General features: G+C 37.7%; 8 protein-coding genes and 1 long non-coding RNA gene across 12 annotated transcripts in view; 3 read left to right on the top strand and 6 right to left on the bottom strand.

The window, feature by feature from the left end:
• Positions 1 to 2,126, bottom strand: part of LOC115919152 — a 12,876-nt gene extending 10,750 nt beyond the window's left edge. The window contains exon 1 of one of the 2 annotated variants that reach the window (XM_030972100.1): positions 1,311 to 2,126. In XM_030972100.1, coding sequence (XP_030827960.1) covers positions 1,311 to 1,446 — 136 coding nt within the window. In that variant the 5' untranslated portion in view covers positions 1,447 to 2,126. Of the gene's footprint in view, positions 723 to 1,310 lie in introns of those variants that run through there. The other variant, XM_030972101.1, reaches the window with a different exon arrangement.
• A 1,746-nt stretch (positions 2,127 to 3,872) lies between these two features.
• LOC582506 (OTU domain-containing protein 5-B) lies at positions 3,873 to 15,464 on the top strand. 2 transcript variants are annotated; one of them, XM_011670941.2, is made up of 9 exons: positions 3,873 to 4,513; positions 6,839 to 6,932; positions 7,512 to 7,576; positions 7,894 to 8,050; positions 8,426 to 8,538; positions 9,121 to 9,312; positions 9,682 to 10,150; positions 10,294 to 10,443; positions 14,207 to 15,464. In XM_011670941.2, the coding sequence occupies exons 1-9, from the start codon at positions 4,001 to 4,003 to the stop codon at positions 14,323 to 14,325; spliced, it is 1,872 nt and encodes a 623-aa protein (XP_011669243.1). In that variant the 5' UTR covers positions 3,873 to 4,000; the 3' UTR covers positions 14,326 to 15,464. The 2 variants fall into 2 exon arrangements, with proteins under 2 accessions (XP_011669243.1, XP_787546.3); XM_782453.5 differs by having other exon boundaries at positions 3,874 to 4,513; positions 8,390 to 8,538.
• Positions 15,465 to 21,892: 6,428 nt separating this feature from the next.
• LOC582566 (UDP-galactose translocator) lies at positions 21,893 to 49,967 on the top strand. Of its 2 annotated transcripts, none has more exons than XM_031000219.1 (5): positions 21,893 to 22,041; positions 44,035 to 44,372; positions 45,489 to 45,611; positions 46,311 to 48,061; positions 48,489 to 49,967. In XM_031000219.1, the coding sequence occupies exons 1-4, from the start codon at positions 21,942 to 21,944 to the stop codon at positions 46,857 to 46,859; spliced, it is 1,110 nt and encodes a 369-aa protein (XP_030856079.1). In that variant the 5' UTR covers positions 21,893 to 21,941; the 3' UTR covers positions 46,860 to 48,061; positions 48,489 to 49,967. The 2 variants fall into 2 exon arrangements, with proteins under 2 accessions (XP_030856079.1, XP_787605.2); XM_782512.5 differs by lacking the exon at positions 21,893 to 22,041 and adding an exon at positions 32,212 to 32,577.
• Positions 24,864 to 28,387, bottom strand: LOC582540 (mitochondrial intermembrane space import and assembly protein 40). Its single transcript, XM_782486.5, has 3 exons — positions 28,258 to 28,387; positions 26,129 to 26,221; positions 24,864 to 25,646 (listed from the first exon to the last, which is right to left on the bottom strand). The coding sequence occupies exons 1-3, from the start codon at positions 28,277 to 28,279 to the stop codon at positions 25,330 to 25,332; spliced, it is 432 nt and encodes a 143-aa protein (XP_787579.2). The 5' UTR covers positions 28,280 to 28,387; the 3' UTR covers positions 24,864 to 25,329.
• A 577-nt stretch (positions 49,968 to 50,544) lies between the features above and the next one.
• On the bottom strand, positions 50,545 to 62,648 carry LOC754421 (cyclin-dependent kinase 20-like). The gene is made up of 11 exons (XM_030972655.1): positions 62,598 to 62,648; positions 59,756 to 59,856; positions 59,314 to 59,387; positions 59,012 to 59,051; positions 58,124 to 58,312; positions 57,221 to 57,342; positions 56,463 to 56,525; positions 54,825 to 54,948; positions 53,810 to 53,902; positions 53,177 to 53,239; positions 50,545 to 52,724 (listed from the first exon to the last, which is right to left on the bottom strand). Exons 2-11 carry the CDS (start codon positions 59,828 to 59,830, stop codon positions 52,551 to 52,553), a joined length of 1,017 nt encoding a protein of 338 aa, XP_030828515.1. The 5' UTR covers positions 59,831 to 59,856; positions 62,598 to 62,648; the 3' UTR covers positions 50,545 to 52,550.
• Positions 62,649 to 74,131: 11,483 nt separating this feature from the next.
• Positions 74,132 to 76,390, bottom strand: LOC115929998. The gene is made up of 3 exons (XR_004066792.1): positions 76,257 to 76,390; positions 75,312 to 75,440; positions 74,132 to 74,250 (listed from the first exon to the last, which is right to left on the bottom strand). It is a non-coding gene; the product is annotated as an uncharacterized LOC115929998 (long non-coding RNA).
• A 21,902-nt stretch (positions 76,391 to 98,292) lies between these two features.
• On the bottom strand, positions 98,293 to 106,452 carry LOC100887875 (contactin-associated protein-like 2). Its single transcript, XM_031000052.1, has 6 exons — positions 106,401 to 106,452; positions 102,402 to 102,506; positions 101,556 to 101,687; positions 100,079 to 100,203; positions 99,053 to 99,224; positions 98,293 to 98,509 (listed from the first exon to the last, which is right to left on the bottom strand). The coding sequence occupies exons 1-6, from the start codon at positions 106,450 to 106,452 to the stop codon at positions 98,316 to 98,318; spliced, it is 780 nt and encodes a 259-aa protein (XP_030855912.1). The 3' UTR covers positions 98,293 to 98,315.
• A 12,389-nt stretch (positions 106,453 to 118,841) lies between these two features.
• On the top strand, positions 118,842 to 127,807 carry LOC755928. Its single transcript, XM_031000051.1, has 7 exons — positions 118,842 to 119,271; positions 120,332 to 120,472; positions 121,129 to 121,254; positions 121,655 to 121,837; positions 122,481 to 122,775; positions 122,992 to 123,306; positions 123,540 to 127,807. Exons 1-7 carry the CDS (start codon positions 119,095 to 119,097, stop codon positions 127,121 to 127,123), a joined length of 4,821 nt encoding a protein of 1,606 aa, XP_030855911.1. The 5' UTR covers positions 118,842 to 119,094; the 3' UTR covers positions 127,124 to 127,807.
• Positions 127,808 to 128,183: 376 nt separating this feature from the next.
• LOC755943 (DALR anticodon-binding domain-containing protein 3) lies at positions 128,184 to 141,365 on the bottom strand. Its single transcript, XM_001192714.4, has 10 exons — positions 141,134 to 141,365; positions 137,983 to 138,296; positions 136,727 to 137,082; positions 136,007 to 136,080; positions 133,608 to 133,863; positions 133,151 to 133,233; positions 132,748 to 132,877; positions 131,482 to 131,657; positions 130,828 to 130,896; positions 128,184 to 130,190 (listed from the first exon to the last, which is right to left on the bottom strand). The coding sequence occupies exons 1-10, from the start codon at positions 141,338 to 141,340 to the stop codon at positions 130,071 to 130,073; spliced, it is 1,785 nt and encodes a 594-aa protein (XP_001192714.4). The 5' UTR covers positions 141,341 to 141,365; the 3' UTR covers positions 128,184 to 130,070.
• Positions 141,366 to 144,179: the final 2,814 nt, after the last annotated feature.

Raw genomic sequence — 144,179 nt, 5'->3', positions numbered from 1 at the left:
GGCAAATCAAAGTTTGGCGCGTTTTTGTCAAATAATTTCTCCCAACCATTTACTGTATGAAGTTACCTAATAAAAGGTCAGAAATAAGTTGGGTAGGTGTTACTTGGTAAAACTGATGTTGGGCAAATTTTGTCCAACAATTGGGTTATTTTCTACCAACCATGTAGTTACCGATGAAATAATTGGGTAATATTTTTGGGCAAATTAAAGTTGGTCATTTTTGTCCAATAATTGGGTTATTTTCTACCAACCATGTAGTTACTGATGAAATAATTTGCCCAACTAGTGTCGAATATACTACACATTATGGTGAGAATTGGGTGAATTTCCTATTGGGGTAAATTTTGTTGGTTAAAAGTTGGGTATTTTCTTTTCATCCAACACTGGGTAAATCATGCAAAATCTTTAATTTACCCAATAGTTAGTCGGACACATAAGTGCCCTCATGTTGGGTAAAAATTGGGCACTTGCCCAACATTTTTTTAGAGTGTTTGGATTTCAAAGTCCTGTAGAAAATGAAAGGGCAAAATCCTTAACATGGCAATGGGCAAGAAAAATTGTCTCACTTTTTGAAATCTAGACTTCTAGATCTACAGGAAAATGAAAGATGATCTTCCACAAAATAATGTTCATAAAATTGTACATTATTTGACAACTTCAATTTTCTGATGAATCATTCAGTTCAGTGTTGATTATTAAATATAAGTAGGCCTAGATCTAGATCTAGACCTAGACTAGATCTAGTAATAGTAATACCAATTTCAGATAACAGAGATAATTGTTCAAAATTACACCAGTCCCACGTACTGTAATACTATCTGGGTACACACCTACAAGTATGTGGTCCAATGTATTGGACCCACAGAACTCTTAAATACGTATTTAAGAGTTCTGTGATTGGACCCCATACAGCCCATGATCCATAGAAAATGGAGGGTATTGTGTTATGTATGTATTGTAGCAGGAAACAGCACAGAAATCCGGGTTTTGGCCTTTGGGTTTTGTAAAATCTTGAACAAAATATTTTTAAATATTCATTTGTGATCTAAAATTCATGGAAACAGTACAATTTGAATTTGATATCTATATCAATCAAATATTAGTTTGGATTAGTAACACATGCATTAAAAGAGCAAATTTGAGGCAAAGTTTAATAGACCAATTGAATTGAAGCGTATTCATTAACCATTGCTGAGGCATATAGAACTAGTCTACATGTTGCCCATGTGTTATGGATATGGGAACAAGTCTACAGCAAGTACCTGTTGATCATGTTCTAAACTTCTAATCTCAATAAGATGTGAACGTACCTTCTAGTATCTTTAACACTGACGGACATCCCCACCTTTGAACGATTTTGGTGAGAGGGTCTATGAACCCATCTTCACTTGAACTATCTCCGCAGCAGTTGTCGAGCTCCATTTTTAGACCCTCAGGCTCTAGCATGCAAGACTCCGATATGATGCGTATACGTACGTACGTACAGGCTGCTAGTTACGTTGGTGTATCATATAGCTCGAGCTCCCGGGCCGGGACGGCCGCGCCGGCTATACCGAGTAAATAGAAATAGTACTGCGCATGGCATGCTGATCGCGAGCGACCAGGCCATGTGCGCGCTACCCCAAGACCAATACCAGGCAAACTTTACCCAAGTCTGGTTAAACGTAAGTCTAGTCCCCATCGAAGGTTTCCACTGCCATTTACGCATGCGCATAATTGACGATGATAGCGTGTACGTTCCATTAATATTATTAACGTAGATTATGTAACTCTATAGGCCTACATGGTTAAGATGGCTCAGTTTTCACAAAAGATAAATCTTGGACTCTTTCAGCATCAAACTCGCACAAATTCATCGTCGCTTCAACACTCTGTTATTATAATTTTAAAATAGAAGTAAATGGTTACAATTACAGGAGAGATAATTTCAATTTTTCATAGCAATATTTACACAGCATATTGTGAGCTAAAGAAAATTGAGCTAAATATATTTGGTAAAAGGCGGTGGTCAATTACTACCCTATATAAGCAAACAAAAAAAGGCGCAAAGTGAAATTGGGTAACAGGCGTTGGTCAAATAGTACCCAATGTATGAGCAAACAAAAATTGAGCAAAGTAAAATTCGGTAAGTGGTGATGGGTAATTATTACTCAGCATATGAGCAAACACAAATATGGGCAAAATAAATTGGGTAAGGGGCGGTGGTCAATTATTACCCAATTATGAGCAAACAAAAATTTGAGCAAAGTAAAATCGGGTAAGTGGTGATGGGTAATTATTACTCAGCATATGAGCAAACAAAAATTTGGGCAAAGTAAAATTGGGTAAGAGGCGGTGGTCATTTATTACCCAATATATGAGCAAACAAAAATTTGAGCAAAGTAAAATCGGGTAAGTGGTGATGGGTAATTATTACTCAGCATAAGAGCAAACAAAAATTTGGGCAAAGTAAAATTGGGTAAGAGGCGGTGGTCATTTATTACCCAATATATGAGCAAACAAAAATTTGAGCAAAGTAAAATTGGGTAAGTGGTGATGGGTAATTATTACTCAGCATAATTATGAGCAAACAAAAATTTGAGCAAAGAAAAATTGGGTAAGAGGCGGTGGTCAAATATTACCCAATATATGAGCAAACAAAAATTTGAGCAAAGTAAAATTGGGTAAGAGGCGGTGGTCATTTATTACCCAATATATGAGCAAACAAAAATTTGAGCAAAGTAAAATTGGGTAAGAGGCGGTGGTCAATTATTACCCAAATATGAGCAAACAAAATTTGAGCAAAGTCAAATTGGGTAAGTGGTGATGAGTAATATTCCTCAGCATCTAACAATTACCCAACTACTTGGTAAATTGCTCTCAACTCCTTGGAACGATGTTGTTGCTAAATGTATAATAATTGGGTAAATATAATGCCCTGAAATAGATTGGGATAAAAATTACCCAACTTTGGAAACGATTTCTCGACCAACCATCAGTTGCCCAACGAAATTTACCCAACTCGCAGTGGGAATGTGCCAAAATTACACAACTACAGGCAAAAATTACTCGATCCTAATTTGCAAAATAATGTTGGTAAATTTCTAGGCGAATTTCTACCCAACCATCAGTTGCCCAACAAAATTTACCCAACTCGCAAAGGAAATGTGGCAAAATTACACAACTACGGGGCAACTGGTTCCCAACCCTCATTTACCAATACTGTTGGTAAATATCCGCCCAATAATTAAGTAAAAATAATTGCCCAATATTGGTTAAAACACTTAAATGCTTAAATGGGTAATAATAGCCCAGAATAACGAATTTTTTTAACCAACCAACAATTACCCAACTAAATTTACCCAACATTTTAAGAGTGAAGAATGATTGATAATTCTTATTGCACGTTTTTGTAATTTTAAAAATTATCTTGATGATTTAAAGCAGCATTTCCCCAGACAATAATAGCATAATGTAAGTAGGATACACAGTTGCATAGTATATCATTTAGAGAATACTTTTAGGGAGAGATTTCAATCTGTACATGATACCAATACTTTTCTACAATTTGTTGCAGATGTCACCAATATGATTAGACCAAGAGAGGTTATCATCAATAATAACACTCAAATACTTTGCTGAAGAAACTCTCTGAATATCTACATTACCAAGTTCGAGTTTAATTAATGACTTCGTCTATTCGTGGGTGCCAAGCTTGGCAAATAATATGAAACTGTTACTCTCCACAAAGAAGGTATGATTGTTATAGACTATCGCGACAACGATTTGAACTGCGGTGATCATTAAAATGTCTAGCGAGAACTTTTTATTGACAGCAAGGCTTACGTCATGAATTTCCCGACAATCACAGGGCGCCATCTTAGGTCAATGTAAGACATTACTATTATTAATGTTTTGGTTCAACACAGAGGAAATTGCCAGGAAAGGGGAATTGTGAAGGCAGAATTTCACATATTCTACATCATATTATGCAACCATAATATGATGAAAGATTAGCAAAATGACTATTTTACCAAAGAAGAAGGTTCAACAGGAGAAAAGGGGCGCAGAAAGTGGTGAAAATCATCAACATCATGGACACAATAGTCATCACCATCTTGCACATAATTTAGGTCACTCTGTATCGCATTCTACAGGAGAATCAAGGGGAGGAGCACGGCCAAAATCTCGTAATTCTCCGCCTCGTTGGAATGCAAATAACCAAAGAGATGATAGACTGAGTAACCATGATGCAAGGACTAGTTATGATTCTCAAGAAAGAAGAGAAAATTCACATGGAGGACATTCTAGTAATAAAAGGGCGAGGCACCGGTCGTCCCCTCAACACGAATATAGCGATTTTGAGTATGATCACGCAGGAGCTGTGTCATGGACTCCAAACAATTCGACGAACTCACAGGCCGAAATTAGAGGCTCAAGCCCTAGGGAAAGCGAACAAGATGAAGAAGTCGATGCTGTAAATAGTGGCGATGAGCATGAAGAAAATACAGAAGAAACAGAGAATATAGAAGAGGTAGATAATGGATATAAAATTATAAATAAATCATGTTTGACAAATGGGAGCAACTTTTGAATACCCCCCCCCCAAAAAAAAATAAAAAAATTGAGGTTTCAAACTTTTGTTATTTTATTAATTCTAGTCTAGATCTCTGTGAATTGCAGTGCATTCTCAAATTTTGATATCGAGAAATCTTTGGAACTCTTAGTCGAAGTCTTTGATGATAAATTTTCTAGTGCACTAATGTTGCTGTTCGTTTGGTAATAATTTAACTACGACCACGGGTAATTATATTTGTATAAAATGTGAGAAATCGTGGAACGAGTATCACATTCCTTTCCTAATATTTTTTAATAAAGTAATATTTTTTTAATCTCTGCATCATACTATTGGTGGAGTATTCTATAGTTAATCCGACAAATAACTTCCAATGTTTTGAACGTAATTTTTGTTAAAGTTAGAGTACCGGTAGACAGAAATACCTGTCTGCTTGAGGAGTTAAAAAATAAACAGATTTATCTTGTGATTGTGATGCTCCGATAATATAGCCAGATGTAGTCTCAGCGGAACATACATGTATGATGTAGCCCTGAAAAAAATAGAAATGAGTTGCTTATTATTTCATTTTTATGTTGTGATGGCTAACTTTTCACTTTGATATTTTATCTGACATATCAAATAGACTCTGGGTAATAGCCGTCTTATTCAGATGGTAACATTTTTTTTTATTTTGAATTTTTATTGTTGCCTTATGGAACTTAATTTTGTTTTACCGACTAAGATTTTTAAAGCAAACAAGAAAAACCCACAAATTTAATAATGTCAAAATCAATCTAGTTTGTTAATGGATTGATTTGATAAACTGGCTTGTTTACTTTCTACTCCTACACATTTTTTGGGGAAAAAAATCAAAGGTACCATGGGTATAGAGAAAGGTATACCCCTGTCCTGACATGATCATGATTTTTTCTTCTCCCATTCTGTTTATTTCGTTTGATTTTACCCATGCTTTTTCTTCTTCATTCTATATACAAGTACTGTACATGTAGGCCTACATGTAGGCTATAGAAGTTGAGGCAAATACTAAGACGATTTTGTGTCCCTCCTAACTCTCTAAACTTTATTTCATTTCAAGGCGAAAAAACAAACAATGAATAATTAAAAAAAGAATAACCACATGTAATGAAAACTATTTTGCTGAATCTAATTCAGAAACTAACATTTTTATACCAAGTTGCATCGGACCACAGACATGTGTATCATGTGTACATGTGTATATTGTACTCTTGGAATGCAAATAGACATTATATGGTATAATATTTTGCTTATATTATAACATGTCCTCTGATATATAGGGAAGTGCCATAGAAATGTTAATGTACATGTACATGGACGGACGTGTGATATGCATTTTTTTTTTAAATTGGCACATCATCATTGTACATGTACACTGTACTGCCACTGTCTACCGGTACAACATTTTAATTTTTCTTTACTTACTTTACTTTACTTTTATCCAGCGATGCTATAGGACTATTCCTGTTCATCGATCGTACATGTACATGACTACATGTAGATGTCTTCGTTTCAAATTGTCATTTTAAATGAAATAAGTGAGGACAAAAATGTGTGCAAATTTGCAATATCAGCTTTAATAAATATTGGCTTTCTGTAAGCCTGACACATAGCCTCATACTTGACCTTTCCTGGATAAGGAGGGTAGGGATTATGCATTGTACATTGTACATGTACATGTAGATGTCTTGCCAAATGAGGGATCTGAACCACAGACAGTCTGTATCTACAATCCAGTGATTTATTCCGCTAGACCACTTAAAAAAATGTCTACATATAAAAAATGTGTGTACACATACATGATACATCAGGGAGGTGTTTTCCCTGCATACATGTACTACGTGCATGTAGTCCTACACAGAACATGTACATGTATGTACAGTACTCGACCTACATGTACATACATATTATTGTACATGAAAACTCAATTTCACTTGCATCACTCACATTTATTATTCATAAATTTTGAATGCAATTATCATTCTGTGGCGATGCATTTTCTGTATGTAGTGAACCACATTTACATATTCCAGTCTTTAATTGCCAATTTTAAATATACATGTAGCATCATATTGAGCATTGGCGACTTAGATATGTTTGTGATTCTTGAATAGTCCCAGACACCCACAAAGTACCTATAGATCACCCATGCTCCTTTGTTCTTTTGGTTACCCACATAGATTTTAAATCTTTCCCAATCATGCTTTTTTATATTTATAATTCAATTGATTTTGCATAATTTTGTTCTGTCTTTGCTTGTTTAAGATTGAAGAACGGTTTGCCCGAGCTTTGAAAGAGAAGAAAGGTTTCATCATCAAGATCATGGTTCCTGATGGAGCATGTTTATTCAGATCAGTTGGTAAGTTCAAAATGGACTATCATGTAGAGTATATGTGCTATACATGTACATATTAAATGTAAAACAGCATATTAAAGGAACATGATGCTGGTCGTTAAATTAAAGTGTCATAAATCCTTATATTTATTTTTTGGCAGGGATTACTTGTAATTACATCCTTACAGTGTATGAGTAAAGGGTATAATTTTATTGCTTCCTCTTCAGTACACTCACATGATGTACAATGTACACAATTTTGTACACATAACCATTTGGACCATTGACATGTACCTTCCGCATGTATAATGAGTGCTCTTACATGTTCATATTATACAAATGATGCATGCGAATGAGTTCTTTATACGATCTATCCGCTCTTGAGTGGAGGTTTTATGCATCTATTGTACAATGTCGTCTTACTGAGAGGAAGAAAGAAAGTGGCAGAAGTGGAGGAAGGGGGGGGGGGAGGGGGGGGGGCTAAAGGTTACCCATTATAGGTAACTTTTCTACTTGTGCATGAATTGTGACTCGTATCATTTCAAACATTTTCATGATTTCCTACTTTAAATGCCTGTGACTTGTTTTCTTCTATGTTCACAGCTGACCAGGTTTATGGAGACCAAGATTGGCATAATATTGTTAGAGGACACTGTATGGACTACATGGTAAGCATAGTGTTGTCGTCATATTAGAATAGTGTACTGAGAAAAGACAATCTTTTGTAAATTTTATGTTCCATATTTTAAATCAATGTAATTTTTAAAAGGATTCCACATGCAAAATGCAATCTTTCTAAGTTATACATATAATGTATGTTTGATGTTTGTTGCATTTATCTTCAAAGTAGTTTATAGTTAAACCAGGCTGATGTCAAGAACAATATGAGCAATTTTTGTAAATGACTTTCAGAGTGAAGAAAAAACATCTGTTATCGCTTAACCTTTCCTGTTCCTTCTAATAATGTGATTATTTTTGTTCACAGACAAAGAATGCAGATTACTTCTCACAATTTATCACTGAGGATTTTCCGACGTATATTGCCCGGAAGCGTCTAGACAGTTGCCATGGTAACCATGTAGAGATGCAAGCCTTGTCAGAGATGTACAATCGTAACATCGAGGTTTATATGTACAGTACAGGTATGTTGTTCCATTCAAAATAATCTTTTAAAACTTCTATGAAAGTTAAGTCATCCCCTATATAATAGGGAAAGCAAGCAGTACATGTATCATTATTATTATTATCCGTCACTGCCATGCAAGTGATGTGAATTGAGTGATGTCATAATTTTAAGGTGACCATCTTCATGAACTCTCACTCAAACTTATAGTGAATGTTGCTCATGTACTAAAGGTGTGAGAGAGAAATATAAGGGGGAAAAAAAATTGCACATTCATTATGGGCGTTAAATTTCGTATTTTCCATTTTCTCAAATCTAAGATCACAACTTAAATCAAGTATGCATTATTCCTTATTAGAACCTATCAACACATTTCACACCCTGAACAAGACAGACAATGATCCTATACGTGTGAGCTACCACCGCAACGTTCACTACAACTCAGTCGTCAATCCACACAAAGCTACAGTAGGAGTGGGTTTAGGAATGCCCTCATTTGTACCAGGGGTAAGTAGCTGTAATGGCTATCTTACAACAGATGTTCAGTGAATTGCTGGGTGAAAGGGTTCTTGGGTTGATTTAAATCAACTGGAAATAACCTATTGCAAATTTTGTTGACATGGTGTGAGATACACTGGTCACATTACAGCTGTATTTTCATGTAGGCCTTCTTGTTCTGTAGTATTTATATTATAACTAATATTTGTCTTTCTTCTAAAATTCATGACTGGTTCACGAATTGTGAATTTGATATGGGGAATTCCAACTGTATAGAAGTTACTGCAGTTGAAGTATCTAAGTTGCAAGTTATAAAACACATCAGGTTACTAGCAATGCATTCTCTCAAAACACATGTAATATCAAATATGATAAAAGATGATGTGCAATACAACGATCGAAATGAAAAGAATTGGCCTTACAGCACACCGTTTATATAGCAATATGCCATCAAATTTTTTTAAAGTTCATGTGATTATGCAATTTATGATTACGTAGATGTTTAAAGTAGATCACACACAAGAATACATGTTGAGTGACATAATCAGCTTATTTTGTAACCATCTTCATGCACTATCACTCCACACCCAGCTTGCGGACAAGACGTTGATGCGAGAAGCTATCCATATATCAGAGAAGTCTGCCATCGAACAGACCATGTTGCAGGATAAATTGCTCGCCACAGACTGGGAGGCAACCAACGAAGCGATTGAGGAACAAGTAGCGAGGGAATCCTTTGTTCAGTGGCTCAAGGACAACGAGAAAAGAGCAGAGAAGAAAGCAGTATGTCAAGTGAATTCATTTCAATTCAATTTAATGATAGTCTGAGTGTCTATTGATCCAATCAAAACATGTATTGTAATTTTTATTTTAACTGAAAAGCAACAGAAGCTGGATTTTAACATGTTTACATATGGATGTAATTGATGTGATAGCTGGTAGCGGTACTGTAAAAACATCAAGATTTATGCAAGAAGTTAAGAATTGACAGAGACAGATGAATGCCAAAACTGAGAAAACATGAAAATAAAATTATTTATACATTAGCCCAGAGGTCTAATAGAAAGCATTTATTGGAGTAGGCGAATATATTATTGAACCTTTTATTGGTAGGAAATATCATTTGCTTCTGTTTGTAAATTATTCTTGTAGCTCCCTGCTACAGCTACCTGTAGTTCTGCACCACCAGACTCTCCCCCAGGATGGTGGGGTGAGGCCAACCAAAAGTCTGGTGCCAGCCAAGGCGGCCACCACTCTGGCAAGAAGCACCCTAGCGGAAAGCACAACAGCGGAAAACACTCCAGCTCCCATCACGCGCTGAGCGGCCATCACCCTTCCTCTGGACATCACTCTGGTGGTCATTTGGTCACTCCACACCATCAAAGCAGTCATCTGGTCTCCCCACACCACCCCAGTGGACACGTGGTAGGTCCTCACCATCCCAGTGGACGTCTGTCGCCAAGGAACAGGGGCACTGGCAGTGGGTCCAGACCAAATAGCCCTGAGAGACTCGAGGCAGCAAGGCTGAGACCTTTATCGCCTAATTCAATCCGGGGAAGGAATGCAGAGAAGAAAGCGCAACAACAGCAGCAGCAGCAGCAGCAGCTTTTGTCAAAAGCAGGTAAGGAAATCTGCATTGGATGGACATACCAACCTCTTTGGTGTATGTTTTTTATTTCTGACTTTCCTTTCACATAAAGAAATTGTGGGCTTTGCGTGAATGAAAGTTCAAACTTTTTCTGTCTTATCCATTTTGTGAAATAGATCGTCCCACAACAAGTGGCCACATCTCTAATCCAGCTTCTCCCCAAGGCGCCCATGCCAGGGACACGGCTAGTCCCAAGGCAGGGCCCAGTGGCTACAACCCACCTACGGCCTCCCATGGAATGGAGGATATACCACCAGAAGAATTCGGTGAGTCAGGATTCTCATCATCTCTTAATTCATTTAGCACTGTTCTATAGCAAGATTACTTGTAGTTTTTGTTCCATACAGTTTGTGTTTGCCACATCCTATGCAGCGTAACCTAATGCCTCACCTCAATCACATATAACATGGTAAACAACACAGACGCACTCACGAATAGAAAGAATAAGTAAATGTGGCAAAATAAAATCATGTAAGACAGTGTAGTGCACTTCCCCTTTGTGTACTATGTCTGGTAACATAAAGATGCATTTACAGTGTTGGTATCTTATGCTTAGGGGCCTTTTTTGGATGCAGCTACATTTTATGTTAGTCTCCACCTGCAATTCGCTTACATTTTAAAAGTGCTGATTCGGAGCAGCATTTGTAAATGATATTTATTTATTTATTTATATATACATGTATATCTATTTCTTTTTTTCTTTTTTTTTTGGGGGGGGGGGGGGGGGGGGGGGTCCTAATTGTACCACTTATGTAAATTAGACCATTATTTGAGGGCTGTAACAAGTGGTATCCAGATATCTTGTTACCGGTATACAGTAAATTAATACTAAAATATTCATTAACATTCATTGAATGTACAATATTGAATATTATTATCTATATAAGGTTTCCAAGAGGTACAATAAATCTGTGTATTTAAAATCTCTAGCGCAGTACCCGGATGACTGACCAATATTGTTTTGTATTGCTCAGTCATCCAGGAACTTCAACTATCGATATCGATATCACACACAAAAGAAGCCATATTTACTGAAATGTTGTTGTTTCGCTAATCAGCCTGATACAGATAATAATACTATTGTAATTGTTTATATGGCTTTGCTTTCGTGTGATACAAGAATATATTGCTATCGCTTTGACAATATTGGACTCGTCTCCGACTTGTTTAACATTGTCATAGCTCAAGCAATATATTTTTGTATCACACTCAAAGCCATCCAATATTATATAAGTATAGCCATCATTAAAGGGCAAAATTTTAGCCGCTGCTTTGAAGACCAACAGCCATTTGTAACACACATACATGTGCTCTTGGAAAAATATGTACAAGTAGGCTACATACACAGTACACAGAAATTTAAGTGATATGATAGGAGGATGAAACATATCATGTGAATCAAACTACATGTAATTGAAATACCATCCAAAAGGTCAAGATGTTCTATTTCCTCAATGCTGATATTCATATCTTGTATCATACCCTTATGAAGGCATACCTAAGTGACTGCATGACAAAAAGACTGGTACGATCTATTTTAGATTGAAATGGTTTCATTTTCATGCCATATTGTCATTTTCGCTTTGTTATGAGCAACAAACTACATGTACCTTCATTCCCTACAGCTCCTGTACATGTTTTATTGCTCTGTTACATGAAACCTGACCTATAGGCTGACAACAGGCAGCGCCTACATTGTTCCAATATATTTGATGTGAATGGTTTCTCCATTTGAGCTAAGGATTTGATTGTTCCATGTTTATTCCCTAGAGCACCCCATTAAGGAGATTAATGAGGATTAGTATGAAGGCAGTTTGCCTTTGTTATGTCATCATTCGGTTTAAGGAAGGTCAAACTGTGAAAGCTATGTACTCAACATCTATACTGGAATAGACCAGGATTTCAGCTCCTTTCAAAATGAAATGAATGAAGGCTATCAGTTCTCCCTATCTAGTATGACTATATTTCTCTCGACAAAGCACTTAAACTTTTATTTTTTTCTGCCTGCCAGGTTGTGATTTGGAGTTCCAGTTTTATTGACGTTTCCATAGTGCTTACAGAGCACTACTTCATCTTTGATATCATAAGTTCTTGACAGCTCATAAATTCAGACATTATTCACTTTTTGCAGCGCATTTGGACATTTATTGTTAATATTGCCAACAACCTGTTTTGTGAATTACATGAAGAGGGTTGTAAATCAGCTGAGTTGTACTTGGTTATTGAGCATTAAGTTCTCTCACTCTCAAACTCTCGCTGAATTATTTTTCTCATTAATCTGTTTCATTAAAATCCAGTTGTTCTCAGGGTGGTTCTTCCCATAAAAGGTTAAGGAATCCTTTCACAATTTTATCGTTGTATAATTTGTATTGTTAAAATATATAACTTATTAGGCACAATCATGCATTCTTTAAATGCTCTCTGAATTAGAAAACACTGCATTGTTACATACACATTTTTATGCCTCCGCCACCGAAGGTGGTGCCGGAGGCATCATGTTTTCGGGTTGTCCGTCCGTACGTCCGTACGTCCGTACGTCCGTACGTCCGTCCGTACGTCCGTCCGTACGTCCGTACGTCCGTCCCGTTTGACCGTTATCACAATATCTCAAGAACCATTTAAGATTTAAACTTAAGACTCGGGAATAGTATTTATCACCATAGGAAGACGATCTGATTAGATTTTGGAGTACGTAGGTCAAAGGTCACAGGTCACAGAGGTCAACTTATGAAATTCCTTGTATTGAGTTTGTTAGCGCGATATCTCAAGAACCATTTGAGATTTAAACTTCAAACTTAAGGATAGTATGTATCACCATAGGAAGACGATCTGATTAGATTTTGGAGCACGTATGTCAAAGGTCAAGGGTCACAGAGGTCAACTTATGAAATTCCATACATTGAGATTGTTATCATGATATCTCAAGAACCACTGGAGATTTAAACTTCAAACTTAGTGATAGTGTGTATCACTATAGGAAAACAATCTGATTACATTTTGGAGCACGTAGGTCAAAGGTCAAGGGTCATAGAGGTCAACTTATGAAATTCCATACATTGAGATTGTTATCATGATATCTCAAGAACCACTGGAGATGTAAAAACTTCAAACTTAAGGATAGTATGTATCACCATAGGAAGACGATCTGATTAGATTTTGGAGCACGTAGGTCAAAGGTCAAGGGTCACAGAGGTCAACTTATGAAATTCCATACATTGAGATTGTTATCATAATATCTCAAGAACCACTGGAGATTTAAACTTCAAACTTAATGATAGTGTGTATCACCATAGGAAGGCAATCTGATTAGATTTTGGAGCACGTAGGTCAAAGGTCAAGGGTCACAGAGGTCAACTTATGAAATTCCATACATTGAGATTGTTATCATGATATCTCAAGAACCACTGGAGATTTAAACTCCAAACTTGTTTAAATTGCTCTATGGCGGAGGCATCATTTTCGACTGCGCGCAGTCAAAATTCCATCTAGTTTTAAAATACATTTTTAATCTTGTTCTCTTTACAAACATTTTTACACCACACACCTTCAAATATGTTTGTTTTCTTTTTTGCTGTTTATTTTTACAAAAACTTTTTTCCTTCGTCAATGGGTCAGAAACTTTGCCATTAGCTGATTATTTAAACATGGAATAGGGAATAATAAAATATGTGTGTTTGTTACTGTTATTGCATGTTCATATAAAATTTATTTTTGTTTGTCTTCTGACTCTGGTTAAGATTTAGGTAAAATTAATACAGTGGAACAAACACCTGGACCTGGTCACTCCTCTTTGTATTTTATTGCTTTTTTTAATGTTATTTTCTATTATTGTTTATGCATTACACAATAAATCAATGCTTCAATACAACAAGACAATAGTTTCAAGATGTTTGTTATAGTGAGATTTCATTGTATCCTGCACTCACATGTGATTTTATCAAACTTACTCCTTTTGTAGTTAATGATTTGTTGATTTTGATACATTATGTTTGAATACATTTTGATGCAATACTTGTCTGTTTGTTGTAGGTATATCTGAATGGGAGTCTGAGGATGCTATCCTAGCCTCAATTCTTGCCCAATCCCACCAGGAGTACCTAGACACCCTCATACGTAGCACTCACAAGGACACCGATTCAGACAGTTGACCTGGAGCGAGGACATACATCACGTTTCACTCACATCTCTTTCAAACATCAACTTTGCCTAAAGATAGCCAAGTCCCCCCACCCCCCCCCCCCCCCATCTCCCCACACTTTTGTTAGGGCTTGTATCCCAACTTCACAAAACATGTTTAGAGTTTCTGAGCCAGTATAGCTATAGCTGCTTTCTGAATTTCAGTTCTTTTCTGGTAGTTATCTTGCCTGTTTCTTTCTGGTTTGTTATAAAACTTGAATTGTGTGAAGGGATCGTAATGCAGCCGGAGTCGGAGTCGGAGAAATGGTAAAGATGTAAAGGTAGATATTTGTAGATGTACAATAACGTCGAGAGAAACAAATCAAATCAAATATCATGTATGGACCAAGTTACAAGCAATATAAGAAATGTTGATTGGAATTGTAGAGTAGAAAGATTTCTAGATGTGTATGAAAAGCCTAGAATGAATTATTGTTTGTCTAGACTGTTCCTTTTTTATGTTCAACAGTAAATAATCAACAGGAAATGAATGAATTCTTCCATTTTTATCACTAGTTATTAGAAGTTTTATTATCATGGTTATAATAATAATTTGTTATCCCAATTTAATTTTTTTTCTATATTGGATTTAATATTTGTAGTCACCATGTTATGCATATATCTTGCTCTGAAACATTTTTGAAGAGCTTTCTTTAATATTAGCTGTACGGTATCTAGAGACTGGCATTCAGTGATAATGGTATACATGTAGGTATGTGAAACACATTTACATTTCAACTGCATTTCATAATCTAAATCTTTTAGTCATTTATGTGGTGTGCATTCATGGGGATAGTTTGTTTGGTTAATATGAATAGTATCAATTCATATAGAAAACAATGGTCCGCTGACATACATCCTGTTTTCCTATGCAGATTAATAACAATAAGGGCTGTAAATGTTCTGTGCATGTGTGAACAACTCCAACTAACTGGTTTAGGCTTCATTCTGCATGGGGTTAGTTACATACTAACATGAGCAACTACTTCCTCTGTGGTACCAATTAACAACGATTACAATGCGTTCATATTCACATGATATGGAATCATCTGATGTTATTATGATAGATATATAATTATTATGCAAGTAGAACTGTCTTGCTGTGCATGCTGGTCGTATTATAGCATCATTGATAGCCGGAGAAGCATCTCATAAAGTTCTTACGTATCAATGAGTAGTTTCATCATCTACAAATGGAACAAGATAAAGAAGGGAGGAATTGGAAGTTTAACAAAGAAGCTTTTAGAACAGCAAATCGTGTTTAGAAGCTCTTTTATGAAAATAATGTTAGGAAATAATACAAGCTAGGAGTCAAATTGATTTCTGTATTTTGTATACAGAAATATTTCATTTTTTCAGTGTAATGTCACTGTCCTACAGTAGTTTCTGCAAAATTCAACAAGGTGCTTAATTTGGTTTTTGCTTCATTTTGCATAAAATAAACAATTTTTTTCAAAATTGAGTGCATTTGTTACAGTAGTCTTGGATAATAACTCATTCATGCAATCTACCCATATGTACATATCGCCACAATATCTAAATGTAGGATCATTCTGCAATGGGTATCATTGATTCAACAATATGTTATCTTTATTTACGTTTTTTGTCATATAAATATACACCACAAGTTTTGCCATGTGGTATATTTATTTTCAATAGTAATGGTCCTTGATAGAACTGCAGGTAGTATGATGTGCTAGTACTAGTGTTGTGATTTATTCTTTTCTTACCAATCCTTGCATATTAATAGTATATATTATGTAATGCTTTTCAGTGCATGAATACATATGGTGTAGCATTGAAGACTTTGGTGATAGGTGATAGGGTAAGCTCTACATGATTCTTTAGTTCTCTCTTTTTTTTTCCTTCATGAATCTTTTCATAAATTATTATGTTTCTGTTTGTGAATCATATCTCTGTGTGCATTATGTGATTTTAGTTCTCTCACAAAAAAAAACTTGCTAATTGTATAACATAGTTTGCTGCAAAGAAACATCACTTTTCTTCTTTATTTATCGACTATCTGCTAGCAGCATGAGATTTTACTTTGTCTTTCAGTGGATGTTTTGTTTCTAAAATTGATATTCATAACTTCAGACTGCTGTCATTCAATGGTGTGATAGAGTATAGTTTTTGATTTTTCATAAACTTGACAATTTTATACAGTGTGATGTCATAGCACAGATGAATGATGGGCTAATTGAAATAGGGCTCTAATGGAATTCAAATTGTGCTTTGTTTCAAATCTTTCCTGTTTTAAGGAAAGAAGAGCATTGTGTGGGACAAGAGAACTGTCTTATTTTACATCTGCAGTCAAACTTATCTACAAAGGCCAACCGATGGGAAGTGGTCACTGTAAACAGGTTTTACAACACATACCGTTTATTATATTATGTAGTTGACCACTATTGACAGGTGGTCTTTACAGAGAGATGGCCACTGAAACAGGTATAAGCTATTTGTATTTGGAATTGCTGCTTTGTGGAATGCATCCACCAGCTAGACTAGCCTGTTTTGCACACTGCTTTATTAAATTTATCACTGTATGCATAGTGAATGCAATATTAATGTGCATCAGAGTCTCTAGCAAATACTAAACCATAGATCTACACCATATTAAAGTGTATCAATTTAAAAGAAGGTCATGATATGCTTACTGTGTTTAAATTAGTCTATGTTCATTAATCTAACATGGTGTTATGTACTACTACGGAGTATATAATGATATTCCCAATGCCAGATTTGAATGGGAAAGTATACATATTTAGTCCTTATTAGTCAAATGTTATGGATAGGAGAACCGTGTATAACCTTTAGCTATCAAATTAACCTCTACATTTTTGTGTCATATGCCAAGGATACTTTTATTTATATTTCTAAAACATGTAACAGTTATGCAGAGAAGAGGAGGAGATAGTATGTTTACATTTTATTTATTTTGTATTTGTTGTAAAAGTTAGTACAGATTGACTAATTCAAAAAGTCCACTTTATGACACAGTTGAGCCATGCACACAAAAATTGTATGATGAATGTATGGGATGGAAAATATAATTATATTTTATTTCACTTCATGGGTATCTACAGTATTCATACCCAAAGTGATAATGTATGATAACATTTTGAAATGACCAAACTATCAGATCAATTGGTGGGCAGTTCTTCAATCTTTTAAAACATATGGTTTGGTTGCATTTGGAATTCCAAGAGGAAGATTCCTTTTTTATTTTGCATAACATATTGTTATATGTTGATGGGCAGCATGATCCGAGTAATTGATGATTTTCGATTTGCAATACCGGATCATCTTCAGAATTATTTTTATTCGTAAGGTATTCCTCACACTAAAATTAAACGATAGTTTGTCATTTCTTTTTAATCCAAGACGGTTACAGTGGTAAAGCACATAAAGAGAATTTAAGAGTGTACAGTGTTCTGTGTGTGTCAAAGATATATGTTTTGGAAACTATGAATGAGCTGAGCAATGTTTTGTTTTTGTAAACTAATGTGGCCAAGTGAAGTTTGCCTTTAGCTGTGAATTCACACATAATACTGAATGTCTTTTCTTTTTATTCAAAAGTAGATATCTAAAACATACATAGTCATGATTCTCGAGCATGATTTTGTGAATCATTAATAAATGTATTACACTGATTAACAACATTCATTCTTGAAATTCTGTTGATTTCTACAGCTTTCTAATTCTTATCTTAATAATAGAGGATAACAAATCAAATGAACCGGGGAAATTGCAATAACATATTGGAAGCTTGATGGATAGCACTTTAAAGAACTATAAAAGTGAAAAAATGACCCCACACAATGATATTAATTGAAGAAAAATCATCCACAATGTTCTCCATTATTTTTTGTTTTAACACTGGCAAAATGGTATTTAACAAAGTTATTATTGAATATTATTTTGGAGGATAACTAGATGTTTTCTATTCCCTGAATGTTGATTGCTTTAGGGTTGATGTTTTATTCTTGTTCTTTGCAATGCTATTTATCAAGCTTCTGGTGTGCCATTATGATTTTTTATCTTCTGCTGAAATAAGAATTAATAAAGTAACTTCTATATTTCTACGTGGAATTAAAGGAGTAATCCAAATATAATATAGAGGATGGGGCACCAAGGAGGGAGAGAGAGAGAGAGAGTGTGTGTGTGTGTGATAAAGAGAGGATTAATGGTGAACTCTTGAGGAAAGAATCGACATGTACAGTATCAAACAGAACATGATAAGTTTTGGAGAGAACAAAAATCTTGTCGTGGTTCTAACTTGTGAAGAGTCAACTTGATTAAAAGCTAAGTCCACTCCACAAATAATTTGCTTTTAATAAATGCAGAAAAACAAAGTGAAACAGCAACAAAAATTGAGTGATATCGGATAAATAAATAAGGAAGTTATTTTTTTTTTTTAGGGTATGAAAAACTATGGAACTACTACACAAATTACACATTTGGTTATCAGTTTGTGACGACGTTGCCTCACTATTTATCGATTACCTTATATATTTTTATCCCGTTAATTTCCCTTTTATCCCCCAAAACTTGATTTCCCCATGCTTTTGCCCAGGTTAATGATTTGTATCATATTGCGTGCATGACATTTCACAAATTATATCAGTATGAACTTTAAAGAATTGATACTATTTTCTGAATATTGTATATTCATAATCATTGATTTTTATGTAAATAGTTAATCAAACTTCACATTTTCATGATTTAACTGAAGAAAAAAAAATCTATATTAATGCATCCACACAAATAAACATATTACCAGCAATAAAACTTAGATGCTGGTGTGAGGAAAACAGATTTTTAGGGGGGGGAATTGGAAATTTAATATTATCAATATAAAGAAAACAATTACCAGTAGTGGATGGTGAGGCAATGACGTCACAGAATCATGAGTGAGTTGCCAATTTCTCTTGTGATTTTCAAAGTTTTTCATGTCATTAAAAATTCATAACTTTCTTTTAAGTTATCCGATTTTGCTCAAACTTGTATTGATTGTTGTCTGATTTGTCTGCTCTCCTTGAAAGTATTTTGGAGTAGACTTGCCCTTTAAAAATTGCATGATATCTATTTAGGTTTAGGTATCATAGAGTATAGGATCGAGTTTCACTTATAACTCTGTCTATACTTCATTCGTGTGAGTTGATCAACCAGAAGACGTATGTCTATAGCTTCTTTATAGACTTCAGCATTCCATTGGCATCCGGATTGGCATGGCTGATAATTATGACATGCATGTCTGATCATTCGACTGTCATAGCTACTTAGCTTACAATAAACCCCCAATAAACAAGATCAGAAGCTCTCTTGTAAAATGCAGGCTCACATAATAATGCTGATATTCGATCATATGACTTTTTTTTGCCTTTCTTCAGTTCAAGCATATAGGCTATGGTTCAAGCGAGTTATGATAATAATATATAGATCCGCAGACACAAGTCTGGTGCACAGTGCTCGTCGCTCGCGATCGGCGAAGAAATGACTCGGGGAAATGGAATAAGGTCACAATGTCAAATTGGATTCCTCTTCCTCATGTACGGTGCGAAGTGACTGCCACCAACTTTCACACGGAAACGAAATTGCTCCGTTCTGAGCTCCGTTAGCAAGCCGTGCATTGTAGTGGTCTCTTCCTTTCTACGTGGCACACCGGAACACATATCATGGTACTTATTCCGTGCAATATATACGTTATATAAAATGTAATCCCCTTTCCATGAATCGAACTATAACATCGTATTGTAAATGGTTTGATTTGTTTAACACGCTAACGGTATAATAAGTTGTCAAAATTCGCGGTGATTATCTTCTTTCAATGACCAATCAATGCCGCTCGCGCATGACATGTGTCTTTGTTTACACTTCTTTTCAATCCATATTCGACTCCATGCATTCAAGGATGCATGCCTACATGAACATGACTTTCTGTAGATAAATTAGATATGTAGGCCCATCTGTAATCACAAAGCTGTTCTCAGTTGTCCATTTACATGTATGTCAATGCGGAGATGCACTGTCGTATCATTTCCATGCCTCCATCAAATTAATGGGACATACATGTATTATAATAGCCTATATGTGCATGGGAGATATATAAAGCTCCATAATTTATGAATCACATCGCAAGCGTTATGTGATACCATTGATTGTTTTAACATAGCTTTGTGTTTCAAATGATTGTATTGTAAACTGAATTTATTTAGCCATCCGGCTGCCATTTTCAGTATTCTCAATAAACCATTCAACAACAACAGTGACAGACCTTTGCGATATTGCTTGAAAGGGGCGCGGTGGGGGCAATGGGGTGATAAAACGACACAACACTATACCGCATGAAAAAGTTAATTGATCGAGAGCCATCACAAAATGATGGTTTACTATTTGTTTTTATTATTTTTCGGGGGGGGGGGGCTTCTCCTATAAATTGCATTATGTTTTCTCCGATCGATTAGTTTCCGTTTGTTTACTCTGCATGATATCTTCAAATGATTCAGTTACTTTGTGCTTCAATATTTGTAATTGCGAAAGCGGACTCCAGGATTGACAGAATTGAGAATTAGGGTAAGGAGTGAAAATGGCGCAAACCCCACGTATTCTTGATTTTCTTTTTCACTCTTCCTAATTATTATGCCATCTTCATTTTTGTGTATCCACATTTCTTTCCAATGATCCTAGCATGGATATAATCGTAAAGCTTGTCTCCTCATGCATGGAAACCGCCAGAAAGTAAAACATATGGAATTATTTTCGTTCTTATAATATTGGTGCAGCTATATGGGCACTGTGACATTATGGGGGTGGGGCACCGCAAATCATGATAACTTCAAGAGCTATGCATGCCAGTGAGTAAGTGTGGTGTGTGTGTGTGTGTGGGGGGGGGGGGTCGAAATAGATGGTTTCCTTTTCTTTGCATGATGCCTTCCCCTTTCTCTCACTTCAATTCCACTGCGTATATATATAGTTATGTTCCATGAAAAAACAAAAGGTGCGTCATTTTAATCAAGGTATTCATCTATTGAATGAAATCATGTGTGACCTTTTTTCTTTTACACACAATTAAAATTAACTAGAAGTTGCGGATTGTTTATAACTGAGGGAACATTTTCACTACAGAAAAAAAAAATAGGAGTATTATAGAGCTTACCTGAATGACGTAATATTACATATACCGGTGACGTGGACTCTTGAGGCAAACTACACCACCTTTACCCTACTTCCTTTCGTGGTCTGTTCTTCTACCCTGTGGTAGCCGAACAGGGACACCCCCCCTCCCCCAACCAGCCGAACAGGATAAAGAAAGGGAAAAAGGGAAGAGGTCTAGGAAATTTGTATACGAAACGCCCATTCCTCATTTGATAACCTTGTTCTCTGGCATATTAACCAGCAAGACCGGCGCACAAATCCCCACATCTCCCACCCCCCCCCCCCATTACGACAGTGCCCCCCTCAATGATATGATCCACACTACATCACATCTTCTGCTTCTGTTTCACATAATATATTGTCTTTTACCATTCACAAGACCTCAGTAGACCACCGCCTCTGCAGAGGCTATCCTGTCTGAAATTGGAAGATGGAAGATCGAAGTAAAATGGTTTCCCGCGATTACCGACAACGGAGAGGCTTCCTGTCCCAACAGAGTGACACATCAACGTCCGGTGAAGACAATTTGGGTGAGTAATGTTCCCAATGTACAGCAATATTTCCTTAAAACCTCAATATACAAGGTTTAATATCGCAACAAATTGACTTTTTGAAATATGTATGTTTGCTACTCGCCATTTGAGTACGGCAGTCTGGAAATTAGTTTTCGGATAAATCAAAATGTAACATCTCGATTATTCTTAATACACATTGCATTTCAATTGGATTCTTTGGGGATCTTTAAGACAAGAGGTAAGAAGAGCTGTTAATATAGATCGATATATCCAAAGTTGAGTTTGTGGAAGATCAATATTTCATAAGATTTATAATAGATTACTGCACACATTCTTTCAAGTAATTGATATGCAGATTAGGGCTTCTCAAATAAATGTAGGTAATGTGTTAGTGTGATTTTGTTTTTGTTTTTGTAATGGCATTATGAAAGTGTAAATGACGTATTCTGTGTCATTAATTTGCCTTTGCCTAAACAAAACAGTATCATATGAATCAACATTAGTTGAAGGGAAACTCAACCTTGGTTATCGAATTTCTTTGAGTGAATTACCTTACACATCGGCAGTTAGCCCAAAGTCAGACCCATCTAGAAAATAACCTACTCGATACCAGTTAGTAATACATAATCGTATCTTATGGTACTGTTGCTTTGTCGGGCAAGCCATAACAAAAAAGTGCGATATTGTGTCATGAGTTCTACCTCAGTCACATCACGAACTCGACTTCAAACAGATTCCAAACCGACAGATATTTGGTCAGTCACCGACATGTATTATTTATTCTATTTACTTTATATTTTATTCGGTCATTTTGTCGTCGATCTCATTAATGTGATTGGGTTATGCTTGAAACTCCCTTTTCAAACTCAAGGTGATTCCCCAACCCAAATCTTAGTACATGCCCATGTATTGAACATGTTTAGGATAGCCCCGTCATTCATAATTGAAGAGCGCCATCAACAACAAAGTAAGTTGAAACGTTATGAACAACCACGAATGAGGAGTGGAGTATGAATAAATAGATAAATGAATGAATACAAACATGACAACATAAAGTTGCGAATAAAAGCTCGAAATGTGATGGAGAAAGTTTTCTCTCCGTTTGCAAGCAATGTTGGTGTTGTTTTTCATTTTCCATATTTTTCCTTGGAAGAAGCATTTCGGACATTCAATTTCGTGCTTGAAACAAATGGGGAGGTAATTTTCTATGATTTTCCGCCTCCAGCCAAGACGGCTTCCTGCCCGATCAGGGGTTATTTTATTGAGAACAGAAGGCACTACACAACAAACTACAAATGTCAAGTGTCAATCAAGTTTATAATTTTAATAGACTATCATTAGATCACAGAGAAATCACATATTTTAGCACTGAGTGATTACAAAACATGAAAAATACAATTTCATTGAAATGCAAATAACTGTTCATAAAAAAAGGTATTTCTTTCATTACAAAATGTAAAAGAAAAACCTATAAAAACATCTTGTCTTCCATCTCTGGAAGATTTGTTATTTTCAAACCACAGTGCACATTCACGTCACAATGATTAGTCGCTGACAAGGATACTACATGTACACCAATTCCATTTCTGGTAGCTGTCAGAAACTATCAACATGATGTTAATTTTCCCTTTTCTGAATTTGATACAATCACATGTCAGGATGCACTGCAAGACATTAACTTAATTTAATTAATAGTTGTCCTGTGGGACCAATGGCACTGGGTTAGGATAAAATAGATGTATCCATTCAATTACTGTACTCCAATTGTATGGACATATCGTAAGACTTTGCATTTTTGCAAGTTTGCTTTATCCCATTTCATTGAAAGTTTCACAAATTATTTTCTCTAATAAATCATTTTCCATCTTCCCTAGAGAGCAACTTGCTCATAAGATTAGATTTCCCTTTACTAAAAGCTCCGTTGCCATATCGATGAATATTAAACAGTGTACAAGAATTAGTTGAACAAATGGGAAATCCCACTTCCCTTTAACATAATCAACACATACCAACAAATATGTTGGTATAAAACTTGATAATTAATTTTGTTTTCTTTCAAATACTTGCTTGACTGTCCTGAACAATATGAGATCAGACAAGTATCTTGACATTCTATACCACCTATATAAAGTACAATATGTAAAATTTGATCTTCTGAAAATGACCTTCTAGAATCACATGTCAAATGGTAAATCATCACTATTTCTCAAAATTATAATCTTATATGTGACAGAACTTGCGTTACATAAAAGGCGTTTCACAAGAAGTTTACATAGAAGAAAGAAATTTGGTCTCTTTTATAATCTTCAAGTTTAAACCTTTGCACAATATCTCTGTATCAGACTCGGACATCATGATAATCTTGACCTTCTCTTCAAAAATAAGTTATTTATCACTATAACATGTAGTCATGTGCTCTGTTACCTTTTCATAATTCTGCACATTTTTCTCAGAGGGTGAAGAAAACTTCATGAATTATCAAAAGCTAGCCTCCAAGCTTTCATCGGTCAGATTATCTGACAAGTTCTGACTGGTCAAGATCAGCCTGGTCAAGATGCACAATACAACACGACCTAATCTCATAAAACTGTGGAAAGTGGAATAAAATAAGTTAATAGGTGACAACAAAATAACAATTGGGACATACTTACATGTATGTGCAATTCCTGTTAAAGTGGCATGACTTGCATCTTTTCATTTATATTCCATGTACATGTGGAAGAAATGTGATACAAGGTCTCTCTCATTTGTGAATTTATTTGGAATTTTTCAGTGGATCACAAGAGATCTTTGGTTACACTTTACATTCAAATATGAATCATGTACATTGTACTATAAAAGCAGTGTTCAAATTGTGGTCCATATGAAAGCCTAAAACAGAGTGCAGCGAAAAGTTGGAAACCTCAACAAACCTCTTGGGACTAGAAAACTGCTTGTTGTATTGCATTTTGAAACCTTATTACATCAGGGCTATATAGTATGTACATGTACATGTACAAAACATAGAAGTGGAAAATTATCTTGTTACATGTACATGTATAACAATTTTATTATAACAGTTATCTTCATAATGAAGTTCCACTGTACTGATTCTTTTGAAGCATGAGATATTGGACATGACAATGATCATTGTTAAACATCATTCTGATACCCACATCAAGCTGAAAATCCATCCTCTGTTTGTGACTACAGCAGCAACAGCATCCAACCTGTTCAATACTAGGACAACTCTTCATTGAATAATCATATCAGGTATAAAATGGTTCAACCCTCAAGTCCAGCACTTTTCTGTATCCTATCACGCTAGCTGACACTCTCTTTGTCCATTGTGCTTTCTACCGGTACTTGATCCCTTTCACTCCCGTCTTGTGAAGCTTCCGGTACAACATCCGCAGGTTCGTCAGGGTCGGATTTGTCATTCATAGGGTACAGTTCAGGGTAGGTGACCATGCACTCCTGCATCGTGCGGAAATTGTCTATGCAGTCGGACCCCTTGGGTTCGGTTGTGCTGTAGTGGAAGCAGGAGAAGGCGTCCCTGAATTCCATCCCGCATGGACCACTGGCCATGCCACCAAGGCAAGGGCAGTTCCAGTTGATATCCCCATTAGCAAGGATCAAACCTGTCAACAACAGAGAATACATTTTAACAATATCCGTGAAATCTAGGTGGATCCAACGAAGAGAGTGATATTGAATGTGACAATGTTCACTTTGGTTGATATAATTGAACGTGTAAGGATACGTTGTATTCATTTGCTGCTTTAATGCTGTCGAACAGCGTAAAGCTAATGTAGATTATTCTTTGGTTAACATTAATATGATAACAAAATTTAATTCATGAATATAATTGCATAATATATGCACTATTTGCTGACAAGAGCTACAGTAAAGCCACAATAACAATTTCCAAATGGTAACGGTCCATCATCTCTGGATGCAAATGCTTGAAACATGCTGTAAAAAGGTCACAATGATAAATTTGTCATTATTAGTATGATCATAATCATCATTATTAATATTAATAGTATCATCATCATTATAAATAGTAATATTATTATTATTGTTATTATTACTATAATTATTATCATTAAAAACAAGTTACCTTCGGGTTCATCCTCCTCAGCAAGATACTTGAGTTCTTCTTTGATTGGGGTCTCATGGTCCTCCTTCGTGACAAAGAGAACCTGATCCTTCCCTGGAGATAATAACAACAAAAAAGATTTGTGGTAATACATTAGATTTGAGGTCACAATGGTTATTGGTGACGCAACATTTGCTACAGGTTTGTTTTGTCAAAAGCACATATGGATAGAGTTAGAGAGTAGAGTTTGGTCCAGGGTTGGAGTGAAAAATTCAGTTAGTTTAGGAAATTCACCACAGCGCATTAGTCGCTAAATCATGTATTATGGCATAGATCACTACCTAATTCTGAACTTTGGTTTCTTAAATCTTAATCAATTCCAATAAAACTTTGAAAGTTCCATATAAACATTGAACGGTTATTGGCAATTTTGTTATTGGTGCTAGAATGGCAATTTTGAATAAACATGAAGTTATTCAGAAAGGGTGGTAATGTAGGGAGTATAAAACTGAAAGTTTCTTGTGAAAGCTCCATTACAATAATCTGATGAAGACTAAATCTTGTTGAAACAAGATGTCACAACTCCTGAAAAAACACAAGACACAGATGGGATGACATAAATATGACCAAAGAAGGATCTATAATACATGTCTAAACTTGTTTTTATTTGTTCACAATCGGCAGCAGCATTCAGCAAAAATGTTAATCGATCTTACATGTAAATAGACCGAAAGCTTCAGTCTCTATAATCGTCGGTTGTTCCACTGAGACTACGTCTGGCTCCACTAGACCTCCGGTTATAGAGACTGAACGATCGCCTATGCCAGCCTATGTTGAAGATATCACGGCTAGATTTTAGCCGCTAGGCCCCTCCCACAAACATGACAAACTTGCCACGGCCGTATTTGTTATGCCCCCAAAATCCCCCAAAATGTCATTTTACCTCGTCCATATCCAATTTTAAATTAGGCCTAGGCTATAATACATCGGTTCTACTTACTAACTTGATGGAAATAATCCGTTTAATGGTCCCTTTTAAGGAAATTATGGGTCAAAATCGACATCCATGTTGAAAATCTTGCAAGCCGTGTTAAACTCTCGCTGCCGTCAATCTCATCTCTTCTAGTCTACGCCGAAGGCAAAATGATAATGAAGGAAAAACTGTGCGCCATCTACACGTTCGTAATGGCGTTATCACAGTTTTTTCCTTCATAATAGAATAATAGAATTCTATTAAATAGAATAATAGACTGAAAGCTTTAGTCTCTGAAATTGGCAGTTGTCTTGTTCTGAGCTGCGGAGACGTCTGGCTCCACGCTCCACTGACTGCCCTATCTAGTATCTATGGACTAACAATTATCCTTTAACAGAGACTGAAGTTAGTGAAGTATGTCAATCGGGTTAGTGAGAGGAGATAACGCACTGCAGTTTGTGTGTGATTGCTGATCCTGTCGCACGCAGTACCTTAACGAAACAGACAGATTAGTTGAAAGTCCTTATATTTTTTATGTTACATTTTTTTATACATTTTTTGATGTAGACTCTAGGCCCTAAACTAAAGAGTAGAATAAAAAAACAATTTGTATTTCTTATCATTTTTTTCTAAATCAAACAATTAACAGTGAAAAAAATACACAGGGGCTCAGGGCAAATTTGCCCCTGAAATGCCCGAAATGCCCAAAAGAGCCCCTGAAAATCAGAAAAGAGCCCCCGTAAATTTGCATAGAGTTCAATGCAAAACAAATTTTAGAGGGTTATTTTTAAATTTTATGCAGGCAAGCTTGAAAAGTAAATATTAATTTTTTCCCTGACAATTAAGTCTAGATTATAGATAAAGAAATCATTTTTTTCCCGCTGGATTACGGTGAAAATAGCTATTAAATCCAGCGATCGCTGTGCACTGCACTGGGCTACCTGTGCCAGCTCCAGTGCTTACTGGCACATGCACAGCTCAGCTCAGCTCAGATAGCCCACGGCCACAGCGACACTGCACGACGAGCGCTACCCTACTCTGCTCGCGCTCACCGGGCTGTGCCTGGCCTGGCCTGGCCGACTCCAACTCCTGTCCTACTCCAAAATAAAGCTCGATTATTTATCTCTAAAATAACATATAGAACGGAAGAAATTGCAAATGAGATCATTATAAATACCTTCTTGGCGACAATACGACATCACTGTTTACCGTTTACTCAATTACCATGTACAAGTATTTAAATGCGTCGTGAACTGACCCAGAACACACTGCCAGAGTTTGAGAGTGATGTAACTGAAACCACACATGTGAAAGGTGAATAGTTTTATTTCAGATTAAAGATGTATTATTGCAAAGAGTTTACATTACCCTTATATATGTTTTAATGTAATCTTGCATCTGAATAATTTATAAAAAATAATCAAACCTTGCAGATTCGATACTATTTTGGCATTTGTACATTTTCAATGTTTAGCTGACCGAATATGATATTTTGGTCAGCTCTAAATGGGTTATATTGGTAACATACGCTGATAATAGGCTAAGATATTATGACAGAGAGACTATCAATCACGGATAGCTATCAGGATACAACATAAAAGTAGTATAACCGTCGCTGCACAAGATAAATGCAAGGGTGGGTAGACAGAAATAACCGGCTGGTATGGGGAATTCTTTAATTAATACAACTGAGTAACTGACAGTCGTCAATCTTTAGGGGTGGCCAGTGGAGACATTGTCTATTTTATTTTCAGGTAGGCTATGTGACCTACAGGCGCGGATCCAGGATTTCTTAGGGGGGGGGGGGGGCCCAAATTTGAAATTATGCGAGCCAAATATTGGTACGTAATATTGACCAGCAGTGACGTAATGCGGGGAGGGGGGGGTGGGTGCAGGGAGGGGCAAGTTCCCCCTCCCTCTTGACGTTTCATTGAATTATTAGAGAAAGAAGACGTTTCGTTGTACCGTTTTCGAAAATAATCCTCGTCTAAATTCAGTTTTTCCCCGCCCTTTTACGATTCATTAAACCATTAGAGAAAAAAAGACGATTCGTCGTACAGTTCTCGACTCTAAATCCTCGTCTGAATTCAGGTTCCCCCCCCCCCCCTCCCGCGCAAAGCGCGGAAGCTTTTGCGATTCATTAAACCATTAGAGAAAAACGACGATTCGTCGTACAGTTCTCGACTCTAAATCCTCGTCTGAATTCAGGCCCCCCCCCCCCCCTCCCGCGCGAAGCGCTGAAGCTTTTAAGTTTCATTAAAATCATTAGAGAAAGAAGACGATTCGTATTACCTTTCTCAACTCTGAATCCTAGTCTGAATTCAGTTGTTCCCCTACCGCGCGAAGCGCGGAATTTTGGACGTTTCAAAAGATTATGAGAGAAAGAAGACGATTCGCTGTACCGTTCTCGACTCTTAATCCTCGTCTGAATTCAGGCTCCCTCCTCCCGCGCGAAGCGCGGAAGCTTTTAAGTTTCATTAAATCATTAGAGAAAGACGACGATTCGTTGTACCGCTCTCGACTCTTAATCCTTGTCTAAATTCGTCCCCCCCCCTCCCGCGCTAAGCGCGGAAGCTTTAAGTTTCATTTAAATCATTAGAGAAAGAAGACGATTCGTTGTACCGTTCTCGAAAATAATTCTCGTCTGAATTTAGTTTCCCCCCCCCCTCCCGCGCGAAACGCGGAAGCTTTTAGGTTTTATTAAAATCATTAGAGAAAGAAGACAATCCGTTATACTGTTCTCGATAATAATCCTCGTCTGAATTCAGTTTTTCCCCTACCGCGCAAAGCGCGGAATTTTGGACGTTTCATAAGATTGTGAGAGAAAGAAGACGATTCGCTGTACCGTTCTCGACTCTTAATCCTTGTCTGAATTCAGTCCCCCCCCCCCCTCCCCTCCTACGCGAAGCGCGGAAGCTTTCACGTTTTATAAAATCATTGGAGAAAGAAGACGATGCGTTGTACCGTTCTCTACTCTTAATCCTTGTCTGAATTTCAAAGATGTTCTTTGTCTGCTCCTTTTTATTCCTACGCCCTCTTTCTTTTCTCTCCTCTCTTTTTTATTTTGACGGCGATTTTCGGGGACCGCCCCCACAGCCCCCCCCCCCCTGGCTACGCGCCTGCGGTCAGATAGACACATTTTGATAACTTGTCCGACCCCAGAAGCTCGGGGGCTATAAATTACGGTCAGATAAGCATTCAGGGGCCCGCCTTAGGGCCCCTGGTGGGGTCGAGGCGGTAGAGCCCCCGGAGGCTCAGGAGTTTGAGACATTAAATTACCGTCAGATGAGCATCTAAGGGCCCGCCTTAGGGCCCTAGGTGGAATCCAGGGGCCAGCAGAGCCCCCGGAAGCTTGGGGGCTTTAGGCATTTAATCACGGTCAGACGAGCATATTTTGATGCCTCATTATTATTTGACACTGGCAGTTAACTCTTTTTTCTTTCTTGCTCTCTTTCTTTTTTATTTTTCTTTAATATACCTTTTCAAAAAAAAGTGGGGGGGGGGGGGGGGGCTCGAGGCTCTCGGTCCCCGCCGTTCCTCGGACCCTGCACATGTAGGAATCTCAAGAATCACATTTCTTGCCTGGCTGAAAATTTAGGAATTTGTCACATAAAAACGTATAATTTACTAAAAAGTGAGGAAAAATCTGTGAAATTATGTCATTTCAGCATTATTTGTAATCTACCGTTATGGAATTAGAAATAAAACACGTATAAATTTGATTTCCCACAAGCCCCCTACCCCCTATCAGTTCGCCAGTATCTCCCCTTTTTCTTTTTTCTTTCCCTTTCCTTCCTTCTCTCTTATTTTTGTGATTGGGGGGGGGGGGGCAACAGCCTGGGAGGCAAGGCCCTTTCGGCCCCCCCCCCGATCTTTTTCTTCCCCCTTTTCTTTTCTTCTTCCTCTTCTCTCTTTCCCTTTCTCTCCTTTTTCCTTTTCCCTTCTTTTCCTTTCTTCTCTCTCTCTTTTTTTTTTTTTTTTTTTTTTCGGGGGGGGGGGGGAGGGGCCAAGGCACGCTCGGCCCCCCCCTGGATCCGCGCCTGGTGACCTATGTCAGCTACTGTATCTGTATGGTTTGGTCAGCAAATGTCCTCTTCAGACACATCCACGCAGGGGTGGCCGAGCGACTTCCAAAGTGGGGGGGGGGGGGGCACCAACAAAAAATAACTTATAACTGAGAGGAAAAACCCCGGGGTTATAAGCACATGAAGCCTCGAAATCCCTACCCATTTTAAAGGGTTATTTTGGGGGATCTTTCTTGAAGTAAAGCCCATTTTTCACGATTTTGGGTTGTTTGCCATGCTTTTTAGAAATTTCGAAAAATTGGTCCCTTGTTTAGGGATTTTTTGTGAAAAAGTGACCCATTAATATTAGAGCAGCACAGTATGTCGTAATATGTGAGAACCGCCTTAGTTCCTTTAAATTAGAGGCACATTTACTGAGAGGAAAGGATGCCAAAGGCACTTATGAGAATGGGAAATATGCATTTGTCGACGTAAAAGGGGCACCCGTCAGATTTTGATACCGGGGCATTTATTAGAGGTGATAGGGGATCATCCCTTATTAGAAAGAAAAAGTGGCACGTTTCCTTGTTAAAAGTGAAAGTATCAGGTGAAAAGGGGCACTAATCACACTTGAAAACAGGCACAACCAGATATGAAAAGGGGCACTTATTATAATTATGAAAAAGGGGCACTTATAAATAAAGGAAATTGTGCATTTGTTGAAAGAAAAGGGACGCCGATCAGATTATAATAGGGGCATTTATCGAAGGTGAAAGGGGGTTTTTATGAGGAGAGGGAAAAATCATGCCAACAAATCTTCAATATTCCTGAAACTTTCATATCTGTGCGACCACAATCAACTACTCGTAGATGCCCGAGTAGACTCAAACGCATGCATTGTTCCGCATTATTTCACACAATCGGATTCACGTACCGTACTTGCTCTCTTGCCATGACGAATGTACTACGGAAGTACTTTGGAGCTAATTGTCTGGATATTACAGCTCTCTGGTAGCTGTCTTTATTACCTTTTCGTCGTAGAGGTCGAATGAATTGAACGAGCTAGATTCGGTATTGATTCGTGTTGTTAGCCACGTAGCGGCGGGTCGAGTGTGAAGTTCGATGCTACATAGGCGCTAGCATAATAAACGGTACGGAAAGAGACGAAACCTTACCGGGGACGTGCCGGGCTAGCTGGTCTGGCAAAGTTGATAAGCTCGGGACTTCGACTCATCTATTGAGGCTTTAGTCTGGCCCTGCCAACTGATGAAGCTATAACGTTCATCAAGTATCTCTTCTGTGTGTTACATCGTTTTAGATTGGGCTCATTCCAAGAACATTGACTAGATCTCGATCTAAGTTATACTTAGATAGTGCGGAAGAAAAATCCAGATTGTCCACATATTCCGGCAGGATGGGGAATCCAACGAAGGGTAACATTCTACCCATCAGCTCAAACTCAAAGGATGCATCCCCGGCGCAGAACGGCGGAGGTAAGCTCCACTTTTGTTCATTCACTGTCCTATTATTAATACTAGTTAGACAGAAGTAACTGTATGGGTCAAATCATGGGGGTGGGGCACTCCAACAAAGCATAGATTAGTAATAGAGAGTCAATGCTAATGCGTATCGGGGTCTTTCAAACATGGATGGATGAAAAATTCAACAACAAAAATGATGTTAATCATGTTAATGAACAGGCAAAATAAAAACATTTAAGGGAAACAGGAGGAAATGTCTTTGTTTGTGTATTGGGGCTATACACATACATAAGAGATGTATACGCCCAATGTGTACTAGATCTATGTCTATGATGACTGAGTGGGCCCAATAATATATAAACTGAATAATGACAATGTAAGGTTGAAATAAAGATGAAGAATGCTAAGTCAGAAGTAAGAAGATTCCAAAAGCCTTTAGATCTATGTCCAACATTTTTATTTCCAGCCCAGAACTTTATCAACAAGTGTCTTGTATTTTTGTAAAACATTATCATCATCGACATCAACAGCTCTCTCTAAATCAAATCTTTGTACCGCTACATCTATTCTAGATCTAAAATTTTTGTAGTAATAAGTTTATTTGTTTAAATGCAGAAAAAATAGTGGAACAAGATGGCAAAATTTGGAAATAAATTGGACCAATGATAAGACTCAGGAGAGATATATATATGAATGTTTAAAATATGCAATCACTATCTGACCGTAGAGTATAGTTATGTCATGTGAATCTCAAATTGGCAATTTTGTCAGTGGATTGTGACACTATATCAATATGCACCAACAAATCTTGCGTTTTGCTGTGTACAAAAATGTTGCTGATTTTCTCCCAAACGCTTCTCCTGGTGCACTACTCAAAATGTACTATTATGGATAGTACTGTACGTGCACATATTATTATCAGTCCTCTCAAATGAAAAGACTCTCCTGACTCATACATTGTTGAACAAGAATGTCTTACTCTTACACTTGCACATGTTCATTGAAATTTGAATGGCGATTTACTCTACTTTTGTAATAAATGAATGTGCCCATCCAAGCATGAAACTTAGTGTGAAACTTGATCTTAATTGATGTTGGTAGAGTATTAATTTTTCTTTAGTTAATTGATATACCGTACATGTATGATATAATGATAGTTTATATGAAAATTTTGAACAATGTAGAGTCAAGAGTGTCAGTGTCCTCTTTTTTAAATTTTTAAAATAATTTTGGTGATCAATATTCCATTTGTTTTTTAGTCTCTGTAGTATCATAATATGGAGAAAATACTTGGAGCAGTCCTTCATTTAAATGTACACCGGGGACGATGTTTTCTGTGAATTCAAAATCCCTCCAAAGTCCATCAAACTGCAACATTCAAAAATGTGTTACATTCTTAATTTGTTACTGATTTCATTCAAACTTTCACCAGTCTGCTTGAACTCTGACCTTTCTGCTTCCTTTTAGAGTACTATTCTATCAAGGTTGGATTTCGAAGTTAATTGATCTAAGACCACCTACGTGTAGATGTACATGTAGATAACCAAATACATGTAGAAACACAATTTAACAACCTACAGTGACCATGACAAATTACCTTAGACAATGGATTAATTAATTAATTTACATTTATTTATAATGTGAATAAATCTGGTCTTTATTAAAGGTTACCTGATTTTAGGACTATACAAGATGATAAAAATGTACATACTTTTACTCCACAAAAGTTTTAAATACATTGAATGTATTTGAAGTACAATGTTTGTCCCAAAACGACTCCCAAGGCAAGGCCAGTTAATCTATTGAGGGGGATCATTAGAATGCTGCAGTGCAAACATATGAGTGAATACACATGATTGCTTTATGAAGCAGAAGAAACGTAGCCTGAATACACAGACTCTCATTCAACACTAAAACACGATCCCATAAAGTCTTAAGCAGATCCTAACTCCGTCAGTCATTGTTTATATATAATAATTCATAAAAAAAGTGTGTGGCAAAATAGTCCATTGTGACTAAGTGCCAAACAAATCAAATTAGGAAAGAAGAAAGAAGGTTGTGTCAAATAGGAGCAGCTATCTACAGTACAGCTAGACAAAAATAACCTTCTGGTATGGGTCATTTGTTTAATTAAACTGACATTTGTTGATAGAGGCGGTCAGAGGAGCCAGATGCAATCTCAGCGGAACAACAGTCGATATCAGAGACTGAAGCTTTCGGTCTACAGTAGAGCCAGGGTATGTGAGTTAAAAAAAACACCTCCCTAGTAGAGCCTACATTATTTTAGTATAGCCTACTCACTCAGAACCTCTGTTGTGCCTGCAAGCCCTGCAAACTAGAGTAGAGGAATGCATGCCATATGATCTGTGAATCTTTTGATTTTACAAGCTCTTTACAGCTTTTGCAGGTTGTAGGTTTTCTTTCCACAATGGTGTTTGTTGCCACGTTTATAGTTTGGTACTAGCTGGTAGGGTGGGTATTGTGCTGGTACAAACAAAGTCAAAAGATAGAGTTATAATGGTGGTGCCAGCAATATTCAGCTGCTTGTATTTGCACTACTTCTGAAAGGGAGGGAAAGAAACTTTATTCCAACACTAATTCAGAGAAACCAAATCATCATTACAATACATAAGGTTATTTGTGAAAAAATAAAAAGAGGGCTATTTTGTAAAACATTCTTCAAACATTGTCGGCTCGCTGGCAGAAGGGCGTTAGTGCGCGAGCGACTCGAAAACTACTTTTCAAATTATTCGCATTCAAAAACTGCTTTCTGTCCGGAAAATTGCTTTAAAATTTAAAAGACTAATAGAAATGTTATAGTAGAACACAGCCACAATTTTTTTTCTTGGAAATAAGTCAGTTTTATAAAAGTTTGTGGTGATTTGGTGCTAACGCTCTTCTGCTTAATGTTTCATTGTTTACATGAAATTCCACCCAGACGACGACATGCACATGTGAGAATTTTCCTCTGAATAGAGGAATTACACATTTACACCTTTGTTTACCGAACGGAAAATAAGTACGGTAACTTAATTATTTAAAGATGAAGTTGAGTTCTGGTCATGCGATTGCATTGTGAAAGAAACGGTGTGGAACCGACCAGAAAAGGTTGATCATCTAGCATATAAGAATTTGTGTGTATATTGCAAGGTTCTGGAATCATCAAAATGATAAAAAATGTGGCCAAGTCTTGGTAAAGTTACAAACACTTGCACAAAAAGATGTATATGGGACTACACGAACACGTGGCGTAAAAAGCCGGCCCCCGATTTTTACGATGTTACATGCATATTTAGAAGATGAAGGCATTTGAAGAGCCATGCTTTTCAGGGAACATGTCTTAACTGATGTTCTTCCACACTTGCATAATAAGAATGAGTAATGCTCACAAATTATTTTTCACCTCTTCCCAGAACTCAACCTTCTCTTTAATTTAAAGCAGACATAGATGGAAGTTGAGCAACCAAAACCTACACTACAGACAGCTGTACATGTATGTGCATGAAGATCTGTCATGGATACATACATGTACACTGTACAGTGTGTATGTATATCCATGAATTCAGATTGACACTCCCTCCCCGATTCAGGTAAAATAAAAAGTTTGAGGAACAGTCTTGTCTTTTAAAGTATACCAATCACTCCAAAACATAATTTGTATGAAATATACATGTATGGCTAGATTCAGTAGATTGTATAATATTAAAATCAATCTCTAAAAGCTTCATCCGGCGTTCTAGGTGCTAATGGATAACGATGCAGACTAGAGTATGAAGAAAATATATCATAAAAGTCTGACTTAAAGATAAACTTTAGTACTGGTAATGCGATTGCATTGTGAAAGAAAAGGTGTGGAAAGGATCAGAAACAGTTGATCATGTAGCATTTTTAAGTATTGGTCTGCTCTGCAAGGTTCTGGAGTCGTCAAAATCATAATAAATTTGACCGAGTCTTGGTAAAGTAACAAGCACTGTACACAGAAAGCTATATATGGGACAACATACATGGTGTCGGGGCTAGTACTACCTTGATTTCCTTGTCTTTCTATGTTCATTTCTCAGCCAGTATACATTTTCTTCCAAAATTGTTTGGCACATGTCATTTATTTGTAATCTTGAACATTCAGTGTAAGTTTTGTTTGATTCTGTGAGAATTAATTTTCTTTTTTTTACCAGAACTGGAGTTTATCTTTAAGTTCCGTGCAGGCCTTATTTTATGTACAGGTAAGCATGGACGGGTGCGTCGAGTAGTCTTTCACAAGTCGCTTTTATGTTAATTGAGGGTGTATTTGAACTTGCAAAATCTCTTTACAGAAGTAATGTTAGAAGCTCATATTTTGAATATAATACGACATAGAACTTCTAACATACAGAACATATATTATTTGGTGATTGGTGCACTTTAAAGACCATCTGCACTAGTTTTGCCAGGTGGAATTAGACCTCCCTGCAAGGTCACTGGCAGGTGGTTATCTTATCAGATCAGCTCTCAATTGACATAAGAAAAAGAGGATCATGGGGGACCAACAGGCACCGATTAGGCATAGTTTTCTATTGATATAGAGGGCGCAAGTAGCTATAAGTAGTGCAGTGGGACTTTAAAGGGAGGCTTTACTACTTCAGCCAGAAGGTATTAGACCACACAGCGAGCCAGCGAGGTAACTGTGACAGGTGGCTATCTCATTAACTCAGCTCTCATTTAACATAAGAAAAAGATCATGGGGGACCAACAGGCACCGATTGGGGAAGTTTTCTATATAGAGGGAGCAAGTAGCTACAAGTAGGACAGTGTGCCTTTAAAGGCAGCATATTGGATGTCTATCTGATGGTGGTGAAGATGAATATGACTGCCGTGTTCTTAGATCAATCAATCTACGTACATGTAAATCCATATCTTGTTAAATGTTTTTCCCCTGAGAATAGTGAGTCACTTAAAGCAACCTTGAGAGTGCCCAAGATTAGCAAGACGTTTAGAGATCTCAGTCACACAGGCAGTCGATCAGCTAGGTCTACCTCTGACAACACAAGAGTGGGTGTACATACACAATCACACCTTCAATACTGCTTATATTATCGTTGCCCTCTATGCTTTGCTTTACCTAGGAATATATTGTTTCGATGAGTATTCTCTGCGAGGGCCTCAACATGCAGTGGATAATACTTATATAATATTGGATGGCTTTTAGTGTGACACAAGAATATATTGCTTGAGCTATGGCAATATTGAACGGGTCGGAGACGAGTCCAATATTGTCATAGCGATAAAATAATATTAGTATTATTATATCAGGCCGACTAGAGAAATAGCAAAATTTGACTTACGTCGACATCGGTAAAGATGGCTTTTTTGTTTGTGATATCGATATCGATAATTGAAGTTCCTGGATGACTGAGCAATACGAAAACATTATTGGTCAGTCATCCAGGTACTGCACTAAAGATATTGAATACACTGATTTATTGTACCACTTGAAAGCCTTATATAGATTATGATATATTTGACTAGGATTTTGAACACCTAGCTCCAGAGAGTGTGCATAAGTTTTGTGACTATGAGTGTGGAAGGCACTGTTCAAGTCAGCAAATGAGTGTGTTTCTTTTTCTTTTTCTTTTTTTTTACCTTCTTTGTTTTCTTTGATTGTATCAGCCTGGATATACTTTGTATGGAATCATATCATGGGAATTTCTTTCAAGAGGCCAGATGTGTGTGCTGACAGGTTAAACATTAATTGAATTAGAAAGTTGCAGTCTCACTCTCATGTAGCCTAATCAATGAACAGTGATATTAATTCCATCAGGATTTTCGTCAGCACTTGTTTTTTTTTAAAACCTGGATGATTTGGCAAGGCTAAGTCTGATTTATTAGTGAATTCTCAAATTGTTCCAGCCAGGATATATCATTGAAATGGAATTCCGGAGGACTTTCTTCAAGAAGCCATCTATGTGCTTATTAGGTAAACATATTTTACACTGTACTACTACGTTTAGGTTTGGTTGATTTGCTTGATTTCCAGCTTGTGGATCCTTTATACAATGCTGTTCTTATTGTTCAGATGTGCTCAGTGAACCTAATAGCTACTTTTTTCGAAAATCAACTCAGTTGCGATTCCAATACCCTATTGTATATCATGTTTGGATTATGTCTGGTAATACGTCAGTCTTGTTTGCACAAGGCTATTGGAATCGCCTTAAAGGGATCCGGTAACTTTGTCTCAGATTCTGAAACAAAATTCTGGATTTAGCTCATGATGCAATGATAATTATAAACCTTTAGGTCAGTCAGGAACCCCATGACCTTTACAAGCCGATCGCCTGTCTGATTATCAAGATATTTATGATTGGAATTACAAATTTTGAAAACCGTTCGCCTGACGGTTTTCATAACACTACAGTCTATTGGGGAAAATGAGTATGGTAAAACCGGTCACTCAAAGATTTTTACTTTTTTGAGGCACTTCTTGATCATTTTGAAGCGCAGTTTTTTTTAGGGCTTCAATATTACACCATATCACAGACACTGATAACACGTAGGGCCGTGTATCTCAGATTTAACGTTGTTAAACGATCCCTTTAAAGTGCTAGTTCATAGAAAATCACAAATATGGCAAATAGCATATTACTAAAAACTGGTAACCTACCAGATGGCCATCATGCACGTTTTAGGTCAACTACATATCGGGTGATTTATAAAAATACAAATAAAACAACCTCCATGGCATCTGGGATATAAATGTAGGAGAAATTCGCCGAAAAAATAATGATGTTTTAATGACGTCACAGTATGAACCAACCCTGCCCAAGCAGACAACATCCCATAACCTAGAATGAACATAATTGCAATGCTTTTATTTCTCAAATTATAATGAGTTTAGTGTATTTAAATGTGATGGAATTTTACACCATTCAAAAAAGGACATGACCCCTATTCTGATAACTAATTTCTTTTGTTTTGTAAATACACAGGATAGGGGTTCATGAACAATCAAAGAAACCACACTTTCAAATTAAAAAACCTCCGGAATGATAGCATGGACGTCATTTGTTTCCTCTTGAAAGGCCGAACATGACGCGGTGTATGCAGCTGAAAATACAATGGCGTCTTATTTTGTTTACAAGCAACAGATTCCTTTTTTTTTTTTATCCTTGCATTTTTAATCAAAATAATACCATGCACGGGGTTTAGAGTGAGGCAATAGAGAAATAACTGAAGAAAAGATGCCAAAACGGGCACTGAAATTGTGCGAGATGTCATGGAACAACGTAAGCTTGTGCACATCATGTTCAACATGTGACGTCATATCTCAGCAGCGACGGGGGAGCTTTTTCCGGTGCTATGTCAGGGCTGTATCTAAGCGTTTTGTAAATGTTAATAATCATTACTTTGAATGTTTCCAAGCATTGGCTTTTGATAACCTTGGGCAATCAAAGTGTCACCTTTGCAATAATGACATTAAAGTTAGTTTTTTAAATCAATGAACCTTCTCTTTAATGAAGGTTGATTTCTGTTGAAAGTAGTTGCATGCGACCGTGCTATTGGCTTTTGGTGAACCATCGATATAGCAATATCATATTATTAAAAACATACTTATATACTATAGCAAAATGGCTGGCCAGTGGTAGTCCTTTAAACTAAGTTCATGATTATGTACTAGTATTGGTCATTCAATGCCGCATATGTTGCCTGATATTGTGGAGTTCACAATATAAATGGACATCACACAAGTCATTTCACGCCATATTTAGTACTTGCCCATTAGGTATTAAAGCAGGGTATTGTGAAGAGACTGAGTAAACTGTATTATATTTTTGATAAAGGAAATCCTGTTCAGTGATTGGTCAACATAGCATCATGCGACCAAACATAACATTGCTATGGTATTACTGATAAAATTGTTAAGCTCGCTGGTTCAGAACAATGTCTATTCTACGCTCACTGGCTGTCTGAGCTAGTGACGGCTCGGCAACACCATCCAGTTATTAAAGACATATTCTTGGCAGTGTCCTGTGCATTGCCTCATAGTTTGCATACACCAGACTTGGTAGAATTACTAATTTATGTGTGTTCAAATCTTGCACGCAGCAAAACTTCTGTCCCATCTGGAACATGTTGCTAGAGATCGGAAAGCGTTAAACCATTTGGTTACGAAATTCATAACAATGACTTTTCCTTGTGCGGTAGATTATTTTTGAAGTTGGGGAAGGGTGTGCCTGTTTTGTAAGACCCTTGGTCGGTCTACAGACTCTACACAGAAGTCCACCTAGAGTAGGGTGATTGATAACACCTACCGGTATTGTCCGCTGTCCAGTATATGTTCAGTAAGTTGTTGAATGGTGTCAACTGTCGAATTCCTAATGAGAATCCACAACTATGCACCTTTAAAAGTGGGTGACTCCTTAACGGCTACCCAGTGAGGCATGCATGATTATATGTAGTCATCCTTGAATACTCATTCTAAGGAGTTTTTTTTTGTCTGTGTTGATCAGATCTACTGCATATATTGAATATAATTCAAAATACAAAGATGTAATATATAATAAAGTGGTGCCTGGGAAATCGCATTAAAAAGCCAATTGCTTGCAAAAAACCTCAGTGATTCCCCTTACAATCATATGAATAATAAGATTATTAGATATTGAAATATATGGTGACCCGCTACATATCATGTCCTGTGTTTGGAGCTAAAAGGGTGTCTAATCAGAGACTGTAAGACCCTTAGACTGGCTTTGGACAAACAATGTAATGTTCTCACTCATGTAAGTTCATTGCAAGTAACTTAATTAGTAAGGCATCCGTCCAATCCCCGATCACACCCTCCCATTTGTTGTTGTTATGTACACATGAATGGTACATACATGTACCAAGTTGAGTATAAGTGTAAACATCCACAGCTCAGATCTACAGAGTACTTGACATTTCTATAGGTAATTGGCAACGTATTCTTTGAATAGGCCTGGAGCTCCTCTGTACCATATCCTATTGTCTACGTGTACAGTTATATAAAGTCATATCTTTTTCATATATATATAAATTATGTTGTTGGTTCAGAGGCCTTAGATAGTGTTATGAAATGCACTATGTTTGTGTAGGAATTGAAGGAATTTTGCTTTTTATGGTTTGGCTTTAGTGCTTGTTTAACATAGACATTTGAGCTCCTAATATTCTTCCCATAACAAATGATACTTTTGCTTGTAATTGTATTGATAATAATTCCATGTCTTTCCAATCATTCATCTGGTAATTACTTATTAGGGTATTCATTTTGTACCATATGATTAATCTCATACTTATATGAGCTCAGTTGTTTGCCTTTTTCAAGTGATTCTATATCTGTACATGGGTTTTTCCTTTGTTGTAAAAATCTATGCTCTTTGTAGAGCAATATTTGGGAAAGAGTTGCTATTTGCATGTCAAATACAGGAAGAAGTATGGTGGGGGTGCACGGTCAAGGCTCGAGAAAGAGCCACATTCCTGCCTGGTCCTTGCAAGTAAAATGCTCATTTATCTTTATTCCCCATTTAAAAATTCATTATAACGTACAGTGATTGAGACCCAACTTTTTTTTTTTTTTGGTGGGGGGGGGGGGGGGTCAAGTTGTGCATTTACCTTTTTCTTTAGCAGAGGTGCCTCATGGAAAGCTTGAATGTAAGGATGTCAGTAATGAAATTACTCAGAGAACTTGGCATATTTTGAGGTCCAATTGAAGAAAAAGAAGGTGTTTCCTGAATTTGTAGCATGCAGTCAATGGAAGTTCCTCAAAGATTGTTTTTGGCAAGGTATTCTAGTTTTTGCTTACAACATGAAGGTTATATATAAAAACAATAATTCAACTTATAAGTTTTCAAACAATTTGTTCTCATGTTGAAACTTTCATTATGATCACTCTTTAAAGGAAAACCGTCATCACCGAATGAGTTACTTAAAAAAAGCAGGCAAATGAGAGTCAACCTTGTCTAAACACAGTTTTAAGGGAAATCAGGCAAATGATTAAAAAAAAAGTTTTGAATATTTTGATGGTATGGAGATCACTATCTAGCAGGGAAAAATTGGCAACCCTCTTATGAGGCAGTGATGTCATAGGCTCCCTATTCACAAATTGTGGTGTTTGATTTTAATACCTTAAATTTCTTTTTTTTTTTCCTTTTTTTTTCTTCCCACAAACTGATTCCTTTTATTTTAATACCTTAAATTTCTAATTTTTGATTTTTTTTTTTCTTCCCACAAACCGATTTCTTTTTTGCCTTTGCCCTAGTGAAATTGAGGACAAAAAATGTTATTTTATATAAGGAAGTATTTGTCTTTTATTAGCAAAAGAAAAAGAAAAAATTAGGATTATAAAGCTTCCCATTTTACTTTTTTTTAATAAATAAAACAAAATATCCGGTATGTGTTTTGACTTCCCTGTGTGGGCATAAACAGGAAATTCTAATTTCTTTGCTGGCAGTGGCAATTAATAGCCAGACATGTACTTAAAATGAATACAATTATTTGTTAGTTTAGAACACTTTCAAATAGCAGTTACTGGGTACTAAAGTCTGTTCTGCAATGTTCATTCTCAAGGAACTACTTTGGGAAGGTTTTAACTCTGAAAGACATTGAAAGTATTAGATGCATGTGTGCAGTCCATACCGAGCTCTGTTGTTATTTGTTTTCAGTGCCCCATGTCTTTATGTTCCTGTACTTGTTTGTACTATAATGGTCACGGAGCATGCAACACCTGTATTTTGGGGATATGGGAGAAGGAAGAGCTGAAAATGATGAACGGTGTTCAATTATTTGAAAATGTTTATCTTTGATTCTTTAAGCAACCATCCGCAATAATATATGCACATGTACTGTATGTGCCTCTGTTGGTTGAAGAGTGAAAATCTGATCAAAATTCCATACATTATTTGTACATACGGGCAGTGAGTCGGGCATGTACTTTACTTAACATTAGGTCCATTAGCAGAGACTGTTAATTTGATGATGGTTCATTACATCGCTCTGAAACACAAACATCATCTGACAAACAGATGACATGTACACGTATTGTTTCCAGCTCAGTACTAAATTTACAATGTAGTCAGTATTTCATGAAAGCTGGATGTGTTTAAAAATTGCAAAGTCACTTGGATGAAACAACTGTAAAACCTGAAATTTACGACATGAATATTTCACAGCTTGAAACTTTCACAAATATGAATCACTTTCTAAATTCATGAAATTTAATTTTTGAAATTAAATTTAGATTGAATATATTTTCACATCTCAATTAAAGAAGAAAAAAATTCATGCATTCAAGGTTTTCTGGTTGTCCAGCATGTTCCTTGTAACTACCCTTTGACCACTCAGGTTAGGCAACAATCAATTACTCTGTGAAATATGTATGAACTTTTTCTCTGGAACACTTTGTCATCATACAGATCCATGGAATCCATTTACAACTAATTTTCTTATCTTTATTTTTCTCTATTTTGCTGTAATTTCCAGGGAGGAATAGCAACATCAAGTATGCGAGCCTTTTCTTTCTGGTCCTCCAGAATGCATCCCTCATCCTCACCATGCGCTACACCCGGACGCTTCCTGGCGACCAGTACTTTACCTCCACTGCCGTCATCATTTGCGAGACTCTCAAGATGTGTACCTGCTTGTTCATCATCCTCGTTCAGCTGTCAGGCAACGTCTTCGAGCTGGGAAGGTTCCTGTGGCAGAATATTGCTTTACAACCGATGGACACTCTGAAACTGGCCGTGCCTGCTTTCATCTACATGATCCAGAATAACCTGCTTTACATCGCCGTGTCAAACCTTAGTGCTGCCACATTTCAGGTTTGTTGACTGTTTTGGGGAATTATGAGTTCTGGTGGTTCATTTCTGAACAATATTATTCTGATTTGTTAAAAATGGGTTATTATTAATAATTGCTTGGTATGATGTTTTGGTACTATAAAGATTTTAACAGAATAATGCAATACTTCAGAATGACACCATTACTGAAAAGCATTGTACGTGGATAAGGGGTATATGGGCTCATATCTTGCAAAAAATAGTTGGTCCAATTAATAAACTGTTGTTAAACATTTCAAAAGCATCAGTTCCTAAAAACATTACGACAGTGATGTCGTTTCATTTAGGAATACAGATACAGACTACATGTAGCTTACAGATTATTTTTGCACGTTTACCTGTTCTCAATATTTGCTTTCAAGATAGTTTACTGCACAAACATGAGACTAATAGAACGTGTGATGAGCCTGTTGCCATATGCATAACACCTTAGTAAGCCTAAACGGCTCTTTTTGAAGATTTAATTGACTATCAATATGAATATCTTTGAAAGCAGACAGCGTGTCAAATGTGAATATATCGATTCCGTAGCATATTTCTCATACATGAAACATCATATTATTTATTTATTTCATTTTCCTACACAAGATAATCACTCAATATTACCATTAACGTGAAGCTTCTCACTCTTTGTATGTCAATTTAGGAGAATATCATGTAGTAGAAATGTCCACTCAAAAGGATTGCTCTTAAAATGCCCTTATATTCAAAACATGACAAGAAATAATTGCAAAAATTTGGACCAAATATTTGTTTGTTTAGTCACTTAACTATCCTTTTCAGCAAGGTTGAGTCAATTGCTTTTCATTTTGATCATTCCAGAACTTTTTATTACATAGTATCTTATGTACTACATAATCAGCCTTTTCAAATTGCTTCCTCACAGTTTCTTTCACAATGTAATTGCATGACCCGGGGGGCATTTCACAAAACTTGTCATCAGTGACAAATGACAGTTTTTGTTATGAGCTACTGAAATCTTTGCTTCTGATTGGTTATCAACAGATTTGTCACTGGTTTTTGTCATTTGTCATTGAAAAAAGGCTTTGTGAAACGGGGCCCCAGGACTCCAATTTATCTTTATTGTTTCATTTCCAGGTGACATACCAGTTAAAGATCCTGACTACCGCCCTCTTCTCTGTTATCATGCTGAAGAAGACACTAGGATCGCTCCAATGGTTTGCACTGGTTCTTCTATTCATTGGAGTTGCCATAGTTCAGGTAAAGAGAGTGTTGTACCTCATTGGGTTTCATTTATATCAATCAATCAATCAGATATGTTTATTTACGTCTATGGATTAACCTTTAACAGAATCATCTGAAAGATGCGACTTTGTTTTTACAGTAGGTGAAGACGGAGCAGACAGTACTGCCAGTCCAATTTCACTGACCTCTGCTATTAAAGCAAGTCTCAACACAAGCAGTGGCCCCATGTCTCAGGGTCGCTAAACTGCAATGTCAGGCCACCAAATATTGTGAAGTTATGTGATACATTGTAGTGAGAGTCTTGTATATTTTTACTTTTTGACAAGATTTGTAAGAAAAATGAAAAGGAGTGAATATAGATTGAAGATGCATAAAATGCAAAATGAGAAGCATTAAAAAATCTTAGTACTTTACTTTTATATGTCCCTAAAAATACAAAATCAGTCAAATTTTGTTGCCCAAAATGGCAGTCAAACCTTTTTAGCTCATGTCAAGCACTGGAGTGTTTTTTTCCCTATCATGGATTTTGATAAAATTATTTTTACCTTTTCCCAATTACACTTTTAGTCCGACTTGACCAAATATGGTAATGGTAAAGACACATGCTAAAATGCTTTTTGAACTGAATTGCAAGACTTTGTTTGCACCAGTGCCACCAGCTTCAACCAAAAGCACTAACCTAATCATTCTTAATTCTGATGGTAATCTGTTTAGATGCAGCCAGCTGATCCTTCTAAAACAGCTTCAGAGACCACGGCAACAGATCAGTCTCCCATGATTGGGTTGATAGCCGTCATCATATCCTGCATATCTTCAGGATTCGCAGGTGTGTACTTTGAGAAGATCCTCAAGGGCAGCCAAGGGTCCATCTGGTTGCGGAACGTCCAGCTAGGACTGTTTGGATCTCTCACAGGTGTCCTTGGTGTCTGGTATAAGGATGGCACAGACGTGGTAGAAAAAGGCTTCTTCTTCGGCTACACCAAGTATGTTGTTCTGGTGATAGCCATGCAGGCCTTTGGAGGACTCTTGGTTGCCGTGGTCGTGAAGTACGCGGACAACATCCTCAAGGGATTCGCCACAAGTTTTAGTATTATTATATCAACAGTGCTCTCGGTGTTATTATTTGGATTCCAGATCAACACTCAATTCTGCCTAGGAGCAGGGATTGTCATTGTAGCTATATATCTGTACAGCTTACCAAAGCCAGTAAACACTACACCAGTAGTGTCAGAATCAAGTAAGAAAATGCCAAACGGTACATGATTGATTCTCTGTTCATTGAATGACTTTTTATTTTATAACTAGCATCTTGAGAAAAGAAATATTTTTTATCTCAAAAATTATTTATTCTTTTCCGTTTTACAGAGTATCCTTCTTGTTTATTTTCTACAGGGCAAAGTTAATTTTGTGACAAGTTGTATATATAACAAAGGTTTAATGTGTGCAAATATATTACTATTGACTGCATTTGGTATGATGATGATAATGATATTTGTATAGTACATACTACTACTATCAATTGACATAATAATGATTATTTTTCTAATCATTAGATCAAGTAATATTGTGCATGTGCAGTGCATCTACCTTCACTGGGGATAATTTACAGACACAAAGACAAAGAATGTGTGTGTCTTATCTGGTACCCATATCTACACCTGTGTAGAGAGAAGGAATGTCTATACAAATGCTTTTATAACACAGTGCTCCTGAAGGGCATATATTTTGTGGAATTACATTTTTGTGTTGTTTCATGCGGATGGTCTGTGATCAATAAAATAGTCTATGTCCTTCAGACAGCCTTGACCATTTATGGTACACAAATTTGACTCTGCCCAAAATATATGTTTGTTTTTCCCACTTCAGTATTCAAAATTCCATATTTTTCAGTAATTCTCAATAGATTTCTAGATTAAATAAAATGAAAGAATCTTGTTTGTGATATAAGCCCCCAAATTATGTAATCGGTGCAATATAACATCTGGGAGATACAAGTACCAGAGAAGTCAGCATTAACACAACTTATAAGTGCCCTTATCAAATAGATTAAACAAATTCACGCTAAGCAAATGATTTCTTTAGAATAGACATTGTAGGCATTCCAAAATGAATTTTCATGTGTTTCTGTTCTTCCATCATGGATGTCTCAGAAACTAAAAGATTATGGAAATGTGTTTTTTGTGCCTTTATTTAAAAAAAGTGTATTACTGTACCTCTGTAATGTGGTGCTTACATGTAAGTGTGTATCTGGACATCAATTCATGACAACTTCATTAGTACAATTTTGTTGACATCCCTTTGAAATGTGAGCCGAACATGTGTTTAATTGGGATGTTGATGTAATGGTTTTGTGAGACTTTGGCGGCTGGCCTCATTTTAAGTGTAATGATTTGAATTTTGTTTCAAGAAAAAATACAGTCTGGCTGAATCATGACATGAATTTCTTTTACACCTAAATGTGATAGGTTCCCGCCCCCCCCCCCACTCAGGGGTCGGAATGACCGCATGCGTGTTGCCAAAATGTCCGGTAAAGGGGTACTTTTTGTGCGACAACGTCCAGCCAGAGAATTGTAAAAAAAGGGGTGTATTTGACTTTTCACCCGGAGATTTCTTTAAAAAGGGGGTGTTTTTCCTTTTTTTTTTCTCTCATCTCTTTGGGACTCCTGAGAAGTTATTCTGAATTTAGGGGGGTACATTGAGCATTTTTCCTGATTTGAGGGGGTCTCCAAGGCAGGAAAAGCCAGCGAAAAGCCCGCGAAAAGCCCGCGAAAAGCCCGCGAAAGGGGGGTTCGGAAATGTTGGCAGTCCTCAGATAGGGGGTGCTTTCAAAAAGAGGGAACGAGCATATGCGTACCCTAAATAACACTGAGGGGGGGGGGGGGGCGGGGATAGGCTGCGGGCTCTGCGTTTAATATCAAAACCATTATAGGGAATACTGTGTATGGAAATGACATGACAGAAGTTTTGATAATGTATTTTAGTATCACCTTATGAACAAAAGATAACATTTTACATACTTGTGAACCAAGAGTTATTTGTTGAAATGCTCAAACATGCCAAATTACTTTGTGTGCTAGTTACGTTTTGTGTAAACAGTTAGCCTGTAAGAAAAAAAAATTGTCTAACAGCATTTTCCATATCAGAAAACTGTTGTTTGCTCCCTAAATGTCAAAGTAAGGCAGATCATCATTAAATCTTTTATCATTTTACTACCTTCAGTATTGTACAGTGCAAATAAAAAAAGTGTACCCTACTTTGGTAGCTTCTAATTAAAAAGTTATAATTTATGTGACCTTGACTCACATTTCATGGTAAAGGGTAACTAATACCCTGTCTAATGATACAATTCTCATAATTGTGCTGCCATGGATGACTGAGCAGCAGGCTTTTCCAAAAGTATTGTCAAAATCTTCTGGTACCAAGTTTGGGTTGATGCAATAAATATGGGTCAAAAGTCATTATGTGTGTTTAAGAGATAATGTCTCTTTCCAAAAACAATTGCTCACTTATTTACATTGACAGTTTGGCAGTAGAAAAGAAAAGGTGTTTATATCAATTAATGTCAACAATAAAATAATAACTCTGAAGGGAATGCTCGACTTTGTTCGCAACTCTTCTCATTGAGGGATAATAAAAAGGATAAAGTTTGTTTGAGATGTATCTTTATATAAGCCTAACTGAATTATGAGCATGATGGCATAAATCAATGTGTATCACAGTCTTGTATCCATGCATTACGGCTGGTGTGAGCGTAGAACCTGCAAGCTCATGATATATTAATGGATTTGATTTCAATATGATTCAATATGATAACTCGCAATTCTTTTTCAATTATTTGTAGAATTGGTGTAGGCAACAAAATATCTAAGTGTCCCTTTCAAATACAGAATTACCTTGGTGTAATGTAACATGTAGTTCAGTTATAACTGCTTGGTAGTTAAGCTAGGCCGAGAAGAAAAATATTCATTATTTTTGTAAAAGAATCTACTTTCACTTTATATATTGTGAAGGGTCAGGGGGTATTTAGTTTTTCTTTCCCTGCATAGTCTAGTAATATATCAATCATAATTAGATGCATTTTAATGACTTCTCCTTTCGAAATTTAATTTATTTTGTTTGGATTATGTAAAAAAAAAACATGTATTTTCAAAGCATTTATGGAAATTCTTGACCTTTCTTCCATGATTGCAAGTTCAATTGATATATATTTTGCATTCCTTTCTTTCAATCATTTATGGTATATTTACATGAATTTATCTGATATTTTTGCAATTTATGGTAAATGAAAAGCTAAGAGTTTTCTATTTCAGAATTATCATATATATACGTGTAATGAAATAAAGTAATCTCGAGGCTGAATTTCAAAAGTGATTGGCCTTCTTTTTCTTTTAATTGGACTTCTTTTCGTGTTTGTGTGTGTGTGATGAACATATATCTAGTTTAATACAGTCAAACTGAATATGGTTAGGTTTGATTCGAGTTTTGTTTATTCTGCTATCAGAACGAATATCTCTACCATTCTCTCTTTCCCCCCCCCCCTCTCATCTCGTCTCTCACAGCCTCTAGCCCTCACCAATACCCTCTCTCATTTCCTCCTTCCCCTCCCATGTCCCATGTCTAACTGCTATTTTCAAAGAATACTTAATAATATGAAAATTTATTAGCAACGTCTTTCTCATTGAGGTTCCTACATGTAAAAGTGAATACCAGTAGCAGCCTTGAATCTTAAAAGTAACTGTGGGTCTACAAGTTGAAGAAAGCCTGATTGGCCATTAAATACCCGTCATACCAACCCGAGCAGCAGCGGACCAATGACGGACCGAACAGGCTTTTACATTACCCCCAATGACCAACCATCGATTGATTTGGAGACGATGTGGAGTCTGTTTAGCTGTGTGACTTGGGCAAAATAATCAATAAATATGTCTTCACCAGTCTCAAAATTTTGATTCATTTGGCCTTTTCTCTGAATAAAAAGCCCATTTATTTTTACCTTTCACATTCTTGTCAAGACACCTGTTCAGGTCGATTGCATTTGTCACTTTTTTTAAAAGATTTATGCTGTTACAATTCCTTCCAAAGTGACATCACATTATATACATAAAGTGTGATGTGGGCTTTCCTTTGCACACATGCAACTCTCAACAAATGTTCGCAAGGCCTTTTGTTAAATTGTACATTCACCCCCCCCCCCCCTCTTCTTTCTATAAAAAAAAAAATGGAAGAGAACTTTAGTGTGCGCATCCTGCAAATCGTGACAAAAAGGGCTTCAAAATTCCTCTACAGATGCAGAGGAACCTATACAACTAAAATCCCCAGATATCAAATCAAAAGTCTTGTTGTACTATATTGAGAAATAAAACAATACAAAAATGAGCACTATTGTATTGTACCTCAGAGGCAGAAATCCTTTGCATTACATTTCACTTTAATTCAGACCTACTAAAAGTTCTTCCTATCCCTACTAATGGAAGTTATACCATGTGGAGTGAGTTGAGAAAACTACTGATCATTAAGAGTGATATCACATACATTTCAAGACGATGTAAATAAACAAACAATTTTGAGTGATGATTACATAGCCATAATACACCGTAGCTTTATATATGAGAGGGAAAATGTAAGCATTCAACAATGTCTATTTGTTGTTGAGTATTAAATGAAAATACTCTAGAAAAAAGAAAATGAAAGACAAATTTTAAAGATACATTAGAGATTACATATCGATCATTATCCACATAGCATAGAAAATTTCTAATTATTTCAAAGTACATAGATTTTACACAAGTACATAGTTTTTCGATGTTGGCTTAAATACTGTACAATATACAAGAAATAAATACAATCCATATTTACAAATACACTTGATATTTACACTGATGTACAAACACATTGGATGTCTACCAATGATTATATACAAATGTTTATGTTCTATAATAATAAAGAGAAGTCACAGCACAGAACTAGTGACAGGTACAAACTCGTAAGATGTACAGTACTAAAGGGCAATCTAACCTTTTTGTAATAATTTCATTTGCCTGTATGAAAGCACAAATTTAAAAAAGAAACAGAGTGGTGAAAGTTACTTATTTGGTGCAAGACCAAATAAGTAATACGTTTTAGATTTCTTCAATGAACTGTCAATTCTCGATTTTTTCAACTAAAAATATCCTGTCTGGGCTGACCAAGCTTGTCAAAGTAAGACACGTTTTCACCATTAATTTCCTGCTTTTGTTAGGAAAGCAATATATCTTTAGGTATAGGATTACAGAAAACATGCCCAATGTTCATCATTTTGTACATTATGTTAAATATTTTTGGATGGTAGAAAGGTTTATTGCTGAAAGACGCAACAAAAAGATAGGCACAATGAAAAAAAAGCACTTAATTTCCAGAATTTTAGAAAATAACCCTATTCAAGCAGTTTAGCCAGATGATACGCTGACATAAATCCTTTTTTGTTCTAAGAAGGGGGGATTTTGACAATCGCTGATGTTTTCTATTCTCTATACTATAGATCCATTTGATTTCTTCTTTGATTTATTGTTACATGGATATAAATGTCTGTATATTTGTATTATGTTTATGCTGAATGTAAAAACTTGTCAAATATTAAAAAAATTGTCAATCCTGTACAAGATGTTACACTGTAAATGCCCGTCCCTCTTTTGGAATCCCCAACTATTTTTTTAGCTTTAAAGAAAAAAGATTCTTATGTTTCTGATTTAAAAGTTTAAGCTGGGACATTGGTATTGCCCAAAAGCATATTGGGAGAGATAGTTGTCACATGTGCATATACACGTACCGGTAAGCAGTCATGGAACTCCTAATAAATTCCTCCCACGTACAATTTGGAGTTCCATGAAATAACTGACCAATCAGAAGCAATTTCCAGTGACGCAACTATTTCACTCAATACGCTATGGTATTGCCTTGCCATGGAAATGCAACTCTTCAGACAAATGGAGCAATTTCTTGGGGGTCAATCAGGGTCTGTTCCAGTGGTACGTCAATGTCATACTCCTTGGCATGCTGTGACCTTCGACCTCGCCTGCTGCGCTGTGGGATTGGGAGCTCGGAGTGATGAGCCGGGAGGGGCTCCGTGAAGAAATACGGATGGAGCAAGGCCTGGAAAAGCAAAGATAAAGATCATGAATAATCATGAGTAGGACATTAATCACATGCGTTGGATCATTATTGATAGGGAATTGGAAGCTTATTGTCTGTTGACAGCAAAAATGGCATTAAATCAGTTTAAAAAGATATGAGTGAACATCCTACAGGCTCTCTGGAGATATAGGAGGAGCTCTTTTAAAAAATAAGGATGAAGCGATTCCTCGACCAAGCAAAATTAAAGGTCAATGGCCATATTCTAAAAACTCTGTCATGTTTAATAAATGGTGCTTAATGCTCAGATGTGTTTCTCAACTGTTACTGTGTGAAGATGTTAACCAATGACTTGTCCTAAACCGATCAAACATTATCATGCAGATGCACCTATAAATCCCCAGATATCCAATCAAAAGTCTTGTACTATATTGAGAAATAAAACAATTAAAAAATGAGCGCTATTGTATTACCTCAGACGCGGATATCCTTTGTCTTGAAGGATACACCAAGAATTTCTTCAGCAAATCTAAAGCCTGTAATGAAACAGAGACAAAGAGACAAAACCTTAAACACAATCAACTGGTGCAGGTAAGAAAGCTTTGGTTTATAAACATGAATATGAATAAGTGCAAAACCAGTGATTACAAACATGAACTTCCATTGGTATCCAACATGTGTGCTGGAATGCCATTCATATCATCATAATAGAGACATGGAGGAATCTTCAGATCCTTCATGGAAATGAGATTTTTGTCACATGATAAATGTGTTATTGTGGCGATATGAAAAACTCATTCTTCAGAAAGTCGATTGCATTTATAAGCCTAAACAGTGATGAATAAATCCTCAATATTCAATACGTATGACATCTGACATGCAATTTGAATTTAGAGCAAACTTTTTAGAGGTGTCGTTGTTCTACACCATCTTAGAATACTAAAAAGAATGCAAATTAAGGAAATCCATTTTGACCCCTTCGACTTTCACTAAAACTATGCATTATCTTCACATAAATGTCTCTCTTGCATAATTAAAGGGTAGTGGAATTGGAGTGGAATGTTGGACATCTTCAAATATTCAATTCTGCTATCAATAGATCTTACCTCTGGAGATGCATCAGGAACAATTTGTTCCAGGGGTATGGGTGGATTTTCTGGAAATGTGATCTTGTTGTAGTCTGGTAGGTCTTTCATACCCTGAAGAAGAAAATAAAATCAGTTGAATAAAATACTGGTAAGTGACATAGAGGTAAATACATCCACATTACTTTTAAATCGATCATACTTCAATCAATTTAGATATCATGCATATTCTGCAACCTCATTTCAAAGTATTGAAATGAACGTACGCATATAAACGTACCCTACTAACATTCAGACACATATAATGTACTATGGTGCACGTTATTAATGCCAGGGCCCCATTTCACAAAACATTTCTTCAGTGACATTTAAAAGACATTTTTTGTTATAAGCTAGTGAAATCTTTGCTTTTGATAGGTTATCAGCAGATTTGTCACTGATTTTTGTCATTTGTCATAGAAAAAAAGGCTTTGACGGTGAAAACAGATCCCTGGTCAGAACATGCGCCGACAATAATGATAGACTATATATGTACTGATAAGAATAAAAGTAGTCAGACCTCACCAGATGTTCGCAACAATAATAACAAAATGGTCGGTTCAGTCAATCTAAAACTATAGACATTGCCTTCATTCTTCTCCTGCTACTTACATCACATTGAAGGAGTGCAATTATTGGCTAAAACATAGTTCCATTGATAATGGTGGATGAGCAATCCCAATGAGGTGATAAATCTGTTCAGAGAGAGGTCTAACCTACTAATTTCCAATTCCATTTCAACAAAAATTACAGGGGAGCGAGATGGGAATGATTTATAGTTAAAGTTATTGTTATCGCTATCATGAGGTCTGACCGGGCCTTTAATCCGTTTCAGAGGCAAGAATAAATCAGCAATCAAGAAAAGATATGAAATCACTTGTTTATACCAATCATATAAAGGAGTTAAAATGTATATTGGACACCAACATCAAACGGGACACAGCTCAGAGTCTACATTCTACATGTTTGTTAGAAGAAGTCTTCTCCAAGAACATACCGGCCAGGTTTTCTCTGTGGGCGTTCCCAAGATTCTAAGCACACAGCAAAGCTGCTCAATATCATTTTCTCCAGGGAAGATAGGCGAGTTGTTCAAAAGCTCTCCAAAAATGCAACCAACGGCCCTGTACAATGCACACACAAAAAGAAACATGGAAAGAAAAAAATTTGCTTACATGTATATGTTAATGAAAAACCTGAAAATGAGAAGATAATAGTTGTTCTTAAACTTTCAACCGATTATAATCAAGATCAGGGTTATCCCTACAATGAATCAACAAGATAATAAGACCACAATTGCTGCTGTTTAAAGTTGTTTAAAGTTATAACTTTTTCAACTGATTTTTTTTACCACAAAACGAATAGTGACCCACCTTTAAAAAAAATAGTGCATTCCCCCATTAAGTGTTGTACCAACTTACAGTGACATAAATATAATGATAGGTCTTTAAAGGTCTGTAGAGATGATCCAGTCCAGCGGATAAGTCACCAGACTGCAGATCATAAATCCCTGCCCCAGGACTAACATCATATGGCAAGATCAGGGCTTAAATCAATCCAAGGCCACCAAGGCCATGGCCGTGGGTGCCCTTTTGATTGGCCTCAATGCCCCTCTCATTGGCCTTGGAGATTTTTTGTGTCCTTTTCATGCAATTCTTCCTATTTATAGGAATGTGCCCTACAGAAAAGTGGCCTTGCCCTAAATATATTGAAATTTAAGGCCTGCAAGATGTTATCTACCGGTAAATTTGAAACACTCAACCAAGATGAAGTGGTAATGGGTACAGGAAGGAATTAATTCCTTGAAGCTTCAGCACTTTCATTAGGGCTGCTCTGCTATTAGAGCCGGAGTAATACGGTAATCAAAAGATCTTTGGAAGCACATATGGAGACGTTGATTAAAATGCCATTCTGTGCTATACAAGGACTGGGTATTGTTATCAATCAAAAAATCAATCAAAAGCATTTGTCCGTACAATGATCTGACCTTTCAATATTATAATACTTCAATTTCAATTTCAATTTCAATTTATTTGCTCATAAAAATCCAGAAAACACGTGCAAACATTCATAAATCAACATGATACAAAGGATAAAATTCACAAGAAAAATTAATAACAAAGTATACATTTGGATTAAGTATGAGAGGGACAGCAAGAAAGGAACAAGCCTTGTGATTAGCTGACCCTGTAACATAATACATTAAGGACGCTACAAAAAATAACAAATCACTTACAACAACATAAAGGGGGGGGGTATACCTATACATTTAAACAAACAAACTTGGTGAATACCTGTCTAAAATAAAGTGCCTAGATTTTGACTTAAAAACATTTAACGAAACTGCTTGTTTAATATCTGAAGAAAGAGAGTTCCAGATTTGGGGTCCTTGAAATAATATTGAATTTTTAAAAGATGAGAGCCTCGGTTTGGGTAAATGAAAATCATTAGCATTTCTTGTATTGTATCCATGATATTCATTATTAAACTGAAAGAATGTTTTAATATAGTCTGGCAAGAGGTGATTGTTACATAAGTACATAAATATAAGTACCTGAAATACATATATATCATGAAATTTCAAAACACCCGGTATACTTCTCATTACACTATCATGCAGAATAATTTTGATACGTACCACAGGTCTGCTCCTTCATCATATTTTCTGGCTCCATACAGAAGCTCCGGAGCACGGTACCATCTAGAAGACAAATCCCACAGATCTTTTATCTATAGTGAATCTACCCGGCAAACATTTTCTCATCCAAATGTAATATTCATTCACCTTGTCTAATGAAGATTTATTAGATGTTAACCAGAAAAAAAATTGTTCTCATCTTAAGTCATTCACCTTGTTAGTATGAAGATTTGTTAATCATTGAAATACATTGGATCCTACCCTTAATGGGCATTCCAACCCTTGTAGTACTAGTACTAAATCACAGTAAAATTACAGTTACAGCCAATTTGAATTTCCCATACATATAGAGATTACAACTTTTTTTTTTGTATTAAAAATTTTCTTATTTTATGTCAGATTTCGTCCAAACTTTCACCAGTCTGCTTCTCTGATTTTTCTGCTTTCTTTTAGAGTTGTTTGTTATCAAGGTTGGATTTCCCTTTCGGAGAAAATGAAATCAGAGACAAATGGTTATAATGACAATTGAAGTACACTAATTGGCAGAATGGTACATCAAAGTTCTTCTGTATTGATGCCAAAATATACATGAGATTTCCTTAGAAATATCTCCGCAATCCTCATACTCACTAAAAGCTATAAATCCCTCCTAATAAATGCCAAAACATATACTTTAAATTTCACTTAGATTATTTTTCAAGAACTCTCATTTTGCCACAGCAAATTTCTTGTGGCAGTTTAGCACATAGTCTACTGACCTTGTAGCTACTTGGTGGCTGTACTGCCTTCCCTCGTCATTACTGAAGACCCTTGCCAGACCAAAGTCAGCTATCTTCAAGTGCCCGGTCTCACTGATTAAAAGATTGGCTGGCTTCAGATCCTGACAATCAAAGATTGGACACAAGGAAAACGGAATTATGAATCATGTCATTATTATTAGTTTTGACACTACCATAATATGTGAGAATATTCCAAATATGAATCCTAAAAGATTTATCAATGGTTATATCACTTCAATTTTGGGCAAAGACTTTTCCTCACAAAGTTTCAAATGTAAATGTATTCTTCTTAAATATACAATATATAAAAAGTAAAGAATAAAATACATTAGAAATCAAGACTAATTACAGTTTGTAAATTTAGGTTTTTGGAAGTCCATGAATTTGAACTCAACAGGTCAATTGCTCAGCACCTTACAACTTCAATTTACAACAGTGTAAGCTGAAATAAAGATAACTACATTATTATTATTTTTAATTAATAAAGAATTTACATTACAGCAGATGGTCTTAGTACAGCTAGTTTCATTTAAAGAAGGAAAAAGGTCTTAATAGGTGGGTCTTTCTATAGTATTGATCACTAAAGCAGGTTTAATCATAGTTCCACAGATCTATATATTGAGGGGTTAGTGACACAAAGACGTAACTCCATTTTGATAATTTTTAGAAAAAGTGGTTTAAAATGTGGGCCTTAAGGACTTAAGTCTATGGTTCACTAGCCATTGACTTCAATGGGGTGTTGGGTGGACTTAAGTCTTTGTTTCCTGGAAAGCTCACATTTTTCTGAACATTTTAATATCAAATACTCATTTTGGCAAAATATAGAGTTACGTCTATGTGTCACTGAACCCTTGATATATCGTGTCTACAGTATGGGCTTACTCTGTGCATAATGGAGTTCTCATGGCAGTGTGTTATGCCTTTAAGAAGCATTAACATGTAGCTCTTGACCTGGGCTTCTGTGAGGGGTTGATCTGAATTCCTAATCACTTCAGAGAGATCCGACAGCATGAACTCAAATACTAGTACAAAGCCAGTGCCATGGGGAAAGACATCCTTCAACTTCACAACCTGTAGATCAGAAATGATAACAATGTCCTGCATTTACACGGTGCCCGGTACAGCTATGTACAATGGCTCTATGCACTTTACAGATATATAATTGCACCTGTGATTAGATTCAGGCTTTCCAACACTCGGTGCATTCCAGCCATGCACTTTTTCACAGCATATCGGGTAGACAGATTGTCTCGCTTCAGGGGTAAGGACATATGCGAAAGCCCCGTTCCAGCGATCGAACCCGCTACTTTAGCGTCTCCAAACAAGTGTCACTTGACTACAACACCTTTACATACAATACCAGAAGAAACGCATATCTGTGTTTTGAATTACCTTCTGACCTTATCCTGCTATATCAAAATTCTGATGACCAACAATTAGATCTTAAGCCAAGTCAATCCCACTCACAATGTCAAAAGGAATTCAATAAAATATACCAAAAACATACCCCTTAGTTCCATTGTTTGTATTTTGCCTGACAATATCTGAAAGAATCTAATCTGTGAGTGATGAAGGTTTGGAATGTTTTTAAGCCAGAGCCATCTACAGACTTTTTATATGATTATCTTCCAATGTAGCTCATTTTTCTCTCCTACACAATATAACAAAAATAATGTCAAAATGATCAATATCAATATACCTATCAATTAATTGATCAATCAAACACACATCAATATCACTATCAAAACAGAAATCGTTGGCAATACTCACATATTGGTTCTCCTCAATTTCTTGCAATGCTTTTATTTCCCTGAAGGAATTATACAAAAGAGAAATAGAAAGAACAAAGAAGGGTGAAAACCTGTGGTGATACGCTCATGATGATTTAATCCTTTTTCATGGGAAATGATTTTAATTTCAATTACAGAATTTCATTTGCAACTTTTTATTGCCGTTTACACAGATTTTTTCCATGTACACTGATCATAACAAGTGCAATCAGAGCTATTTCTTTAAAAAGAATTATTTTCTTTCCGTAAATGTCATCATAAAAACAATCAAAAATTGCTTACCTTAGAGCTGTGTTTGGAATTCCATCATCTAATTTCCTCAGTGGAACCTTCTTCAATGCAACTATTTCACCAGTCTGAATAAAACATAAAACTCTTCAAGATTCACAAGAACTAGGGGCTAACAATGAAAAATTAAATTGAAACGTTACTAAATATTAAAGATTTGTATTTTTACAGAAATTGTTATGAAGTGCTGGCTATGTTTGCTACTCAGATAATTATAGCGGAACACAGGACAACAGTACAACTTACAAGGGAAACTTTCAAGTTATGTTTTAAAAGATTAATTAAGGTCTATACTTTATACATCCATCATTTGATAAACTTTCAAAATATTATTTTTTAACAGAAAGCAAAATTATACAAGACATACTTTTTTTTAAATGATGCTTAAAAGTATTTCAATATGGAAAGACATCATTTTCTACCTTTTCATTCTTACCTCAATATGCTTTGCCTTGAAAACAATGCCATGTGCACCTTCTCCAATCCGATCAAGTATTGAATACTGATTCATATCGTTCAAAGGGTCACTTTGGTTATCTGTATGAGGAATAACAAGTGAAATATGAGATACATTTAATTCTCTTAACTTCTGATATTTCCAGTTATAATCTAAGGTCAAAATTTTATCCAAAAACGCAGAAATCTGCACTGATATTCTTCCCAGCGATAGACTTGGTACTTCCCATAATCATCGCGGGCAATACAAATAAGCCACCAAAAATCGGTCTGCAACATGAAACTAGTATGTTGCACATCCCACACATAGCTGCATTATTATCCTGGCTGTGTATTAAAAGTAATTCTCAACATTTCAAACACCACTGTACAAAACTCAACTGATTTCACAAAAAATCGGTACTTTTAGTGACAATTGATGACACCTAAATAGCAGTAAAATACGATTGTTTTAACTTACCAATGTTAAAAAAAATAATTTAAAAATTCAAATTGTAAGTCTAGTGTCAAATTTGCCGATCAGCCCAATCGGTCCTATTGTGTGCAGTCTAAGCAATTGTGTGTGGTGTGTGTATTTGTGTATAATACCTGCCTCACAGCAAGTATGCAGTGCTAGAGGTCAATACGCATTTGCATCGATGCTTTGCTGGAGTGGCACATCCCAGAATCATGCTTTTTCCTTGTTCGTGAAACAACCCAACTTTTTCTTTTTGGGTCGAGTTGCACTAAACTATTTCACTTCAGAGATTCAAGCACTCGCCTCTCAGGCTGGCGCCATAACCAAGAAATGCACAAACTGAATATGACGCAGCGCAGCCGTTTGTCAGGATCAACATTTTCAAACCTTATTCAAGGTATTTCTTCCAACATCGCGTCGTCTTCTACTACTAGTACTACTTCGTCTAGATCCTACATTTTCCTAATGCATTTCAAGCTCCTAGTACTCCTAGTGGCTAGTGGTAACATACACATTACGACCACTAGTTTAACTGGTGTGATGCATTGAAGTTATAATTAATAGTTATAATAGACTATACGTTGTTATCTGATTCTGATTCTGTTAATGGTCCTGGTCCTCAAGAGGGATATAGACGTAGATCTATAGATGATTATAAAATGGCTCTAGTATTTTAAGCATCGTGATTGGTCAAAACACGTCACATGACATGCACTTATTTTTGATGCATGCATGATAATGCAAAAAAAAGCGCTGTAAAAAGTTATATCCCACGCTAATATCAATATCCAGCGCAACATACGCGTAGCTAGTATTGTACTAGACCGAAAGCTTCAGTCTCTATACCGTCGGTTGTTCCACTGAGACTACGTCTGGCTCCACTAGACCTCCGGTTATAGAGACAGAACGATCGCCTATGCCAGCCTATGTTGAAGATATCACGGCTAGATTTTAGCTGTTAGGCCCCTCCCACAAACATGAAAAAACTTGCCACGGCCGTATTGTTATGCCCCCAAAATCCCCCAAAATGTCATTTTACCTCGTGCATATCCAATTTTACATTAGGCCTAGGCTATAATACATCGGTTCCACTTACTAACTTGATTGAAATAATCCGTTTAATGGTCCCTTTTAAGGAAATTATGGGTCAAAATCGACATCCATGTTGAAAATCTTGCAAGCCGTGTTAAACTCTCGCTGCCGTCAATCTCATCCCTTCTAGTCTACGCCGAAGGCAAAATGATTATGAAGGAAAAACTGTGCGCCATCTACACGTTCGTAATGGCGTTATCACAGTTTTTCCTTAATAATCATTTTTGCCTTCGGCGTAGACTAGAAGGGATGAGATTGACGGCAGCGAGAGTTTAACACGGCTTGCAAGATTTTCAACATGGATGTCGATTTTGACCCATAATTTCCTTAAAAGGGACCATTAAACGGATTATTTCAATCAAATTAGTAAGTGGAACCGATGTATTATAGCCTAGCCCTAGGCCTAATGTAAAATTGGATATGCACGAGGTAAAATGACATTTTGGGGGATTTTGGGGGCATAACAATACGGCCAAGGCAAGTTTGTTCATGTTTGTGGGAGGGGCCTAACGGCTAAAATCTAGCCGTGATATCTTCAACATAGGCTGGCATAGGCGATCGTTCAGTCTCTATAACCGGAGGTCTAGTGGAGCCAGACGTAGTCTCAGTGGAACAACCGACGGTATAGAGACTGAAGCTTTCGGTCTAGTATTGTACGCTCTATCCAGCGCAGCGTATGCGTAGATAGTATTGCACGCTCCATCCATGCAGCGCAGCGTACGTGTAGCTAGTATTATACGCTCCATGAACCATCCAGTGCAGCGTACGCGTAGAGCTGGAGTAGATATAGAGCGGGGAGCGGGCTATTATTAGAAAACAAATTATTCTAGATCTAGATCTAGATCTACATTCTTTCTAGATTTTATAATGAAGCCAGGAATTTCAGCTGTCTAATGACTGTAATGTAGGCCTATGGATTTTATTTTTACTCAAGACAAGGCAAGTGGAATCCCGTGGACTTTTTGGTAAGCCTGAATGGGAGTGTGCCAGGCCAGGCCAGGCCCAGGGCAGGCTAGTTAACGTTAACCTAGATCTAGGCCTAGAGGCTAGACCCTACACAAATTTCAATGATGTGGGACCGTTTTCATTAAAACCTGAACAAAAACTATCGACAGATATTCAGGCAATTCATATTTCATAAGTAATATTTTGATATTATATTGCATATTAAGAACGGCGTTAAGTACAACACAAAAACTATCAAACATATATTTCGGAAAAACCCATAATACATGATTCTATAAGTAAATTTCCTCCTAGAGGCAAAACTCACATTAAAATTGTTGATATGGATGCTTAGCAGCGTTTCGACTACTATAGCCTGTGATCCAGCAGTAGCAGGATAATTTTTTTAATTTTGCCAGAGGTAAAAATTGTCACGAGAGTCTATTTTATGTAGACCTATTCTATAATTATTATCATTTTTAATTTATTAATTAATTAATTTATTTACTTATTTATAATTATCATTAGTAGATTTATTAGTATTGATTTTTTAATTTTGTTATATTTATTTATTCATCTCTCCGAGGGTTACTCCTATCATACCCTCGGAGAGAGAGGGAGAAAAAGGGAGAGAGAGCGAGAGAGCGAGAGAGAGAGAGAGAGAGGGGGGGAGAGAGAGAGGGCGGGGTGAGAGAGAGGGAGGGAGAGAGAGAGAGAGAGAGAGAGAGAGGGGGGGGGGGGACTGTCGGGAGGGCCAAGGCAGCGATTCGTAATACTTTGTATCGGTTAAACCAAGGAGTTACACTCCTTGGTTAAACAAGATATCGGGGGGACTTGGTGAGTCTTGGTCGTCCCTCTTCTTTTTAAAGATCCTGGATATACCCCGGCCTTCTTGGCCTACCTATTTGGGGAATGGGGATATTTTCAGGACGTCCGTTCTGGTGTATCATGGTATGGGCAGGATATCTCGAACAGCGGCGGCGATCCCGGGGGGGGGGGGGGGGGGGGGGCGGACACGCCCCCTCCCCCCCCCCCCCCCTCGATTTTTTTTTTTTTTGAGGGGGATCGTCCCCCCCCCCCCCTCAAAATTTGAAAAAAGTGCACCAAAAAATAAATGTATAGCAAAATAACTAAAGACTGCACTTTTAGGCTCTGGAGGGCCTAAGAGTGCAGCGTTTAAACAAATAAAAATGCAAAAATCTTCTCACTCGGTAGCTACGCTCCCTCGCATAATATCCTTCAAAATGTACAAGTAAATACCGAGAAAATTGAAGGGTTAAAAAAGTATATTGCTAACGTTTATACTATAGTTTTGCTAAGGATGTAATTTTGTTAATACAACAAATTACTTCAAAAACCTGTGAGGGGTAGTCACTTCCGTCATCTTCACCCCTCTTATTCACAATGCTCCCTCGCATTTGCGTACTGATGGGGTCGTGGGGCTTTGCATGGGGGCAGTTCCCCCCTAATGAAATTAAAACGTGGTTTATTCGATACTATAGTGATTTACAAATGTTGTAGAAATGGCATGATTTTTCCCTGACGTTCCGGGTGCCCTGCCCCCTGGACCCCACGAAGGGCCCTAAGTTGGGCCCCTGGTTGCTCATCTGACCAAAATTAAATGCCTAAACCGCCTGAGCTTCCAGGGGCTCTGCCCCCTGGACCCCACCAAGGGCCCTAAGGCGGCCCCTTATTCTAATTGTAATTAAATGCCCAAAACCCCTGAGCTTCTGGTAGCTCCGCCCACTGGACCCCTCCCAATAAGTGACCTGCATGCCAGTGTCACAAATAAGGTATCAAAATATGCTCATCTGACCGTAATTAAATGCCTAAAACCCCTGAGCTTCATTAGGCTCCACCCCTTGATACCCGCCGGGGCTTTGCCCCTGGACCCCACGCCAATGTACGCTCCACTTCGCTTTGCTTTGCTCTACCTGATCGAAAATACTTTAGCCTCCCCCCCCCCCCCCCTACTTTGAAAAACGTTCCAAGGGCCTGCGTAACGTGTAAGAGTGGTGGTGATGCGGATTTTTTTTCTTTTCTTCTGCCCTCCCCAAAAAAAGTTTTGGCCCATTATGCCACTGCTCCCTCGTCCCTCGCTTTTCGTCGTCCCCCCCCCCCCCACCCCCGATCATGAAAAGAAATCGCCGCCCCTGATCTCGAAATAATCTTATTATTCGCACGCAGCCTCTCTCTCTCTCTCTCTCTCTCTCTCTCTCTCTCTCTCTCTCTCGGTCCCCCTCTCTGTCGCCCCTCTCTCTTTCAGCCCCATTTGAAACATTCACACAATCTCTGATCCTTTCTCACTCGCTATTTATCTGCACTAGATATAGTTCGATCTTTACGAAGACATCGATAGTTGTTTTTTTTAATATTTTATACATATATATTTTTTCAAAAACTTAAGCCACACTGTCCTACTTGTAGCTACTTGCTCCCTCTATATATAAAACGATGCCTAATCGGTGACCATTGGTCCCCCATGATCCTCTTTTTCTAATTGAGAGCTGAGTTGACGAGATAACCACCTGTCCAGTGACCTTGCTCTAATCCCTCCTATAAACTAGTACAGATAAGCTTGAAATAAATTGGATTGGTTGCGGTTGACATATTTTTAAGAATTGAACACACCAACAATAAAGAAAAAACATAAAGTGAACAGTGTCATAATGTATTAACTAAAAGGATTTATTCGATAACATGAAATATGATACACAATGTCAAATGAGTTTTTGATCAAGTCGACAAAATTATACATTTTTATGGGGGTGTGACCATAGTTCGTGCGTGACCTAAGTTTGCTATCTCGAAAAATCGGTAAGATTTCGAAAATCTGATACCACCAATGGAAAGAGGAACCTAAAATTACTCCGAGACGTCATTTTCGATGACTTAGGGTGTGGCATTATGAAAATATTGACAAAAGATCGGCAAATTTGCATTTTTTTGCGTCCATTCCGAAAATGATGTCATCAACATTGTAAGTAAAACGTGGTACCAACTGGTCACGGTTGTATGATAGTTTGCCTTGCACAATATGCAATTATCTTATATTATTTTGATTCATCGCTTTTTGTGATAAATCAGGTTTTAACTCTCGTTCGTTTTCAATTACTTTTTTTTTAATTGCAGCGCATTTAGATCGCGATTATTTCCGAAGTTCTTTGAGAATAAATATTTATAGTTGCACCAATTTGTAATCAAAAACTTTGCAGTTCATTTGGTAACTATTGTACTTTATAAATATGAATTATGAGAATTCATGTATCGAATATCACATTTTCCAAATATTTTTAAAATCTCCGCGAACTTTGGTCACCCCATCATACTTTTATAGTTAAAGTTCGATCTCTAGCATGACATGTTAAAGTACATGTCTATAACTGTAATAATTATGATTAGCCTTTCACCATAATATAGGCGTACCACGCATGCAGAGGGGAGGGAGTGGGGTGGAGGGCTCAGTAGCCCCTCCCCTTTCCCCGAGAACTTTGAAAATACTGATATTCGGGCAATATATTTGGGTGCCAAAAATAACTGCGAATTTTGACAGTGATGTACCTTAATATGTAATTTTCATATCTTGTCCCGTTTTGTTTGATGACAAAATATAATGTTCGGTCTCCTAGAAAAAATAATAAGTGTAATTTTATTTGAAAGTTAAAATCTAGCACCCTAAATTCCTACCAGGTACCCATTTACTTCACCTGGGTGGATCTCTGGGTAATATCTTGCCTGATTGATCAGTTATATTCATGGAGCTTCGATACTTCCTTCTCATATAAAGTCCTTTGAAAACGTGGGTTTGAACGCAACCGAAAGAAATAAAATTAATCAAATATATTTGGCATTATCATTAATATTTTGTTTTCTTCAGAAGGGTTGTGCGTGAGATCGAGAGGGAACTACGCTGTATTTGGAGCGTATATATTATTCGCGTGTCACAGTTATGATCTCTTTTACGCTATGAGCAGCCCCTTTTTGTACTAAGTATTCACATTATGGTCATATCGTGACATTGTTATAGCAATGTATATTTACATGAAACGTCATCACACACTATATGGACACAACGATGACATCTATATACTTTCGAAAAAATCAACATGAGGCAATATCATTGACTTTGTACATCACCTTTTGATTCTGAAAGACATATATTCGAGCATTACCATCGAGTTATCCCAACATGATTTCTATGGGGCATATATGAAATTTACCTTGCGGTGATTTATCGGGAGTCTTTGCTACCGTGTTTATTAATTTATTTTATTTACAGTTTTATTTAAGTAGGGTTGACTTTTCAGTTTCTGCTATCCGTGGGAGGCTTGCACAATAAAGCATCGTATATAAATTATTAACAGACTTGATAAGTACAATTTGAATACATAAATAGCATAAGGAACAAAGATTATGATAAATAACGTAAGAAACAAATATTATGAATACAAAATTGTAAAATGTATCGAATTATCAGCACATAATATGATCAAAACATCCAGTTGAGTTGTCGAAGGATTGATTACTGTCGTTGAAAACAAAATGAGGTTACAAATCCCGCCCCCCCCCCCACTCAGTGTTATTTAGGGTACGCATATGCTCGTTCCCTCTTTTTAAAAGCACCCCCTATCTGAGGACAACATTTCAGAACCCCCCTTTCGCGGGCTTTTCCTGCCTTGGAGACCCCCCTAAATCACGAAAAATGCTCAATGTACCCCCCCTAAATTCGGAATAACTTCTCAGGAGTCCAAAGAGATTAGAGAAAAAAAAAAAAAAAACACCCCCTTTTTATAGAAATCTCGGGGTGAAAAGTCAAATACACCCCTTTTTTTACAATTCTCGGGCCGGACGAAAAGTACCCCTTTATCGGACATTTTGGCAACACGCATGCGGTCATTCCGACCCCTGAGTGGGGGGGGGGGGGGGGGTTACAAATAAGAGAATGTTGGCGGAATGAGGATAAGGAAAGGATTGAGGGAGAGAAATAAAAGATGAAAATGATAGAGTGAAAGGAGAAGAGAGAGAGAAAAGAGAGTGAGGGAGAGAGAGAGAGAGAGAGAGAGAGAAAGAAGGGGAAGGGAGAGAGAGAAAGATAGGGGAAGGGGAGGGAAAACAATGAGTACGTGGGTATTACAGAAAACATGACCAGCTAAAGTGAATGTCCTATATAGAAGAGTGTACAAGTAGCTAGCTACAGAAGACACTGAAAAATGGGAGTGGGGTAGAAAAAGCGAGAGGAAGAGAAGGAGGATAGGAGTGAGGGAGAGAGACTCAAGCCTTGAGATCCTGTACAGTGAAATCGATATTTACCCGCATTATGTGTAGCGTTATATCTTCTTCTTTCAATCCTCTTCTCCTTCGATCAAATCAAATGTCTGGATGGTACTCATTTCTAAAGATCATAGTTGTAATATTTGTTGCAAAAAAACAATAAAGGTAGAACCACTAGATTAAGTGGAGTTTCAAGGAATTGTGTTAACTCAAATATAAATAAAATATCCAGAACATGAACAAACTGAAATGTATCTTTATAAAAGGATAATGATAATTAATAACTTCTACTCACTGCATCCGACTTTATAAATACATTAAAAAGTAACCGCAATACATAGACTTATATCCGACAATATGCATTATATACCATTCCAAAAATGTAAACTGAAGATTCCTTTTAATTTATTCTTCCATTAATTTCACCCTAAATGGTAGTCAGCATGTGTGTATATATGAATGGTGGGTTGGGGAGGATGTGTGGGGGTGTGTTTGTGGGTTTGTGTGTGTGTGTGGGTTTGTGTGTGTGCGGGTGTGCGGGTGTGTGGGAATTTAGGGAAGAAGAAAAGAATATTGCAGGGAGGGCAGGTAAATTGGCCTTACATTTACAGAAGTGGGAACAAGTAAAGTTTTCATGAACTTTTTACACTGGACTATTGTAGCCTCGTTTAAATGATTTTGTTTTAAATGTTTTAAATAGATTGTTTCGGTTTTGTCTGTCGCTCCAATTTGGGGTATTCTGAGAGAGCTAGGAACAGTGTGTGGTGGAAGTGTGGTCGGGTGGAGTGTGTGTCGCATGATGGGGAGGGGGGGGGGGTAGTAGTTGTAGTGTGTTTGGTTAGATGGGGTTGTTTTATGATACAACTGATTTCATTTTTGTTTTCATCAATTGTACAATGAACCTTGAACCTTGAAGAATTACTCTCCCAAAAGCGTGAACGCTGTCCTGGAGAGGGCTGTTATGTGTTGCGTGCTGTTGGTGATGTGCTGTTGGTGAAGTGAAATGTATGTAATGTAAATGTTTTGAATTAAGTCAAGGAAAAAAAATGTACTTTATTTCTAAAAATTAATTTGTATTGTTTGGAATCAATAAAAAAAAAAACTTAAAAAAAAAAAAAAAAAAGTGTTTGGTTGAACATAAGTTCCTTCTTGATTGATGTTGTTTGTTTTTTATCGCAGTTTAAAAGAGACGCAGTTTGGTCACCTTGTATACTCTAACTCTGTAACTTAAGTTTAATACATTTTATCAATGTTTGAATCCATGAGAGACAATTCAATAAACCTTGGAACCCTGAAAGCCAGAAACAAAAAAGTTTTAGGCCTTGAAGCTAGACCGTTCCAAAGACACATTGATAGTGGTTGAAAATGTATTCCCATTTTATTTTATTTATTTTTGACGGACATCAATACTTTTTTCAATTATTTGTATTAACACAATTACACTGACCCCCCCCCCCCCCCAAAAAAAGTGTAGTGTAGTCCCATCCTCTCTTCTCTTCCCTCCCTCGATCCTTCTATAGCTGATTCGTGAACCTCTTGATATTACTAAAACCAGTACCCTTCGCACAGGAGAGGGCCAAGTTTATAATACAAATGACGTGAATACGGATATGCCGCTGTTCTTGTTGTGTATCCTGTGTGCAGCCTGATGACTGGCAGTCTTCTCATGTCAGTAAGGTAGCCAGTATCTTCCCGCCATGAATTTGAGAACTCGGAGTAATCGGTGTGACAACGACGTCCTCCATGACAGCTAGCTGCATAAGAAAAGGAAATGGTTTATTAACATATTCAACAATCGAGGCGATTGTGCCGAACTTCACGTGATTTTCATTTTTTTTTAATGAAGAAATACTAAATAAACAAATCAGTCTAAATTTGAATGAATGAAATTAAAGGTTTCACAATATATTTATTCCTTTAGCTTTAGGGCACATAACTTATAAGGTTAATAATATTCCAGTTCGTAGATAAAATTTGAGCAATGCGCATTTGCACATGCGCAGATAAAGGTCACTTGAACAAAATTGTAAAACTCACTGAGACTTATACTGGATACATGCTTACGAAGTTAAGTAATCAATATTTATGCATGTACCTGTGATCAGGCACGTACGCAGGGGGGGGGGGGGGGGGTGGAGGAAACCCCCCTCCTCAATTAAAAGGGTGACCAAAAAAAAGTGACCTTACCCCCCCCCCCCCCGCTTATTCAGCGGATGGTTGAATCGTTGCGAAATTTTTCATCAAATCCAAGAAAAAATAATAACAACAACAACAACAATGTGCTCTTAACCCCCCCCCCCCCCCTCCCCCGCCGCCGCTTATTCACCGGCTAGCTGAGTCATTGCGAAATTTTCGGCGCAATTTTCAAATTCTAATCTTTCAAGAGGGCAAACAAAGAATCATCTCCATGACTTTAGCTGTGATTATTCCAAAAGGCACTTTGTTTCAAACATAATGTGGCTATTTGGGGTCCTATGACCCATGTGCTAATTACGAACTGGTCTACTGCAACCTTTGGTGGGGAAAAAAGAAAATATGGTCTCTTCATTTGTGTGGGCATTTGACCCGGTAGTCCAGCCTCTGTGCCGTTTTCGTGTCGCGTGGCCAATCATTTGTTAAAGGCACACTGTCCTACTTGTAGCTACTTGCTCCCTCTATATAGAAAACTTCCCAAATTGGTGCCTGTTGGTCCCCCATGATCCTCTTTTTCTTATGTTAAATGAGAGCTGAGTTAATGAGATAGCCACCTGTCACAGTGACCTCGATGGCTCACTGGGTGGTCTAATCTTTATATTTCCCACTTAATATATCAGGATTATTGATTGTTGACAACTTGCTGTCTCTTTCACTCTTATAATTTTTCTCAATGAAAATCTGAAAGGGCTAGCCACTTAAGTCGCAGTTGATTATATGCAAGGATTATTAATTTTCTCTATCTATAAAATTGAGGGGGGCATTCTTACCTCCATCGTAACTACATGCACAACCTCTGTGATCACTCGGTGAGTCGCCCCAGTTTGGCATTTTCCTCCCCTGTCGTGACACCCACCAAACATTCTGCGTGAGGCCATCAGAAGAGTAGATGTAGGACCTGTATGCCCTGGCATAGATTAACTGCTTGCAGATCTTCGAATTCTAAAGGAGTGAAAAATGTGGCATGGTTCTTATTATCTGAATATCGAGTCCCCCCCCCCCCCCTCCAGTCTCTCTCTCTCTCACTCACTTTCTCCTTAATATACTATCAGTTATCACTCCCTCTCTTACTAACTCTACTCACACACACACACGCATACACACACACACACCACCGTAAACCCACAACATACACACTCCCTCTCTCATCGCCTCTTCCCTTGTACAGCTACATATACCTTTCTCCATTTTCACTCACTATAATTATGCCCCTCTTCATTTTCTCTTATTCTCTATATTTTTCATCTCCTGTAGATAATAAAATATTGAGTCTGGAGGATTACAATTTGATTTTCTACTAATGTTATATCTTCACGTTCTGAATAGTTTCTGACAACACGCTCATTGAAATTTCATCGAAGTAATATTTGACAGTATGAATGCGCCTTAGTTTTATTCTTCAAGCAAAACATTTTTTACTATACAGTATATAGTAGTGTAGTACATGTAATTTGAAACGGGAATAAAAAATGAAACTGACGAAGAATTCTTAATATTGCGAATTTTTTGTACATTCGTTATGACAAGAAAGTCAATTGGAAATATCGATTCTCTATTATCATTTAAGAACTTAAGTATGGAATCCAGAATGAGACCATAATGTGTGAAAATCAGATGCATTAAACAGGATGTTATGAGCAGGCGCGGATCCAGGATTTCTTAGAGGGGGGGGGGGGGCCCAAATTTGAAATTATGCGAGCCAAATATTGGTACGTAATGGTGACCAGCAGTGACGTAATGGGGGGGGGGGAGGGGGTGCAGGGAGGGGTGAGTTTCCCCTACCTCCTCCGCGAAGCGCGGAAGCTTCGACATTACAAAAAATTATTAAAGAAAGAAGGCGATTCGTTGTACCGTTCCCAAAAATAATCCTCGTCTGAATTATGTTTTCCCCCCCCCCCCCCTTCCGCGCGAAGCGCGGAAGCTTTTACGTTTCATTAAATCATTAGAGAAAGAAGACGATTCGTTGTACCGTTCTCGACTCTTAATCCTTGTCTAAATTCAGTTCCCTCCCCTCCCACGCGAAGCGCGGAAGCTTCGACGTTTCATTACATTATTAGCGAAAGAAGACGATTCATTGTACCGCTCACGAAAATAATCCTCGTCTGAATTTATTTTCCCCCTTCCGCGCGAAGCGCGGAAACTTTTACGTTTCAAAAAATAATTAGCGAAAGAAGACGATTCGTTGAACCGTTATGATTTTTAATCCTCGTCTAAATTCAGTTCCCCCCTCCCCTCCCACGCGAAGCGCGGAAGCTTTTACGTATCATTAAATCATTAGAGAAAGAAGACGATTCGTTGTACCGTTCTCGACTCTTAATCCTTGCTAAATTCAGTTCCCTCCCCTCCCACGCAAAGCGCGGAAGCTTCGACGTTTCATTAAATTATTAGAGAAAGAAGACGATTTGTTGTACCGCTCACGAAAATAATCCTTGTCTGAATTTATTTTCCCCCTCCCGCGCGAAGCGCGGAAGCTTTTACGTTTTAATAAAACATTAGCGAAAGATGACGATTCGTTGTACCGTTACGACTTTTAATCCTCGTCTCAATTCAGTTTACCCCTCCAGCGCGAAGCTTTTACGTTTCATGAATCATTAGAGAAAGAAGACGATTCGTTGTACCGCTCTCGAAAAGAATCCTCGTCTGAATTTAGTTTGCCCCCTTTCGCGCGAAGCGCGGAAACTTTTACGTTTCATTAAATCATCAGAAAAAGAAGAGGATTCGTTGTACCGTTCTCGACTCTTAATCCTTGTCTAAATTCAGTTCCTTTCCCTCCCGCGCGAAGCGCGGAAGCTTCGACGTTTCAATAAATTATTAGAGAAAGAAGACGATTCGTTGTGTCGTTATCGACTCTTAATCCTTGTCTGAATTAAGTTCCACCCCACCTTCTTGCGCGAAGCGCGGAAGCTTTGACGTTTTATTAAATTACTAGAGAAAGAAGACGATTCGTTGTACCGTTTTCGACTCTTAATTCTGTCTGAATTTCAAAAATGTTCTTTGTCTACTCCCTTTTCTTCCTACATCCTCTTCCTTTTCACTCCTCTCTTTTTTGGGGGGAACACCTCACCCCCCCCCCCCTCCCCCTGGCTACGCGCCCGCGGTCACATGAGCATATGTTGATACCTTGTCCGCACCCGGAATCTCAGGGGTTTAAGGCAATAATTTACGGTCAGATTAGCATTCAGGGGTCTGCCTTAGGGCCCTAGGTGGGGTCCAGGGGGCAAAGCCCCGGAAGCTCAGGGGTTTTAGGCATTTAATTACGGTCAGATGACCATTATTTTGATACCTAATTGCGACACTGGCAGGTCACTAATTGGCGTGGGGTTCAGGGGGCGGAGCCCCCGGAAGTTTAAGAGTTTTAGGCACTCAATTACGGTCAGATGAGTATCAAGGGGCCCGCCTTAGGGCTCTTGGTTGGGTCCAGGGGGCAGAGCCCCGGGAAGCTTAGAGGTTTTAGGCGTTTAATTACGGTCAGATGAGCATTTAATTGATACCTCATTATTTTGTGACACTGGCAGGACAATATTTGGCGTGGGGTCCAGGGGGCAGAACCCCCAGAAATCAGGGGTTTTAGGCATTAAATTACCGTCAGATGAGCATCTAAGGGCTCGCCTTAGGGCCCTAGGTGGAATCCAGGGGGCAGAGGCCTTGGGGGTTTCAGGCATTTAATCATGGTCAGATGAGGATATTTTGATACATCATTATAATGAGACACTGGCTCTTGCTCTCTTTCTTTCTATTTCTCTTTAATATATTTTTCAAAAAAAGTGGGGGGGGGGGCCTCAAGGATCCCGATCCCCGCCGTTCCGCGGGCCCTGACATGTAGGCATCTCAAGAAGCATTTTCTTGCCTGGCTGTAAATTTAGGAATTTCAGCATTATTTGTAAACCACCATTATGGAATTAGAAATAAACCTCGTTTGAATTTTATTTCCCCAAAGCCCCCCCCCCCCCTCGATCTACACCTTGTTGGCGGGAAAATTGCAACTGATATCCCTTACCTTTCTTCATTCTCTTTTTTCTTATTTCCCTTTCTCTCCTCTTTCCCTTTCCCTTCCCTTCCTTCTCTCTCTCTCTTTTAGGTTTGCTGGGGGGGGGGGGGGGGAGCAAGGGCCTTTTGCCCCCTCCTCCCCCCCCCCGATCCACAACTTGTTGGCGGGAAAATTGCAACTGATATCCCCAACTGATCCTCCTCCCCCCCCCCCCCTCGATCTCCTTCTTCCCTCTTTTCTTTTCTTCTTCCTCTTCTTTTTCCCTTTCTCTCCTCTTTCCCTTTCCCTTCTTTTCCTTCTCTCTCTCTCCTTTTTTTTGGTTTTTTTTGGCGGGGGGGGGGGGGGGTCCAAGGCCCGCTCGGTCCCCCCTGGATCCGCGCCTGGTTATGAGGGAGATACTGTACCTGAATGAGAGCAAGGATAGTATTGGAGTCGAACGGATAGGTCACGTTGCGCACAAACTCCCCTACTCCCAGTTCAGACGGGGTCGTCTCTTGACCGGTGATGTCGTGTTCTACTGAGGTGACACCTGCATGGGATGTCAAAAAAAATCCATGGCTCTATTGCAAAATAAAGGTGGCGATCAAGCGCGAATCAAAAGTCCAAAATGCATGATATTGATTGGTTGAAAGTGAAGTTGAATATATATATATTTGTTGATATGCGTAGAAACTCGACTTTTTACGCAACTGAGAGGGCCCAGTTTCAGGCTTATAAAAAGTTGCGATTGATCCGTATTGCTTGCAAGTCCTCTAATCAATCGCAAACTTTCAAAATCATGTTGCGCGATTGATACCAATAAAGTTGCGATAAATTTAAATCAATTGCATTTTTTTATAAGACAAGCACAGAAATAACCAAATACTTTGATGAACTCACAAGAGGAAATTGGTGAAGGAAATGACGAAGTGTGGGATAAACATAGACATAAATTATTAAGAAGGCAGTAGCTTAAAGGGAAAGAGAGAGAGAGAGAGAGAGAAAGAGAAAGAGCAAAATAGGGAGAGCTAGAGAGTTAGAATGGATGGAGAGAGGGGAAGTGGTGGGTATGCACTCTAGAGATAATATGCATGGAAACTATGGACACTAATTGCATTTCCTTTGTTTTCGGTGCGTTGCATCGTCATGAGTTTCAGATTTTTCCTTGTGATCTTTTTAACTGTCTCTTTGAACAGTAAGACGCAATAATCTCAAACAGAAAGAGCAACATGGTCAAAGAAAATATATTATGATCTTCACAAGTTATAACGCAACGTCATTATATAAGGACGTATGAGATGCAAATTTATTACTGTCATGCATTTACACAAGTATAATATTTGGAAGAGATGCTAAAAATATCTTTTTACATTGACGCTCCTGCACTTGCTCAGGCAACAATAATTTTACTCTGGTCTTTCTTTCATGATCTCGTCAAAGATATATAAGGTTATGTATAGGGTAACAATTGGCTTTTATGTCGGGTTTAGAATAAGGGTTGGATAAAGAACACGGTCCAGGGTTGTAGTTCGGAATTCGATTAGTGTATGCGATCGCCCGACGAGAAATTGTCGGCGGAGCATTTGTGCGAGTCGTAGATTTGTTGCCTACCTTCCGCCATGAGGCAATCCATCTCAACCGGAAGCGATAGAGTGCGTTTTCCATCCGGGTCAATGACGTAGGTACCATCTTCGGTGATGCCGTCACGAGCCTTCAACTCAGCACAATTACGAGGTGGATCTAAAATACACGACAGCAAAATAGAAGAGAATACATCAGTTTATCACAAACGAGTTAGCCTATAACCGCTCTCAAAACTTCAGTCATGGATCAAAAACCATCAATGAGGGTTCGTGAACATAAAAGTAACGATTAGTTGCATTTCCCCCAATAAATCGTCTCTTTTTCAAACAATTGTGACGTTTCAATAATTAAATAATAAGCTCCTATTAAATTAATTTGACAGATAACTAAATGTAATGCATGGTAAGATACGATTCTAGCATGATAAGACATTTTTGTCGCTGTACGGAATCTTATACGTATGGTATATAGGGCAAAGAGGTAGGTTTGAAATTAGCAGATTAGGTTTAAACATGGTTAAGTATTGTTCGTTTAGTGCTGAAGTTACGACTTCAGTTAATGTAGGATTTGCCTGCTGTTGGAACATGGTATGGTAGAAGCGATAGAATAACAGTAGGATGTGTATAGACTACAGAATAACAAAAACAGAATGTTCTTTTTTTTTGTATAACGCACGCATAACCTCCCCATGTGATTCCAAAGAGCTTTATACATTATTATCCAGGCTTTACTCTAGCACCGGCACTGATCAGCGCATAGCTCATTTCAAGGAATGAATGAACCAGGTATACCCATTTACTTCACCTGCGTAGTCTGTGGCAAGGGAGAACTGAAGGACGTCTTACCAAAGGAAAACGGTGCTTTAAGAGAGATTCGAACCCCATACCTTGTGGTCCCCAGTCTGGTGACTTATCCACTAGACAAAACCACATATGGTACACATAATACAGCCCTCTTTTTCATATTACTCACATATTTCACATCGGTTCCCGCCAAATCCTTTAGGACATTCACACGTAAAACCGTCATCGACCTCTGTGCAGTTTCCTCCATACTGGCACGGCACGGACAGACAGGCTGAGGGGAGGTAGAGGGAAATTGGATATCATGAGACAGTAAGCCAACTTTTATTCTACCTTCCTCAAAAGTGTAGGGTTAGGGTTGGGTAGAGTTTTAAGTGCAAGTTACGAATACGGGGAGTCGTATATGTAGGAAAGGAAGACGTATGATTAACAGTGGCAGGTTAGCTAGGCACCATTAACAAAAAGTATTTTATGCCAGGAATCGAGCAATCATCAAAACAGTCGACAACTATCAATTTTCGACACCCTTAGTGATATTCAGATAAGATTTGTGCTTTATATATATATATAAGTGCAAGAATTCTCAACTCTGACATAAATATATTATGTGATGTGGTGTTAGATTGTGTGTAGTGGGGTACGTGTGTATGTGAGAGTGTGTGGGTGGGTGTGAGGGAGAAGGCGAGTGAGCATGTGGCAGGGATAGATCGACACAAATTGGGCTAATATAACTACAAACCACAAAGTGGAAAAATAGTCATGTCGGAATGAAAAGAAAAGAGAACTAAATGCTGCAATAAAATAATTTGTATAATAAAGTATATTATATTTATTTTAAGGTCAGAAGGTGTAATTCCTACACTAGATGAATTATTTACAATGTTATTTTAATATAGGGATGACGAAAAAAGGTTGGCTATAAAAGGAAACAAGTTAGGAATACATCTACACAAATGATTCGTCGAATGCGGGCAAAACGTCGCGTAGCGCTACACGACCTTTTTTCGGGAAGTTAAATTGCACTTTCGGGCTTTTTTTGTTTCCAGCAAACGGTAGTGTAGCAAAAGAAAGATATATTTGCAAACTAATTTTAGAAAATAATAAATCAGGTAAATATCAGTTTTGGCTACATGGAATAAAGAAACATTGTCGTTTTTAGCACCTGAAGAAGGTGTTAAAACCCCAAAAGCATTTTTCTCGGTTCCCCCTTTTTTAACAGCCCCCACGCTAAGAGACCTTTTACCGGGCAACCGTTACACAAAATGGTACTAAACTATACACCCACAACAAAAAGTGAGTCATTTGACACATTTAAGCATAATTTTCGTGAGTCAGGTGTAAATTGACTCATTAGTAACAACCAATGAGTCTCTATTGACTCATTTATATTTCACCAGTGTGTCAATCATGAGCTGACGCATTTGCAAAATGCTTCGACTGACTCACATGCATGGTCGTAAAAAATGAGTCAAGATCGACATAAGAGCATTTTAGAAGAAAAAAGTGAGTCAACTTGAAAGTGAGGCTGTATGCATGCGCGCGCATGCTTTCGTGACGTCATCCAAAATGCGCATTCTCTAGCCATATTTGAATTCCCGATCGACGACGCGACGTCGCCATCTTATATCTTGGATTCAGAAGAGTTTTGACTGCAGCTAGTGAAAAATTGGTACGCATAATTATTCATATGGTTTTAAACGATGATTTTTATGACTGGATTCGTGGGCTGAATCTTCTGATTATTATACAAATGATGCACGCGTTCATTTTACGATATCCGCACTCGAGTTGATGAGGCTGTGTGTAACTTAACTATATAGATTCTACTGTATCGCACGAAGCCGTGTCGAATGAAAACATGCATGATCTTGCATCATTGTTTTATACAACGAAACTCCTAGATCCTTGTTATTTGATGTAAAACGAATTAATTCAAGATTGTTTCGTGACAGTATGGGTGACAAATAAATCTCAAGTTAAGGCTTAATTTAGTGCGTACAAAGTAGATTTTTCAGATTCGGGTAGCGGGACCACCGATTACATCGCTAAAATGTGATATTTTAGGATATATTTTCCATTGCAAATGTGGACAGTGACTCTGGCATGGTATGGTATGTGTGTGATAGGCCTAGGGAGTAGGGGGGTCTATGTCATGATGCACCCACAACAAAAAGTGAGTCACCCTTACTCAAATTGATGAGTCACTGGTTTGTCCGTACAGCGAAACACTTGAAGGATCATGTGAGTCACTATGACTCGATACAAATGAGTCTCTTAGATAAATAAGACTCATTTGTATCGAGTCATAGTGACTCACATGATCCTTCAAGTGTTTCGCTGTACGGACAAACCAGTGACTCATCAATTTGAGTAAGGGTGACTCACTTTTTGTTGTGGGTGTATCCAGTGTCACGAAATTCCCCTCATTTACAACAGACTTGAAGGAATGAATTAATGTTTGTATAATGTGTTTTTCTTCACTAATTTTCATATTCTTCTATCTGAATTTATCAAGAAAGAAATTTAGTGTGTTTTGTGCGTGTTGGGCAATGGTTGGGGAGGAGGGCGGGTGGTATAGTAAGGAAGGGGATGGACGGGTAGGGTTTCTGGATTTAAAGGCCAGGGAGTGAGAAGAGAGTGAATGTAGCATTGTTACAATAAGTGTGAAAGGTTGAGGGCTAATTTGTATATTTCATGATAGATTTCGTTCCATTTTTTGTTTAAATGTCAGTTAAATAACAGGTTGAGTTCTGGAGAGAGGTGAAAAATTATTTGTGAACGTTTTCATTGTTATTATGCAAGTGTGGAAGAAAATCGGAGAAAAAAAGTTCCCTGAAAAGTATGGCTCTTCAAATGCCTTCATTTTCTTAAAAGCTAAAAAAGGAGGCCCGATTTTTATGCAACATGTTTGTGTAGAATCATATACATCTTTCTGAGTACAGTGCTTTACCAAGACTGGGCCAAATTTCTTATCATTTTAATGACTCCAGAACCTTGCAGTAAACACCAATACTTATATGCTACATGATCAACTTTTTTTTGATCGATTCCACAATGTTTCTTTCACAATGCAATCACATGACCAGAATTTAACTTTATTTTTAATGTACTGCAATAAGTCAATGTGTACTATTATTATATTTTACTTGATCTAATCATCGAATGTTATTATCATTAATATTAAATATTATCATGTATTATTGTATTACATGACGAAATTGTCAGTGCTTAAATTTCATTTATTTTATTTCTGTTTATTTATAATCGTTTAGTATAATTCAAATATTCAAGTGGAATATAGTTTATGTTGAATGGAAGCGGAGAAAATTGATTTATTTTTGTTTCCATATTTATCCATCCACAGGGATTTTATTGATTTTCAATTGCAACAAATTAACAAATATATATTCAAGTTAATTTACATTTTTAACATCAATTAAATTGACTTCTCAAGATACAAGTATTCTTGAACTGTTAAGTTAACAGAAAACTAACATATTTTCAATAATATTTTTCTGATATTCATGGAAAGAAAAAATATCATTTTATGTAAACAAATTCCTGAATTGAAACCATTTTTTTGTGAATTCAGTATTTTTACAACTTGAATCTGCAATATACTTTTCGTTTTTGAAATAGTTTATAATCGAAACTCTAATATTATCAAAGTCCGGTAATTGTTTCTTTATTTTGCAAGTTAAAATTAATATGGCGATATATTAGAAAGGGAGAGGGGGAGACAATGCAAAACGAAGATGATTGACCCCGTCCACACCGTTCCACATCCTCACCTTCTCAGCGGCCTTGTTCAACCTGCCTGCCGTGTTGGTCGGGGAGCTCATAATTTTGATTAACATCGATAATCATCATCACTTTCAACTGTTAATGAATATTGTTGGCTTACTTGGAATCATCGGATCATCGCGTCACTCGGTAGTCACTTTACCCGACCTTTAGGTTGCTTGTGTTTGTGCTTTTGTGTGTGTGCATGTGTTTGTGTTTGTGTGGGTGTGCGCGCTTGTGTGTGTGTGTGTTCACACCTGTGTGTGGATGTTATTTTGTTCGCTATTTGTTCCTCTTAATATTATTGTTTTATTTTATTGTTTTATTTTATTGTTTTCCTCCATTCCTAGGCAAGTAATCACATTGTATTGATGGATCTAACGCCATTGATGTTATGTTGTTATTATGTTTTATAATTTGTATAATTGTGTACATTGTTTGTAACACCTGTACCAGTGAAAAACGAATTTCCATTTTTTGTATGGACAATAAATCAATTCAATTCAATTCCATTCGTTTATTTATTTTGTGTTACTTTGCATTTTTATCCTTTTTTTATGAACCACATATGAAATAAAACTTGAATCTTGAACCTTGATGTGGGTGTACAAAGATGTTAAATTGGTTTTGTCCGCAATAATAAATATGCCAACAATTATGACTTCATCAACAAGGTAGCAATATAAATATTGATATCAAATAGAGGGTAAAAATATTGAATGCTAAATAGATGCCCTCTTCAATGATAAACAATAGCTAGATTTTGATTTGATTCAATAACAAGTATTTTTACATTCATATTTGTTTCCTATATATTCACCCGTCATGCCATTGCGCTGCTAGCAAGCTGTGCAACTCAAAGCTGGAAACAATACATTTCTATTAGAATACAATATTGATGTGATCTGCACTAATTGTAGTGATCACAAATATAAGAAATGCTTTTCAAAAATGCAGTTCATTTTCACGCACGTCACACACGCATTTTTTAATTTTTTTATCAAGCCATTAGCGACTTTTCGCTAGTAATTAATTACTTGCGTGTACAAGTTTTTCATATTTTTTCTATTTTCGTTCACGTAAATGGTTTTTTTTTAATCGCCTCTAATTGTGCTATCAAAATATACATTGAAGAATAATCATGGCATTCATAAAAACACACCTTCCTAAATGTTAAGGGCATGTACTGGTTGAACTAAACTAGATCTCCACGCATTTCAGTGACAAGTGAACTGATCAGAAGCATATTCCCATTGAAAACAAAAGTTATGTCTCTTGTAATTTGTTCCTTGGAGGGACCATCATAAACTTCGAATTTACATGAATGTATTGAATACATTGGACAAACAATTGTGAGATATAACCACACGTTTCCTTTTTTCTTTCTCTCTCTCTCTCTCTCTCTCTCTCTCATTGGTGTTAAGATGCATCAGATCATGATTCATACATGTATAATAAATATTTCTAGCGACTTTCTCGGATTTGAAGAAGGGGTGGGGGCAACTCTAATTTTTTTTAAATTCTCGTTTTCAATGCTATCAAAATATGTCCCTTTTCTATTCAGGATGCCCCTTTTACACTAAAACCTTTGCCCCTCTAAACTATCATGACAAACAATTTCTCCTCAAGACAGTGGTGAAAGAGGCATCTGCAAACCATCATCCTTTAAACCCAATGCCTTTTTGAACTTCATAGAATACTAAGGTAATCAATTGATGACCGTTTTTCAAGATTATAAAAGTTCTAATAATGTAGTAGTTTTGAAACCCAAGGCAACAGCATTAACATTTACAAATGTCATTCATATTAAAAAGAAGGAGATATGTTATCCATACCTGCTAATGACAAAATGTTGTTATCACTCCAGAAACTTCATAGCCGCAAACTCACTAATAATTATGGGCCCCAATTTAAAGTGACTGAGAGCAATTTTTCTCAGATTTCCACTAAAACTTGCATTTATAGTTTATCGCATTAGGAAGCATCTTCATTCTTTTATTATAAGATTGTTCTTAAAACCATATCAGGACCTCTTATTTCATCTAATAATGAAAACGGTCACTATGGGACCTCAAAAATCACAAAAGAATATTCAGACCACCACACACAACAGCAAAGTAATGGCGCTGATGCAGTGTATTGGACCATGTAAAGAAAACAACTTGAAGATACATGTTATCCCTGATAATGTATAAATTATCATGCAAGGGTATTTATATACAATGACTGAAATAGTAATTTTACGATTTGAGGTAACACTTTATATATAGGCGTCTCTTTCTCCACTTAGTGACCCGTTTTTGCTGGTGCACCCCCACTTTGGAAGACGCTCTTCCGCCCTTGAGAAGAAATACAAGACGAGTGAGTGAATTTAGGGGTAAGGATGATTATACGAAGCATTGTAGGAAGAAAATACGTTGTGAAATGCTAAATGTATTTGATTCACTTTTTTTCAAGTTAGGCACACGGTCGCAAAGATTGCCCAGTCGAAAATCATCTCCAGGGCAATTTCAATACCCTATTGAAGACCTATATCCCATAACAACCATGTTCGGATAACGAGTTCCTGTTTCAAAGGGTGATGGGCATTAGGTTGATATATTCTAAAGTCCATGCGATCGGGTTAAAGAAAATGAAGTAGAGTCAATGATGTGAGAACTCACCCGGTTCGGTGCATTTCCAAGTTGCATTGATATTGGCTGGTTGGGTCATTCTCTCCACCACATCAAGAGGGACTAGTTTATGGATGAGCTGAATGGTCTGTCCATTCCTGGTGATAATTCCGCATTGTACTCCAGAAATCGACAGCGGACAAAAAGGGCTGGTCGATTCAGTTTTGATAGGATCAATGCCTGGATCAAAGATATGTACATTGTGAAAGGAAATGACATCGCCTCATCGATACAAGACGTTACAGCAAGTGACACTGTAATGGCGTTTGTGTCCTTTATGCAGTGAGTCAACGAGGGGGACTAATCATTGCGTGCATATCTTATACCAATGCTCCTTCTTAATGTCAACCTGTTTCTATATGTTGTGTGTGAGCAGAAGCGAGCGAGGAAAGAGACGCGGTAACATCATGCTATTTCGTCATTAAACTACACTATATAAGTATGTAAATGATGTAATCCAGTACGGCGGTACCTTCCTGTCCGATTATGAGAACTTAACAAAATTCCGGGGGAGCCTACAGCTCCAATCCCACCACCTACACACATTTAATTTGGTTTGATTATGATTTATTTATTTATCTTCATGGCCTTTTGCCAAAGTTACAAAACTAATTACAACACAATCGTGATAAGAAACAGAAGATCAATTAATTAATACATCGTCAAAACTAGGGTGTATAATGATAATGTCTTAATCATTAAAGTCGTATTGATAGTTTTATGACACAATTCTGCAAAAAAAGCAAAAATACAAAGTCTTTCCAATTATCTGAATGATCTAGGAACAATTGAAACGACCATCCCCTCTACCTTTAATAGAGACGATAAAGTAATGTGTAGAATGTAATAATACACTATCCAGCATGAATGAATAGATCACCCCCCCCCTGAACAATAGGTATCAATGACAGATTTACGCTACTACTAGTACCACATAATTTGATATATCTCTATATCTATGGGTAGTACTCTGTCTATGCTATTTACAGAGTAGAGCGGAGGACATTTACATGGTACATGAAAGAAAAGAACAATTTAATAGGCCCACTGCATAGATTGATGGGTATAAGAACTTGTAGTTCGATTTGCTCTGAGCTGTGCAGTTGACTTTTTAAATTGTGTATGTTTAAACAAGATTGAATGAGCATAGATGTGTTATTAAGACCTTTAGTTTATTATTTCTGTGTATAGTTTGAATTAAATGTAGGCCTATGCGATACACAGTCTAGTTTACGTAATGATATAAGAAACCTTGTGTTGAGTTTGGAGAAAAAAGCACTTCATGGACAGAACATTTCGATCTTTATACAGATCATTTCTTGGATAAAATTATTCTTTGAATTCAAAGGGTGCGTCGCAAAGTAGGCACAACTCACGCAATAATACAAATTCTCAAATTTTGTGTAAATTTCGTATCCGAATATCTACTTTTCAATTTCTTAGTAGTAAAGTTTCAAATCTCGTCTTGATTTTTTTAAAGAAATTGACATTATGATGGCATTTAAAACGGTAAACGGTTGACCATTTACTGATAAACAAAACATAATAAGTGCTACGAAATATGCTCCGGACGGCGACGGTTATTCAAGGCTTTTTGTCAAAGACGTAAGGTTCGGGATAGTGTTGCAACTATTTTACAAGTTAGATTTGGAGTTTATATGATTAAGGTTAGGAAAAGTGCTTAGTCAAGGATCGAAACAGTAGCCAGAGTATGTGTGGTATAACCGAATATAATTTTGACCGAAGCTCTATATCAAGTTTGTCGGCTTAGTTAGAGAGTTCGCGAGAGTATTTAAAAAACAAAAGCAAAGGAAGAAATACAAATGAATACAAAAACAACAGAAAACAAAGCAAAAACAATACCTCCAACCAGTATCCATGACAACAACAGTATTTTCAGCATCCTTGAAGAATGAGAGACGAAAACCTCTATAAATAATATCTCCCGAATGATGTGATGGTCTTTATCCTCTGATCCTGATATTTTATGGTGAGCGGCGTCTGGGTCCTGTCATCACCTCGTAGGCGCTCACTGATCTGATCTGCTCGGATGCAGTAACGCGCAAAAGTTTAAACCAGTGTCAATGAGTGGTACGGGCAGGCTTATTCACCCGATGGCAGATTCGCCGCTAAATATTATTTTCACGAATTTGGCCACAAAAAAGTAGTGATCATTACCACCCCCACTACCGCTTATTCATCGGCTGATAGCAATTATGGATATGCGTCAAAACAGAAAAGGATTGATAAATAGGTCACGATCTAACCATGGATAGAAAGAATGGATAATTGACTAGCCTGTGCTGACACGAATTCAAAAGGCCATCATGGAAAAAGTCATTAATAATTTTTTATTGTTGCTTACCTGTTGATTGTAATTTATTCAGTTGTTCGTTCGTCTATTTATTACACGTCTCTTCTGGAGCACATCGTTAGCGGTCCCAATGACTATTTTGTCCATGGTTACGTTAAGGCTATTATGGCAAAAGTCACTTAACCAAATTGTTTCTTTTGTTGCTCACCTGCTGATCGTAATTTATTCAGTTGTTCGTCGATTACAAGTCTATTCTGGAGCACATTGTCAGTGGTCCTAAACTCCTAATGACTATTTGTTCATTGTTTGTTACGTTTATTGCTCTCATTTAAGCTGTGGTCACAACACTACAAAGTAGCCTGCTCGGCGGCCGGGCGGCAAGTTTTTAGCCAATTTAGCCCGCGGGCACCGTTCGTTTAAGGGCATCGCTGAGTCGCCGCTGAAGTTTTAGCGCGGACTTAAAATTCGGCGGCGCCTGCTCACTTTTCACTCGCCGCCCAAAATTCGCTCGGTGCCCGGGCGGTCGCCGCCCAGGCATCGACCTGATCGAGCGTTCGCCGTCGAGTGATTTAGGTCGAAAATTGAAGCCGCTAGTTCAAAGGCTGCCGAGCGGTCGCCCCTGGGAGATCAGTGGGTCACTGGGCGGCGAGTTCAAAAGCGTATTTTGGTGCCCCGCCGATCACCGGCCGGCCGCTGGGCAATTTCTTTAAAATCAGTCGGTGGCCGGTGGGAGACCGCTCGGGAATTGATGGGTCATCAGTCGGTCCCTGCCGGGATGGGAGAAGCTCCCCGATTTCGCCAACTTGCGACCTAAAATCGATTGGCGACCGACGGGAAATCGACAGGGCACCGCCCAGGTATCGCTAGGGCTCTACAGCCTGCTTGACTTCTCCAAAAATCGTTGGGCGATGCCAAAATTCCAGCGGCGACTGAGCAGGCTACAAATCGGTCGGTCGCCACTTTCAGTTGTGACCATAGCTTTAGTATTAAATGAGACTTCTCATGCCATAGATCAAACAGTGCATTGAACCTAATATTGCAGTTACTTTTAGACGCAACGTTAATGACAGGACTTATTCTTCTGTAACAGAGTAGCCATTCATTATCAAGGATCGATTTATTTAAGTCGTTCGTGCCCATAGATTAGGCTTGCCTCCCAAAACTGAGACAGTGTCTCTCTCGCTCTGCTGGCTGCAGACTATGATCAGCGATAAAAAAACTCGCAAACGAAAAAAATATTTCGGATGTAGGGTAATTCATATTTCAGCATGTTCCATGATGATAATAGCCACCGAGTTGGAAGGAGAACTTGCGGATAAAGATACGAGGTCTTTGTAATATGACATGTCACTATGTAGGCATGCATTATTACTATGATAAATAATGAAAATAATATTAATATATAGCGCACATGCCCGTCACGTCGTGACGCTCCTGGCGCTGACCCTATTATTACTCTGGCTTAAGCAAGTCAGCCATTACGGCGCTCTAGCATTTCAAGGAATACATTCCTGCCAGGTACCCATTTACTTCACATGGGTTGAGTGTGGCAATGTAGATCGATGTCTTGCTAAGGGACATTAAAGCCTGATATTGACAAGAGTTGTAAAAGACCTACGCTATCAAAAGAGCAGAACAACTACCTGGTACCATGCAAATGATCATTAAAATTTTTCTAAAATTCTAGGGAAGCACTTTTCATATTTGTGTAGTCATGCAGATCGAGGAGCAGCATATTTAAAGCTTATCTGCCGTAGTTTACAGGAGGGATTAGACAGCCCTGCAAGGTCACTGGACAGGTGGTTATCTCATCAACTCAGCTCTCAGTTAACATAAGAAAAAGAGGATCATGGCGGACCAATGGTCACCGATTGATCATTGTTTGTTATATAGAGGGCGCAAGTAGCTACAAGTAGTGCAGTGGGCCTTTAATGGAATTAGATGCCTTATAAATATTACCTCATACAGGCAGGGCTTAAAACTAAGGTCTAGGATCAAAGATTCTGCGTCAGGAGGGGAGGGAAGACTCAACTCCAAAAATTCTCTTACACCCCACTCCCTCCCCCACCCCACCCCCAAAAGAGAGAAAATTGTTTGTTTTTCCTTCACATACCTTTCATGTGACTTAAGGTTTTTAAGGTGGATGCAACCACAAGAAGTGGCATGTTGTTGTTTTTTGTTGCGTGTATGTCATGGCGTTCTCACGATTTTTTCAAGGGGGTGTTTTAAAACTGGACAAGAGGCGACCCTCGTGGAGGGGGGCAAACGGGACACAGTGCCTCCCTTTTTCAAGTTCCCGAAAAGTGCCCCTTTTCACATAGGAAAAGTGCCCCATTAATTTTACAAGTGCCCCCATTTACTTTTAAAAGTGCCCCCTTTCGTTCGACAAGTTCCAATTTTCCTTTATAATAAGTGGCCATAAGTGCACTTTTTAATATTAAGTGAGTGCCCTTTTCAGGTATGAGAAGAGCCCCTTTTCACTGTTGATAAATACCCTCCTCACCTCTGATAATTGCCCTATTCTAATCTGAGAGGGACTCCTTTTCCTGTGGAGGAAGTGCCCCGTCCCCTTTTAAAAACTACCCCCTATTTTTACTCTGATCAGCATACCTTATATTTTCACATGTGCCTCTTTTCCGTTCTGATAAGTTCCCTTTTTCTCATATAAGTGCCCCCATATGTGAATAAAAAGATCCCCTTCCCCTTCTGATAAATGCCTCTTTTCATCCCTGGTAAATTACCCTTTTCAGGTACGAGAGGTGACTCTTTTTCACTTCAGATAAGTGCCCCCTTCACCTCCGATATCTTCCTCTATTCAAATCTGAGAGATACTCGTTTTACTTTGACAAGTTAGTGCCTCGGATGAGTCTTCCTTTTCACCTCTAATAGCTGTCCTTTTATTTTGACACGTGCACCTTTTTCTTTCTAATTAATGCTCTTTTTCCTTCTTATGGGTGGCCTTTCGCCTTTTCATAATAACCCTTTGCATCTCTGGTCAGTGCCCTCTTTTTTAGGTGCGATAAGTGCCCCTTTTCACCTCTGATATTTCCCTTTTAAGCACCTCTTGAGTGTTGGTAGCCCCAAATTCGCAAAAAAATTGATGTCGAAATATTATTTAAATTGTACCATAATATGAAGAAAAAAATGTTATTTAAGACACACTTTTGCAAAGTTTTCCCCGAAAAATATGTTTAAAAACGAATAACATTGACGAAAGAATAAATTATTTGGGTTTTCTGTTTAAACTTCTGGTATGGCGTCGTGAATTTGGTTCAAATGAACATATTGGAAGCATATGCGATTTCACAATATTTAATGATCGTTGTCGCGGTTGAAATCGAGTCAGAAGCAAGCGCGTAGCCAGGATTTCATTTTAGGGGGGGCGGTAGTGAGCACGCGAAGCGTGCGAATCACTTAAAGAGCGCGCGAAGCGCGCTCCCTAGGGGGGTGGGTGCAGGGAGGGGGGAGTTTCCCCCCTCCCGCGCGAAGCGCGGAAGCTTTGAAAGAAGACGATTCGTTGTACCTTTCTCGACTCATGAATCCTTGTCTGAATTCAGTCCCTCCCATCTCTCGCGCGAAGCTTTGACGTTTCATTAAATTATTAGAGAAAGAAGACGATTTGTTGTACCTTTCCCGACTCATATTTCTTAATTTCCCCCCTTCCCGCGCGAAGCGCGGAAGCTTTGACGATTCATTGTACCGTTCTCGACTCCTTTTCCCTTTTTCTTCCTACGTCCTCTTTCTTTTTTTTTCTTCTCTTTCTCTCTCTTTTTTTTTTTTGGCCGGCGTTTTGGGGGGGGCGACCGCCCCCACCGCCCCCCCTGGCTACGCGCCTGGTCAGAAGTGATGACATGGTGAATAATAAACTCTTTATGTTGTATAGCGCCCTATCAATACTGATAACTTTAGCTTTAAAACAATGTTTCTTGACTTCAATTTCAATACATCCACATGGGCATCCAATTATTGTAGAGAATTACTATCAATCCAATTTTCAAAATTTCCCCAAAACTTTGCATTACCTTTAACATTCGACTTCACTTCTTTTTTTTAATCCTTGAAGATATGTGTCTTAAATGACAATCTCTTTTACATTATGAAACAATTTAAGTGAAATTATACGTGCCCCTCTTCCGTTATAATAAAGTACCTATCCCCTTTCATAAATGCCCTTATCAAAATATGATGGGTGCCCCTTTTCCGTCGACAAATGTCCATTTCCCATTCTCATAAAGTACCTTTATTCATCCCTGGTGAGTGTCTCAATTCGGTAGGTGTAAGAAGTGCCCCACTTTCATCTAATTCTGGATAATTACCCTTTGTACTTGACACGTGCTCCTTTTCTTTTCTAATAAGTGTCTTGCTCCTTTATGTCCTCTTTTTCTCTCATCATTAAACGCGCCCCTAAATTCAAGCGACTAAGAGCCACCCCCTAAAAAAAGCTCGCTCGAACTTATGGATAATATAATTATGTTACTTTAATAACAAAGGTCTGTTCAGTCTTACGTTATGAAAATGTGCTTGTAACCCCATCAGGATTCGGCTTTTCCCTCTTTATAAGAAGTAATTTTTCGCACTGCGACCTCACAAATCTTAACATTTTAGATCGCTCGCTCCGCTCACTCGCAAATGAATATTCAGACCATCACAACAAACTGCAAAATATGATGCTTTATTATAAGCTATATTTTGTATCATGTATAAAGAGATGCAAATATTGAAATCATCCCTGTAATCACAATGTAGGAGTATATACCAATTTCTAAAAAAAATGTATATGTTAGCTGTGAGATTTACATTTGTAAGTGCCCTCTCCCAAAAGGTGCCCTTTTTTGTTAGTGCCCCCACCCCCTCCCAACTTTGGAAGTCACTACGCCGCCCCTGGTCCCTGCTGTCCTTTTTCTTTGCAGTGACGTGACAATGTTTGGTTACGTGAAACAATAGATATGTTCAATAAAGTACCCAAATTGACCTTCTAAAAAGTTGTTCACTTGTATAAATGAAGAGCTTGATTCCAAAAGGAGCTAAATCAATATTTTATCAAAATTGAGTTATCTGTCTTAAAATAATGATTTCCTACATTGGGACAAAATGCACTATATCACATTTGAAAATTTTAGCAGAAAATATGAACAAATTTAGGTACAATATCATGTTTCATTCCAAAAGGAGCTAAATCCCAATCGGTTTCATTCCAAAAGGAGCTAAATCCACTCGGGTACATCTGAGTAAATCACCTTTTTTTATTTCTCCACTTTCCCTTTAGCCATGTACCTTCAAGTTGTTATAAATGTTAAAGGTGTCGCCCTGGACCAATAATAAATGATAAGAAAAAAAATCTACCAGTTATTTCTGATTTTTACTAAATTTTTTAGATTTTGTGGATTTAGCTCCTTTTGGAATGAAACATGGATTTAGCTCCTTTTGGAATGAAACGGATTTAGCTCCTTTTGGAATGAAACTGTGATATGTTGTTTACTTTCTTTTCAAAAGGTTTTCTATTTGTGATTTCACTATCATTATTTAAAAGGAAAGGTTTACCACTAAATTTAAATAAATTTCAGTTACTTTATTGAGAAAATATGAAATTTTTCAGGTACAATATCATGTTTCATTCCAAAAGGAGCTAAATCCACGAAAAAAATAAATTTAAAAATTTAGTAAAAATCAGGAAAAACTGTTAGATTTTTTCTTATCATATGTTATTGGTCCAGGGTGACACCTTTAACATATATAACAACATTAAGGTACATGGCTAAAGGGAAAGTGGAGAAATAAAAAAAAGGTGATTTACTCAGAAGTACCCAAAGTGGATTTAGCTTTAACAGATATACATGTATAAGGCAATAGAACAGACTAGAACATAAGTAGGTCTCTCTTTTTTTGTCATCTTCCTATTCTCCTACTCTCCGATGTCACTAATTTACTAACTTAAGGCTCCGTGCCTGGCTAAAAGGTGTTGAACCAAACGTTCCAATCAATTCTTGTGATGTTTTTTTTTTACCCAACCCTTTAAAGCTTATATACTAGTCTGCTGAAAGTTATATATATATATATATATATATATATATACACACACAACACCGCTGTAGAAACTATTGGATATAAGAACAGTGAAGATATATAAGATATTTGATTATAAATATGTATATCTATATATTTTCCAAATTTGTTCATTTTGAAAATGAATAATGTTCGCACATTTCTGATTGCAATTGGATTCAGAACAGATGAAAAGCCTTTGTAAAAATGAAGGGAAAAAAGTCAACGGAGTGGAAGGGGACTTTTAACTTCCATTCGCCAAAAGACGAGGGCTTTGCCTTATTATCTTTTAAAATTGGTTGAAAGACACATTTTGGAGGCTAGGCTCGCTCAGATATGACATGTCAAAACATTGGCAGATATTTTTAATGACGTATGGTGTAATGACTTGACATTTGTGTATCTTATAACAAAGAGCTCAGTGAATATGCGCAATTCCCTTTGTGCCCGCAGTTGCCATTCATTAACACATGAAAAGAAATACACTACAGCTTTTTTGCTGCGGTTACTCCACCATATCTGAACGAGCCTTTACATGCTGTAGCAATGGAAAGGCAAATTTTGTTGATTCCATCAAGCAAACCACTGAATTATCAATTGAAAATGAATAAAAGCACGTATAATTCTGCGAAATTAAATATTTTGACACGGGTTCACAGAACTAATAATTGTGTACTTTTTTAGAGGCATGGTACTGGCATAACTTGTGATGTCTATTTGCTTACCATGAACCAGAACGCCATCTGTTGTCCTTTGAGGGTCAGTTCGTACGATGCTGCTATGTCTGTTCAGAGAGGTGATCACCTACCTGGTCTGTTTCAATTCGTTCTTTCTATTTCTTCGTGATTGATGTATATTTGCTTACAGGGGCAACGCCAAAGGGGGGGGGGGGTGTGGGTGCGACGACACCCCCCCCCCCCCCCACCTGTCAGGATTTTGTCGGTAAAATCGCGCTGCCGTCGGGAAAAAAAGAGAAAAGGGGGAGGGAAAAAAAGAGAGGGAAAGGGAAAGATAAGAAAAAAGAAAAGGAAAAGAAAAGAAAGAAAGAAAAAGAAAGGAAAGAAAGGAAAAGAAAGGAAAGGAAAGAGAAGAAAGAGAGAGAGAAAAAAAAGAGGGAGGAGAGGAAAGAAGGGAAAAGAAAGAAAAGAAAGAAAAGGGGAAAAAAAGAAGAAAAGAGAGTAAAAGGGAAACAAAAGAAACGGGGGATGAAAGAGAGGAGGGAGAGGGGAGGTAAGAGCCTGAGAGAAAAGGAGTGGGAGTAAAAGAGAGACGGTGGTTGTTGGGTGGCGTCGTCTCGTCAAGGGAGCAAGAAGGACACGGTCAAATATGTTGCTGTGTCGGTATTCTTGCTCGATTCTCGTGTACTAATATCAATGCAGAAGTTTGAAGTCGGTGAGATGTATATTGTCGGTCGGCCGACAAGTTTTTTCCCTACGAACTGTGACTTTTTATCCGCTGTGACGACTTCGAGAGTGACTACAACTACAATACTTGTATTTTTCTCGAAGTGTCTCTTTCCTATAATATCAGCTAAATAAATCAGAGGTTTACAATTTTCGGGGAAACTAGATTCAAACAAGGTTTAAGAGTCAACAACGGTATGACGAATCGTTTTCCTTTCTCTATATTGTGATGAAACGCGAAAGATTCCGCGCTTCGCGCGGAAGGGGAAAACTTTATTTACACGAGTCGAGAACGGTACAACGAATCGTCTTCTTTCTCTAATATTTTAAGGAAACTTCAAAAAATGTCGCGCTTCGCGCGGGAGGGGGAAGCTTCATTCAGACAAGGATTAAGAGTCGAGCGCGGTTTAACGAATCGTCTACTTTCTCTTATATTTTAATGTAACGCCAAAACAATAAAAATCGCCTCGCCGTTGTGCGGCTCGGGAACGATAAATGATAATGATAAAAAACAAGGAATTTAGGAGTTTCATGGGTACCGATTCAATGGAAATTTGTATTAAAATAAGAGCCCCCGTCAGCACTAAAAGAGCCCCCGTGAGAAGGCTCACGGGGGCTCTTTTTTGGGGGAAGAGCCCCCGTGGACAAAAAATTAATTTGAGCCCTGTCTATAACTGACATATGATTAGCCTTTCACCACAGTATGACATCAATATGATTATATAACCGCTTTCCAGTGGAGGATCCAGGGGGTGCGTGGGGGTGCACGCCCCCTTTTCCTTTTGAAAAAAAGTAGTAGGAAAAAAGCTAAGGAATATTCACATAAATTGTCAGTTTACGCATTCACAAATGCCTCAAAATATTCTGTCATCACGCCGTACAGGCTTCGCGAACGCAATTGCGTACATCCACGCTACCCCCCCCCCCCTGAATCCGCCCCTGCTATCTATAATGCGTACCACGCAGAGGGAAGGGCTGTATCCCCCCTTCCCCGAGAACTATAAAAATACCGACATTCGGACCATATATTCAATGTGTCCAAAATAACTTCGAATTAGGACAGTGATGTACCTGAACATGTACTTTTCATATATTGTCCCGTATAATTTGAAGACAAAATAAAATGTTAGGTCTCCTGGGTAAGGCGAAAGTGCTTCGATTGGTGTCGTAAATCCAGGGAGGAGAGGGGCGTGGGAAGGGGTATTTGCCTCCTCTCCAATAAACTTCTGTACAAATGTCAATGCAGGAGTGTGAGGAGGTGGAGGTACACCTCATGAGACCGCCATGTCGGACGGTCTCATGGGCCTTCTGACACATTTTCTAATGGTTCTAGAGACCAACATGACGGTCTTGTGTGGATTTCGGTTCAATGGGATTTCCCGATCTAGTATAAGACCTTCTAATGTCCTTGTTTTAAGTTTTTTATAAATCGGAACTTTTATGCCATTTCTTTTCTTCAGTCGAGCATTTTCCCCCCACTCCTTTAAACGAGAGAGCTTTTATTTGGATAGATTATTTCTCAATTCTTGAGCTTGTGCCCCCCCCCCCTACTTTGTAAAATCCAGGCGCTTTAACTATGAACTCGGAAAGAACGGAAAATATTGTTCCTTTTCCTAATTTGCAACCGTAAAGACCCATGCAGTATAGAACAAAATTATTTGAACATAATATGCAAAGACAGTATATTGAGATTGGAAAGTTGTACTTGTTGGCAGTGAGTATGAAAGTGAACACATTACAGCAATATTATAAATGCTAAATATATTACTCATTGCGGATATAGTATCGAGCAAAATATCGCTAGTGATATTAGTTTGTCTCGCAATGTATAGTCAACTAGGGATCAAAAGATCACGACGTTTCGTGCGCCGCTGCAACACTTCGTCAGGTGATAAAATATATTGTAAGCAAGCGTAGGGTATAAAAGACGTTTGCTTACAAGATATTTTATCACCTGACGAAGTGTTGCAGCGGCGCACGAAACGTCATGATCTTTGAGATCCATTGTTGACCATACATTGCGAGACAAACGAATATCCCTAGCGATATTTTTTTCAATATTATAAATATTTAATGACATAAATTTGGTCTGTACGCTGCACGATTTTCCCAAAGTTTTTGATATATAACTATAACATTATTACTATACTTATCCAATTAATTTGTAATCATATTTCATTCATTTTGTTTATATATTTATTTATTTACATATCTATTTATTCATTTATGAATTTACTTTATTTATTTCAGTCTTCTTTATACAGGGTGGTCCTCCTTTGCTCTTCCAAAGGGCCATGTAGGGGCACTAAGTCATTCAAACGAATGGAATGATATACATAGCTTGTAATTACACATTAATAATACAAAATGTACAACAACATGTTTAATAATGCGATGAATTGTGTAACATACAATGCCGGAGCTCAAGCCAGCTCAAACTCTGCATTCTAATACAGCATTCACTTGGTCGTATACCAGCTAGACCGTTTCATTAAACTTGCAATGATTTCAGTTGATGCAACTTGTTATTGATAAAAAAAATTATGAAACAGGGCTCTGAGCTTATCTATTTACAAAGAGTGATGACAATGGAGGTCGCTTCTGATTAATCAGTTATATTCATGGAGCTTCGATAGTTCCTTCTCATAAGATCCTTCGAAAACATGGGTTTGAATACAACCAAAATAAATAAAAATATTCAAATGTATTTGGCATTATCATTAATATTTCGTTTTCTTCGTAAGGGTTGTGCGTGAGATTATTATTATTATTTATTATTTTATTTGGCAAATCAAGTCACATAATACAACAATATAACAAACATGAATTGAGATTAAAAAAATCAATAGAAAGCATATATAAATATTGCAATAGCAGGTGCATCCGGTCGAGCTGCCCGGTTATGGAAAAAGTTAACCAAATAACTGTGATCCGCAGACCTTCCTCCCCACACCCGACTAGATGCACCTGATATTGGTTAAAATAAAGCTTTAAAAAGAAAAGATAGATGAGAAGAAAATGGAGGAAAGAGGGAGAAAAAGAAAGGAAAAAAAACATTGCATAACAATTTTTTTAAAAGTTGTGATTTCGTGGCAGGTATGGTAACATATTATTACTGTTAATCATTAACACTATCATCACGTTGTAAAACATAAATATAATATCATTATCATTATCGTTATTAACATTATTACTACTACCGTTACTATCGTTTTTTAAAAAAGTTGTGATTTCATGAAAGGTATAGTAACATATTATTACTGTTAATCATCAACACCATCATCACGTTGTAAAAAATAAATATAATATCATTATCATTATCGTTATTAACATTATTACTACTACCGTTACTATCATGATTATTATGATTATTATAATTTGTATCATTGACATCAATATTTATATTAAAACATCAACAACAAAATTAATTTTCAATGAGAATACGATTTTCAACAACAACCAGTCTCGAAGCTATTGCACGATCATAATATGTACAGATAAAGGTAAGCCCTATATCATGTTTATGAAAATATTAAGATTCAGTAATACAATTTTGGAATGGTTTGGAATGGTTAAAATGGACTGTGTATTGTTTCAAATAAATATCATTATTGTTTCATATTATATAATGAAAAATGGAACAAAAATTATACGGTATACATCACAGGTGGTTATTATGTGAATCATTTATAGAATTGAAGGATTATTTATATTCTATAAATGACTATAAACAGCAGCAATTAAACAACTAGCAATAAGAAAGCATAAACAGCATTAAAAGATCACACTGTTACAAATATGTATAAGCATATTCGTCATTATTATTAACATCATTTATATTATTGTTATTGCAATCATTATTATTGCTACGATTATATCATATAACTTTTACAATCATTATTAATATTATTAAGGAATATAATGTATAATACAACATGAATAAATATGGAATCATATAAATATATACAGATTTACAAGCCAGAGTTCAACACCTTCAAGTGGGAGCACCAAGTGCCAATCGCGGGCTTTTCCTGCCTTGGAGACCCCCCTAAATCACGAAAAATGCTCAATGTACCCCCCTAAATTCGGAATAACTTCTCAGGAGTCCAAAGAGATTAGAGAAAAAAAGAAAAAAACACCCCCTTTTTAAAGAAATCTCGGGGTGAAAAGTCAAATACACCCCCTTTTTTTTTTTTTACAATTCTCGGGCCGGACTTTGTCGCACGAAAAGTACCCCTCTACCGGACATTTTGGCAACACGCATGCGGTCATTCCGACCCCTGAGTGGGGGGGGGGGGGGGGGGTTACAAATAAGAGAATGTTGGCGGAATGAGGATAAGGAAAGGATTGAGGGAGAGAAATAAAAGATGAAAATGATAGAGTGAAAGGAGAAGAGAGAGAGAAAAAGAGAGTGAGGAAGAGAAAAAGAGAGAGAGAGAGAGAGAGAGAGAGAAGGAAAGGGAGAGAGAGAAAGATAGGGGAGGGGAGGGAGAACAATGGAGTACGTGGGTATTACAGGAAACATGACCAGCTAAAGTGAATGTCCTATAGAAGAGTGTACAAGTGTACAGCTACAGAAGACACTGAAAAACGGGAGAGGGGTAGAAAAAGGGAGAGGAAGAGAAGGAGGATAGGAGTGAGGGAGAGAGACTCAAGCTTTGAGATCCTGAACAGTGAAACCGATATTTACCCGCATTATGTGTAGCGTTATATCTTCTTCTTATCCTTCAATCAAATCAAATGTCTGGATGGTACTCATTTCTAAAGATCATAGGTGTAATATTTGATTAAGATTAAATGCAGTTTCAAGGAATTGTGTTAACTCAAATATAAATGATTAAATGCAATATCAAGACTTTGAACAAACTGAAATGTATCTTTGTAAAATCATAATAATAATTAATAACTTCTACTCACTGCATCCGACTTTATAAATACATTAAAAAGTAACGGTAATACATAGACTTATATCCGACAATATGATATTATATTATATACCTTTCCAAAGATTGAAACTGAAGATTTCTTTTAAATTATTCTTCCATTTATTTCACCCTAAATGGTAGCCAGCATGTGTCTGTATATAAATGGTGGGTTGGGGAGGATGTGTGTGTGTGTGCGTGTGTGCGTGTGTGTGTGTGTGCGTGCGTGTGCATGTGTGTGTGTGTATGCGTGGGTGTGTGCGTGCGTGTGTGCGTATGCGTGTGTGTGTGCGTGTGTGTGTATGTGTAAGCATTGAACATAAGTTCCTTCTTGACTGATGTTTTTTGTTTTTATCCCACTTTAAAGGAGACCCAGTTTGGTCACCTTGTCTACTCTAACTCTGTAAAATAAGTTTAATACATTTTATCAATGTTTCAATCGGTGAGAGTCAATTAAATAAACCTTGAAACCCTGAAAGCCAGAAACAAAAAAAGTTTTAGGCCTTGAAGCTAGACCGCTCCAAAGACACAACGATAGTGGTTGAAAATGTATTCCAATTTTATTTATATATTTATGACGGATATCAATACTTTTTTTTCAATCATTAATTTTGTATTAAAAAAATTACACTGCCCCCCCCCCCCAAAAAAATATATAATAATAATAATAATAATAATAATAATAGTGCGGATTGAAAGCGGTATATATCAATCCTGGAACGATTATAATTATAATAGACCCTGTAGGCTAATCGAGCAACTTATCACTATCTTCGTTTTTATCGGGATATAGAAGTCTGAACAAAAAAAGGAAAGGAAGGTTCTCAGATTTTTAAAAGTGAAAATAAAATAGTCTCAAATTTGGTTACAGGTAAGAAAAGAAATATGCCTTTCACACCTTTAACTCGGTGTGTATGAAAAGTATAGCAGATTTCGTTCGGCTCTCAGAGCGTTATAACTAAAGAATTTTTTTTTTTAATCCTTCAATAGACGGATTTTCTGTCTATATAGTGCCCCTGTGCCCTACCCTCCCACCCCTCCCTCCTCTCCCCTCGATCCTCCAAACGCTGATTGGTGAACCTCTTGATATTACTAAAACCAGTATCCTTCGCACAGGAGAGGGCCAAGATTATAATACAAATGACGTGACTGATATACCGTGTATCCTGTGTGCAGCCTGATGACTGGCAGTCTTCTCATGTCAGTAAGGTAGCCAGTATCTTCCCGCCATGTACCAGAGACCTCGGAGTAATCGGCCCGACAACGACGTCCTCCATAACAGCTAGCTACATAAGAAAAGGAAATGGTTTATTTACATATTTTTAAATGTGTGTGTTTTGGGGGAAACAACCCCTGGCTGGCTGAGTCGTTGCGACATTTTTCATCAAATCCTGGACCCCCCCCCCCAAAAAAAAGTGTCTTGGATCGCTGCGTGCGATAGAAGAATAAAAAATAAAAAACGGACAGAAGCTGGACTACTGCCCCTGTCAAACTACAATGAAAACGTCTCTCCTTCCCGCTGGCCGAACTGAGATTTATTTATATATCATTTCATAATTTGTTCCGATATTTTTATATTTGTTTTATTATCATTATTTCTTTTTGCTTGATCGATATTCATAAGACTACCTATTGATGACTTTGATCATTTTTTTAAAGGTCCCCCTTAATATATCAGAATTATTGATTGTTGACAACTTGCTGTCTCTTTCACTCTTATAATTTTTCTCAATGAAAATCTGAAAGGGCTAGCCACTCAGGTGGCAGTTGATTATGCAAGAATTATTAACTTTCTCCATCTATAAAATATTAGGGGGGGGCAATCTTACCTCCATTGTAACTACATGCACAACCTCTGTGATCACTCGGTGAGTCGCCCCAGTTTGGCATTTTCCTCCCCTGTCGTGACACCCACCAAACATTCTGCGTGAGGCCATCAGAAGAGTAGATGTAGGACCTATATGCCTTGGCAAAGATTAACTGCTTGCAGCTCTTCGAATTCTATACATAGCGTAAAGGAATGAAAAATTGTGGCATAGTTCTTATTGTCTGAATATCGAGTCCCCCCCCCCCCCCAGTCTCTCTAGTCTCTCTCTTACTCTCTCACTCACTTTCTCCGCAATGTACTATCAGTTATCACTCCCTCTCTTACTCTACTCTCTCACACACTCACACACACGAACGTAAACCCACAACGTCGCCTCTTCCCTTGTACAGCTATATATACCTTTCTCCGCTTTTACTCCCCATATGCCCTCTACATTGTCTCTTATTCTCTATATTTTTCATCTCCTGTACATAATTAAATATTGGGTCCTGAGGATTACAATTTGATTTTCCACTACTATTATATCTTCACGTTCTGAATAGTTTCTGACAACACTCTCATTGAAATTTCATCGAAGTAATATTTGACAGTATGAATGCGCCTCAGTTTTCTTCTTCAAGCAAAACATTTTTTACTATACAGTATATAGCAGTGTAGTACATGTAATTTGAAACGGGAATAAAAAATGAAACTGACGAAGAATTCTTAATCTTGCGAATTTTTGTACATTCTTTATCACAATCAGGTCAATTGGAAATATTGATTCTCTATTCTCATTTAAGAACTTAAGTATGGAATCCAGGGCCCCGTCTTACAAAGAGTTACGATCGATCCAAATCAATCGTAAGTCCTCCAATCAATGGCAAGTTTGCAGTCTCCTATCTCTTATGTACATAGTTACGATTGATATCAATCGCAAATAAGTTACGATTGATATCAACTCTTTGTAAGACGGGGCCCAGAATGATATAGACCATAATGTGTGAAAATCAGATGCATTAAACAGGATGTTATGAAGATACTGTACCTGAATGAGAGCAAGGATAGTATTGGAGTCGAACGGATAGGTCACATTGCGCACAAACTCCCCTACTCCGAGTCCAGACGGGGTCGTCTCTTGATCTGTGATGTCGTGTGGTACTGAGGTGACACCTGCATGGGATGTCCAAAAAAATAAATAAACCAGGGCCCTATTTCAAAATAAAAGTTGCGATCAAACGCGAATCAAAAGTCCAAAATGTATGTGGTTTTGGGGGATATGCGTAGAAACTCAACTTTTTACGCAATCAAGAGGGCCCTATCACCGGCTTATAAAAAAGTTGCGATTGATCTGTATTGCTTGCAATTCCCTTTATCAATCCCAAACTTTCAAAATCACATCTCTTCAGTACAATGTTGCGATATATACCAATTCAGTTGCGATGAATTTGAATCAATCGCATCTTTTTATAAGACAAGCACAAAAATAACCAAATATTCTGATGAACTCACAACAGGGAATAGGTGAAGAAAAATAATAAAGTGTGGGATGAAGATAGACATTAAAGGGATCCGGTAACTTTGTCTCAGATTCTGAAATAAAATTCTGGATTTAGCTCATGACGCAATGATAATTATAAACCTTTAGGTCAGTCAGGAACCCCGTGACTTTTACAAGCCAATCGCCTGTCTGATTATCAAGATATTTATGATTGGAATTACAAATTTTGAAAACCGTTCGCCTGACGGTTTTCATAACACTACAGTCTATTGGGGAAAACGAGTATTGTAAAACCAGTCACTCAAAGATTTTTACTTGTTTGAGGAACTTCTTGATCATTTTGAAGCGCAATTTTTTTTAGGGCTTCAATATTACACCATATCACAGACACTGATAACACGTAGGGCCGTGTATCTCAGATTTACCACTGTTAAACGATCCCTTTAAGAAGAAGGCAGTAGGTGAGACAGAAAGAGAGAGAGAGAGAGAGAGAGAGAGAGAGGAAATAATAGATATAGCTAGGGAGGAAGAATGGAAGGAGAGAGGGGGAGATGGACGTGGTCAACCGTATAAGTCGGTCTGCATTCTAGAGACAATACGTATAGTCAATATTTAGAAAGATGGAACTAATTGCATTTCCTTTATTTACTGTGCGTTGTGCCATCGTCAATGAGTTGTCTTGCTTATTTGAACAGGAAGAGCCTTTAATCACTTCAAACATAAAACACAATATGCTCAAAGAAATTATATTATGATCTACACAAGTCATAACGCAACGTCATTAAGGATGTATAAGGTGCAAATTAATTACTCCCATTATGTGCTCCTGGATTTGCTCAGGCGACAATTACTCTGGTCTCAGTACTTTCATGATAAGGTTATGGTTAGGGTAGCAATTGGCTTTTATGTCGGGCTTAGGAAAAGGGTTAGGTATATAACATGGCCCAGGGTTGAAGCTCGACATTTGATTAGTGTATGAGATCGACCGACGACAAATTGTGCGAGTCGTAAATTTGTTGCCTACCGTCCGCCATGAGGCACTCCATCTCAACCGGAAGTGATAGAGTACGATGTTTTCCATCCGGGTCAATGACGTAGGTACCATCTTCGGTGATGCCGTCACGAGCCTTCAACTCAGCACAATTACGCGGTGGATCTAAAATAAACAACATCAAAATAAAAGAGAATGCATCAGTTTATCACAAAGGAGTTAGTTTACCCGCTCTCAAACGAGGGTTCTTGAAGATAAATTTTCCCCAAATAAACCGTATCTCTTTCAATCAATCATGACGTTTCAATAAATAATAAGCTACGATTAAATATATTACAGATAACTAAATGTAATGCATGGTAAGATACAATTCCAGCATGATTAGAGTTACATTTTTTTCGCTGTGCGGACTCCGATACGTATGGTATATAGGGCAATGGGGTAGGTTTGGAATTAGCACATTAGGTTTAAACACGGTTAAGAAGTGTTCGTTTAGTGCTGAAGTTACGAATTCAGTAAATATAGAAATTGACTGCCGTTGAAACGTAATGTGGTAAAAGCGATGGATTACCACTATATAGACAACAGAGTGATATCTTATCATTTTTATTGTTGCATAACGAATAACTTCCCCATGTGCTTCCAAAGAGCTTTATTATTACCCAGGCTTTACTTTAGCACCGGCACTGATCAGCGCATATATAGCCCATTTCAAGGAATGACTGTGGCAAGAGAAAACTGAAGGATGTCTTACCAAAGGAAAGCAGTGCTATATTAAAGAGATATTCGAACACCATCCATTGTGGTCCCCAGTCTGGTGACTTATCCACTAGACCGCATGGGTATACATAATACAGCCCCTTTTTTCATATTACTTACATATTTCACATTGGTTCCCGCCAAATCCTTTAGGACATTCACACTTAAAACCGTCGTCGACCTCTGTGCAGTTTCCTCCATACTGGCATGGCACGGACAGACAGGCTGAGAAGAGGTAGAGGGTAATATAATATCATGAGATAGTAAGCCAACTTCATCAAAGGTGTAAAGTTATGGTTAGGGTTGTGTTGAGTGTTGGGTCCAGGGTTGGAGTTGCGAATTCGGCTAGTTCGGAAAATTGACGCGGAACAATAATTGTCGCAGGAGCGAGAGTCGTACGTGGAGTCATAAATGTAGGAACGAGGACATTATGGCCCTAAAACAGTTGTAGCGAGGCACTAACAACTATTTTTGGCCAGGGATCGAGCAATCGTCAAAAACTGTCGACAATTATTAATTTCCAACTCCCTTACTGATATTCAGATAAGATTTGTGTTTATACGGGTGATGTGGTGTGAGACTGTGTGTGTAGGCGGGTACGCAGGGGGTGGGGGGGGGGGGGTTGGGGTCGAACCCCTCCCCCTCAAATTTTTTGTGTGTGTGTGTTTTGGAGGAACACCCCCCTCAATTTTTTTAAATTAATTGTGCTAATGGGTAACCCAAAATAGGTGACTTCCCCCCCCCCCCCAACGGAACGAAATATCGATCGGTAAAATTTTCAAATTTTGGGACAAATTAAAAATGTGCTCTTAGCACTTAATGTTTTCAGCATTGTATGCATGATAAGAATAGGCCTATGATATGAATACCAAATGTAGGCCCACAATAACTGATCTTCACCTTTACTAACTTTGCTAGTGATTGAGAGGGTCAGGCAGGCAGGCATTGATGCACCTTCCTCATATTTGTTTCCTTTGTGAATTTCCAATCTTTAAAAAGAAGTGTAAGTTTTCATGCCAACATCAAATTTTGTTGAACTTTGCAAGAATTATGAATATGTCATGTATGTCTTCAGGGGCTGATCCAGTGGGCACGTGCCCCCCGGCCCCCCCCCCCAAAAAAAAAAAATTGTGCGCACTACCCCCCCCCCCCCCCCCCCCCACTAAGCGAATTTGCGGCCGGCGTGATTTTCAAATTTTCGGGAGCAAAAAAAAAATGTGCTCTTACCCGCCCCCCGCCCCCCCCCCGCTTATTCAGCGGCTGATAGAGTCGTTGCGAATTTTTAGGGACCAAAAAATATATATATATATATGTCCTTTTACCCCCCCCCCTCCCCCCCCCCCCCCCTCCCCCCCCCCCTCCCCCCGCTTATTCAGCGGCTGGCTGAGTCGTTGCGAATTTTTTGGGGACCAACAAAAATATATATATGTCCTCTTACCTTGCCCCCCCCCCTCGCTTATTCAGTGGCTGGCTGAGTCGTTGCGATTTTTTTTTGGGACCAAACATATATATATATATATATATGTCCTCTTACCCCCCGTGTGCCCCCCATGTGCCCCCCCCCCCTCCCCGGGAAGAAATTCCTGGATCCGCCCCTGGTCCTATCCGTGAAATTTAACCATTGGCAGTGTCCTAATATTCAAATAATGCAAGGAAACCCGTTTACCTTCTAGACTTCACCGTCAGACACTATTGAGTGACTGACTGACATTTTGTTTTCTTTGGTAATAACATACCTAAAATGAGCTGTAACAGGTACATGAGCATTTGTCTACATCAATAACCCACTACTTGTAATGGCTAAAATTAAATTGATCGAATCTTTGTGCAACACAAAACCTACGACCATTCGGTAAAAGGCTCTGAAAATCAGACTAGTACTTAAGTGATTGCAATCACTTAAGTCGATTCGATAACTATTGATCGTCATTTCCCCACTAAAAGCCATTTTCAAGCCCTTTCGTTTTGAGGGAAGTTCTAAATTAGTATTGTCTTTCAAATGCCGTTCGAATTTAACCTTTTGATTTTTGGGGACCTGCAAATGGAATATACAGTCAAACTTATCTACAGCGACCGCTCTAAGGAAACACAAAAAGTGGTCGTTGTAGACAGGTTTCTTTAGTACATGTTTCATTGAGAAACCATTTTCGAGGGAACAAAAATTGTGGTCCTTGTAGACAGGTGGTCACTAAAGCAGGTTTGACTGTAGTACCTTAAAGGGTGCTGCAATTAATTTTAAGTATTATCTCCTTTATCAAACCATGTCAATTCCTCTGAATAATAAACAGAAAAATTATTATGATCATAATAATAATAATATATAGAAATTATAACATCAGTAGTTATAATATAATTTTAAAAATAATAATATTAATGATATTGATAACATAATTCAAAATGAAGTTTTTGATAATGATATTCATGTTATATTTACACTTCTTTTATTTAAAAAAAAATCTTTGGTGGAAATGCGAAATGCAATAAGTTAGCGTCACAATTTTTTTTCTTTTTTTATCACTAGATGGACATAACACGTATTGGAACAAAAACACTTTCCATTCACCTTCACCCATCCGGTAAAATATATTTCATTTTTGTGTGTGTGCGTGGGTGGCTATGTGTGCGTGTGTGAATGGATGATAAACAGGTTCTGTCTTGAATAATCGAAACATACACAATATATGACTTCATCGACAAGGCAGCATTATAAAATATTGATATTTAATAGGTGGCAAAAATAATAAAGTATTGGTAAATTATTGGATGGAGATTAAATGCCCTCTTGAATAGTCAACCATCGATATAGATAAGCATATGAGTCAATAAGAAGTATATTTCTATTAATATTTGTTTCCTAGATTCACCTCTCATACCATCGCGCTGCTTGCACGTTGTGCGACTCAAAGCCCGAAACAATAAATGTCCATAAGAATTAACAATACAATACTGATGTAAAGTGCACTAATTAAAGTGATCTTCGATAGAAGAAATGCTTTTACAAAATTTAGTTCATTTACACGCGCGTCAGTTGTCCTCATCAAGCCATTAGCGTAAATTCCAAAGCGTGATTAATTACTTGCGTCTATAATCTTTATGCGCTATTACTTGATTGCTTCTATCTTCGTTCATGCAACGATGAACTTGATTGGCCATTGCCAGTTTGCAAATGATAGCAACTTGTGTTCTACGGGGTCTAAATTACCTTGATCGACGTTGTACCCCTCCCCGCTCCCCCTGCCAGAGAATCCTGAATCCGCCACTAAAATCCCTTATTGATACTCAACATACAAACTGAGTCACACATTGACCTTGATACATTTTGTGTCTACCTGTTTGCCGTGTTGAGGAAGATCCTAATTTTAATTAATATAAATGATCATCATCACCTTGAACTGTTAATGATTATCATGTGCCATCCACTAGAGCATGAAAACGAGCAAAATTATATTGTTGTTAAAGGGCTATCCCATCTTTGAAATAGGTTCACCTTCATGAAAGAAAAAATAAGAGAAACATAATGATGAAAGCTTGATATAACTCGGATAAAAACAAATTAGAGAGGTAAGAATGTTTGAAATATGAGATCCCTACACTAATGCGAATATCAAATTGGTAATTTTGTCAGTGGATTGTGACGTAGTGACGCATACCTCTCCCGTTTGTCGTGTACAAAAATATCATTTATTTCTGTTTTTCTTCCGAGTGCCTTCACCCTTGGGGCACTACTCATAATATATTATGGATAGTATATTATTACAGGTCTTCTAAAAATTAAAGAACCATCTCGAGTCTTACATATTGAAGCAAGAAATGAATTTCAACTCTTTTGTATTGGAACAAATTTTTCCGGCATTGCATCACAGTCACATTACTGAATCAGCTCATTTGAAATTCCCATAGGATATAGTGATTTAAACAAAAAATTGGAAATTAAAACTTTCTTATTCGTTTGTCCGATTGCGTTTAAACTTTCACCAGCATGTCCGTCCGATTTTTCTGTTTTCTTTTAGAATAGTTCGTTATTCAGTTTGGATTTCACTTCAAGTGTTGTCGGCATTATATTCATAGGAATAGGCCTTTAATATAATTCTGAATGTAGGTCCATAATGACTGACTGACCTTCACCCATACTAACTGTGTTAATGATTGGAAGGGTACACGAGGCAGGCATTGTTGCCGTTCCTAATATATTTGAGTTTCCAATTGTTACATGGAAGGGTTAGTTTTCATCCCTCTGAATAAGAATAACTATAATAAGAATAATAATAATGCTTAATAATACTGCTGACGGTGGATAATCAACCTGTTCGAAACGTCGAGCCCCTCCTACCACCCATCTTATCTTTCCGGTGCTATAGTTTTCTTTAGATCTATGAGCTCAAGAAAGATTACCAACAGTCCTTCTGAGGTCTTCCAAGTTCCAAAAGTCCTTTTCAGGAATACACACACTCAAGAAAGAAAGATTACCGGCAGTCCTTTTTTAGGACTCCCCAATCCTCCCCCTCTCATATGGTGCAACCGTACTGTATAAATAATAATAATGATATAGAATATATAATTATATAGAAATTACAACGACAGCAATTATAATCATGATACTACTAATAATAATCATCATCGTCATCATCACATAATCATGATAATATTGATAATAACAATTGTGATAATGATAATAATATTTATGTTACATTTCCATTTTTTTTTCTTTTTGCTAAATACCCCCAAAACAGTCTCTTTTCACCTTCACCCATTGTGTGTTGGCGTGTTTGTGTGTGCGTGCGTGTGTGTGTAAATTGTTGATAAGTAGGTTCTGTCTTTAATAATCATAATATGCCAAAATTATGACCTCATCAACAAGGCAGAAATATAAAATATTGAAATTAAATAGATGGTAGAAATATTGAAATATTAAAATGATAGATAGATGCCCTCTGGCCTGGATGCCCTCTTTACTAATCAACAATCGCTAGATTATTATTTTAGCCAATAAAAAGTATTTTACTATTCATATTTGTTTCCTAGATTCATCTCTTATGCCATCGCCCTGCTAACACGTTGTGTGACTCAAAGTTTGTAACAATAAATTTCCTTAAGAATACAATATTGATGTGATGTGCACTAATTAAAGTGATCTCAGATAGAAGAAATGCTTTTAAAAATTCAGCCCATTTACACGCGCCTCAGTTTTTCTAATCAAGCCATAAGCGGATTGTCCAAAGCGTGATCAATTCTTTGTGTTAATAATTTGTATGAGCTTTTTTCATAATTGCTTCTATTGTGGTTCTTAAAATAAATCGCCTCTACTTGGCTATCAAAATATGCCTTGAAGAATAACCATGGCATTCATTAAAAAAAAAACACCTTCCTAAATTGTAAAGACATCTTGATAATGTAGCTCTCCAAGCGTTTCAGTGACAAGTGAACTGAAGCATATTCCCGTTGAAAAGATATATTTCTTGTATTTTGTTCTTTGGGGTAAGGGGATCGGTTGGACCCTCATTAATTTCGATATATAATGAATGTATTTAATGCATTGGATAAAGAATTATTAGATATACCCACACGTTTCTTTTATTTTCTCTCTCTCCCTCTCTCTCTCCCTCTCTCTCTATTTCTCTCTCATTGGTGTGAAGTAGCATCAGATCATGATTCAGATAATATTTCTAGCGACTTTCTCGAATTTGAAGAGGGGAAAGGAACGCATTAGAACGAATTGCGCCCCTTTTTAGAAATATAATCCTTCTCGTTGTCAACGCTATAAAAATAGGTCCCTTCTCTATATAAAAGAATGATGCCCTTTTTACACTAAAATCATCGCCCCTTTAGCTCTAAATTAATGTTTCTTGAATACAATCGACCGATTTACTTTTCCATTTGGAAACTATATCAGAACTGCATATTCTGAGAATTTCATGATCGCAGCTACCATGGAATGGCTTTAGGCGCTATCTAAATTTTAAATATTTAAAATTTACCGGTAAATTTGTGATTATTCAATTTCTAGAAAGAAGAAGTGTTTTAGGGGCTAAACTTTCTATTGGCTATAAAACATCCACAGTGGCATCCAACTATATCAATATTTTAAAGAATTACTATCAATCCAATTTTAATATTTTCCCAAACTTTGCATTACCTTTTACATTGAATGCCGATGATGTTAAAAAGAACGATACATACCACACACAACAACAAAGTACTGTGCTGATGCAATATATTGGACCATGTAAAAAGAATATCTTGAAGATTATAATCTCTGATAATTTATTATTTACAATTTAGGGGTATATACAGTGATCAAAAGTTGTAATTTTCGCTTTGAGTTTACCCTTTGTAGGTGCCACTTTTTTCTAGAATTTTTTAAAGAATGACGGGCCCTTAGTGCTGGTGCACCCCCATTTTGAAAGACGCTCCGCCGCCCCTTAGAAGAAATACCAAGACGAGTGATTGCATTTTGGGGGAAGGAAGATTAATCAAAGCATCATAGGTAGAAAATATGTTGTGAAATGCTAAATGTATTTGATTTACATTTCTTAAACATAAACAAAGATCGCAAAAGACAAAAATCATCTCAAAGGTAATTTCGATACCCTATTTAAGGCCTAATATCCAATAGAAATCATCTTCGGATTAAGATGTCATTTTTCAAAAGCCGATGGAAAAGACTACTTAAATCGCATTAGGTTGATATTCTAAAGTCCATGCGATCGTGTTTGAAGTAGAGTCATTAGGGACTTTTAGATTTACACGATGAGAGCGTGGACTGCCGCGTGTGACATTGTGTTAAGGCACTGGGCCGTGCCCGGCAGTGCCTTAAAAGGACGTCACATTACCTTATAAGGATGTCACACGTGGCGGTCCACGTTCTCGTCGTGTAAAACTAAAAGTCCCTACTGATGTGAGGACTTACCCGGTTCGGTGCATTTCCAAGTTGCATTGATATTGGCTGGTTTTCGAGTCATTCTCTCCACCACATCAAGAGGGACTAGTTTATGGATGAGCTGGATGGTCTGTCCATTCCTGGTGATAGATTTGCATTGTACTCCAGAAATCGACAGCGGACACCAAGCGCTGGTCGATTCAGTTTTAATACGATCAATGCCTGGATCAAAGATAAGTACATTGTGAAAGAAAATGACATCGCCTCATCGTTAAAGGACGGTACAGCCAGTGACACCACATGGCGTTATTGTCCTTTATGCAGTGAGCCGACGGGGTGGGGGGTGGTAATCTGTGGTTACATAGTTATCTTACACCAATGCTCTCCTTAACGTATTATGTTGTGTGTGGGCGAAGCGAGCGAGCAAAGAGGCAAGGTAACACTATGAGTATGTAAACCATGTTGTATTCCTGTACCATCCTGCCCGATTGTGAGATGCGATGTTTGCCCGAATATAGGAACTTTAAAACAATTCCGGGAGAGGCTACAGCTCCCATCCCTCCACCTACACACATTGATTTGATTCGATTGTGATTAATTTATTTAATATCTTCATGTTTTTTTTCTCCAAAGTTTACAAAACTAAAACACACAATCAGGATGATAAACAATCATGTAAAAAATTAAATACTTGCATTGTAATACCTACATAAGACAATTAGGAAGAAGGATTACCACATAAGCTACGCTTGAAGGCATGGCAAATCCTTTAAAGAGCTTAATAATCCCTATATACAAACATTCTGTTTAGGGATTGGAGTTTAAAGGTTAAACTGCAGTTATGATTCTAATAGTTTTCTTATGTAATTGTGCCGATTTCTAAGAGAAGAAGAAGAAACAAAATAATAAACAGAACAAAAATTCGAGTGTGCACAAGCATAATCGAGGAAAGTATAATTATGTAACATTGAAAGTATTTATACTTCAGTGGTCCTATGTTTGTAATGGATAAAATTGATCAAAATATACGTTAATTGCATTTCCTTCACAAACCATGACAACAACAACAACAGACGTATTTGTATATTATATAAGAGAAATGCATAAATGCATCACACTGAAGAAAAAACACTTTAAAAATGCATGTATATTACAAGAGGAAATGCAAAGAAGGCACAAGCCACCAGTGTGTTAGGGCATGCAAAGAACTCTACCATGATCATTACACTTAGGTCAGAAGTTGCGTTGCATATTTTACTTCATCATGCTTCTGATCTTATCTGCTATCATGCCGTAAAGTTAAGTTTCAAATAATGTCTATAATACGATCTTAGTTCGTTCATAAACAGTCCTCAATACGTCTGTACACCGTCCACAGTCAGTTCATATAAAGTTCAGATTAGGTAAATTTGCCATTTCCAAGCAGTCCAAGCCCGTCCGTTGTCAGTTAAAACCCGTTTTTAACTAGTTCTTTACCTCGTTCCCATTACGTCCAAACCCACTCTAACTAGTTCGCAAGTTGTTCTAACTAGTTTGTAACTTGACCACCCCGTTCGGAGATAGTTCAACTCATCTTCATCTCGTTCTTAGTGCGTTCGAACGCGCTCATAAAGCGTGCGCAATCCCGTCCTCAGGGGCGTCGCTAGACTTTTTTCAGTGGGGGGGGGGGGGGGGGGGGGGGGAGGTATAGAGGCCAACGATTACCGACAAAATTAAATGTCCAATATCTACAAATATTTATTTAACCCTATACACCTAGGGCCGAAGGCTTAATTGTTTTTCCTATGGACTATCTATAGTAATTGCGTATGCGCAAATGGTCATTTTCCTCGACGACATAAATATACGAATTATTTCGTCAACGTAGTCAGCATCATAGCTATATATTTTAATGCAGGCGCGGAGCTAGGATCTTTTTTTAGGGAGGGGCGGTAGTGAGCAAGTGAATCACTTAAAGAGCGCGCGAAGCGCGCTCATTAGCCGGGTGTGGGTAATATGCAAAGACGTTTAAATATAATTATAGACGTTTCCTTAAATTATTAGGAAAAGAAGACGATTTATTGTATCGTTCTCGACTGTTAATCCTTGTCTAAATGAAGTTTCCACCTTCCCGCGCGAAGCGCGAAAGCTTTGACGTTTCATTAAATTATTATAAAAAGAAGACGATTTCCTGTACCGTTCTCGACTGTTAATCCTTGTCTGAATTCAGTTTCTCCCCTTCCCTTCCCTTGACGAAGTTCATTAAATTATGAGAAAAAGCAGACGATTCGGTGTACTGTTCTCGACTCTTAATCCTTATCTGAATTCAGCTCTCCCCCTCCCGCGCGAAGCTCGGAAGTTTTGACGTTTCATTAAATTATTAGAGAAAGTAGACGATTCGTTGAACCGTGCTCGACTTTGATTCCTTGTCTGAATGAAGCTTTCCCCTCCCGCTTTGACGTTTCCTTAAATTATTAGAGAAAGAAGACGATTCGTTGTACCGTTTTTGACTCTTAATAAGCCCTAATTGTCTGAATTCAGTTTCCCCCTTTGCGCGAAGCACGGAAGCTTTGACGTTTCCTTAAATTATTAGAGAAAGAAGACGATTAGTTGTACCGTTCTCGACTCGTCTAAATTAAGTTTTCCCCTTCCGCGTTTTGGCGTTTCATCACGATATAGAGAAAGGAAGACGATTCGTCGTACCGTTGTTGACTCCTAAACCTTGTTTGAATTTAGTTTCCCCCAAATTTTAAAATTCTGATTTCTTTAGCTGATATTATAGGAAAGTGAAACTTCGAGAAAATACAAGTATTGTAGTTGTAGTCACTCTCGAAGTCGTCACAGCGGATAAAAAGTCACAGTTCGTAGCGGAAAAAAACTTGTCGGCCGACCGACAATATACATCTCACCGACTTCAAACTTCTGCATTGATATAGTACACGAGAAACGAGCAAGAATGCTGACACAGCTGACCCGACACAGCAATATATTTACCCGTGTTTTTCCTGCTCCCTCGACGAGACGACTCTACCCAACAACCACCTTCTCTCTTTTACTCCCACTCCTCCTCTCTCAGACTCTTACCTCCCCTCTCTCTCCTCTCTTTCACCCCCCCCCCCGTTTCTTTTGTTTCCCTTTTACTCTTTTTTCTTCTTTTTTTTCCTTTTCTTTCTTTTCTTTCTTCTCTTTTCTTCCCTTTCTTTTCCTTTCTTTCCTTTCTTTTCCTTTCTTTCTTTTCTTTCCCTTTCCCCTCTCTTTTTCCCCTCTCTTTTTTTCCCTCTCTTTTTTTCCCTCCCCCTCTTCTCTTTTTTCCGGACGGCAGCGCAAGTTTACAATATCCTGACAGGTGGGGGGGGTGTCGCACCCCCACCCCCCCCCCTTTGGCGACGTCCCTGCCCGTCCTGGCTCGAGGGCTATAAAAACCCAGGAGTATGTGTGGTACAACCGAATATAATTTTGACCGAAGCTCCATATCAAGTTTGTCGACTGTAGTTGTAGAGAGTTCGCGAAATAATAGAAAACGGAAAAGTAAATGAACAAATAAATATACATTTTAAAAAGACAGAAAACAAAACACGAAAAAACAAAACACATAAAACAATACCTCCAACCAGTATCCATGATAACAACAGTACTTTCAACATCCTTGAAGAATGAGATACGAAAACCTCCTTAGATAATATCTCCCGAATGATGTGATGGTCTTTATCCTCTGATCCTGATATTTTATGGTGAGCGGCGTCCCGGGTCCTGTGATCACCCTGTATGCGCTCACTGATCTGATCTGTTCGGATGCAATACCGCGCAATTTATTCGATAGATAAGTGACATCCAACCGGTGTCAATAAGTGGTACGGATGACATCCTCTCTCTCTCTCTCTCTGTCACACACACACACATACATGAGAGATCATACACACACTCTCACTCTCTCTCTCCCTCTCTCTCCCTCTCTCTCTCTCTCTCTCTCTCGTACACACACACACACACACACACGCTCTCTCTCTCTCTCTCACATACACACACACACACACTCTCTCTCTCTATGTCTCCCACACATACCCTCCCTCTTTCTCTGTCGCTGTTTGGAGAGGATGAATTGTGTTTTTATTGATCTCAATGAAACTCAAACGCAATAATAATCTCACAATCAGTTTATTTAAACACATTTTCATCCTCCAAACAATAGGGAAAATCAACATATTGTAGTTTTGCACTTCATGGATGACGAACTCAACATCAATCAAAAGAATTAAAACACATTTCATCCTCCAAACAATACGGGAAATCAACATAACAGTTTGGCGCTACATGGATAACCTCCTCCACATCATTCAAAACATGTTCCAAGAATACGAGAATACCATTTTAGCATTCATGCATGACTGCCTAAATATCATTAAAGGGCCCGTGACATCGAAATACAAGTGTATTCCTGTTGGTGTGCAGTCCTGCATACATCTCATATTTTGATATGTAAACTTCTGAATTTGTTTCATAGATTTTTAAATATTTTGTGAAACATTTGTTTTTCAAACTTGCTAAGCTCCACCCCCAAAACATCCAGATCTCATTCCCCTTGTGACATCATCTGTCAGTCATCAATGAGCTAACTTGAAGTAGTGGCATGCCCAAGAAGTTACCAGCTGGTAACTTCTTGCTTTGCCAAAGTTGACCACCTGTTACAATACCACAAACAATAGCAACTTATAAGTTGCTATGTCAGACATGTCAGACTAAACTAATATTCTAGAATAGACAATGGTATGTAATTTTCCCCAGCACTCGTTTATAATAGAATTGCATGCTTCCATACATATGTACAATACATCATCATTGCCTTTGGTAACAGGTGGTTGACTTCGGCAAAGATACATACCACTTTCTCAAGTTAGCTCATTGATGACTGACAGATAATGTCACAAGGGGAATGAGATCTGGAGGTTTTGGGGTGGAGCTTAGCAAGTTTGAAAAACAAATGTTTCAAAAAAACATTTTAAAATCTATGAAACAAATTCAGAAGTTTACATATCAAAATATGAGATGTATACTGGACTGAACATAAAATAAGAGTGGAAATAAGAGTATTCCAACAGGAATACACTTGTATTTCGATGTCATGGGCCCTTTAAACACAATCCATCCTCTAAACAAATAAATTAAGAAAAAAAAATGCCTGGTGTCAATAACAAAGAATTTTGCAACACATTATTTTTTACTTGACCCCATATTCAGATATAAAAGTATGTTGTTTAGAATCCAAATCCTGTCACCCCCGCCCAGCCCCTACCCCTCCCCCAAAAAACGACGGATAGTAAGCGTCGTCGGTTTGGCAAGTAACTTCCAACGTTTGGGTACCAAAAACTTAGAAATAAGACTTGCACCCAAATATAGTCGTAAAGTTTTCAAGAAAACGACTTAGGCCTATAAGGCCTAAGTGCCCTTTGCGACCGACCCAAAAATCTGAAAATCTACGGTCGGCATTTTAAAAAAGTTTTTTTTTTTTTAACCGTTTTTTATATTTTTTTTATATTAATGAATAAAAATAAATCTATTTTGTTTGTTTAAATGGATATAAATGCATAAAATCAAATTATTCCAAAATTCTCACTAGTGCAAACCATGGATAATTATGAGGTGAAAAGGATATCATGACGCTGAAGCACATGTATTAAAGCATTAAAAACTGAGAAATATCAGCTAAAAGAGGGCGGGAAAAAGAAAAAAACATTCAAATCTGAAAATATCGGCCCAAAGAGAGCGACAAAAAAAAAGTTAAAAAAAAAAAAACTTTTCCGACCGACCGACCCATGTTTTGGCACCCAAAGGGCAATACAACAAGTTTTTATTTTAGGCCTATTATTGTGAGAATTTTCAACAACGTAGTACTGCCTATATCAATTGCGGATTACGTAATATCTTATTGTTATTTTCACACATGTTAAATATATTTTTAAGAAGTTTTTGCAATCGTGTCGATTGCATACTTCTAGAAGACAAATAAATGAATTTTAAGGTGATGTCTTCTTCAAGCTTAAAACAGGGCACCAAAAACGCTTCTTCAGACAGCCTTGATCAGAGAATCGTTCAATAGAAATAGCAATCATGGATATGCGTCAAAATAGAACACGGTTGATAAATTGGTCACGATGTGTCCTCTGTTTTACATGTTGCCATGGATAAAATGATTGGAATGTATAATTGACTAGCCCATGCTGACACAAATTCAAAAGGCCATTGTGGAAAAAGTCATTTTATACAAAAAGTGTTTCTTTTGTTGCTCACTGCTGATCGTAATTTATTCAGTTGTTCGTCGATTACACGTATCTTCTAGAGCACATTGTTAGCGGTCCTAATGACTATAGCATTGTTACGTTTATTGCCCTCGTAATGAAATCTCAAATGCCATAGATCGAACAGTGCATTCAACCTTTTTCCGGTAAGAATTATGATAGATGCACCGTTAATGCCAGGGCTTGTTAATTTTCCACAGAATAGCCATTCATTATTGATGAACAATTTTTTTTTTAAAGTCGTTCGTGCCCATTAGGCTTGCCTCCCGAAACACTCTGTGTGTCTCTCTCGCTCTGCTGGCTGCAGACTATGATCAGCGATAAGGGGCTCGCGAACGAATTTTTTTTTTCGGATTTAGGGTAATTCATATTTCAGCATGTTCCATGATGACAATACCCCCTAATTGGAAGGAGAGGTTTTTGAAATATGATATGTCACCATGTAGGCATGCATTATAATGATGAAGCCTGATATTGACGAGAATTGTAAAATACCTACGCCTTCAAAAGAGCAGAACAACTGCCTGCTACCATGCTCATGATCAAGTTAAAAATACATTATTAGAGCATGAAGTAATAATCATAATATAGAGCATTTCATTTTCTAGGGAAGCACTATACATAATTTGTAGTCATACAGAGGAGCAGCATAATTAATGGAATTAGATGCCTTATAAATATCACCTCCTGCAGGGCTTATTATGGTCGGATCAATGGTTCTATATGGGGAGGGGAATTCCGAAATATATAAGTAAAGGGAGAAAAGCGTTGTAATATTTTTTGTCACATGTCTTTATTGTAACTTAAAGTTTTAAAGGTGGATACAACTACAATCAGTAGCATGTTTGTTTTGTATGTGTGCGCGTGTGTGTGTGTGTGTGTGTGTGTGTGTGTGTGTGTGTGTGTGTTATTATGGTATGAAGTTAATAGGTTTACAAAATTATTAGAGTAATACATCGCTGGTCGAAAATGAGGATGTTCGGGGAACTAAGCATTCTCAGGGGCTGCAGCCCCCAGCCCTTTTCCTCTGCCTCGCGTGCTTTTTGTAATTGTATCATTTAAAATATACTCAAGAACGAAACAGATCCTCTTTGGTTTCTTAACATAATAGGGAATAACAAGCTGTATCCGAAGTATCATTGTCATGAACAAATCTACATAATTTTCCTTCACTTTTCATAATTGCTTTCCATTTTACCGTATAAAAGGGAAATTCCAATACTATTCCAAAACCATATTTTAATTATTACAAGGTTTAGGGCCACTTTGTGATTATCTTTTTATGTTATAACAGTCAAGCACTATGACCTTATCCTGTCTATCGACCAAATAAAATTGCCGTGTTACAGGCATTTTATTTCATCTGATGGGTAATAGATGTTTGAGAATATTCCACGTTTTAATGTGAGCCATACATGTTTTATGAACCAATTTTCCCCAGTTTATTGATATTAGGCCAGGCATTCAGATTTCTGAATGTTCTAACCATGTCACAATGCTTATCTACTTAAACGGCACATGCGCAATGGCCCATCAAAAATCCGGATTTTAGTTATCCGGATTTTAGTTATCCGGATTATTCGTAGCCTGTCTGTCACCAGTCTGTCACCGACTCAAATGAAAAAAATAGATTTCTAAAATCTGTTTTTTTCAAGATGGGTCGGGATTTTTCTGTCAAGTGACAGGCGACTATTGTTGCGTCAAATTTTCTGCAGTATTATATTGCGCATGTACTGAGACAATGGAATTTTATCTTTACGCAATGATGGCGCGAAGACATAAAAAGCGCATGCGTTGCTTAGGAACAATCATTACTTGTGGTAATTTGTTTGCACATACAGATGGGTGACGGAGGTGACAAATGTCCTCCTTTACCCTTTAACAGCGAGTTAAATTGTCTTCAAATAATGAAAAAGTAAAACTGAGGAAATGTCATCCCCTCACGTGGAGAGCATCCAGCCTAGGTTGGTGGAGTTTGGTAGCACAGTGGGCGAGAATGAAAGAGGAGGAGGAGGAGGATCGTCAACTCCTCAACAAGCCAGAACCAAGATGCGAATCATTGGTCCAGCGATCAGCAAACGAGTCTCCAGGGTGAGAATTAATTAATATCATGTCGAAAACACTGATAGATAAGGGGAGAGAGGGAAGGGTAGGCGCATAATGAGAGAGACCAAGAGAGACCGAAAGATAAGAGAGAGAGAGAGAGAGAGAGAGTGGGAGAGAGAGAGAGAGAGAGAGAGCAAGAAATCAAGAGAGTGATTGAATGGGAGAGAGAAAGAGAGCAGGAGATAAAGATATGGGAGAGAGAGAGAGAAGGAGAGAGGGGAAGAGAAAGAGAGCAGGAGGTGGAAATCAATAAAAAGAAAGGGAAAAGAGAGTAAGGTGACAACAATAACATTCGGGGAGATGATGAAGAGGAAACAGAAAACAAATCATCCGAAAGTAACAGTTGACGTCTAATTCTTGTTATATCCGCATTATTATATTCAATGATAATATTAATAGGCTAAAAGTTTTTATTACTGGACCTTTGTTAACAGGCCGTAAAAATTAACCATCCGTGAAAATATATTCCTTGTGTTTATGACCGACTGTGTAATTGTCCGACCAGTCGGAATCATCGATGCAGTTTTAGGTTAATGATATTTAAACGCTTTTGTATAGCGCATAACACGTCATGTAGGCATAATTCCATGTCTCTATAATATGCACTCTATACAGCACAGAATACAGAAGGAGTGGAAACGGTGTACTGGGCAAACAATATTATTGTGCATGAGATCTTACAAAGTGCTAAATAGATATGTCTTTAAATCATATCCGAAATGTTCATAATGTTTCTACCTTTCGAAAGGTAATGTTGACATTCATAAAAAAAATGAAATAAAAGACTCATGGTATATCCATAATAAAAAAAGAGACGGTTTGTCTTTAGTGTCCGGAAACACAACCCGCAACTAATCAGCCCCAGTAGGAGTACCCGAACAGGTTTGTTGAAGGGTAGGCGATCTAAAACAAGTCGTTAACAATGCATAATCGAGAATAGACGATCATTTATGATTGTTCGTGCTATTTTGAGGCATACTTTTTTCGTCAAATTCAAAGACAACTATAAAAAACACAACCCCCATCCATCATAATGCTTCGTACTCTATTCATCTCTATATCATTCTCTCTACCTCGTCTCACATTCTCTTTCTCCCTTTTTATTTCACCTCATCACCCACCGACTCTGTGCCACCCTCGCACCAAAACGTCATGTGTCCGGACAGGTTGTTTGTCCGGACCGTTGATTCAAACAGTGGTTTGAAGGAGTTTATCATCCAATATTTCACTAATATTTTAAGAACAATCCTTAATGACGGTTAGTGATTTTTTTTTTTTTTTTGGGGGGGGGGGGGATACTAAATTAAATTTTTCGTTCAATCCAAAGACAAAAGTGATAACTTTATATTAATTTTGTTCAGCGTCCGGAAACACAATCCTTTCATACATCTTGCCCTTGAAGCATTTTCTCGTCTGCAAAACGTTTAAATACATTTATCTTTTCTCACGTTTCGTTCAGGGTCTGAAGAGAGCCACACATCGTCTCGGTGAAAGCGTCGATCTCAACAACGAGGGTGTTGATAACTACCACGATAAACCGTTCGTCACCGCAGAAGACATGACGGTGCAAACTGCTGCTCATACGAAGACCGCTCAACCCCCGACCCTCGAGACAGATGATGGCGATGATGATGATGACGACGACATTAATGTGTTTGATAGTGGGACTGCTTTCTCATCTTTACATTGCGAAACACCAATCCCTCCGTTGCCCCGTGCAAGGATTCCTTCTAGGGTAAAATTAATATAATGCCCCGTCCACAATGCACGACCCTCCTGCAATCTGATTTTCGAAGAAATTGCATTCATATTTAAATATTAGATATGGAAATCTAAGCAAACAAACGTCATCTACCTGAGTTATGTTTATTTATGAGAAAACTAACACTCGGAATTTTGAGTGGATTCATGCTTTTTAGTTAAAATGAAAGCTGCATCGGCTTGAAATCGTAGACAATCGTACTACTTGTCTGACATCGATACGATTCTGAGCTGATTGAGCTCCTCCTTCTTCAAGGAAGCTTGAAATCCCTTGAGATTGAGATTCCATTAATAATCTATTCAGATCCTCGGTCATTAAGATTTTAAAGTTAGAAAGTTCTTATCACGTTCTATTTCAAACTCTTCCAAAATCGCATCGTAGTCAGATCGTAGTATAACGTAGAGGCTTCACTAATGGTTCTACAACTCATGCTCCAGAGACAATATTACTCCGCGCTCAATTTCTGACACAATCCAAATTTCCACCTTCAAAAAAGAACACTAAACCTAACCTTTACCCTAACCATACACCTAAATAACCCCAATCGCAATCCTAAACTTAGGCTTATCATTCATCCTTGATGTAGGCAAATGTCGCATTTAATAGCATGTGCCGGATCAAGGACAATTTAAAGTATGTTCAGGATACTGTATCAAAAAATCGTCATTGAAGGCAATTCATTCATATTATATGCGATTCTGACTCGTTCAAAGTGAAGTTGCGTTTGACATTCGGAGTAGCGGGTAATCACTTTGTCAAAATTAGAGGGCTAATGAATCTTTATAGATTGTTTTGAAAGGCTTTCCGTTGAATTTGGAAGGTAATAGGCTAAATAACAGTATGTAACGTGAATATTCAGGCATATATGTAGACTGGATATGATTATATAAGTCTTAAAAGCCCATTTAAGGATGAATGTAACAAGTGTGTATATTTAGGATGTAATCACTAACTTCATTTCACCAACACTTCATTCAGAAAAAAGATCAAAAGCCAATAAAAAAATATATAATTGTATTTTATGTTCATGCAGCTGGGAGCTGTTTCGGCACAACCTTGTGAGCCGATTGGAGAACCTCTGACTTCCCAGGGCATGATGTTGATAGGGAAACCAGCTAATACTGCCAAACCCATCCGGATGGGGGTTTCTCTGGATGGTCGTAGAAAGGCAGAGGTCAGTTTAAACAGGTTCTAAGATTTGTGTTTGGTAGAATTGGTAAAACTGGATGGTTAGAAACGTTAGGAGAAAAGTGCGAATAAAAATAATTCCAAGAGTAGGCCTGAATAAAGAATCGATATGGAACATGGACGACTGGAATCCCAGGGCAAGATTGAAATATGGGCATCGCAAACCGTTTTATCAAAGACGCCAAACTGGATCATAATACGGGGCGCGATCTGCATACGACAGATGCACGATTAGTCCCGAAAAGTAGCCTGGAAAGCTTAACATACTCTTTTGATTTTAGAAAATCCTTAATCATGAATAATTCAATGTGCTTTATTCTATACATTCATCTTAATGCAAGTTCCTTCAGAATTTCTTAGAAAAATTGATTACAACAATCACGGAAATGCAGACAATAAAGGGGATTATGACATGAACAAAACAAAATATATAATGATGATAACTACTTATACATGTTTTTCTGCGGTGAAAGTCATTAGGCACGCAGGTTATGAACACGAACTTATGAAATATGAATATTGACATAATTATAGATACATCAGTTTTTTGTTGAGTTGTGTGTCCTTGATTTGTCTTGTTATCCAATGATGTTGGGTTTATTTACATTTTTGTTGTTCTAAACCAATGACGTGTTGGAACAGAAAGGCTGTCTCGACACACCATCAACTTCCTTCCTAATCGAAGGACGAAAGATGTCTGGCCGTATCACGTCCTTAGAGGAAGATCTGAAACCCCTTCTCCTCTGCCAATCGATGGGCCTCAAAATTGTAAGTGTATACGACGAAATTTACATAATTAGATGATGAAATGGGTTGGGACTGGGAGATAAATAGTTTAACTGGTGCAGTCGTTTTCAGAAGTAGTTCCTCAAGTTTTAAGTTAGTTTACAGGCGGATCTCATCTGTGAGTGGACGGAACGGGTAGCCGGTAGCCCCCTCCCCCTCCCCAATGAACGTTTGAAATAAAGAATACATAGTCCGAAGAAATACTGGTCCTACCTCTCTTTCTGGTAATTTTCAGTCCTGTATAATGTGCAGGTGTATTCATTTAGATAAGAACCCTCAAACTCGATAAAATGAAATCACGGATATGATAAAAGTTTATTACATTTTAAAAGAATTAAAGATGATAAATTGTTTCTTCTCATTCTTCTCAAATATTGTCCAGGAAACAAAGCCTGCCGATTTCGTACATGGTACAACAGCCCAGATAGTATTCCATTGTCCACGCTGCCTGAAACATTGGAAGCTCTCTGGTATGCCGACATCACCATCGGAGTGTAAGGAACCCCACCAACCTACTAGGGGACCAAAATATAACATCAGCCTGCAGAGTCACCGGATCATGAAAGTATGGACATAGATGAAACTATACAGTAGCACTCCTGGGGGCGTTTCACAAAGCCTTTTATTAATGACAAATGATAAAAATCAGTGACAAATCTGCTGATAACCAATCAGACGCAAGAATGTCAGTATCTTATAAAAAAACTGTCATTTGTCACTGATGACAACTTTTTTGAAACGCCCCACTGGGCCCCGTGTTAGAAGCAGTTGTGACCGATTCAAACTGATCGCAACTTGACACCAATCACAGCTCGATACTAAAGAAAAAGGAGTTGCAAAGTTTAGAACTGATTGGAGGATTCGCGGTCAATCTGGATCAATCGCAACTTCGTAAGACCGGGCCGTAATGTGCCAACTCGTGTCTCGTAATGTAGATACTGATATTTTTACAAGATTTAGGGAAAGACGATTGTCGATTGTAAAAGTCGTCTTTATAGCTATATCATGATTGCCTAACATCTCACACAACACTACAATGGCCTTATCCTAGTAGTATCACACAGTTGGTGCAATGGCATGAGAGGGTTGAAACCTAATTATATTACCACCCTCTTCCTAAAATATTGTCCATGCTCCCTATGACCAGCTCGTTCTCTGATTTCTTAAGCGTGCTATTCATCTTCATTCAAAATATCTGTAACGTGCAGGAGTTGGAGAAACTTCCAGAGTATAGCAGGCAACAACTGATCAAGGTGCTCTCCCGTACCAGTTTGCTTGGTGCCGACGAAGAACTCCTTGAGCTGGTCAATTCTGTGAGTAGTGGTTTCCTACAGGAACCATCGACATCTCCTCATTCCTCTAGACGATCACGCTCTCCAGAGAAGAGAAGCGCGATCAGGATATCTAAGGACAGAAACTCGCCAAGTCCTATAGAGAAAGTCAATCGGGCAAGTGGACTACCTAATAAGCAGCAAAGGACCCGTAGCGCCAATCGCAAGAGCGGTAAGTGCCCCCAATACAATGCTCATATTGAATTTTAAAAAAGTTTTAAAGTGACACCATAAACAATCGTGTAATTGGTTAATGAAAGGTGAATTTTACAAAATGCTTAGGCTTATCTGATATTTTAGTGTGTACTTAATTTTTTCTTGTTGCCATTCTCGAAATTCATTACTATCGTGTTATTTTCAACAGTATCAATGACATTTTATTCTTCAGGAAGTCCAAAAACGAGGAAAGGGGCAACAAGTGCTGGAGTGAAATCTGCTGTCCCTGATGTCCGTGATAATACAACACATCACCAAAGTAAACAGGATCCCACCTTGACCTTATCCTTGGAGGAGCATAATTTTATGACGAAAGAGGTCAAACATCAGAAGGAGAAAGACGTTGATGGAACTATTGACAAAGGAGAGAAAATCACGTGCAGAGTGAGAGAACCATCAGAAGAGCATGCACAGGTTCACAACAGTTCACAGAGTAACTTAGGCAACACACAAATGACGATCGGTAATGAACCTTCTGATAACACTGGTAAGTGTAAATTGTACTCTTGCAAAGTCCAATGAGTACTATTATTATAATCACTTTTATATGAGGTATGTTTATGAAGCCAGTCAACTATGATTTGAAGAGACCACAGATGTCTGAACAGATATACCCCCCACAAAAAAGGATGTCATTAAAAATGATAAAATTGAATTTAACGAGCATTGGTCATGTCTTGCTGATGCATTATGGTGACCTTGTCCATCTTTGCTTTTTAGGTCTAATTGAAAGAATTCCGAATAAGCCAGAAGCACACCAAAGGATTCCCAGCGGTGAAACATCTGCCACAGGTCAATCCATTGTCGAGTTTGAAGACATCGACGGCACTAGATATCATGGATTCATGTCGGATGCTGGCAACTTTATTCCTATTGCCCGGGTTAATAAGACTGGCAACAGACTGCCCATATCCATGAAACTAGACGGGGGCATTTGCATCGTTAGTAGGTATGGCTCCCAGGCTTTGGATATTTCACCTGACGATGCTGAGGAAACTCAAGGAATATCTAACATTGATAGAGGTATCATCGAGTTCAGAGATAGGACCGGGGCAATTGTTCGAGGTTACAAGAATCTAAGCGGACAGTTTGTGCCTGTAGCGCGGATCGATGCTACTGGGGTAGAGCATCCAGTTATGTTGAAGACAGACGGCAAGTTCTATGTAGAGAGCCTCAACAACGATGGTATACATTGTGACGAGATTGTGGATTTTTCAGATTTGCGACTTGAAGCGCTAGATGAAACCAACATAAGTCACCCGGCTGTTTTGTCCCATAGTCAAACTATTCACAAGACATCTACAAATACGAGCATTACTGAAGTGGAAAGCCATGATGGTTTCAAATACCAAGGCTTCAAGTCACCAAAATTTGGATTCATACCAACCGCTCGGATTGATCCAGACGGCTCCAGGAGACCAGTGGTTATGAATGCTGAGGGAGAATACACCGTTGTGAGTGGCGACGGAAGCATGAAATGTGTGCAGCTACAAGGTAAATCAGATCATCGTCACAGAAATGCAACGTGTACCGGATGCAAATTTCTGGGTCAAAGTCAGTCTCAATCAAGGACGCTCTCCAATGCGTCGTCAAGCACACTCGTTGATTCCAGTGTTTTCCTATCTGCCACTCAGCTTGATATCCCTACCTTTGACAACATTACACAAGTAGATCATTGGGCGGAAACAGGTGGAATTGCTCCTCCTCTGCCAAGGAGATCATCCCACAAATGTCATCACATGACCTACAAACGGAAACTTGATGGATCAATATACCATGGTTGCTGTCAATCTGGTCACTTCGTACCTGTATTCCGCCTCGATGAACAAGGGTGTCGATATCCTGTACTTAAAGATTCTAGTGGGAAGTATTATACTATTGATAAAGATGGTCAGAGTCTATATGCAGATGAAGACGAAATAGGTCACACAAATAAGAACAGAAATAATTTTGTTACACGTGAACTCAACGGGTACACTTTCGAGGGCCTGCATACTATTGATGGAAGATTTGTACCAATGTTCTATCTCGATGACCTTGGAAATAGGAAGGCAGTTACACAGAGCAGAAATGGTCAGTACATCTTTTCTGGGAGGAACGGCCACATCAATTTTGTAAGGTTTCCTGGGACAGATAATGAGGTTAACCTGATATCTGGCTCTAATACTGTTGACAAGGCAGTAACCACAATCCATATAGGTGACGATGGCTTCAAGTATGAAGGATACATAGAAAATAATGGAGAATTCATACCAACGGTTCGCATAGACAAATCTGGATATCGCCAAATGGTATTAATAAATGAAAAATACCAAGGATACGTAGTTGGTTACAATGGTGAGATAGAGCTTGTGCCTTTCAACATTACACGGAAACCTACAAAAGTGAGAGCAAAGAGCAATAAATCTTCTCACACTCCTTCAGGAAAGTCGATACAAGCAAAATGTTTTCAAGTCTCTTCTGATCACGAGGGTGATGTTGTGAGCAGTGCCGTGACGCAGTCGTCTCATTTGACAATACCACTGCCAGGGAGCTTTTCGGTACAGGATGGCGAAGTAAATTCATCTGATAATTTCGAAAACGATGGGCGTGATCTCCCCCCGGATCTCCCTTTAAGTGATGAATTAATTGAGCAAAATGTTGTGGAAGTAGAGAATACAGCAGATCCCAGTGGAAACAGGGAGCGGGACCACGGAGCTAAATCGCCAGTGAAGGAAACACGTATCTCGTCAGGGATATCACTCACAAGCCATCATCAAGATGGAACAGTGATCTACAGAGAAAAGAGTGCTAATGAACCTTCTAAGGATGTGGAGAATATACCAAAGCTGCCTAGACAAACAAGTCACTCAGGCCATTCTTCAAAACTTGAAGAATTTGCTACAACTGCAGACAGTCAAGAAAAACAGTCGCGTAAGAGTGCCGGTTCGAGGAATAACAGAGATGTGAAATATCTTGGAATAAATAATGATTCAAAATCCACATCTTTCAAGAAAGCTGATGGACAAGTTGCAGTTGACATGAAATACGATAATGAGCGAGACATTAAAGGCAAGCCCATCGTGAAGAATACCGCTGTACGAAATGTCGCAGGACGCCCTGACACAAAAGCTGGTCAGTTCAAGAAACATGTATTTGCAACGCCAAATGAAAATATTACCAATAAACTAGCAAACAGAAAAAAATCAAGACAGTTGGACTCGCAAGAGACGGCAAGTACTAATGTTAAAGACACATCAGAAGTATTTAATGCAGAAACAAAGCTGCCTAGCTTGCCAAAGAAGCCAGGTCTTCCACCTATCAGCCAGGGAGAAAGGGAAGCGAATTCTAAGGCTCAAGACACATCATCAGCACAAGGATCAAGCAGCTTGTCCATCGGCTTGCCTGAACCGGGACCCTCAGACCGAGCATATGCACTTCCCCCGATGGAAAGCACACCAAGAGAGAGGAAATTAGAAAAGGCGATCGAAGTGACAGGTGCTTCTGAGAATGGACGAGCAAGTGCATCAACATCTGAAGATTTCGGTCCGGAAGTTGAATCGAATCAGGCAAATGATGTCAACCATCAAAGCCAACCTCCTGCAGACGCTCTTAGGAAATACTCGGAATTCAAACTGACCGTAGATCCTCCAATTTCCCCGCCACTATTGCCGCAGCCTCCACTGCTCTCAGATAAAGAACCAACCTACCGATTCACACATTCTACTTTACCTAGCCATTTAGGGAGCACATCATCACCACCTCCAGAATTAACACCAGTGGCGCAAACTTTCTCCGGTGAGCAAAGAAAGTCACCTGAACCCATCCTTTTCACAAAGGAGTCAAGCATTGTTCAAGTATCCACGTTGCCAGTAAGCTGCGATGACGTCACTATTGCAGCTTCAAAGGTTTCCTCGCATGTCTTGATGGAAGGCTCGGTGCAACCCTCACGCAGCGTCTACCGTTCTGGGACATCTTTGGCCAATCATTCGTCAAGTCGTATGCGTGGCACCACAGAGAGCATGCCTGATTCAGTCAACAAAATATTGCAGCAGCACAAAAGACAGGTTGAATTTCTTCGTCAGAATTTCCACGTACGACTGACAAATGCTTTTTCTTTTTCCATGTTTGAGTTGCCCAAGCAGTACGAAGAGCACAATTCCAAAATGATGCAAAAGGCAAAGCAGATACATAAAATGAAGAAGCCAACTAGTTTGGGCAAACCACCCCAGATCATGCTGAGACCACCTCACCCTCTGAAGAAGATTCCACCACCCCTACAAACTATACCATATCGTATCAAGGCTAAAATATCAAAGGCATGAATAAAATGGGCTGATGATGAATAGTACGGGATTTGGGGTTATTTGGGCGCAGAGAAAGAGTAGGAAAAGTAAAGGGGAAACATATATCTAACCTAGGATTCCGGCACACGAACGAGTTCACATGGCAGAATTGTGAATCATAATTTTGTTTTTAATCAGTATGGCCATGATTTTTTTCCTGAATATGAGCAGCTCTTAATTTGATCCATTTGGATTTTATTCTTTATTTGGTGTTCAATTTTAAAGAGCGTTGCCTGAAATCCCAACGTGATCACAATTCTCTTTTTTTATTGAAAATCTTGACTTCATTAACTGTACTGATATAGTGACGATCTCCTAACGAGTAGCACTTCCATTTTGAAAAAGATTTTGTGATTCTTGGTTCATTTGTGCCATCCGAGCTAACCTTTTTGTGGTCATTGGAATAAGATGAATATATGCATTAATTATCTCATTTTGGTGGGTAATATTAATTCACCATTCCTGACGTATCGGGATCTCAAGGAATAGTGTGTTTGTTTAATCCCTTTGATATCTTACTTTTTAGTTGTCGAGATGATGTGTAAAAGCATATATAATCATGAATGAGCATAAAGAGGTAAATTGCTTTGTTTGTTTGGTCACTACTGCATTAAAGTAGAACCTCCATCATGAAAATTAAAGAAAAATTATAAAATCATCAAAGATATACGATCCTCCTGGTGCCCTTTTCTTTGTAGTGATGTGGTAATGTTTGGTTACGTGGAAATATATATATATATATATATATATATATATATATATATATATCCAATTAAGTAATCAACTTGACCTTCTAAAAAATTTGATCACAGGTAAACAGAAAAAGAGATATATACAAGACAAACACAACAGACTAGAAAAATATGTGTGTCTCCTGTTTATGGCACCTTCAAACTATCCTACTCTCAGATGTCATTAATTCCAAAGGCTCATTGCCTGCCTGAAATTTGTTGAACTCAACATTAACCCAACCCTACAAAGTTTATTAGTCTGCTGTGTGTTAAAATATATACACAAGAACTATGGAATACAAGAACACTGAAGGTATAAATTCTTGATATTTTATTATGAATATATATATCTTACACATTTGTACATTGTGAAAATGAATAATGTACACACATTTCTGATTGCTATTGGATTAAAAACAGATGGAAAGCTGACTTCCAATCATAAGTCAGTTATATATTCATAAAACTGCCTTTGCCTTTACACTGAATAATAGATCTTTCATTTTTGGCCTTCCCATACATTTGGCAGATGAATAACACACATACAATTCTGCAGGTTGACAGAACAAATAATGTTGTGCTTTATTTTAGAAGACCTAATTCAGAGGAAATCACTTCTGAAGCTGAAACGCCCTCTATTGCCTAAATTAATGCATTCCTTTAAAAAATTGCAGCTTTCAGATGTTTAATATTAATTTTAAAAATTTGCTGTATGAGCATTTTATTAGGAAGTTTTCCCAAACAGCATTAAAAAAAACATATCATGATCCAAGTCACATGTAAACTGTTGAGCCAGGGCATCAGATTATTTGAAAAAGAAATAGCAATCCTCGTCAAAAGATGTCCCTAAAATATCACTAGCTTCATGGAGAGCCTGGTGAGTGGTCCCATGTGTTTTTATCATTGCACATTATCCACCTTTCTGTCTATAAGACCCCAGTCAAACCAATGAGGCAGACACCATATCAACAGCAGATTGAATAAAAACATTTCACTACACTGAACTGGTCGGTTTGGAGTAGGTATGGAGTTTGATTGGCAGTGTGACTTAGGTTAAAGTAGTTCCAAGACATATCTATGATTCAGAGACTCAACTGTTGGTTGGATGGACAGAAATATCATTAACTAGATGGAACTTCGACTGCACACAGTCGAAAATGATGCCCCCGCCATAGAGCAATTTTTAAAAATTCTAGTTTGATTGTAATCCATCTGTCGTCTTTAATAATGCATTCAAAAGCTATTTATAGGCATCCTTAATGAGCATCATTACCTTTGACCTGATGACCCTAAAATTTAATCAGTTCATTGACTCTGCAAGATACATATACATGTCTTGAGTTCGATAGTAATCTGTCTTTAGGTTCTCATGATAATGCGATCACAAGCTATTTGTGCATACATAATGACTAATGAGCCCTTTGACTTTGTGACCCCAAAATCTAATCAGTTCATTGGCTCTACAAGATACATACATGACCCAAGTTTGGCAGGAATCAAATCAATCAGTTCTTGAGATAACACGATCATGAGCTATTTTTTCATACATAATGAGCCCTGTAACCTTTGACATTTGACCTTGTGACCCCAAAATCTAATCACTTCATTAGCTCTGCAAGAAACATACATGATTCAAGTTTGGCGATAGTCCATGATTCGGTTCTTGAGATAACGCGATCACGAGAACAGGATGGACGGATGGACGGACAACCAGAAACATAATGCCTCCGGATACTTTGTAGATGAGGCATAAAAATTCTGTTTAGATGTAGGTTATCTGTCAATGACAGATCACATCTGGGTATGTTGTGAGATTTTCAGGAGGGCTAGATCATTGCTGAGAATCTGATGGACTACTTTAATTGTATATGTAGGCCTATGTAAAGACTGTTAAAGGGCGATAAGGCCAAAAGAAGGATACTCTGCACTAGGCACTTGCCATGAGCCCTTTTAAAGATTGCTTAGGTAAATATCACACTTGCAGAATTTATCCTTGTAGTAAATACCATCTCATCTCTGACAATATCCACATAACAATGCAGACATTAGAGTCGGTACGGAGTTTATGTCGCAATGTGACTTGGGATGAGGTAGTTCCAGGACACATCTATGATTCTGAGATTTGTCTCTACTTGGAGTTAACATAAACAGTCCAAGAACAGTCTTTGGAGTAGTAGGTCTCAGTCAGTGACAGATCACATCTGGGTAAGCGGAGTAATCTTCAGGAGGGCTAGACCGTTGCCGAGAACCTGATGGACTGCTTTTAACAAGTAGATCCTGGCAAACATGGTGGGCAGGAGATGAGGTCTGGGTTCCTGTACAGAGAAAGAACCCAAGAGGGTAGTAGAGGGAGGGAGGGGAGAATCAATAAAATAAATAAATAATAACAATAGGCATTTCTGTAGCGCCGTCTATCTAGAAATTCTATTCCGAGGCACATTTATTATTACCCCAGCTTTAGCCTAGCTGCCATTTAATACAGCGCTCAAGAATTTCAAGGAATTAATTCCTGCCAGGTACCCATTTACCTCACCTGGGTCAAGTAAGGGGAGGGAGAGACGAGCATAGAGAGGGGGAGACAAAAAGAGAAGAGATATAGAAAGGTAGATGGAAGAGGGGGGAGGTGGAAGGGGGAAATAACAGAGGAGGATTAGGAAGAGACGAGAGAAAGGGAGAAAGAGCAAAGGAAATGGAAAGAGATGAAAGAGAGGTAATATTCCAGGAGAACAACAAGGAAGTTTTAATTTCAAAGTGCTGTGATTTACACTATTGTTCATGAAATCAGCAGCCTGAAAGCCAACATAGGTCTTGCATTGGTAAGAAATCCTTGGGTGGTGCAGCATTACTATCTGTCAAAACTTAGATTGACAGAATAAACCTTTCATAATTCAACTGCCAATGCTTCAGTAGTTATTGTAGATGTCACAGTGATCTCTATCAATTTTGACTTACCACTAAGATTCGAAATCTGCCGTAATATGTACTCAGATCCTGACTGAGTGATACAAGGTAGCGGCAAATCTGAGTAAAGAATATAAAAAAAGGGATACTTTAAAATGAAACTTTTATAACTATTGAAATCTATTTTAAAAACACATATCACCTACTTTAGAAGGTAATATATATTTAAGAAAATGAAAAAATTTAAAACAGCACTTTTGTTTACATAACCATATGCAGCTTGGAGGTTATCCTCACCTTATCAAAATAAATTTTCATGACATGTTCCTAACATGAAACAAGAAAATATGCGACTCTTTTGTGTAAATTACAATAATGGAAGAAATTTAATATTTTTGCGATACTTCACAGGATTAATTATGTCCCCTTTGCCTAAATATTTTTTGAATTACCAAATTGCACAATACCATACTCGGACAACGCAAAGCCCTGCAACAAAGGAATACAATTTGTAATATACTAATTTTATAAGTAACTGTGATTTTTCTTCAAAGACTGAATTCACTGCTGAGAGCCAGAAAGGCAATCACTTCCATCATTTGAACGCCCTTTTGGCTGTAACCAGATGATACATCACATTGACCTAAAGTGCTAACAAGGTTAAGAGTCGGAATGCAATTGGCATTAAACAACATTCATACCAACCTTATGAGTTTCAAACTTGCACGCCAGCTCTTGAGGAGTGGTAACCCTTTCTCCCACTGACTCTAATATTACGTCAGGTAGAGTAAGGATGTGAGAAAAGAGCAGCTTCCACTCTGCTTCCTCTTTCAGGGTTGAGAAGTCTGTGTCTTCTACAGGCGGCAATGCTGGATATGTACCTGGATAGGAAAGGATTCATGAATACACAAATGATGTATGCGCATGAGTTCATTATACAATCTATCCGCACTCGAGTTGAGGCTGTGTGTATCTATTGCACGAAGCCGCTAGGCTGAGTGCGATAGATACACACAGCCTCAACGAGGGCGGATAGATCGTATAATGAACAAATAAAAACATGCGTCATTTCTTTTATACAACAAAAAGTCCTAGATTCTTGTTATTTGATGTAAAAAGAATTCATTCAAGATTGTTTCGTGACAGTATGGCTGACAAATAAATCTCCAGTTTAATGAGGCTTAAGATATAGTAAGCGCACTACTCTATACCCATTTACGCATAGTGCTGCACAAGAATAGGCCCATGCACACACAGTAATAAGTGCTCTAACCTCTACGCGCACTGCTGCGCATCATGTACATGCACTAAAAAGCGTGCAATAGTACTGGAAACTATTGCACGCTTTTTCATGAAAAAACATGCAATAGTCTCAGTAAATGAATCACACGTGACCGCGCATGACCAATCATTTCATTAGGATCTAGGAGTGAGTTGTATAATAATGTATATCATGATTCAGAAAGGAACAATAGATCCACTCAGCCGTAATCAGATGGGTTTCTGAGTACTTTATGGTCAGGGAAAAAAAATTCAGACAACTTGCAAAATTATAGCTGGAACACCAGCAGGCCTTTGGCTTTAGTCCTGTCTGAGGGACTTGGTGAATGAGGATGAGTGTCTTAACAAAGGGCAGTAGTGCTTCAAATTGATTTTAAACCAAATCATTATAGCCATTAGATGACTGCTTTACCATCTAAAGTCGAGTAACATATCCACTACACTACGTTAGTCCTACGACACATGGTCCTTGGACAGTTGTTACGCAGTCAATATCAGACACCAATCAAGTTCCTCACTACGACCCTGGACCCCAACACTGTACCTGACCCTAACCCTAATCCTAAGCTTAATCTTAAATACAAATGCATCCCTAACCCCAGCAAAATATTTTTCATGAAATAAAGCCTTGAGCAAATGCTGTTGGACCATGAACACCTTTCCTAAAAAATGTGTGTAGCAACTGCTTACCTTTATGGACCTCTTCTTGGAACCTTGTGAAGAGGGTGGAGAGTCTGGCATAGTTGTACATCACAAAGACACCATTCCTGTTATCTGGCCACGGGTTGCTCTCGTTCCTCTCACCAACATCAAGCTTCACCTGCAAGGAGAGTAATGGAGATACAAAGTTGGTAAAGCTAAAGTTACCACAATTAAACTTGTATGTAAGAACCATGTCAAGGAGACAAGAAAAGTGGTCTGTACAGGTAGGTGGTCTCTATGATGAGGAAGTACAAGAATCATTTAGGAGCATAGTTCAAACTAAACAAAAACTGGATTCTTTATAGACAAACCTGTGGTCTCTTTATACAGATGGTGGCTTCAGCCACACTGCTTGATTATTAAATAAAAAAGTGAATTGAGCATAACTCACAGGATGTCTGAAGTGTGTTCCCAAGATGTCAAACTTGATTCCTGCAGCAGTCACAGAATGGATCATGTCATTCCAAGAATCACCTGATAAAAGAGAGAGAGTTGAACTCAGAATCAGATCCAATGTGTCACACTTAAGCAGCTGCTACTACTACATGTACTTCTACTCACAATGATAGTAACGATAATAATAATGAACTACATTGTTTTTACCCACATATCCACTCTGTAGGATGTTAAAGAAAGGCACATAAAAAAAATCCTATTACTACCCTGACATGCCAATACATTAATACAATGCACGATTTCACAAGCTAACATAACAACACAATGTTCTACTGTCAGTTAACCAAGTCCCATACAAGGGGCAAAATACAGCTTCATTTATATCCTATGTCTATGATCAAAATTGTACTTTACTTCTTCACTATTTCAACTGAAACCCGGTTCTGATTTACCTTTCACTTGATCACCATACTTCATCACTGATGCCTCTCTCATCTGTGAATACCTGATGTCATAGAACTCTTCCACGTCCATCCCCTTCCCCTGTCTCTTGCCACCAGTCAGCTGAACAGGTGCGCAGCAGAGATGAGAGTGGTCAGAGGAATGGCCATCTTGGGACAGTGCCCTCATGGTCAGATCTACCTGCTGCTGTAGAAACTCTTGGCTAGCTGGGACCGCGTGCAGAATATGCAGATTATCAGATGACTTCTAAACAGACCAAAACATTATCAGGGTGATAGTGAGAGTTAAACAAAAAAAGGTTTTTGTGAAAGTTTTAAAAAAAAAGGTTTTAGAAAACGTGAGGTGTCGAGCACTTGCTCGAGGCTTTGAAGTTATGAAAAAACAGCACCTCACCCCCTAATTTCAAACCGGATTTACATCCATTTCAGAGGCTATCCATTTTTGCAGGGAAAAAAATGATGATTAAAAAAAATATTTAAAAAAATCTGGAGAAATAAATTCAGGATAAATTAAATTGGAAAATTATCAGGCCTGCATTATAAGCCTTAATTGGATTAAGATGCACCAATAAAGGTGTTATGATCTAGTGGGTGATTCACTGGACTGTGTATCACCAGATACATGGTTCAAGTCCCTGCCACTCTATTGACAATCTTGGCAAGATAATAATCTAAACTTGCCACACTCAACCCAGGTCAAGTAAGTGGTTTCCAGATAGATTCATTCCTTAAAATGCAATCTGATTACAAAGTATTATTACCCTGGCTTCTGCCCAGCTTTCCAAGGCATTCAAAGCATTCTAGAAATAAATTCCTACCAGGCACCCATTTATTACACCTAGGTGGAGAGTGGCAAATGTTGATTAATGTCTTGCAAAAGGTCATTAGTGCTGCGGCGGGACTTGAACCATGAACCATGTGATTCACAGTTTGGTGACACATCCACTAGACCATGACACCTCTACATGAACTCTAAAATTTGGTATATGATTTCATTGCCTTTCTACACAATTGTGACAATACCGATTAAAGCAGTTATTCTTCATATTTATTATTGCAACTCTTTATATTGTCAATCAAGTGAATTCTCAACAAATCCTTTTTCGCTTTGCAGTTTGACTTGTTATGATTTAATTTGCACCTTTTATAATTTATTTGCATTGGTAATATATCTAGCTTGTAAATTCAGTCAACTTTATGATCTATTAAACAATATTTGACTGCTCAATTATCAGGCCAAAACACATATCATAACTTGATAAGCCAAACTTTTATCTGGGTCAAGTTTTGCATTGAATAGGTTCAAGCAATTTATTTTCATTTATTACTTTAGTTTTACGAGACACATCCGACCTTTGTAAGTTCTAAAAACGCACCACAGGCTATAAAAAGTTTACAGCTTCAGATTTCTATATTATTTGTCTGTATTTATAGATATAGTAAAACTCTCCTAGGCATTCTTTGATCTATAACAATGTTCAGTCAAAATACAAATTGCGCTCTTCAATTCAATTGTTCACGTTTATGCCTACATTAAAAAGTAGTCACTAATAAACAGAAAAATTTATAACAAGTAATAAAATAGCAATTAATAATACTACATAAAAAATGACAGGATTATAACAATGGTTATTAACATGCCTTGTAACTTTAGAAATAGAGCAAATTTCATACAATCATTTTTTCCCTTTCCATCCAATACTAGGCCATGTCACCAAGGTAATAAGCGACCTAAATGCCTGAACATTTTTGGTTAAAAATTTCTGAATCCAACAAAATTTATTCAAAGGTGGTCAACTTTTAAAGAGACTAATACAAGACCATGATTTCAAAGTCACTCACAAGTTACAAAAAAACAATGAGATGAAATAAAAGTAGACTGAACATTAGCAGTAAATCAATAATTTAATTATAAATATAATCTATAATGATTTTTTTTTGTCAATGTATGTGTCTATTTTTAATACACCATAAAAAATTAATGAATGACTGGTTAAAGTGACTCGGTAACTTTGTCTCAGATTCTGAAACAAAATCCTGGATTTAGCTCATGCTGCAATCATAATTATAAACCTTTAGGTCAGTCGGGAAACGCAAGCTTTTTACAAGCTAATCGCCTTTTTGATCATCAAGATCTTTATGATTGAATATCAAAGTTTCATTTTTTGTCTTCATAACGTTTTTTATAATACTACAGTCTATTGGGGAAAATGAGTATGGTAAAACCGGTCACTTAAAGATTTTTACTTTTTTGAGGCACTTCATGATCATTTTGAAGCGCTATTTTATAAGGGCTTCAATATTATACCTTATCACAGACACTGATAACACTTAGGGTCATGCATCTCAGATTTAATATTGTTAAACAATGCCTTTAAACTACAATGTACCATCTCTTCTATTGCATTCTTCAAGTTCACACACTGCTTGAGGACCGGGCTTGCTACTCCTCTTGTGTCTGTTACTGAGAGAGAGAGAGAGAGGGGGTGATAAAGTGAGAGAGAGATAGAACTGAATCAATATGACTGATAACATATTAAAAACAAAAAGACGATATGTAATTGATGACATGAAAGACATTTCTTTTATTGTGAAATAGAAATGGGCTCCGAATAAAGAACAACAATCTTTCAGAAAGCTTTGAAGTTGCCAGAGAAGGGACAAAAAAAATTGGGGTTATCAGTCAAGATGGGAATGCAAGCATTTTTCTCTTTGAATAGATTATTTATATTGGGATACCTTAAATCACTCATTTCTAAATCTAGGTGAATAATTCCTTGCCTGTGAATTTTAAACTCAGAATTGTGGAGTGCCATGAGTGTCAAGTCTGACAGACATGAGCGCTATACATGAACCACTTTCGAAAACAATTATTAAACAAACTTGCCACTTCCTTTTTAAGGATGTTACCACTCAAAAAATAGAATGAATATATAACACAGAGATATCTGCAATACTCGTACTCTGCATCAAGAATATTATGGGATTATGTTCTACCCTCAGCCCCTCCCAGGGGCGATCTCTTTTTACTTGGCTTTTACCCCCAACTCAACAAGAAGTCTTAAGACTATGGTCATAAATGTAGTTCTGACCATAACATTTGCACTTACATTGCACTTCTGTCATGTTCTTGCTATATCCTCCTTTTCCTATCCTCAGTTTCTGATGTTTCAGCACAGCAGCCAGATCCACAGAACACTGTTTAGGGAAGCCATCCTGTGATGAATGCAGATGACATTGATCAGGTGACTGTTGATGATCTCTTTCCTCATCGGTCTGGCAGGCAACAGATGACACATACTTGGAGGTTGAGAGTTCCTTAAGGTATCCAGGAGGCAGATCTCTTTCTGTTGTTGCCCTAGAGCTGATGCCAAGAGACCCCTCTGGAATGATATCCCCTAGAATTTTATCGACTGTAGAGGAAGGGTTTCCTGTATTCACATTGTAACCTTGATGAACATGATAGCTGTGGAAAGAGAAGCATATAAATGAATGCATTCAACATGCCTACTAAACACCTCAGTATGCAACAAAAATCAAACTCTGATTTACAATTTGAATTCACCTCTTCTGCATCAAAGCGACCTTCGCCAATCAATGATCCTGCAATTAAGGCATACTCATTTGATATCAGTGCCTATTCTCATTGCATTGTTGCAATTTTAAAGATCATAACAAAATTTGCAAATTGGGGGATGAACTTAGATTCTTAACTCATTAAATTTGAGGGCATATCAATAATAAAAGTGTTGGAAAGCAAATTATTTCAGATTTAAATTAAATGGCAGTATTTATTTATTTTTTGATTTGATTGATTGGGTTTACTTATTTACCAGCAGCAAAACAGGAATACATTTCATACAATGATATTAAAGGTAAAGACCAGTATTGGAAACGCCCCAATTTCAAAAAATGAAATGGAAGCTCTTATTACCAATCATGTGAAAGAATATGTTTTGACTAATGATAACAATTTTGCCAGGAAACCGCCTACTAATTGATATATTTGGTAAATTAGTTTATTTATTGGACTGTGAGAGATAAACACACGTGTCGCGCACGTGTGCGTAGTCCCATATACATCTTTCTGTGTACAGTACTTGTAACTTTACAAAGACTGGGCCAAATTTCTTATCATTTTGATGATTCCAGAACCTTGCAGTACACACCAATACTTATATGATCAACCTTTTCTGATCGATTCCACAACGTTTCTTTCACAATGCAACCGCATGACCATAACTGGTCTTTATCTTTTATTATGTACAAGAAGAGAAACAATTTGTTGGTAAAAGGGGCCTGATAATAGCTCACTTGCCTCTGATTACGATAACTTTATCTCTATGGATGTCAAATATCAGCTTACCCATTAGCTTCAAGAAGAGCAGAAACATGTTGAGCTAATAGACGTTGCCTCAAGGAAGACAGTCCGACCCCATCATCCTCCTTCTCCCTCTTTGGTATCTCTGGAACATTGAGCAGCACAGCTTTATCTCTCCTAGAGCGCTGGTGACCGTACTCATTCCCTTCCTTCATGATGTGATTAATAACCCGGCTAAAGGTGGGTGCCCTCTGGAGTTTGATACTGATGAAGTCATTCTCTGCTGGTGAACAGGTAAGGACTGGAAAGTCTAAGCTTTCACTGGCAGCCATGATTGCCTCAATCACCTCCTCTACATGCTAGAAAAAAAGATTGGAAATTAATGAATTTTAGCCCAATGCATTGCATTCAGATTAACCTTATTCTTATTCTTCATCATCATCATTATCATTGCCTTAATTATTATTATTATTATTATTATCATTAATTCAATATCATCAGAAATCATCATCATCACTATTATATTCATCCTCAGAACGTACTCATGTCACCATTGATAATAATAATATTTACAAGACAATGAAAATATGAAATAATAATAATAATAAAGTAATTTTTATATACCGGTACATACTTTCAGAAACTTTTAGTAACCAATCGATGCAAGCCATTAAACCTATTAAACTCTCATGACAATGTAATAACTAACAGGCAAATATCTCTACCTAGATTTTGGAAGAACACGCTGGTAGCACCTCTAATTTTGTATAATTAATCAATGAGGCAAGAATTGGTATTTAGCAGACCACCTGTTTACTAATGTCTTTTATGCATCTTTCTCTCCAGAACCTCTGGGGCCTGTTTCTCGAAACCGTCATAAGTCTAACTTTTGACTTGTCCGCTACGTGTTCCACGAAGCCCTCTTTGTATAGATCAACGACAACATCCTGACTAAGTAGTTATGACGCCTCCGACACCGTCATATCTCTGTCATAACTTTTTAGTCTATGGGCAGGACCATCACATGTCATATATTGGGTAGACTATGGCTGGCAAAAAAGGACAAGAATGCCTCCAGCTATGATCTTACTACACATTCACTTAAACAGGGAGTTACAGGCCTGGGGAGTTATCATTTTTTATATTTGAAAATCTTTTGAAAATATGCCATGTTTATATCTAAGGCTTTTTCCACTTAACTACTGGTCAGCTGATTATATAGGTTTATTTCCACACCGTAAAATCCTTGAAGGGACAGGTTATCTGCCACAGCAGGCAAGCCATAGTAAGAAGTGTATTCTCTAGTTTATAGACCCATATTAAAGGTAATAGAAAGCTTTGGGATATTTTGGAAATTGGGTGGATAGCAATTCTTTACAATTTTGATATATTTGGATGCCCCTGTGGATAAGCACTAGAAAATTTAGCCCGGTGCTCCCAGTAAATTTTGATAAATTTCAAATAGCGCCTACGGCCGTACAATTGTAGCTGCGACCATAAACATCTCAGAATATGTAGTTGTGATATATAATATCCAAACGGGAATAGAGTAGCGCGCCCAGTATTCAGTCCATTCCCAGTATTCGGTCAGACAGCGGTTTCAACAGCTGTAACAATTAAAAAAATAATTAATGAGCCGCGAAACTTGCACAAATCAGGCAGCTGAACAACTTTTCTTAACTCTCAAAATTAAATCAGATATAGGGCCCCTGAAAGATCTCCAACTTAGCTCGAAAGTGGTCAGTGTCGTACAACTTTCTGCACTTCCGCGTTCTGTTAGCCACATGTAGAAGTCTATTGCGAAACAACTACGTGTGCTGTCGCAATGAGTTTAGTATGTGTGTGAAGAGAAGCTCTTCCGTGTTCGCTCGATCGCAGCGAATTTGCAAATGACGCACTTGCCGATGTGCAAGAGGTATTTATACAATACCCTTGCCATGCGGTAGCGCTCGTCCAGTATTCGGTCAACGCATTGACTCCTTGGCAACGGAAATACCACGCACAAATCGTGTGACCGAATTCTAATCGGCGCGACCGAATTCTGGGCAGAAAAATGCTCCGTCTTCTTTTGGAAATATTTTTCTTATCATCATTCTTTATTTTAAGTGACTATAAAAGCCTGTTAGAGGAATAATTTTCTTTTCTTTTGATGGGTAGATGCCAAATAAAAGAGGTAAGAATTCAAAATATTAGTGATTTCCCCATTAGTGACTGAATACTGGGCACTCTACCCTAGCTAATCGGTCGATTTTTAGTCAAGAAACATGGTTTTATAGCTTAATTAATATCTTGACCTCGAGAGGGAGCTATACAACATAAAGAGTTTATTATTTACAATTTCATAACTTTAGACTCGATTTCAACCGCGACAACGATCACTGAATATTGTAGGATCGCATATGCTTCCAATATGTTCATTTAAACCAAATTCATGACCCCCATGGCAGAGTGCAGTGATACCAAAACTTTGTATTACCTTTAAACAGTAGGGGCGCTGGTCCGAGAATAAGGATCGTCTTCATAGACGAGGATCGTCTTCGTAAACACGGACCGATGCGTCCTCAAAAATAAGGACCGTCTGCATTTTTGCAGACGTTTCATATTTTTGATCGGTGCATTGGCGATGCAAAAAACGGATTCTGCAATGATTTTCTTGATGCATTTTACATTGACATTGTACAGAGACTTTCACATTATAAGCAATAAATCCTTGGGAAGACGGACAACCCATAAAAGTAGACGGTGAACTAGGGTTATTTTCCCCCGGGGAATCCATTTTTGGCATCGCCAGCAGGCCGTTCTGTAACATGAAACCCCCAGAGCGCCAATGAAAAAAAAAAGTCCTCAAAAATGCAGACAACCCTTATTTTTGAGGACGCATTTTGTCCTCGTTTATGAGGATATCCTTGTTTATAAGGACGATCCTCATTCTTGGACCAGCGCCCCTACTATTAAATGGCATTAGGCCTACTGAGTACTGGTAAATAGAATAGTAATGTTTGATTTGATTATTTTATCAAACAAAACATTCATCGTTTTGCTTGTCTGATCTATAACATCTTACTAAAAGTTAATTCTTCAGCTAAGGCTAAGCGACAGCCGTAACCGGCCCCACCCCCACTGCCATACCATATACCACGCCATAGCGTCGGGGCGCCTTCACTTACACTTACATCAGTCCCACATGCACAATTACCTGTTCAGTTGGGAGATACATTTTTACTACTCCCCCAGGGATACAGATGTCTCCGTATATTGGTCTTGTGCTCTGACGAACCATTGCAGGACCCTTTTTGGTAATCGAGGAAACGTTTTTGTTGCATTTCGTAGCAATAATGACCGTTATCTTATGTAAAACTTCTCGGAGCATTGTCACTCGGACGCTCTCACTGTCGCTCGCCATAGTTTTGTATGGCACGCCAATTGATGAATAAACAAATCTGATCATTATAAACAAAAGGAGTGGGTACTTTATTTTCAAAATTTTAAAATTGACAACACACTTCATAATATATGTCATGCAGTTTACACTTCTTTGACAATGTAATTTATCACATTTCTATAATGCTACCATTTAATTGTTATTTCTCGCTTACTGATATATCTCACATGTTTTACATAAGATCAGTAAAAATACTGGCTTGATAAATAAGCTAAAATATAGTTTGTTAAAATTTGATAACTTTATATCATTCCATTATTTTCCCTTATTTGAAATATTGTAATATTGTATGGGTTACCAATGCAACACAAACTGAATTAGACTCACTATTTACAGTTCAAGAGAAATTTTTAAGAATAGCTACCAATTCTCCAGTTATCTAGCACCCCCGCTAGCACCATCCGCACCTTTATTTAAGAAGCTTTCATTATTAAAATATATATTATATAAATAAGGAAGAAATCCCAACGTTCATGTACAAATATAAAAATAACCTCTTTTAATATGATAGTCAAATTCAATTAATACCCGATTTTCCAACAAATTTCATGTATGGTCTGTTTAGTCTATAGTCAACAATGAGTTATCTTGGTCCTAAACAGTGGAATATGATTCCCCAAGTAATAACTAAGTCACAATTCATATCTTCCTTTAGAAAACAATATAAAATCTAACTACTAAATAGTTATTAATCATCACAGTTGTTGATTTTTTTTTAAATATATGAACCCCCTTTCATTGTTGTTTTATCCCCCCCCCCCCCCTTTATATATTTTTTTTTGTCTATTTCACTTTTTCTCGTCTTAGATAGTTGAAGTGTCTATACTTTGTTTATTTTACTTAGTTTATTCTTGTGTGCTTAGAATATTTTGTATTTCTGTAATGGGCAATCCAACTTTAAAGGTTTTCGCAACCTTCATGGAAAGCCCCGCATATAACCTTTGTAAATATAGTTAGAATTGACTGTTACCTTGTATACTTTGCTTTTTATATTGCGAAATAAATTGAATTGAATTGAATCGAACTGATATCACTTCTCAGTTTCTTGTCTCCCCCTTTTTGTTCCTCTCCCCCTTTTTTTCCTCTCTCTCACCCAGGGGCGGATCCAGCTTTTGCCAAGAAATGGGGGGGGGGGGGGAGGGTGTTTGACCCAGTGGCGGATTCAGGATTTTCCAAAAACGCGCCGTTTCACTCTTTTTTTTTCTTCTTTTTTTTTCTTCTTCTCTCCCCGCCCCCCCCCCCCTTTTTTTACTTGGCCGCCAAAGGGGGGGGGGGTCGATGACCCTGTTTTAGAGCATCCAATTATTGAATGAATGTCTCTAGTATGTCTCCCTATCTCCCTTCCTCTCTCATGCCTTACCTTTTTCACTAACACTAACCTGTTCATTTATCCCCAAGAGTTGAATGCAGGCCTATTCCCTCAATTTTCCGTTCACTCGTCAGTAGCACAAGCCATTAGAATAAGGTCATCTCGGGGAATAACCCCAATGATATTATACCAGTCATGTCCCAGTCACATCCAAGAGACAGACACCAGGGCCCCGGTTTCATAAAACTTTTATATCAATAATAATTTACAAAAACTGTTATAACCTACTGACATCATGGCATTTGATTGGCTGAGAGCAAAATTGTCATGGAAATTTGGCATTTGTTATTGGTGACAAGTTTTATGAAACAGACCGTTTGAAGTCGGTGTTGAGTCGGTTAGGCGATATGACTCAAGTCTTACAATCTCTGCATGAGCCTAGGGTAATAAGTCAACTCTGGTCGCTCGAGCCTTATTAGTTTTAAACAAAATTCCTACCCCTGTAGTCTCACCGTGCATGGCTATTCTAAATCCATGTGAAATTTGCTTACTCTTATTAGGATCTATTAATATTTTTTGAATTAGTCAGTGACAGAAGGATTAGTGATAACACCTCTGTCATTTTAACTTTCAATTACTACAGATATGCTTCTTTCAATAAAAGTCAAAAACAAAGTAAAAATTATAAAGAAAACACACAAAAGCACCGAAGACAAACTTTAAAGCCCACAAACAGTATAAAGATTCGGTACCAAAACTTTTGTTGCCTTTTAAAATTTTCATGGATTTTTAGTCAGGACAAACTGAACGAGATGCACGTAGGCCTATACTCACTTTAATATTTAGTAGGTTTTTATGTTAAATTACATCATGCATTTCGTCCTCAATTAATGTTGAAATAATACTTGACTGCAATAATATATGTTTCCGTATCAGCGGCAGGTGAATTAGCATTTCATATATTATTTTTGATAATGTAGAATCATTTTCAAAGGAAAATACCGCGATAATATCAGGGTAAACAATCACCGGTATAGCTAATCTATCATCTAATGTATCAAAATTATGTGCATCCTTCGTCATGTCGGCGATCGAATGAGATGATAAATTCTTATCAACCACTGTTTCTTGATTTTGACCTAAGCTATTTAGTTTTGGGGGATATATCTTTCTAATGTGAAAAACATTAGGTTTACATCATGAATAAAATATACATTCCCTTATCTAACAGTTCCCATTTGTATAAGAATCGTGAGTTTAAACAAGGATTCAAGATTTGTGTTAAAGAGATAGTGAGGATTATATGCATAGTGTCAAAACATGTTCTGCCTAGCATTTAGATATATTATTTTATCAGTAATTTTCAGTATGCATTGAGATTATTATTCACATTTATTTTTTACTTTGTTCTCCGAGCTTTAAAAATAATAGTGGTGGATCCTAGCCTTACTAGCTTCCGCGGCTGGGGGGGGGGGGGGGGGGGGGATGAAA

This window comes from Strongylocentrotus purpuratus, unplaced genomic scaffold (assembly GCF_000002235.5).
Source record: "Strongylocentrotus purpuratus isolate Spur 01 unplaced genomic scaffold, Spur_5.0 spur5_scaffold_6, whole genome shotgun sequence".
NCBI classification, from domain to species: domain Eukaryota; kingdom Metazoa; phylum Echinodermata; class Echinoidea; order Camarodonta; family Strongylocentrotidae; genus Strongylocentrotus; species Strongylocentrotus purpuratus.
This window is presented reverse-complemented; position numbering and strand designations above follow the sequence as displayed.

Coding starts and splice junctions, on each gene's coding strand:
- LOC755928 (XM_031000051.1), top strand. CDS start 119,095: ATGACGGTGCAAACTGCTGCTCATACGAAGACCGCTCAACCCCCGACC. Junction 119,272..120,331: donor GTGCAAGGATTCCTTCTAGG/GTAAAATTAATA, acceptor ATGTTCATGCAG/CTGGGAGCTGTTTCGGCACA. Junction 122,776..122,991: donor TAGCGCCAATCGCAAGAGCG/GTAAGTGCCCCC, acceptor TTTATTCTTCAG/GAAGTCCAAAAACGAGGAAA.
- LOC754421 (XM_030972655.1), bottom strand. CDS start 59,830: ATGAATCAGTATTCAATACTTGATCGGATTGGAGAAGGTGCACATGGC. Junction 53,240..53,809: donor TTCCTGATGCATCTCCAGAG/GTAAGATCTATT, acceptor GTTTCATTACAG/GCTTTAGATTTGCTGAAGAA. Junction 52,725..53,176: donor AAAGGATATCCGCGTCTGAG/GTAATACAATAG, acceptor TTGCTTTTCCAG/GCCTTGCTCCATCCGTATTT.
- LOC582566 (XM_031000219.1), top strand. CDS start 21,942: ATGGAAGATCGAAGTAAAATGGTTTCCCGCGATTACCGACAACGGAGA. Junction 22,042..44,034: donor GTCCGGTGAAGACAATTTGG/GTGAGTAATGTT, acceptor TGTAATTTCCAG/GGAGGAATAGCAACATCAAG. Junction 45,612..46,310: donor TTGGAGTTGCCATAGTTCAG/GTAAAGAGAGTG, acceptor TAATCTGTTTAG/ATGCAGCCAGCTGATCCTTC.
- LOC582540 (XM_782486.5), bottom strand. CDS start 28,279: ATGTCGTATTGTCGCCAAGAAG. Junction 26,222..28,257: donor GTCGTATTGTCGCCAAGAAG/GTATTTATAATG, acceptor TATTATCTCCAG/GGAAGGATCAGGTTCTCTTT. Junction 25,647..26,128: donor TGAGGAGGATGAACCCGAAG/GTAACTTGTTTT, acceptor TGTTGTTGACAG/GTTTGATCCTTGCTAATGGG.
- LOC582506 (XM_782453.5), top strand. CDS start 4,001: ATGACTATTTTACCAAAGAAGAAGGTTCAACAGGAGAAAAGGGGCGCA. Junction 8,539..9,120: donor TGCCCTCATTTGTACCAGGG/GTAAGTAGCTGT, acceptor CTCCACACCCAG/CTTGCGGACAAGACGTTGAT. Junction 9,313..9,681: donor AAAGAGCAGAGAAGAAAGCA/GTATGTCAAGTG, acceptor TTATTCTTGTAG/CTCCCTGCTACAGCTACCTG.
- LOC100887875 (XM_031000052.1), bottom strand. CDS start 106,452: ATGCCTGCCTCGTGTACCCTTCCAATCATTAACACAGTTAGTATGGGT. Junction 102,507..106,400: donor CACAGTTAGTATGGGTGAAG/GTCAGTCAGTCA, acceptor ACCTCTTCTCAG/CCTGTCTGTCCGTGCCATGC. Junction 98,510..99,052: donor TGCATGTAGTTACAATGGAG/GTAAGATTGCCC, acceptor TTTCTTATGTAG/CTAGCTGTTATGGAGGACGT.
- LOC755943 (XM_001192714.4), bottom strand. CDS start 141,340: ATGGCGAGCGACAGTGAGAGCGTCCGAGTGACAATGCTCCGAGAAGTT. Junction 137,083..137,982: donor GCTCTTCTTGAAGCTAATGG/GTAAGCTGATAT, acceptor CTCTTTCCACAG/CTATCATGTTCATCAAGGTT. Junction 136,081..136,726: donor GAACATGACAGAAGTGCAAT/GTAAGTGCAAAT, acceptor TCTCTCTCTCAG/TAACAGACACAAGAGGAGTA.